The sequence below is a fragment of the Melopsittacus undulatus genome, chromosome 5 (assembly GCF_012275295.1).
Source record: "Melopsittacus undulatus isolate bMelUnd1 chromosome 5, bMelUnd1.mat.Z, whole genome shotgun sequence".
Lineage (NCBI taxonomy): Eukaryota > Metazoa > Chordata > Aves > Psittaciformes > Psittaculidae > Melopsittacus > Melopsittacus undulatus.
This window is the reverse complement of record NC_047531.1, coordinates 16,080,386-16,224,564: the sequence shown is the minus strand read 5'-3', so window position 1 is coordinate 16,224,564 and position 144,179 is coordinate 16,080,386. Positions and strand designations below refer to the sequence as shown.

At 37.3% G+C, this 144,179-nt stretch overlaps 1 protein-coding gene across 2 annotated transcripts; it reads left to right on the top strand.

Moving 5' to 3' along the window:
• The first annotated feature begins 22,820 nt into the window (after positions 1-22,820).
• TFEC (transcription factor EC) lies at positions 22,821-112,178 on the top strand. Of its 2 annotated transcripts, XM_034063046.1 has the most exons (9): positions 76,835-76,867; positions 77,359-77,610; positions 79,931-80,026; positions 93,956-93,961; positions 100,216-100,327; positions 101,184-101,240; positions 102,339-102,414; positions 110,711-110,858; positions 111,798-112,178. In XM_034063046.1, the coding sequence occupies exons 1-9, from the start codon at positions 76,835-76,837 to the stop codon at positions 112,176-112,178; spliced, it is 1,161 nt and encodes a 386-aa protein (XP_033918937.1). The 2 variants fall into 2 exon arrangements, with proteins under 2 accessions (XP_012983745.2, XP_033918937.1); XM_013128291.3 differs by lacking the exons at positions 76,835-76,867; positions 93,956-93,961 and adding an exon at positions 22,821-23,021.
• Positions 112,179-144,179: the final 32,001 nt, after the last annotated feature.

The following is a 144,179-nucleotide window of genomic DNA, read 5'->3' as shown; positions in this document are numbered from 1 at the left end:
TTACCTCTTCTGGCAGTTGAGCAAGGATCTACATTTTTGATGTACAGTGTGGCATCTTCTTTTTCCCCAGAGCCAGTCTTTCATAAACAAAGTGTACTCCTTTATCCCAGCAGTTAGAGGAAATAGCATGGAGGCATGACTGTTGCACAGCAGTCAGAGACAGCTGTTTAGTCCAACAGGAACTAGTTTTGCCTCACATTCAATAGCTACGTTAGTTACAAGAAATCAGAAGACTTCAGAAACTTACTCAGTTTTGTCATATCCCTGTCTGTGATTTTTCATCTGAATAAAAGGTTTCAACAAGTTTGAGGCTTATTAAATTGGAAAACCAGTTTATTGAGAAAATACCTTTAACAATTTACACCATGCGCAGCTGTGGTGAGAATTCCTACCTTAAATTTAGACTTAACTCTATATTAACTGTCAGAAGATCGTATAAAAATGGGGATATTGATATAAACACCAGATCTTAGAGGAGTGAGATAGGGAAATTTTTCACCAGAGCAGAGTTGAGTTTTTTTTCCCCTTTCAAAATTCCAGCCTATTCCTACTGCAGTAGGCTTTCTTCAGCTGTGAGTAAATTTATTTGCAGAGCTACAGAAATCTTCACAAAATTGATACATCTCTGTCCTCTAATGTAACGTTATTTGGACTAACTGGACTACGAACAAGCCATACCTATCCACTGACATCCCCCTTCCCAACACTGAAAGAGTTTTTTATGTTTTCATGATGGAAGATGCAGCCTCTTCCTGTCTCGTAAACAGTTTTAGTCCAAACAGAAAGCAGTGCCAGCTACATTCCCCTGGGATTATTCTGTGATTATGGAAAGTGATTCGGAACATTTCTCATTGTCCCAGAAGTTGTCTTTTATGTCTTTGATTCAGCTGTGACAAGAAAAAACCCCACAATATCACTGAATAAACTTGAAGGAGCTCTGGGGATCACCCAGTCCACCTTCACTGTTCAGAAAAAGGTCAGCTACAGCACATTGCCCATGACCATGTCTAGCTGACTTTTGAACACCCCCAAGGATGATGTCTCCACAGCCACCTCAGGCAACCCACTCCAGTGTTTGAACAGTAAAATATTTTTTCTTATGTTTAATTGGAATTTCCTGTATATGATTTTGTGCCCACTGTATCCTGGATCTGTCTCTGGGCACTGCTGAGAAGAGGCTGGCTCTATCTTCTTTACTTCTCATCCTCAGGCATCTAGTCTTCTCCAGGATGACCAGTCCCAGCCCTTTTCACCTCTTCACATAGCTCATATGCTCCAGTCCCATCATCTTCATGGCCTCCTGTGCACTGGAGGAGAAGTACACTGGACCCAGCACTCCAGCTGTGGCCTTCCCATTGATCAAATCACATCCTCAACTTGCAAGCAACTGTAATACTGTTCCTGTGATGCAGTCTAGGAAAGTCATCCCTGGCAGTGTTCAAGGCCAGCTTGGATGAAGGCTTGGGTGATATGGTTTAGTGTGAGGTGTCCCTGCCCATGGCAGGGGGGTTGGAACTAGATGATCTTAAGGTCCTTTCCAACCCTAACTATTCTATGATTCTATGATTCCTTGCTGGAAAGTCTTACTGCTAACTTATTGTCTATTAGGACTGCCAGGGCCTTCCCTGTCATCCCTCAGCCTATGCTAGTTTATAACTGTTTTCTCCCCAGCCCTATTTACCTCAATCTTGCTAAGGGTGCAACCTTAGCAAGATGTCCCACCATCTAGGTCAGTACTGAATCATATTTGGACTCCTGTGGGACACCGCTAACAGCCGGCCTCCAGCTGGCGTCTATGCCACTTTGAGTCCAACATTTCAGACAGCTCAGACACCTCACTGTGCACTTCTCTAGTCTGAACTTCATCCTTTTGTCTATGAGTATGCAATGGCAGACACATTTGAAAGCCTCACTGAAGTCAAGATTGGCATCCACTGGTCTCCCCTTGTTCACCAAGGTAATTATGTCACTATTTAGGCCTATCAGGTTGGTCAGGCTTAATTTCCTCTTTAAATCCATGATGACTACTCCCAGTCACATTCTTGTGCTTACCTTCCTTGTAAATGGCTCCCTCAGCCTCACAGGGATCAAGGGGAGGTTGACTGGTTTGTTTTTCCCCAGATCCTCCTTCTAACCCCATCTTAAAGGTAGTAGCAACATTTGCTTTCTTTCGGGAAAGATAATCAAGAGTGGTCTCACAATTACATGGTATGAAGTGTCATGCACTTATTTATGTACAGCTTTTTTAAATGTTCCCTAATCTGGTCATTGCCCAACAAGGGCAAGTCCTGTAGCTCCAGGAAAATGCTGTAACAAGAGTTGCTAGAGTGCTATGTGGTGACCAGTCTAATTGTAAACAGCCCATTTTCAGTTGGAGGTGTGTTCACAAAACAGCCTCTTTCTCTCTTTTTTTTGGCCAGAGTTCATTTTAGTGGAGGCTATATTATTCATCTCAGCCTTAATTTAAAAAATCAAACATATGTACCGCACCACAAAATCCAGTCCTACAATCTGTCTCTTTCTTATGAAAATCATAAGCCTAGTCAAAATTAATGCATAAATTATATTTTCTAACAAAGCTTGTTTTCTCATACAAAGAAAGGAGGAGTCAAGTTATATTATGAAATCGTCTCCTGAGCAATATGATAGAAAAACATTAACTTCATTCTGGAAAAGACTGAATAAACTTCTTACTTTCTGTAGAAATACAGAAGAAGACATATTAACAAGACAGTACTTGATGACCATTCACTGATCTGTACATGTACACAGGATATTTTAAAAACAGTAGTGATGCTGTGGATATGAATCTGCCTACTTATTTAGAATAACAAATATAATTTGTATTTACATGTCTGTTCTTATAATTCTAGGTAGAAAGTTTTCTTCTGTATTTATGATTATCTGGATTTGAAAATTTACGCCAAGGGTAATGCAATAGTTGGGTGACAACCTTTTTTTTGTTTGTTTTATTTTACTTTGTTTTTTTATAAACTCTGTGCAGCGCAATAAATTCAAATGAAACTTCAAAAGAATCTTCTAGATTTGGACATCATGTACTAGGTGCAGGAATTTCCTTCCTCCATAGAATATACAGCAGCAACCAGGAATGCTTAAATGGTTGTAGCTTCATTTTCTCCAGATAATGGAGTGGTTCATACTTCTGGAGAACATCAGGTACAATGTTAAACAAATGAGTGAGATACTTCCTCATTCTCAATTCTCCCACCTTCTTCTGCAGGTTAATAGATGTTGCAGGGATCTGTGGATACGGGGATTGTTGTTTCTGTGTCACTGCAGATCTTTCTGTCATTCCCAGTCCCCACCATGAATACCCTGAATAGTTTGGACATAGAATTCTGGAAACAGAGATAACCAGGATGGGAGAGCAAAAATGGAAATTTATAGCAGCCTTCCCCAAGACTGGTGGATATCTTTTCAAGATGCCCATATGTTGTGTTCTGACAGCAGCATGCTGCCAGCCACCATGGGCAAGGTGTCTGCTCAAGTATGGGGTGGCCCCTGCCAGATGTGTGCCCACAGAAAGCACAGGAGCACAGGGCAGCCTTCCACTGGACAAGGAATTTCCCATCTTACAGTTATCCCTGGGCTCATGAGTCAGAACACTGAGTTTTTCACACCTTAAAAGGCAAGACCTGGTATATTCCTTCCAAGAGATACCTGTCTGCCCTCTCTCCTTATTAGAAAAGCCTGAGAGGGTAAAAGAAGTGCTGACTTCATTACTTGGACCAAAGTCAATGAGAGCAGAGCCAGGCTGTCCGTGGGTTTAGACAGGTGTGGAACTTACAACATGTATACTTTGTATACAAAGCATACAATGCTGATTAAAATGCATTGCTTGAAAATGCAATACAAGTAATAACATTACATTTTTTATTCAGTAGCTGTCTGAAAAATCCACACTCGGTTGTAATGCAAATATGTCAACCCGTACTGACTTTCTTTAAAGGTATATACCTTAAGTATTAAAAGCTAATGCCCTTACAGTACCTTCTATCAATTTGCATATACTGAACCCACCAAGTAGAGCAAAAACTGAGTTGCATAATGAATTGCATATACACAAAAAAGAAGGTATGCAAAATAAACACATCAACTTGCTGAATACTAATCACCTATAAGCAAAATCTGGAGACACTCAGTATGCAGAACCAATCAGTTATTGCAGTGAGCACCTATAACTAATTTCCTCCAGGAAGAAATTTTTCCATTAGCTTTAGTGAATTTATACCCTTTACAGAAAGCTTGTAGCTAAATAAATATTATTTTAGTTTAATTGGATTAAAAATTAGAAATGCAAATTCTGGTGCACCATGTCTCTCAGTCCTTGTCTCCCTTTTTATGGTAATACCCTTCTAATGGTTTAAGCCTATGAAGAAAAAACACTAAAGATTTTAACTAGCAGCTTTGCAGGGGGGCAGAAAGGAGCAAAGAAGATTTAGTGGTGAAAAGAGCAAATAAATAGGTGCTCCAAGATTAAAAAGAGGGTAGAAGTGCATGCTGAGCTGTTGAAAGACCTCTCTGTGTTTAAAGAAAAATATTGTTTGGTTCTTTCACCAGTGCATGATCAAAATAAGAGGTACAAATTAGTTCATGGCGGCTGAAGCTACAAAACATCATGCAGAGAGCTGTCTTTGGGAACGTTTTAATGAGGAGAAGAGGTCATCAGACTGTGACATTGCTTTTCAGAATTCTTCAAGAACAACACAGACTTCCTGTTCCAAATGTGGTAAAGAATAAAACAACCTTAGTAGTAATCGTACAACTTTTGAACCGTGTTCCTTGGAAATACTGTACCGTGCTCATTTTGTAGCTTTAGTTAGCTATCTCAAAGGAACTCTTCCATATTTTCCATGTGCCCTTATTTCAAAAGTACAGTGAAATGGTAGAGCTTCAACAAGGATTATATTTATAAAATAAAGTTTTATTCAGTCTTCTAAAGAGATTTTAATGTTTTCATTGCTCTAGGTGAAATGGTACACTGTGGCTCTGTTCATTAACATTTAGCATCAGTGCAGAAATCAAGGATTACCACATACAGTTTGAAAGGATATCCAAAATGACTTTGAAATTAAATTCACTACAATCTTAGCTTTGCAGCATTTCAAATGTGATTTAAAAATGTTTAAGTTAAGTTAATGGCATTCCAGGTCAAATATCCCCAGCCCAATAACAAGTCCCACACAGAATGTCATTATTTAAATTTGTGGCATACTGTATATGCTGACAAGGACTGAAGAAGTCCACTATAAATTCAATAAATAAAATGTGTACTACAGTGTAGTAATTGGAAAAAGGCTTCCTTAATATATAGAAAGACTATTAACAGAGAGAAGATAGTAGTAAATTAAATAATTATTCTAAGTTACATGTGTCATTAACAGAAATGTCACAACAGGAATGGCTTCAGGATTGCCAATAATTATCAAAATGCAAATAACTTGTAGTTGACAGTCATTTTTGCTTCTGATAAACAATTGCTTCTGTGAAAGAAACAGGTATCAAAATCATTTTTCTAAACCTCATTTTCAAAGGTTTATAGCAGTCAGAAAGAATGTAAATAGATCACAAGTACTGTTCATTAATTAGGTTACTAATTTGGGTTAAAATTGTCTTACTTACTAGTTATTAAAAATGAAAGAGCTGTATTACAAACCAACATCTTTCTTTTTAGAATAGACATAATAAAATTTCTTTTGGAATAGCCTCAGCAACAAAAATGGTTGTGTAAATGGACTACTGCTTATGCCATAGAAATTCTATCGCAATTCTTTAATTGCATATTCCTTTAAATTATAATCACTATGTTAAGAGAAGAAAGGGTAACATAAACAGTACCATATGACACTTTTCCTTTTCTACCAAATAAAAGGAGGAAATTAATTTGGTAACTGTCTTCTATAATCAGAACGGAAATCTTTGTCATGCTGGTTTCACTCAGCTTTATTCAGGTGTAAAGAGCACTGGCAACAGACTGCCATCTGATGTATGTAATTCTAATTTCAATATTCAAAGTCTACAAAAAAATGTATTTGTCTCATTAACAAACATATTTTAGTAAGAAGTATTTATTTTATGTCATTAGTCTTACAACTTTAAATATTAATGATAACCAGGTCATTGCACCCTGCAACATTCTCCCATGAGTCAGTTTACTTAAGCATTTACACTGGTGTTATTTTCTGTGGCATAGTTTTCTTCTCTTTCATATGAGGTACTAACTAGGCATTTGGAAGTATTTCAGTTGTCTGCTTCATCTCTGAAAAAAGTCCCAATGCAAATTTTTCCCACAAAGGCTAACAAGTTTGTGGGTTTTTAGTTTAAACCTTTAATCCTGTTTGAATGGTTTGATGTCTTTTTCCTTGATTTACCAGATTCTTCTGTCAGTGATTAGGCCTGGGAGTTTGAGCTAATCTGAGATTTCTCCTCTTCTTGTATTGTCATTCCAGTGCCCATTATTCTTCTCTATTTTCTTTTTCCTTCCCAAGAATACCACTGTATTCTATTCAATATCCATTGCTTGCTGGAAAGAAGGTATCTTAGATAGCCAATTAGCTGTTATGCATAGAGTTTTTAGCCAGCATGGTAGCAGTATTTGTTACACGACTGTAAGCAAAGCATTGAAAAGTAAATGTCAAAAAAGAGAGAGGAAGGGGAAGGAGATTCTGAAATTCTGAATTTTGCTTTCAATTATCCCAAACTACATCTACAGGCAGTAACGACAAGTGTAATTTTTGAGAATCAACATGATAGGAGAAAAGAATCTTTGATTTGGTGGATAAGCTGTGGTGTAGAAATCCTGGAGCAGTTTTACTAGTAAGTATGCTTTTATAATTAGAGTATCAATGGTTCTCTGTTTAAACATTGATGGCAAATGTGAGTAACCCTTGGAAAAATTTATATAGCTATCACAAAACAAGACACTACAGAATGTTGCTGAATTAAATGCCATGAAATCCAATGAGTAACTTACCTGACTGCAACAGATTTCTACTGATGTAAACAAAATCAAAAGCTGTTCCTTGATACATAAAGATATAAGATCTGAAAAAAAACCCAGAATTATAGACAGTAATAAAAGAAATGGGTATAATACAGGAAAATATATGTGTTTGCTGTAATCATAGTTTAAAATACCAGACTGCTGTCAAAATTGCTGTTGGGTAAAGGAAACAAACAAAATGCATAATATCCAAACCCATTATTTTAAAATTTTCATCAATGTGAAATTATGTTCTTCATTAAATGGCAAACATATCCTCAAAGTAGAATGATACACAGTAGTACACAAACTATCTGTAAGATTATATAAACATCATGGCATATACATATAATTAGCATATATCTTTATTGGTTGAACATTTGTATTTCAATTACTGATTCACCATCTATTAATAATTTTATGGTTTTCACGCATATGTGCTATCTTTTTAATCAAAACATGAACTGTAGTTTGATTTCAGAGTGTCTTCAAAACTATTGGATATTCTTTTATTTGACAAGTGATTTAAGATGTTCTTATGTAAGCAGTTTATTTAAAAGTTTTATAAATATTTTGTAAAATTCATATCTTCATATAGTTCTTCAATTTTTATCAAATATCAATTGTACAGGAAAAACCTTGGTATTCATATCAAAATTATTTCTGCAGCTTCATTTCATGCTGTTTTGGTTTTCATTGAATGTCTTTTTTATTTTCAGTAAGCAAAATCTGAAACAGATTTATGTGCCAGTTTGGGCAAAACATTATAGCAGACCTTGAAAAAAGAAAGTCAATTCCTACAAAACAGAACAAGCTTATTGAGAACTTCCTATTCTAGAACGATGTTTTAAACACATCATTTTCTATGAAGATGCCACTTTAAATTTCTGCTGGTACTAAAGGAAATGCCCGTTGATGTACAGTAACTTATAAAGTATGTTGATATAAAGTAACCCATGTTTTAATATTGCTGGATTATATCCCATACACCCCACATCTTGTTGGATTGTACCTTAAAATTTTAACTTGGTGAAAACAGTCCATTCCAGTGAACTACACCTGAGTGGTGCTTAGCAAGCAGATATATAAATATATCTGTATATATTGTCATGCAATGCATTGAACCGCATGCTGTGTTATGCTGTGCACGACTTATGATCTTGTCAGGACTTAAGAAAGGTATTTTTATGAACATGAGACACACAGTCTAGGTGATGTATTTGGCAATGTTTAGTTCATTATGTTAAGAAAGTACCAGTGTTACCATACTGAGCTATGAGACATTATGCATTGCTGAGTTACTATTTGTATGAAACATAAACTTAAGGTTGGGTTTCATTGCAATCACTACAGATTACATGGCAATTTAGCAGGAATAAGAATGCTGAGCTCTGCATATTAACCAAATTCCAGAAGAATTGTTTAGATTTTACTATTGCAAGAAATTACATCCATGGAGTTTCTCATTTCATAACCTACTGCACAGTGCTGCTATTCTCTGTGAGAAGTTCTTATGTGTCAAAAGTTGCAACCCTATTAGAAGGCATAACTTTGTACATATATGGGAAATACTGTTTCTAAAATGTGTCTATAAAGAACACATTAGTGATGGGTATGTTGAGACAGGTGAACCAGAAGGATCCTAAATCATAACATTCTGGAAAGGTAGCAGCTGTAATTAATACAAATTACTCTCAGAACTTCAGTAACTGGTGTTTCTTCTAGTGATGTTAATTTTTGTATATGCGTATGTATGCATTTAAACCTTGATGTTTACTTGTAGTACACTAGTGTATGTGTAATCTATCACTTAATTAAGTCCAAGGTCTCTAGAATGCCAAGACAAGAGCACTGCTCTGAGCTTCCGTCAGCAGTGAGCATTTGGGTGGCATTTAGTCTTCTCAAGTATAATTCTTGTCCTCAGGACCCTCTGCATTTCTTCCATGCAGCCCTGCAGGTTCATTCTCAAAGACTGAAAGGTGAAAGAGAAGAGGAGAAAATCTTTCAGAAATGTAACAGAAGCAACCTAATAGACAGTCAAAGTGCACTGAAGCAAGGGCAGTAGAGTGCTTGAAGGGACTAGGGCCCTCTAGTCTGTTGTAAGATACAGTAATTTAGGAGGCCAAACTTCCATTTTGTGGCAGTCATGGAAAAAAATAAACTTTATCCCACAAGAAGAGCAAGAAAGAAACTATGTGAGTAAAAAGTATCAGCCTGTTATTTCTGTCAGTCCAGCGCAGAAGAATATTACTAAAGGAGAATAATAAGAAAGAAGAGATAGACCCAGAGGGAAGGCATATAGTGAGACATATAAAGAATGTACAAGATTCTTATAACTGATGTTATTAGTCTGATGCTTCCAATTTCATACTCAAACTGGTATCTTAAATGTAGTAACTATGCATCAGTAGTGGAATTTATTAAAGCTTCATCACTAAGATTTAAAATCCTGGTCTTAGAACTCATTTAAATGGTTGTAACTATAGGTAGGAAGAGGCTTTGATCCTCTTCTCCAGTAATTTTAAGTCTCACTCTGTATGTGATTGCTGGTTAGTTGAGAGAGAAGTTCTGATGCCATGCACACATCATATCAATAGAACCCAGTATGAGAAGTTAGATGGCATTTGCTTATACTTCTTTCCAATCAACTTCAGAGCACTTGTCCTACCTATATTAAAGAAAAGTTTCAGACATTTTTCTGTTTCTCTTTTTCTCAGACTTACAGACACATCCTAGTTATAAAATTGGGGTGTGTGCCTTGCATGTAAGCCCTTCTTCACTCTCTAAGCTTTGAAAATGGGTAATAAGAAACTGTGTATAAAATCTACAATTCTTAAGTCTTTTCAGATACATGGGGAGGTGCTTTTCAATTCATATGCCACGACTGTTTGGCCTTGAGAAAGCAAAAATAGAGCATGTGTAACAAGAGGAGGGTGAAAACATCTTTCTTTCTTTCTTTATTTTCCCTTTAAAGCAGTTTGCTGCATTCGCAAAATGATATTTATAATCTTGTCCAGACTAAAGTTTGACAGTTTTTGCAGATGTTCTAAGTTTCTAACAAGGAAGCTGCAAAATTGCATATATCATTTTTATGGCATCATTGATCAGAGTAGAATTATGAGAGATCAAGTGTCCTGGGAAGTGAGCTCTGAATGCTGAAGTATATATCAGCCTTTACTCCATAACATATTTCAGCATTTTCTACCCATCTACCCCCTTTGTCTTAGCAGCACCTACTGTAAGGGAGAAGAGCTCTTGAGCAAGTAAGCAAGATATCACAAATAAGTGTATTTGTCAGGATAAGGCACCCTTAGAGACTGATACTCTTCTCAGTGCCTGAAGTTGTTATGTCAGAATACAAATTATCCTGAGATTTACAGGAGGAAATACTTGGGCTGCACTAAAGGTTTGGGTTCTTTTCAAATATCCGTGTGTTCTGGTGAACCTGACAGCAGCATCTATTTTTAGATTGTCTAAAACTGTTAACCATCTGATTGTTTCTGAACTATTAACTCTTTGAGTTGAGGGGTTCTCATTCCTGGACATTGCCCCAGGCAAACGTCTGTGTGCGTGTGTCTGTAGTAAAAGTTCTATCATTTCTGAGAGGAGGGTTATGGAAAAAAAAATCCATCAGGTTAAAACCTCTTAAAGCTCCCTATCTGATAAACAATTTTGCTACCATGAGGTGGAGATGGTACTTTACATTTGCCTGGCAGGCTATTGAGGATCAGAAAGCTTTCATACAAGTAAAATACCCATAATAATAAAAAAATAAAAATCACAGAGTATTAGATCAATAGTTGTAGATTGCATGTGATCTTTTGGATTTTGTTAAACTGTAGCAATAAAATTCTAGTATCCCTTTGAACATTGCTCCAGCATGTAGTTGCATAGAGTAAGGAACAATTTTTGCACAGCTGATCTTTTGCTTGCTGTAGGTCACAAGAAGAAGATCAAAAAGATGCTCCAGCTTCATTTTCAGGACTCCCCTTGGTACAGAGAGAGGCAGATGGAGAACATAGAAGCAGGAGAGTCAGCTATTGAAAAGTTGAGAAATGTCAGGAACCTAAAACTGGCCAGCAGGTATTCACAATGTAGTTTAGCTGTTTGCTGGAGGAATTTTTGTGCTATTCATCTCTAATATGTAGCAATTGTGCTTCTGGTAGCAGGTCTGCTGCACACCTTGTTACAAATTTCTCAGTGGAACTGTAAGAATAACTGGATTCTGCATTGCTCTTGATTTCTGTGGTTCATTGCTGCCAGGCTAGCCCATGGTCTAGAGCATGATGACCTGTTATTTTTTTTTCCTGTATAAAGGCCACTCTTACTATGTTAGAGTCATCTTTTGACAACGTGGCATGAACCCAGGACAACTATTCATGTCATTGGCAGTTGTCATCAACTGTATATGCTGGTTTACTGAATGTGTTACTTCCTCTTCCCTCCCCCTCCCCCCCAATACTTGGCCTTAAGAGTTTGATACTAGGTGTAAAAACACAACCAGATGTATTCTTCAGAGATGCAGCCCCTAACAAGTAGTGTAACTGTACATATACCTAAAGTATTTTTTTTTACTATTATACTCTATGCTGTTTTTCTTGATGCCTTGCTCACTCAAGTTGTGTGAATACAAATATTATCTTCCAAATAAGAGCTTCTGCCTGTTCTGAGACTGAAGAACACCTGAAGCATTAAGAAGCTTAAACCTCAACTATGATTTAAAAAAAAAAATGAAATAGCATAGGTTTTTTTGTACAGTTGCTGAATTCAATGGATTCATAATTCTGTTTTAGATGTACTCTGTATAAGGAGAGACTGTCAAACTTACCTGATAGGAAAGCATACTCTGTACTGGATACAGTATATTTTCACTAGATCCTCTGCGAAACTTGAATTTTTTTATTCAACCAAAAGACCTTTATTCTAAAACAGATCATGGAGAACATTACATTTTATTGTCTAGTAGGTCCTGAGGCCCCTACTGAAGGGACACTCAAGGGACTGCAGTTTGGGCAGGGAAGCAGCCTATCCCTGTCACTGTGGTGTTGAGACATCCACACCAGCATAAGAGTGACTGCTTCTAGGTGGAAATGGGAACTCCAGAAGGTACCACGTCATGCATTTTTATTTTAATGAGATGCTTCTGAGCTAGTGCATCACTCTGCTTGCAGTGCAGTGGTGTCCATTGTGGGAGGGCTGGGAAAGTCATACATAGCTGGCTTGGGCAGTGAAACAACTGCCAGAGGAATCCAGAAATAGGTTTTCTGGCAACACACCTAACTTTGAGCAGGGTTCAGTTTGACTGGCAGCAAAGGTGGACAATACCATGAGGTAAACTCTGAGAATGGAGAGGGCCATGTGGATCTTTCCTCACCATCTCTAGTCCATATAAAGCCACAGGCATTTAACATAAACTAATCCTGCTGCTATGCCAAATCAGGGACTTTATAAAGTGGTGCCACAAATCAGAAAAGAGAGGTTACTTCTTCCATATGTTTGGGTTGGACAGAACACTTTTCTCTTGACAGTATTGTGTTTCAATCAAAGAATTGTGTGTTTAGTTCATATCTTTATTGTTGCTGGTGGAAAGCATTAGTTTCTTTTATGGAGTCATGCAGTTCTTTAAACATGTATCCTTATAGGCTGTGTTATTAATGCTCATGTTTTTATATTTTCAAACATAAATGTATTGATTAGTGAGTTATATAAATAGACGAAAATAATAAACTAAATTGAAAAGCTACATTATTCATCTCTGGACTTTAATTTGCTGGTGAAATTTGTTTCCTATAAATATCTCTGAGGAGCCCCTTCCCAATGAATGAACTGCCCAGCACAGTGGGATCTCACAGCCCCCATGCAGAAGAGTTGCAGTTCTACTGATAGTTACCAGTTCTTTTGGTTTTGTGTCTGTGGGCTGGAAACCTAAATCTAAGAATACAAATAGATCCCTCACAAGCTGATTAGAAATTTTTCAAGTCAAATGTCAATAGTCAGACTTACCATTTACAACAGTTATAATATTTTTAAAGAGCTATCTATACATAATATTCAGGGTTCCTAAGGTTTTCGTTTGAAAAATTGACAATACTAATCAACATTTTAATAAACTAATTGGCCATGTGCTGTCTTAATTTCTACTTTGAGTGCTGTAGGGCAGTGTTTCTCAGTTATGAACTGTGGATTGCTGTTAGTCTTTAAAATATCAAGGAGCAATTAATGAAATTGTTGCAAAACTACCATATAAGCAGATGCACAATTAAGGAAAATAGAGAAAATACATTAAAAGAAAAATAAAATGTTGACAATTTTGGGGCTAAGAGAGTAGGTAATCTTTGATTTAAAAAAAATCCAGAAAATAAATGATCCTTTTTTCTTTTTCCTTTTTTTTTTTTTTTTGGATATTCCAGGGAATGGGTTAATATCAATGAGAGAGGGAGGGAAAAATAGGAAACTGAAACTCCTGTGAGGTTCTGAACACTCTCCAAACTGGCAAGTGCTGTGTCAGCTGGAGGCATCCAGAGCTGGCAATTTGAGGTTCCCTTTTAATCATTTTATAGTCTCTGATGTTTGTTATTGTGTTAAAATATTTTTTGAACAAGTTATTGGGATTTTATGTCCTGTAATCCTGAATCTGTCATTGGTGATGAAGGCAGGAAAAGGCACTGATGTGGCACTGGTTGGAAAACATGCATGTATTTACACGGGTGTGTGTGTACACACCCAAAAAATGCAATCAAAATCAAAGACAACAATACCATAGAATACAAGTGGGTATGGGTTATTCCTTATTTAGATAATGCTAATAGAGCAACAATATCTAGTTGCTATACATCAGAAAATAGAATAAGTAGCTGTTACCTTGCAAAAGATTTTGTGGTTTTATCCTATGTAGTAATTTCCATGTTCAGTCCAAGCTCCCACATCTTTGTGAGGTTGGGGTTAGTAAAATGCCCTGAAGCCTACACTGCATGTTCGCAAAATATAAAAACTTTACAAGTTCTTATATTTTTTATTATTTATATTATATATATAAATATCATATATATGTAATTCTTATATTCTTTAAAAGTTATTAAAAATATATTACAAACAAACCAACTGAACAAATAAAAAAACAACCACCAAAACGTGCTATGTATTGCACCATGTTATAACGTCATCAGGTGCCTTCATTGTTTCTTGTTACCTCTCCCTTGCATGCTGTTTCCTTTGGATTATAGTGACATGCAGTAGCTACAACAGAAGGTCAAAGAAAGTTTTCTGTGAGGTTATTAAATTCTGGTGGGGGTAGATTCCATTATCCTCAATAAAAAGCCACCCTTACTGAATTCCCCAAAATAAACAATTTTGGAAGCATTTAAAGATGTTTTCTTGAGCTGAAATGCCTATTAGTCTTCTGATGTGGTTGTTGTTTGCTGCTAACCATTAATGACACAAGTCAAAAACCATATATTTTTAGCCTCTCTGTGCTTCAGTGACTCCTGTGCAACAATTTTTCTGGTCTTTGAAAGCTCTGTGAAAACCTATTCTCTTTTCTTTTTATGGCACGGAGAACGTGAGAGCTGCATAGCTTGCTAAGGATCTTCAGGTGTGACAAAAACATTCTGGAATAGAAATCAAATGATTTTCTTGTCCTACCTTTAACGTGATCATTAAAGCTGAATGAAATTTATGGCAACTGGGTACCTGAAGGATTTTCAGGAGCTGTTAGGTTATATGAATACCTTTAGTAAGGCTGATGCTGTTGTGAATCAGTGAGGCCTTATACAGTTGGCTGATCATTAAAGGTATTGATGAAGTACACTGCACAGGAAGCAATTCCATCTCCCCAGAGAAGTTCTTCTCTCCTAAGAATGTAATGATTGACCATAGTGATCACACTGGGCATCTTTCTGGCTCAGTACTCTATCTCCAGCAGTTAGTAGTAGTAGAAACATAGATAAGAGTCAAAAGGCGTCTCTAGAAAGCAAATATACTCCCCCAGGAAAAAATCCTAGCTTCAAGCAATCTGTAGCTCAGGTAGTTCCTGAGCCAGAAATATGGTGTCTTTGTACTTTACAGCCCTTGATGTTTTTCCATAGACCCTGTGACTTTTCAAAGCAATGTAACTTTTTCCTCTCTATGTATCTCTCTCACAAAAAGTACCACAGTTTAGACAAAAGTGAAAACGTTTTCCTTCTGTTTGTTTTGAGCTTGTCCTGTGGTCATTTCATCATGGACATGGCAGTCTTACTTCTTAACTAACAAAAAGTTTGAAGTACTTTCACCTTCTTCACTCCATGCATGTTTTACACATACCTGCATCAAATCTTGTCTGATGTATCTTTTCTCCAGGATGGAGAATTTTGTCTGTTTACTTGATCCTCCTGAAGTCATGGTATATCTTCAACCACAGTTTCTGTTCTTTTTAGCACCTGTCCATTTATGCAGTATTGTTTTTACACAGACAAGAAGGACACAGTATCTGAGGTATGAATCCACTGAATTTAATCCATGTTACCTTGTTTTCTGTGTAGTTTGTTTCAGGTATTGCTTCTGCTAGTTTGACTGACAGTGATCTTTGCATCTGCCATCTTAAAGAACTTTTTAGCTTGAAAGCCCTTCCCTAAGTGGTACAACTAGTTCCATTAGAGCCTCTGCCATGTATAAAGTTAAAAATGTGTTCTCCCAAGTATATGACATAATTTTTACTGACAGTGAATTTCATCTGCTGTTTTTTAACTGTTCAGTCAATGTCATGCAACCCTTCAGTTATACTGCCTTCAGTAACCAGCAAATTTTGCTACTTTATACAGTTTTTAGAGACTATTTCTGAACTTTGGAAAATCCAGTGATACCCATGTGATTTTTCTAATGGCAAAAAGGGGTCTAGGAAGATTGGAACAATGAGCAACCATCAGTGGGGTGAAATTTAACAAGTTGAAGTGGCAGATTCTGCAGCTAGCAGGGCGTAATGCTGGGCACAAGTATAGACTGTGAGAGGAGTGGCTGGAGAGCAGCTCTGCAGAAAGGAATCTGGGGGTACTGGTCAGCAGCAGGCTCAACAGCAGTCAGCAGCAGCGTGCCCCGGCAGCTAAGAGGGCAAACCACATCCTGGGGCGCATCAAACATTGGTCTGTCAAAAGATGTGATTATCCTGCTGTATTCTGCATTGGTGCATTGGTGCAGCCTCACCTTGAGAACTTCCGTACGTGTGCAGTTCCAGAGCTGGCACATGATTTAAGATGTGAAGGTCCTTGAATGCGCCCAGAAGAGGGCAACAAAGCAGGTGCAAGGGCTGGAAGGAATGTCCTACACCATTCCTTCCTGCCTTCTTAACAGGAAACCCTAATTGTCATCAGGGAATTGAATTTTTGGAGAACCTTGAAATCAAATCGTTTTCTTTGGTTTGAGATTTTGGTATTTCTTGAACATTACTTCCTAGTGCTGTCAAAGAAAGCCTGGAAACAGCATAGATAGACAGCAATGAAGTTTTTTGTAGGAGCTTTCCTTCAAAAACTTCTTTCTGTGTGAATGGTAATCAAGAAAAAAAAAAGTTTATACATGAAATCCTACTACCACCTTACCTTTGAGACCTGCATTTTCAAAAGGTTGATGGCAGGGGACTGTAGTTTTTCTTTTGCTGCTGCTCTAGCCTGATCCCTCTGCAGTAATGACCTCTACACTTACTTTGCCTTTCAATGTCTTAAAATTTAGTTTTCTCTGCAGTCATTCACACTGAACCCTGAAAATAAGATATATATATTTATAACAACAAAGGAGAAAGAATTTCTTGGCTGATATGGGCTTCTGATATTTTATTAGCCAAGTCTACATTCACCCTCACCCTTACAGGTCTCCCTCTGGTAGCTCTGGGCTCTGCTGATCTTGAAGACAAATGATAGAAACATCTGAGTTAGAGACTTTCAGAATCAAAGACGATTGAGAGGGAATAGGCCTGCTAGGTCATTTTGTCCATCCCCTGCCAATACAGGATCATAACCTACTGTACAATAACTCCACTAATGTTTTGCCAAGTCTCAATTTAAATGAATCATATGATGGGGATTATACGACTTTCTTCGGGACAATATATCCCTGCTGCTTCATATTCTCTATGAAGAATTGTTATGTTATTCTACTTAATATTCCTAATAGCACCATAATTACAAGGATAACTTATTTGCTTCTTGTAATAATTGTTTTTTTTCTTGGTGTTCATATTTTTCATATACATCATGTTAAAAGTGCTGTATTTTTCATGCAACCCTTTCCAGCATTCTCCATAACTCAGCTCCTAAGTCCCTTATAAATATTTACAGTTTATCTTCATTTCATCTCTTTCCACTTTTTTCATCTTTCTGGTATGGGGTGCTCAAAAAGATACGTATTTCTCATTAGACTATTCTAAGTCTGAACTTCAGGTGTTAAAGTTCTACAGCAAGGCTTTTGCCTGCATCATAATGTGATGTGCCTGGATATGAAATTCCAAATCTCCTGGGCGTCGGCCTTTATAGCTTAATGAAGCTCTCTGACCAGTTCTCATTTTTGTTTTTTATTGTACCAATATACCTTTTACACACTACTGAAATTGTATTTTAGTGAATCATCCTTCCAATTCTCCAGTAAGCCCACATGTTCATTATCTTCATCATTTAGTATTCTAACTCATCCTACTTACTTCCATATGCCCTTTTGTAAAATGTAAAACTGTAAAATTTCTTTTCTTTTTTAAAAGTAATAATAATAAAAGAAAAGCTGGACTTTGAGTTACATAAACTGTACTGAATTTAAAAAAAAATAATTTAATCTTTTCTGAAGCTGCAAAGTCTAAACTGCTATCAAAATAAATATATATTTATTGCTTGGCATTGACACAGATCAGAGTTAAGGTTTTTGGATATTTCCAAACCAGTATATATTTACCTTTTATTTAAACATAACCTTTTGATGGCCAACTTGGTGGAAAAGGAATTGGCTGGATGGTCACACTCAAAGAGTTGTGGCCAACAGCTCAATGTCCAGTTGGAGACCAGTGGCAAGTGCCATATCGCAAGGCTCAGTATCAGGACCAGCACTGTTTGTCAGTGACATGAACAGTGGGATTGATGAGCCTTCAGCAAGTTTGCCAATGACACCAAGCTGTGTGATTCAGTTGACACACTGTAGGGAAGGGATGCCATCCAGAGGGACCCTGTCATGTTAATAGGTGAGCCAATGCAAACCTCATGAAGTTCAACAAAGCCAAGTGCCAGGTCCTACAGCTGGGTCAGGGTAATCCTCTTGAGGAGAAAGACTTTGGGATGTTGGTTGGTGAAACTCAACATGACCCAGCAGTGTGTTCTTGCAGCCCATAAACCAACAATATCTTGGGCTGCATCAAAAGGAGTGCGACCAGCAGATCAAGGGAGGTGACTCTCCTCCTCTGCTCTGCTCTGGTGAAACCCCACCTGAGTACTGCATTTAGCTCAGGGCCCCCAACATAAGAAGGATGTGGACCTGTTGGAATGAGTCCAGAGGAAGGCTATGAAGATGCTCAGAAAGCTGCAGCACCTCTTTTATGAAGTGGGGCTTCTTCAACCTGGGGAAAAGAAGGTTCCAGGGAAAATTTCTAGCAGCCTTCCAGTCCTTGAAGGGGGTCTACAGGAAATCTGGACAGGGCCCTTTTTACTAGAGCCTGCAGGGACAGGAAAGGAGAGAATGGATTTAAACTGAAAGCGAGTGTGTTTAGATTAGATATAAAGAAGAAATTCTTTACTGTGAGGGTAATGAAACACTGGAAAAGTTGGCCAGAGAAGTTGCCCAGAGATGATGCAGATCCCCACCCCTGGATGTGTTCAAGGCCAGGTTGGGTGGGGCTTGGAGCAACTTGGTCTAGTGCAGTGTTCCTGCCTCTGGCATGGGGGTTAGAACTAGATGATCTTCAAGGTCACTTCTAACCCAAACCATTCAATGATTCTATGATTCTATAATTCTATAAATTAGATTGGATTTCAGTTTAAAAATATTGATTTAACTCTACTTTTTAAAGTGCAAAATTTCTGACATAAATGAAACTTTTCTAAATGGAAATATACTTGACCTTTCTGTCTTTATACATAACATTTGTGTACTTGACTGTCCTCCTCGTCCCTCAGTGTTACAACTAGGGGATCATAAGTACGCATTCCTTTAGAAACACAGATTCCTTCACTGTCACAAGTTGCTCTCGGCAAAAAAAAATGCAAGGAAAGAGTTAACAAAAAGGTCAATGAAATGTGAAGGAATCTGGTCTTCAATGTGTACAAAAATAATATTTGTGATTTTAGATGTCTTTTATGTTTCTATTGCTCAAAAATAGATTTTTCTTTTAGATTGAACATTTTCAGCCTTCCATTGACTGCAATGGATGACTGCCTTAGGGCATTTCTGAAGGGGAAAACTAAAAGAAAAATTACTAAATTCCTTTTTCAGAACTGCTGCTCTGCATATCCAGTAAATTTTTTAGTACAAAGACATACCAGTCAATGGGGAGTTTGCAAAAGGACTACAAGATTAGGTGCTTAGTATGCAAGTGTAGCCACCAAATGAGGATAAGACTGAAGTGACCAGGAAGGGGCAGTTACAGCCCTCTTCTCAGTTTTCATATTTCAGGATTTTTCAGGTATTCACACTGGAGTAGTTTGGCCAAAACAGGAGAAAAGGCCAGGGAGGGAAGGAAGAGTTCATTCTGCAGAACAGCTCGGAAGCAACATTATGGTTGAGGGAGCCCTGTAGTCAGACACAAGTACAAGGTGACCTTTCAGGAGCATGGAAAGACTTTGTTTTTTGCTGAGCTTTACTATGGAGCTGACTATGCAAGTACTGTAAATAAGGGAATCAATCCAGGCATAATGGATCAAAGGCTGTACAAAAAGACTAACCATTTACTCTTTGTGGCTAAGCAGCAGCACTTGCAGTTAGATGTAGCACATTTCTGGTCTTTATTTTTGAATCAGCACAGACGAGTTAGCTAAACTGTTCCTCAGCTTTCCCTCTTGTTTGTGTCTGTCAGAAAAGGCTGCTGTGAGAAACTGCTGTAGCTTTTGTGATGTATTTACATCAGAGCTTCAGATGAAGATGCTCTTCAGATCCTTGCCCTAATATTAGTTCTGGACACTCAAGCAGTGCTCTGTGCAGAATTTCAGGGATCAGCATTACTGGAATAAATTTTCAGAGTGATGCTTATTTTGTAAGCAAAAAGAAGAGATGATACCAGACAGTTTAAATTTATATTTTTATTTACTTACAGTTATTCCCTCTTTAGTGCATATTAGCCAGTAAGAAAAACATTGAAAAAGCCTGGATCAAAAGGAAAAATCTACAAGGCTTTCTTCTTCTCCACTGCTGCTGCTGGCACTACCAAAACACTGTAAAATTTTTGTTATGTTCTTGGATTATGTACGGACATCTTAGCTCATAACAGCTACTTAATGGCTATTATACTTTATTAGGTTTGTAAAATGCATTTTACAAAGACCCTAAGCAGGCATTTGCATAATAGGGGAAGAAACTCTAAGCATCAAAAATGTAACACACATTTAAAAGTTCCTGTTGATATACATTGAAACACTGGCTAAATTAATAAATTTCATTGTATTAGAACAGAGCAGAATGGAATGAGATGGAATGGAATAATATGGAATGGAACAGAATTCTTTCTTCAGTTGCAAGACACCTAGGACAATCTGTCTGTCCAACTGTCTACTTCAGGACTGAAGGCTGTTTGGTTTTTTTATGGCACTGAATCTGGAAAGAGACATGAATGGCATCCTGCAGGATTTCTAGAGATAGATCAACATCAAAATGTAGACTTAGGAAAAAGCAAAATCATGCCTCACCAATCTGACAGGCTTCTATAATGACATTATGGTAGACCATGAGCCAGCAACACACCCTTTCAACAAGAAAGCCCAATATTCTCTCCTTGGGTGCAGGTATCACCTGCAAGTTAAGGGTGTGAACCTTCCCCTCTTCTCAGCAGTTAGGGGGGGACACAGCTGGAGTGCTGGGCCAAATCCTGGGCCCTCCCTGGTATCAGGGGAGACATGGAGAGGTACCGGAATGAGTCCAGCAAAGAGCTACAAAGATGCTGAAGGGGTTGGATCATGTGAGTTATATAGAGAGGATGAGACAGCTAGTATTGTTCAGCCTGGAGAAGTGAAGGCTCAGGAGGAAATTCTTCATGTGTACAAGGGTCAGTAAAAAAGGTAGAGCCAAATGTCAGACCAAGAGGCAATAGACACAAACTGAAATGGGGAAAATTTCAGTTCCCCTCTAAGAAAAGCTTTTTTTTTTTTTACTGTGAGGCTGGTCAAGCACTGGCATAGGTTGCTTGAAAAGATTGTGGAATCTCCGTCCTTGAAGGTATTAAAAACTCAACATAGCTCTGAGCGACACTCTGTGGCTGATCCTGCTTTGAGCATGATCCCCAGAGGTCTTTTCCAACTTTACCCACGGTGGCATTCTGCGATTCAGACAGTTCACTGCAATATACTCTGCTGTGGTCATTAGAGACTCTTGAAAACTTCTTTACTCCTCTGTTGTTTTTTCTTCTCTTCTTTTTATTTTCCCATAGGAAATCATGACATTCATAAACAAGGAGTGGCTCACACACAGTGTACTACTTCCTTCCATTTCCTTTCTGTTTATCTGATACCGCTTTCTGCCAGGGCCTGTGCTAAGCAAAATAAGATCTAATATCTCATGCTGTTTATATGGCAAAAAATGCTCACACTGCAGTGAATTAGTGATGGTGTTCAAGCCTCATTGTGTTTCCTGGGGGCAAAGGCAGTATATACCAGTATAAATGTGCTTTTATTTTAAAGGGTTGGAGGTTAATTTTACAAACCTTTTCTAGGAGGAGTAGTTCTGATATAAAGTTTTCTTCCTCAGAGCTATTCTCTTTTGAAAGGGTAACTTTTTGAAGGAACCAATCCTTGCATTGCATGTGGCAGTTTAGAAACTGGACTGTGAAAATATTTCTTCTAAACGTAGTATGATAATGTGGATGGTTGTTAGCAACACAAATCCTCCAGCAAATGGGCATGGTTACTGCATACAGAATCAGTTTTACCTTCATTACTTTTCAAGAGGTTACTTAAATATATATTGTATTTGCTATAGAGCAAATAGGAAACAGAATGTGGAAAAATGAAGGCTTCTGATATCAGCTGTGGTTCCTTTTCTTTTTTTTTTAACTGGCAGTTGTTCCTATTTTCAAGTGTTTGTTTCTACTTTAATGAGGATACCAACTTTCATCCGGTGAGATGTGTGGGTCACTTTGTTAGTGCACTTGCACACACCAAGGCAATACACCAGCTGGAAATTTTGACTTTCAGCTGAATTATTTTTCCCCAGAAAATGGTTTTCCTTTTGACATATTTTAATGTACTTGCACACTGAGAGGACGAGTGGGTGAACAGAAAACAGACTGTTTTATTAACCCAGCAGTAACCTTTGAGATTCATACATGTCCACTTTTTTCTCGCCTTTGTACCTAATCCCAAGAGACTGGTACCTGGCTTCCCTTGGAATAACAAAGTCAGTCGCAAACCTCCAAACATGATTGTTAACTGAATGCCAACTGTTTCTTTTCATCCTTTTTTTTTTTTTCCAGCAGTATGTTAGGGATTGTGTCCTTATGGGTGCCCTGGAACCATAACATTAATTTGGGTTTATATATAAGGATTTTTATTTTTTTTTCAGTAGTAAAGGTACATTGTGCAAGAAATTAAATTGCTGCTTCTATTTTGTGTGTGTGTTTTATAGTGACTTTTTCAGCTCTGCTAATAGTGGAAAGGGAAGAAATAAAGCAATGCTGCAGGCACTGACTGGACTACAGTTTCAGCTCAGAGGAAAGCTACAGGATCAAAAGTGGACAGAGAAGCACCCTCAAGAAGAAGCCCATGCACATTATTCACAGTGTCATATGCCAGTTTCACAGTATCCTGGGTTCAATGGATTTTTTCCGATGGGAACACACTTTTCATCAGACAAAGCTCCAGCAATCTCAGAGGTACCTGTATTACCAACAGATATTTACAAAGCAGATTTCTGAATGCTGTGCTATCTGCAGAATGGTATTCTTAATTGTAACATAATTAGCTCATTTCAAAGTGCATGTAAATGAAATCCAGGAGGGAGGTGAGGGGTGAAGCTGATGGAATCAACATCTAAAATATCTAAAAAATATGTAGGGCTCAAGCAAGCAAATGCTGGGGTATTAACTAACCAGGTCTTGTCCTCATGCTGCCTCAAAAAATGCTCCTTGAGTCTTTAATCTTAAGATCAAGTCTAATGATCTAGGGCAGACAACTTACATTCCATCTACCCTTTGGATAATGGAATGTCTCTGGAGTTTTCTTTCCACCTCATGCTGTATTTCCAGGCAGCAGACAGGCTGAGGTCCAGTGAATTGGGAGGGAGCAGAAACAGGACCCAGGAGCAACATGTTTGCTCCCTCATTCTATGGTAGCGTAGGCCGCTTCTCAGGACATGGGGAGAGAGGATGCTGCTTCCTGGTAAATCTGCATCCAGCAGATGTGGTTCTAGCATTAGCCATTTGGGAACACACTTTTTGCCTGCAGGGCTCTTGACAGCCTGGGGCAGTCCTGGACTTTGGCCTAGTGTCACAGCTCCAAGGATAAATGATAGGGAAGTGGTTTGGTAGAGTGACCACAGTGTCAGGGTCAATATCTCAGAGGCTGCTCATTCCTTGGCCTCAGTGGGGTGTGTGGAGGGGTGCAGAGCTGCAGCACATCAGAAGAATGGATGCTTAAAACTCATCGCTGGGTGGATCAGATGACTCCACCATATTTCTCTCTATTCAAATGGGAAGTAACTGTGGTATTTCAGACACCACATGGTGGCAGCTGTTGATAAAGGGTGATAAGAGTTTGGTTTTCACTTTCAAAACTCAGGAATGATTAATTTCAGTGAGTGGAGTAGCCAGGTAGCCATTTCAGAGATGTTGCATCAGGAATGTTTTGCTAGCTTGGTATCTGATGCACTGACCCTTTCTTTCTCATTTAGCACTGAGAAGGAAAATAAAAAGAGAAGTAGAGGTTCAGCTACTGTCCAAACTCTGAATCCAGCAATGAATATTTTAAAGCTTTTTCCTTGACTGCTAACAAACTTTCCCTCCAGTTCTTGCCACTCCCTTTCTCTTCTCATCTCCTTTCCTTCTTCTGCCCCACCAGTATTCCTCACTGTAGCCTGGGGAAAAGAAGTTTAAGAAAAATAGTAAAGTTTTTATTTATTCCTTACAGTTTTTCTACCCCTGTGGGCATTTGTCTTTCAGTCTGGCTAATGTGCTGTAATGAATTTGCACTCTGCTGTACACACACTTATTATCCTATCAATCAGTGAGAAGCAATGCTGAGTACAGTGAGCACTAACAAGCATTCAGAGTGGTCAGTACACCAGTGCTCTACAATGGCACACTACTTTCCCTACAGGCTGCTTTAATTGGGGGAACATAAATGAGGCAGTGTGTGACTGGCACCATGTCTTCTTGCCTATCTCCCTACTTTGGCAAACTGACCCTCTCTGCTTCAGCTTTCAAGGCAGAGCTAATCCTATTTTCACTCCTGCCGGAAGGCAAGTCCCTCTCAGCCCCTGTGGAGTCTCTGGGTTAACTGGGGCAGTTGGAGCTGCTGGAGGAGCTGGCTTACAGAGGTTAGCAGGTGATCAAATGGTGCTGAAGAGCCTGTGGGGATAGCACTTCTTAGCAGGCTGGAAATCACAAGGAAAAGAGAAGTAGGAAATGGTGGAGAAAAATTAAGGAGGGGCCTGAAGAAAAGTAGAGCAAGGCAAGGACAGGAGGCAGAAATGTTGAAAGAAATAAGAGATGGCGGAACTGGAAAGACTGAGGAAAAATGGTGAGAAACTAAATAAGAGGAGTGAAAAAAACCCAGAAAGTAATGACAGAAAAGATGTGAAAGTCATATATTACAGAGAGAAATACTAGGAGGAGAAAAAAGAATAGAGAAAATGAAAAATAATCCTATGCAGAAGTCAGGGCAGACAGGAAGCCACATCTCCAAAAGGTCTCAAAGAAGATCAGGTCACCAGAGGTATTTTTCAAAGGCAGGTTTCAGGTTTTAGACAAGAAATCACGCCAAATCCATAATTACACAGCACTGTTTTAAGTTGTATTCCTATAGACAGGTTGGCTTCTAGACATGATTTCTTTTCACCCATAATGGTGGGCTGCTAGCGCACCATTAAGCACTGACTGTCCTTGCTCTGTAGCAAGGCTTATGATTGAGTAAATTTTCTACTGGAGGCTTCACAATGAATCCAATCTGTCCTTTATGATTGTCTGGAAGGAGAAAAGGGATTTGTTTGGAAGAATAGAAGAATTATGAAACTCTGAAGGGTTATAAAGTATAAGGTGGGAACTTGGCGTTGACAGCATGTAAGGACAGACCTTTCTGAAAGTCCCACATTTTCTTTGCATGCACAAAAGTTCTGTTGTTGATAGGTGCAGCACGTTTGCATGGCAGTGAAATAGTAAACATCTGAAAGCAGTTTTTTATTGACCAGAGTGAGCACTAATGAGGAATCCATCTTGAGTGAAGACTTACCGTAAAATACTGTTGAGAAAACCAACCTTGAGATCAAGGATTTGGAAATGTAGCAAGAAAGGGTTAGTGTGGTATTTTAGAAAAACAGAAGCAAAAGCCTAAGAGAGTTCAAAGTCTAAGGCCTCATGCTGTGTCTTCTTTTTGTGACACAAAACCTGAATTCAGGTTAATTTCTATGTTGATCAAGGACAGTCACCTATACTCTCCAGGAAGGCAGATTAAACTACAGAAATGCCAGATGCAGTAAAAGAGCTACCAGATTTTCTCCTACCGTATTTGTAAACCCCATAAGCTGAGAATCTTTGGCTTTAGTAAACATCTAGATTGAAGATTTTGAGAGAAAATACAGAGTAAAATAGGGTGCCATTGGTAACTTAAAAAGTGTGACTTCTGCTCTTGAATAAATGCTTGATGAGGTGTAGGGCAATGTGTAGTGAGAAATGCCATTCTTCAGTGGGCAAAGGCCAGGTTCCTGCTCTCCATGTTTGCATTCTGCTTGCTGTCCTTTTCTCAGGAGTGTTCCAGAATCTTAGTTAAAGTTCAGCTTAGATAATGCCTAAGGACACCCTTTGAAGGAAAATTTATTTTGTGTAGGAGTGAGTTTTATCAAATTTTAGTTTTGGTGGAAATTTAAGTGTCTTTTATTCTTCAAGTAATTAAAAGAAACTGATTATTTGGCATTTCAATTTTCCACTTATCTTGTTTCCTCTCTCATCCTTTAATAGGTGCATTTGAGTGGAGGTTAAGTGACATAATTAATATATATTTCTTCTCCAGTCTCTCCCTTCAACATGGCATGCCTTTCTATTGTCTGTGATAGACTGTGCATTTGAAAGTTCAGAATTGCGCATGACCTTTATTACAGACCATTGGCAACTTTTAGGTGAAAAAGGGCAATGTAGTATTATAGTAATTATCATTTCTAAAACCAGAAATAATAATACAAGTATTCAAAACAAGATATATACCCTGGTGAAAAGGTGTTATGACTGGAAGAACTCTGTTGTTATGGCAGCATTTAAAAAAGTTAACAGATTATTCATTGCGAGTAGCAAAAGAATGGCTGATAAGGGACTTACTTAACAAAGAATGAAAGGAAGATAATGTAGCTTATGGAAAATGTGTTTTGTCAAAATAACTTTGTATCTGTTCTGGTCTGATTCAAGTTTGTTTGATAGAAGTAAGGTTGTTAATATAATATAGTTAGAATTCTTCAAGGTATTTGATTAGTACTCATGGTAAATTAACTTTCCATGCAAAAATTGGATTAAAAAACTAAATAACTGACAAATGTGAAAATGGGTTTGGAAATGCCAATTGCAGCACAGTCTTTTGGAGTAGCACAAGAATTAGTTCTTGGCCTAGTGCTACGTAAATATATTATCAACAATATTGAATATATTCTGATATATATTGTCCAGTACTGAAAACAGCTTGCTTGTCCTTTCTTTGCTGAAGAAGTGGAAAAGAGTGCAGAAGAATGCCATTAGAACAGAATAACATGTGCTTTCCAAACTGACAACACTTTCAGTGTAGAAAATTTTCCACATATCCAATCTGAACTTCCCATGGTACAACTTGAGGCCATTTCCTCTTGTCATTTTGGACTTCTCTTTGTCCTGGGAACCCGCAATTTTGTCAAGGGCTTTGTAGTCAGAGATGTTGATGAACTGGAAAATGAGCTGCCAGAGCAGAACAGTCTCAAAATAATTAATCAAATTTGTATATCTAAACATTTATATAAATAAATAAATAAATAGTCCTTGACTAGAACAAGGGATACTGGCTTTACCTGTGTATTTGGGGCTGTTCTGACCATAACTGGATGCTATGTCCATTCAGATCTCTATTGATCCAGTATAAAACTAGTAAGAAGGTAAGGACTAGACAGAGAATCCAGCAAATTACACAAGTATAAAAAGATCTAAATCAGAATGAAAAATTTGGGGAACACTATCTGTTTAACTAAGGTAAAATAGTTTAAAGGCAGCCTGCAGAAAATCTACCAACAGCTGTAGAGCTACCAAAACTCTGAGAACAGGCTCTGCAGTATACACAAGGGAGGTATGCAGGGGACGGTGGCAGAAAGCTAAAGCTGGAGTCCCTGGATAAGAATCTTTTCACCTAATTTCAGGTACCTACAAGGTAAGTATTTGATAAATATTTTCCCATAGCTTGCAGTGAGGGCAGTGTGATGCTTGTCTGCATATAATGGGAAAAGCTCTGCATAATGGTCTGCCTGTTAACCAGTTTAAAATCTCCATCCTAATACAATCTTCTGTATGAGTAGCTAGGAAGAATAATACCATTGCAGTGACCTGGGACACTGAGGAAGCTTGGAGGTAAGCTTCTAACAAAAATGTCTATACATTTATTTGGGAAATAGGTGTTTTAAAGCTGCTTGGGCTTAATTTTAATACTTAATTATTTAGAACCTTTTTGCAGGCAAATTCTATATTTAAAAACAGAACAGGTCCAGTGCAGACGTTGCTAGAGTGAAGTCATGTATTTCAGAATACTTTAAAGTATCCTGAAAGACAAAAATATTTGTTCCACTACGTCTTGCCTTGCCTCCCATGTAGGGAGTTTCATTTTCCCAGTGTCTGAATACTGACTCCAGTTCCTTTTCCAATGTCTTCTGTTGGTTGCAGTGACTCCCACACTTTTTACAGCAACGCAAACAGTTCCGAAAGCATTTCTTTTTTTGGTGGATCGGCACATAATTTGATAGATATTTGACAGATTAGAAGACAGTAACAAAAGGAGAACATAACAGCAGTGTGTTACTACTCCCAGAACAATATATTATTTGAAAGCATGAATATGCATGATATATCCAAGAAGACCCTTTTTGGATCCAGGAATATTTCTCCTCTGCCTCTGTAGGCTCTGTAACACTATATTAGGGCTTTGTTTTAGACCACAACTTCTGTGTAAATGACATTAGCAGCACACAGGAATATAAGAATACCTAAGACAGAATAGATCAGCTGTACATATAGCTCAACAATCTGGTTCAGAATGCCTTCCTTGGGATATACCTCCTCTCTGAAACAAGTGTCTAAATCTGAACTAGATGTCATAGCGGACTTTTGTAGGCAGTGGGGCAAGCAGGCCCTTTTATGATCCAATTTATCTGGTTTATCATAGGTGTTTACTTTCAAGGAAGATGGATTGCACTCTTGAAGTATCTTATTTTTCCCTGTTGATTGAAAAAAATTCTAGATGATTAGCTTGGATGTAGGCATCTTTATTTTCTCAGACACAAAAGAATTCCTCATACAGTCAAATGAATTCCATCTCTATGTATTTTGCTTTAGAATTAGCTCGTGAGCTGATGCTTGAGGGTTAAAATTTAATTTTCTGTCAAATTATCACAAGTAATTGTTGTTATTGTGCTTTTTACGTCTTCCTGAACTGTTTGCTTAAGCAGCTTCTGGAAACATAGCTGTCTGTGTGTTTGCTGCATGCACATAGATTTTTTTTCATGGCAGTCATTTGAAATACGTTGATTTTAATTTCTATGGACTACAATGTTAGGTTTTTAATGTAATGTATTTAGTGATATCAATAAAATTCTTATATTGGGTATCAGTATTTAAATCATGAAAAAGAACATATAGAGTAGAGAAAAGGTGGAAATGAGGTGAAGGAGTTCAGAAATAAGAGGGAAAAGGGAAATGGGAAGGAAAGCAAAATACATTTTGGAAGATCTGGAAAGAGGAGGAGCAGAATAGAGACCAAAATATATGGGTAAGTGAGAAATAAATAGAGAGATCTGTGTAGGATCCTCAGGCTCACTCATTATTTTGTAGACTTTTATAATATCTCTTCTTTTCTTCTCCTTTTCAAACTTCACAGACTTTATCTTTTTAACCTTACAGTGTGCAAAGTCCACAGTCTCCATTCTTCCTCCCATATACCTCGTCATTTTTGTCGTTTTTTAGACCTTTTTATTTTTGCTGTGTCTATTCTTGCACACACCTCTTCACATCTGAGCACAGCTGTTGACCTACTTCTGTGCAATAACTCCCGTAGCGTGGAAATCACTGATGTCGCTGCTACTGAGTAAGTTCAGCAGGTCTATCACCTTCATCAGATGAAGAAAGCATTAATGCTGGGTCAAAATTTGATTTTTGACTCAAAATTAGAATCACAGTTAACAATTCTTTAAGGACTAGAAGCTGTCTACTGTTAGGATGGTTCAGCCTAAAGTGCATTGTGATTCTTTGTATGAAGGAGACCAGGAAGTGTGGAAGACATGTCTAAGAAGAAAAATAGTCATGCTCTAATCACAGGGTGCCCTGATTTCTTCACATGTACTCTCAGATCAGAACCCTGCGCAACAGTGATCTGTCTATCCACACTTGTACACTTAAGTATGTCCAGGATATGTCCAGGCAGCCGTCCTCCCATCCCCTGTTAGAACAGTTCTTGTCACTGTTTTGGCCTATGCTAACTAGTGCTCATCCTCACTGAGGTCTGGAAGTTACAAGGTCTTGGACAGTTCATAATTGGCATTTTCCAAATAGTTGTGTTCTTGTAGTTGGTAAACAATTTACTGACAACAATATTGTCACTTCTATGACTTTGGAGTTCAGTGCCCCCTACATTCCCAAACATATAAATTTTATGAATAAAATTATAGCTTGAGAGCATCTTATAAAATTGCTCTTTCGACAGTCATATTGCAGTCAGTGTAAATTTCAACATGGGTGGTGCAAATAAGGGCAGAATCAACTTACAGGAGATAAGCAAATGTATTTTTTTTTCTTTTATCCTTGGGGAGTATTAATAGTTCCCTACCTGAATTAACAAAGGTTTTGAAATTGTAGAGAACAGTGCAAACACTGCTGTCCCTACCTACAGGGTGGGCATGCTTTTCTAGTGTTAATGGAAGGAGTCTCAGCTTATTGTTAACTTCAACAGAGAAAATGAATCAGCTCCACAGACTTGCAAAGCAGATCAGCATTTTTTTAAATGCTGGCCCAGAATTGAAAGCATAACAGGATGCCCTGCTTCCTCTTGACTTCAGTGAAAAGGTAGAAAACATGATGGGAGTTAGGAGTCCAATAGAAGTGTAGGCCTGACTTGACAGTTGTACTATTCTTGAACTGACAAATGGCAGCCAAGCAAGAAATAGTTGAGCTGAAGGGTCACTAGGGAAAAAAGAGCTTTGAAACAGCAGTGCTAGTCTCTATAACAAGGGCTATAGTAATTGAATTTTGAAGAGACCTGACTGTTGGAGATATTAAGTGTTATTCACTGCATTAGCAATTACATAACAGATGATATTAATGATTCTTATGCAAGTGTTTGTTAAACCTATAATTCAGATTTAATGAATAACCAATGGCCTTTCTTATAGGAAGGAAACCCACAATTCATTTGCAAAATTAATCTTACTTAAAGCAAAAATTTTCTCCTTGAATAGCTGGTGGTGTTCAGCTTAAATTAGCATCTGCTGAAGTGAGCAGTTGAGTTTCATCTTACACTTATTAGGACAAATGCATAAAGGCTGTGCTGTGGCAATACCATTTAATTATCAGTGCATTTACTTGCCACCTTGGATATCAGAATTGTCACTGAATTTTAAAAAAATAAAAATAAAAAGGATGCGGGGGAAGAAACTGTTAGTTTTCATGAAGCCCCACAAAAATGGTCTTCTTTTTAACTGGAAATTGTGTCTGAATTTTATATTGCTAATAAAAGTGAGAATCTGATGGTATAGACATGACCCAGACATAACAGGGAAAAAGTAATCATTTTAACAGTGGTTGGTCTACTTTTTCTGAGTTTAAACCAACTTTGACTTTTATAAAAAGTATGTAAATCACTGGATGCTAGGGGCAAAGTCCCCATAGTGTTTATGGCTCCCTTACCTCCCTAGAAAGTTCAGGATTATTTGTTTCCTTTTCAACTGCATTAATATATTAAAAGTAAAAAACACCGCTTGTGTCCTCATGCATTATTCTGTGAGCCTTAGTTCATTTACTCTACAGATTGCATAGATATCCTCAAGCAAATCAGATGTACAAGTTGTCCGACAGCTTGACTCTTATCTCTTATTATAAGAGCTTTCTTATTTTGAAAAATATTAATATAGTTACATTCTTCTAATACCCAAGTAAACTGGCCATTGCAGTTTGCTCCTCTTCAAAAGCCCTCATTAATTGCTCTTTTTCTTCTCAAAGGTTTTCTAAATATTTTTTCAATCAATGTTATTATCTACAATGTAAAGTTGACATAGCAGAGCCAGAAAAAATCCAGCATAGAAATGGGAGTCCATTTAGCTCACAGCTCTGATCACAAGTGCAGTTTCAAAGCTTATATTTTGGCAGCTTATACAATGGCTGGTGTTTGGATTAATATAGGAATGCAGATCTACAAGTCCCTTAATCTTCATGAAGAATGACAACCATCTCTAATGGCTGTAGCCTCTGTGTTGTGTGTTCATCCCATCCTTTTCTCCTCCTCACCAAGGTAGGATTCATTGGTTCCAAATCTGTCCAGATCAACCTCTGCAGCCTTTTTTATGTTAGTCATTTCTATAGCTGGACAGATTGGAGAAGGTGATTAGATGATTCTCTGCTTATAATGGGGAGTTTTAAGTTAAACTCCAAAAAGAAGATAGTGAGTTTTTGTTTTGGATATACCAGAGACCTCTGGGCTATATTGTGAAGAAGGAGAATTTTGCTAACTCAGCTGCCATTTACTAGCCCTGCAATGAGGTAATGAATCTTATACATTCATTCAAAACAATTTTCAACCATTCCTCAAAAGTATGTTTAAGTATGTTTCATGTTTCACATGAAAACATATGAAAAAACTTGAAACATTTCATATGATTCAAGTTCAGTATGTTTATGTATGTCATAAGGCAGATGATCCAGTTTAATTAAGTGGCCTATCTACTTTCTGAGCAGGGTTAGACAGGGTTAGATTCATTTAAAGCTATACTGCAATTTAATTAGCTTCTGTACATTATTTTCTGAGCAAAGATCTAGGACCTGTGGCGGCCAACACTTCAAAACTTGGGAAAGTAATACTTTTTCAGAGACAGGACATTAAAAATATCTGCTACAAAACCCAGACCAAATCCTTGCAATTTATAGATCAATTGATTTCAGGTTAACTTCTTTTGTTGGAGTGAGAGGCAAAGAGGTTGAAATGAATGGAAAATCCAGATTGCCTCTACAGGTAGCTAAAATCAAACTGAAATACAATTGAAATAGTGTCAAGATGTCACGATTTATCTGTGATTACCTGCAGTCCAGCAAAACAACAGAGGCTGAAGCCAATCTGCTTCAAGAGATCACACAGTTTTCTCTTATTTTGGAGGTTTGGAGCTGAACAGACCATTTTTTTGGTACTCTGGGGTGCTACAATACTCCGGGGTGCTGCAATTGATAACCCATATGAGCTGAGGCATCTCTCTGTATCTTCATCATGGTGTTTCAGCTCCTTTTATTGCCAATCCTGTTTCTCCTAAATCCTTTTTGGTTTCTGGCATGTTGTGATCTTGATTACACTGTCTTTGCTCATACAGATTGCTGCTATACCAACTCCCATGAAATTCTTTTATAAGTGAACTTAAATACAAAAGGAATCTTTAACAACTCTTCTGAGTAATCAGCGTTACCCACGAAAGTACTACTCTTTCTTTTCTTTTGTGGAGTTTTTATCTTTCATAATATTAGGGAGAGATTTTGGAATAGGCAACCATCGATGCTCATTTCCAAATCTATGTAGCATCTTCTGGTACTATTCTGAAAAAGGGCATTTAGTAATTCTCTGGTATTTTTTCCAGAAGTGAAACACATGGTTATTGTCAACAGAAACATGTGCAAATCTTGGGCTAGATTTCTCCACTAGTTTGAAGGAAATAAAAAAATGCTAAGTGTGTTACTTCCATATGTCCTGACTCACAAATGGTTCTGTATCTCGAGCTATATTTCAGAGGTCCTGCTATATGAGTGTTTGATGAGTAAACCAGAATGTAAATATTTAATATTTGCCTCTGAGAAAAGAATACAGACAGCTTTTTGTAAATGAGATCAAACAATTTTTGATTTGGAAAGGAACTTTAGGACATTCCAATTTTATCCCAGAAGTCAAATGTACTGCCTAAAATGAAAAGCATCTTCAGTTTGGGGTGTTGCATCATACAATGTAGAGGCAGATACTAGAAATGCAGTGAAAATGAAGTGATTTATTGCCCATCAAATGCAAACAGAAAGCAAACCACTTACAACTCATCATGAGTAAAGTAAAGTAACACAAGAACTCTCTTCCACAAATTCAGTTGCCTGCTGTACAAAGCTGTAGTGTAGAACCATAGCTGTGGTCTCCATGACACTTCACCTGTAAATGGGCATCTTTATCTTTTCTCATTAGACAGCTATTTGAATGCAAGAATTTGCATCTGTAGGACTGCTTAAATTTCACAAAGCTAAGAACTATACAAAGTTGGTAATGGAGAAAAGTGTAACAGAAAGAAATGGTTGGTGCACTTTAAAGAAGAACACCTGTTGTGAATGCCAGCAACTTTTTGTAGTGATCATAAACCTAAATGAAGAAAAACACTGTTATTCTACAGATGGTTTTCAAAGCAATGACACATGCAGAGGTTGTCAAGAAAGCAAAACACCCACAATAATCCCCACACCTCCAGCATTCCACATTCCACTTATTTCACCCAGGGCTGCATATTTATTTTGAGATTAATTTGGTACATGTAGTGTACATTTGCCAAGGTTTTTTTCCTATTTAAATCTTCAGTTCCAAAGCTATGTTTTAATCCTATTACTGCTAATTGAGTGAAGTCTGCAGTCTTTTTGAGTTAGGTGAAGTTCAAGTTGTAATTGGTATCAAAAAAAGACACAATGCAGGAACTGAATATTAATATTTTAACTCTTGCCATTTTATTATTTCCACTTGAAAATCACAGCAGTGGTTAAAGACCTTTTTATGAGTTCATGAGGGTAGTGAATTGGAGACTGTAGGATGAGATTTTTCATTCATGCAGCAAGATTAACAAAAATTGCTTTGTAAGAGGTGTAAATGAAATATTATACTGGTGCCCAGTAGCACTGGTTTTAGCTACAGGTCTCTCAGTTTGCCTGTAGGTTAAGTATCTGCACTGTAAAATTTTGCTCAAGGCTAATATAGCATACAAGATATTAACCCAGGAGCTATGCTGTTTCAAATCTTCCATTTAGCCTTCTGCAGATAACTGGAAAGCATGCCAGTTTTGGATGAAGTTTTGGATTTGAGTACTTTTTAAATTACTGTGATTTTAAAGCAGAAAGTCTCATAAGATATGCACACAGTGGTGGATTAATTGCTTATGACTGCAAATAAGGACAAAGACCACCCAGGACAAAGACCACCCGTTTGATTTCAGATCCCTAAATAAGTACATTTGTTTGTACAGTTGTTCAGAGAAAAAAATGCTCAATTTGTTCAAAGGTCAGAGAAATTATAAGAAAAAGAGCCATTGACTTTGTGGCTCTGGAAATAATTTTCACCCCCTGGATAAAGAATATTTGGAAAATCGGTTAGCAAAGAATTTATATACGAATTATTTTCTCTATTATCCTGATTTTTTTTTTTTCATTGGGAATTAGAGGCTTTTGCTATAATCATACCCATAGTGCATATTCACCATTGTTCCCTTGGGACTACTGTTGTCAATGATTAGGGATCAAATTTGATAGAGACTAAAACACTGGAATCATTCCAGCAACATAGTAGTAACAACTACATTTGTAAGAACTGCATCTTGCTGAAATATCACAAATACAAAATAAAATAATACTGCCTGAGAGGAAGAAAAATGATAAGAAGTAATGCTGGAAGTCAGAGTAAACAAGCAAAGAGATCAAAACATAGAAAGGAAGCAAAGAGATGAAAAATTAGGCAGAGATCAAAACACTGAAAGTAACAGAGCAAAAAAGGATACTGGTGGAAATACTGTATCTCCAAAATTCTGTTTACCTTAGATATGATAAAATGTGATAATAGTTGCTATTTTTTTTTTCTATTGAAATTGTTGTCCAGCACACGAATTTTGCAGATAGTCCAAACAACTCATTTGGCCAAAATGTATAAACAGCAGTGGTAGCAAAGATTCAGAGATCAGCGAGAACTCAGGTTTCAAAGTGAGATATTTAATTCTAAACACTTGTTCTGTGCACTATGATTTCAGACCAACGTACAGATAATCAAAGCTTTGTCTATTTATACATATTTTTCAGGTTTTATTTTACTTTAGTTTTAATTAACTGCACAGTTTGTTGCATTGAAATACTTTGTGAGGTTGGACTAAACATGGGGTCTTAGTAACTTTGTGAGGTGCAATAATACAACTACAGTAACAACTAACTTCTTATGAAAAACAAAGAACAGATCTCAATTGCTTTCTAAAGTAAAAAAGAAGATATGTTGTTTTTTAGTTTTTGGTGGTTTGTTTGGGTTTTTTTTTTTAAAGAATTTTCTTTTGAGAAAAGATTATGAAACTAAAACTGGATTGGAACCACATGATAAATATAAGCTCGTATCTTTCATTAGTTCTGTTACAAATCATGGATGCATTTCTAAAGAATGGACTCCACATTTTCTTCATATCTAAACCAGAAATAATTGCATTGTGTTCTGCCTTTTTAATATCAAAAGAGGCAGATCACAGTTACAGGCCAAAGGACATGAATAGTTAAAAAATGATTACATTGGATGTCAAGATAAGCTGTGGCATCTAGCACATAGAGAATGAAAAACATTTGAATGTTACTACAACAAACTCCAATTGACTTAGACACAATTTTGCCTTGTAAAATTCAGTGGGACTGAATACAAATAAGCAATGTCATCCATTACTGAAAATATGGATTTTGTGGATTAGGTGGTAATATTAATAGTTAAAGATATTTCATGCAGAGTGCTTAATTTGTCATCCAGTTTATTCAAACTAAACTTAGTCTTGTCCCTAGATCTTTCCTTTTGTTAGTGAAAATACCAACAATATTAGAATACAAGGATTCAGTTCATACCTTTTGGGGGTTGGGGTTCATTGCTCCAGCATCTTTTTCTATCTATGTATAATAAGCAATTTTTTGGCCCCCACTGATATTTGGACATCATATGGATTTTTAAGTTTCAGCTCCCACAGTCTCACAATGAGGAAGCTGGCACATTTTACAGGTAAAAATTTAAGATGTGGAGACACAAATTCAACTCCTCACAGCGTAAGGCTTAGCTTCCACAAATACCTAAATAGATCCAGCTTTATAGTCATCTAAGTAATCTGTGCTTAATTAAAGTTAGTTGTCCAAGTCTCCTTCTTTGATGAATGATTAGATAGGCACCTCCACAGGGCTAGAAAAAAAAAATAAAATCCTGCCTTTATATAATGATTCACTTCCTGGAGGCCCTTTCTCGCTATTGTCCAAAAGACAAACTTTTTCTTAACCTGAACTATAATATTATAGCTTAGAGATGAATGTCACTTGTGATGAATGCTCAAAATTATCCAGGGATCCATGTTCAGGGAGGAAATTGCACCAGGCTCTTGGAAGTCTTTGTGTAGCAGGTAACCACTGAGCCATTCTTCTTGCTTCTTTGCGTGCTGTCCATTGATAGGACAAGATGAACTGGTAAATTTGATGTCTTCCAATATCTAATACAAAGTATTTCATGTTAGATGCTGTGTTGTAATTATCTGCAGTATTCAGAATATAAAAAACTTTGCAATAAAACAATTGTGGCTTCCCTACAGACTGGCTAAGGATTGTCATCTGTGAACTGAAAGATCTGGGACTAATTCCAAAGCCCACTGAAAACAATTTTACTTTATTGAGTTTTACTTTTGGTATACGAAAGCAGCATTTTTAGGCTTACAAGAAGAATCATTCTGTTAAAAAAAAAAACCAACAAAACTCTGAAAACATTTTGAAACCATTCCAGACAGTGATACTTCCAAGAGACTTGTGCTGATCATTCTGCTGATTTGTATTTAAATCATTATTAAAAAAGCATGCCATCGAAGTTATTATTTTGGTTCATAGGTAATAAAATTTAAGGAGAATCTAGCTCTTTAAAGCCCCATGTCTATGTTAAGAAAATTGAACACATAGAAAAAAAAAACCCAAACAAATCTACAAAAATGCCTTATACTCTTATTTGAAATCTTTATACCAAGAGCAGACTCCATGTGTACAGGCCTATTTTAAGCACACTATCTACTGAAATAAATGCTGATGGCATATCAGAAGTGATTCCCTCACTGCTGCACTACAGTTAATCAGCCACTCTTGTAATAACAGCAGTATTACTTCTAAAAATGTGCTGACCCTCTCCAGATAGAAACCTCTTTCTCTGCATTATGCCCATTGATTCAAAAAACAATACTAAAACACTTCTCTGTGGAACATGGATTTGAAAGAAATGAGTCTTAACTGGAATTTATTCTCAAAAATGGCAAAAGAATAAAAAGAGATTCTACTTGAAGAGGTAGGTTCTTGCCCAACATTTTTCCTCCATATTATTTTGAATAACTTATTAAATATATGTATATCATCCCCCTCCTTGTATACATATATCTGCCTAATTTGTCTTGTATGTGTGAATGTATGAAAATGTATAGAAAATTCAAAAGCTGTGAGGGGTAGCCCATCATCACTCTATTGTGTAAGGCACAGTAAATATGCATATGAGGAGTCAATGTGTGTTACCTAAGAGTCTAATCTGGCTATTCTTAATGGATCAGCAAGTTTCATTACAGAAAAAAAATGATTCCTTCACACATAGCATCTGGTAGTCAAACAAAGAGCATATGATGGCTGTTAATGTATTGCAATACAGAATTCACCACATTCACACTTTCATTTAAAACAAGAAAGCTAGTTGCTAGAATTGACACACTGGTTATTGTTGCAGAAGGTAGATATTAAAAATTAAGCTGTATCAGATATGTCTAGATCAGATGCTTAGATGAGGCACATTAAAATAAGATTCTCAAAAAGGCCTAAATGACTTAGAAATGTAGTCCCCATGACATCAATTAATTGATGAATGCCACAGTATGCAGCAAACAGGCAAATATATAATTTTTTTCATTCAACAATACCTAGATCTCTCTCATGTGTCAACAATATTCATGTAGCAAACCTGAACTACACTACCAATTTTTTTTCTACATTTTTCTCACAGTTGGAAGATGAAAGTGGATTTTCTCCTTAATTCTATGACTTTCCTTTAAATATAGTATTAGTCTCTTATGCAATTTCCTTTCTACCATTGTTGGCTGTATGCAGCTGTTCAGTTCACTGGCTTTCTTTGCAGCTTTTCTGCAAGTTCATCGTGCATGTTAGTTCTTTCAGAAAGTATTTCTGAAATACTCACTGAAAAGAGAATTCTCCCCAGTGAAGAAATATATGGTTCCCTTCAAGACTTCAACAGGTATAATATACATCTTCAATTCAATGTGTTTCAGTAAGCAAGTTAGTATAATTCCTAATATTAGATATCAGTCAGCAGCTAGATCATAAAAGACACTGACAGTATATTTTAACACATCCTAATACTTCTGAAACTTCATAGAAGGATTTGATCTTCTCTTCATCAACTTGAATTTCATTTTAGTGTAGAGTGATTCATACCTGATTTTCAAGGTTTTTTCCTTTTCTCCATTATTTTTAATGTCAGTCTTTTACTGCAACAGTTTTTTATTCCTATACATGACCTTGCCTAAAATCTTTTCTAAATTTTCTGACTGCTATTTACCACATATTAAAACCACTGAAATAATTTCTCAATCATATCAATTCTTACCTTTCAGTTAACATTAACATTTGGGAGTTGTTTCACAATAATTTTTCACATTATGAAAAAATGCAGTGTTTTTTCAAAATAATAATATTTGCTTAAAAATTATTATTACTTCTGTATTATCTCATCTTCATATCATTGCAAAAATGTGGTCTTGTAGCTTTTCTGGGATTCAAAGAATACCATGGTGACTTTGTAACTTCTCTGAAGACAGTTGTGAGTTTTGTATTTTGAGTAAAATACATCTGATATTTCTATCAAATTAGATTCAATAACTATGTTTGATTTTCATTTTTTGTAAGGAAGTATATTATATTATAGTGTATTTCTTCTGTTCTCTCCCATGGAGATAAAGTCTGTGGTGGTTCTTCAGGTTGTGTTTTATTAAATAAATAAGAAACTTTTGAATATGCCTTATAGTAAAGTAGTTTATGGGGAGGCTGAGTTTCAAAGTGTCATCCATCACTTTCCCAAGTCATCAATATCTGATCATTTTCAGCATAGATTCCTGAAGAAATGTGCTAATTTTTGATGACAGTTTCCATCTGTTTGCTCATCATCCACCTTTCCTTCCTTCCACCTCAGTAGCTTTTGAACTTGCAGGCCAACTTCAACAGACATGCCTTGAGATGACATGGAAATTCACAGGTAGGGAAAAAAGGCATAAATCGTAGCAGAGAGCAGGAAAGTTCTTAACGGCTCTGCAGTCATGAGCAAAGGCAGCTGGTGTATGTGGGCTCTTGAGCTTACATGGGGCTCTGGCTCAGGAATTAGTGTGCTGCAAGCTCCCTTCCCAGGCAGCAGATGTGACCAGCCCTTGGAAGATGCAGTGCAGTGACCATGAGAATCCAAAACAGGGTAACTGAGAATTCTGTGAAAGAAAGTTTGAAGGGAAACACAATAGGAATCCATAGGAAACAGCACTGTATCAATTTCACTATTCATGGACTAGTTTGTTAACATAAAACATTCAAATTATATTGTGTATATGTAGCATTGTCATGAGATAATTAGTCTATGATTCTATGATTCTAAGTGCCAGGTTGGATGAAGCCTTGGGTGATATGGTTTAATGTGACGTGTCCCTGCCCATGGCAGGGGGATTGGAACTAGATGATCTTAAGGTCCTTTCCAACCCTAACTATTCTATGATTCTAAGTTCTACATTTTATTTACCATATTTCTTCAGCTCACATCCATTTTGAGGCTGATAGTCTATGTCTATTTTTGTACTGCAGGTTGTTAACGTAGTGTAACAAATCAGTGCTTTTGTCTGGTGTGTTGTTTCAAACCAGGTTTTGTATTTAGTTGCGATGCTTACAGTGTTCCACATATGAAAATAGACATCCTTTTCCTCTGAATACTTGAATTGCCTCATCTACTTCATCGGAGTCCTGTGCAATGCAGAAAGTTCATGGAAAATACATAGCAATAACAATAATAATGGTAATAATCGTTCCTGTAAATATTATTCAGGCAAAGTTCCTAATCAGTGGCAATAAATTAAAAGCAGAATAGTAGGCTTTTGCCACTGTTAAATAAAATAAACTACCAATTAGCTAAGGGAGAGGATCTAAAAATAAGACACACTTGCCTGGGGAAAAGCTCAATTTCTGAATTGCGTTACTGAAAGGAAAGAGATGCATTAATGTGACTAGATTCAGAATCATGTAATATCCTCACTGTATTTAGCAGACAGCTAACTTTGGACAGCAGTAGTTTAAATGAATTTAAGAAGAAGGTTGATATAATCCTTAATATATCTTATTTATTTTATTACTGAGAAGATATTTAATTTGTTTCCAGTTTGGAAAACCAGGTGATTTTAGACTAATGATGATCAATTCATACAAGGTTCAGTTACTCAGGCTGAAGTCCACCAGGGCAATATAATTTACATACAGTTAAGAAATTTATCAAGCAATTTTGTTGCTGTTTGCACTTTTCTTCGAGTTCAAATCGATTGTTCTTGTAGGGAATTAATGCCTATTTCTCTTCTCTGCTGTACTCCACATCTAGTGCAAGTTTAATTTACATCATGGCTCTTGGAGGTCCTTTAATAAAGTGTTCTGGTTTATAAGTTAAATGTTAATCTGTAAGCTGTAATAAGCCTATTCACATATGAATTTCTGTTCTTCCTTATGACTCAGAGGGGAAATAATTTACATTTCATACCACTTTATTTATGCAGAAAGGAGTCTAGAAAATATCCATACTTAGCTACCAAACAGGAGAGGGGACTTCTGAAAGCCTGTGCAGTGGCTGCTCCTGTGGAAGTTGTAAGGAATAACTATTGACCTCAGCGATAGAGCACTTTTAGAAGCCTCAGCCGTGACTGAAAGAGCTTGTAGTCAGAAGTTATTGGACAAGTCTGGTTTCTTCAACCAGATCAGTGCCCCAGTGCGCAAAGCATTATACAGACATAGTGAACGACTTCCTTAAGGGCTTTACAGCTAAAAAGGACTTTATTGACAGAAAGCACATCTTAGACTTTTGAAGTCTCAATGTCAAATCCAGCAATACAGACAAATGTGGAGATGACAGTGGTAATCATTCAATGCAGATACTTAAATTGTATGTTTTTTTAAGTGCTGTTGGCAATGCCTTACTTTTCTACTCTAAAAAAGTAGTTGGTGCTATATCCAAAATAAAGAACTGTTCCCTGAAATAAAGAACTGTTCTCAGCTCTGGGGCTCTCCTAAAGAAACGGGGAGGGAGGTTCTAGAAATTCCTGAAATATTTCTGTAACAATTAAATTCTTCTTAAAAAATAGGACTCCGGCCAAAATATTTTTTCCTTCAGTATAGAAAAACAGTATTTATAAATCTGGATAACTGATGTATAGAAATTATCTGGTGCACAGTCTTCCAGTTCTCCTTTCTTGCCCCTGAGTGGGTTATTTCATCCTTGCTTGAAATGATGTGATGTGATTCAGGAGGGTGAGGCATCAACCTGTATGGTCACATGCCCCTGCAACTGGAGATTGTATGATAGTGCCTTAAATCAACAGCAGTATAAGTAGTCATGCCACCTGTTTCTCAAGTGAGAGAGGAGAAAGCAGTGGGATAAAGCAGCCACCTGCTGAGCTGTGCAGTCTTCTGTGAGCAGCTCTCTGAGGTTGGATCTTTGAGGACCAGAGGTCCTCCTAGCCTCCTGTGCCTGGTGAAGGCCCTCAGCACAGTGACTGATCATACTATGTGGTGGCTTCCCCTCTTATATGGGCATTATCAAGGGATTTAGAAATTAAAGGCTGGTTTATGGATTTGATGTAAATCTCTGTCTCTCTAAGGAATAACTCTTTAGTACTATTTGATCCTTTTGAATTTTTAACTTTATAGTAATAACAGGACCAACTCTGCACCATTCACTCAAGGCACTTTTCTGCTTAAGAGTTAGATAACATTGTCCTATTTCTATAAAGTGTTCTTTGAAGGGAAATGACTTGATATCTGGTTTATCTTAATTACATATTAGTGAGACAGAAACCTTATGTTTGGTCTATTTAATGAGAAAAAAGTCAAGTCATGGAGTGCGAAAGATCCATATTTTATGCATGGACACAACTATGCAAAAATGTATTACTTATAGAACTCTTTGGGGTTTAGTTTTGATACTTTGGTTATGAAACCAAATTTGAAAAGGAACGCTTAATAAGTATGAATTCATGGGTGATGAGCTTTGCATTAGTCCAGTCAACAGGTCAGTTTAAGTGAGGCCAGAGATCGTAATTTGTTTAGACTAACAGAAATATTTTGCACACCATTCACTTGAAGATGGACCATGGGTGATTCTGAATACATATGTAAAGTAAAACTCATTTCACAGAACAGTGATTACTAACTTTCTGTTTGGACTTTGTACAGGGAAAGAAGCACCATCTTAAGCTTATTTAGATTCTTGTCGCAGAAAAATTAAATCTATAAACAAACTTTCTTTCTTTGATCTTCCTCAACTGTGCTATGCTCCTGGGTGTTTTACAAATTCTTATATAAGACTCCTGTAATTATTGAGCTGTTCTTTTGACCTGGTTGCTTGAAGGATATTGGATTTCTGTTATCTGCAAATGGAGATTAGCAGTCAGATCACCTGAAGTGTTAAAACACTGCTAATTTTTTTAAAAAAGATTTATTGCAAAATCTCCTTCCTCTGCAGACAATGTTATGAACTAACTGGTATCTCTAAAAAAATTATTGCTTATGTACCTAATATAATAATTTAAATTAATTAGAGCATGTTCTCTGTGGCTGCTGTTTTCTGGTTATTTCAGTGACTACTTTCTTAAAGGGCATCATGTCTGTGCATACTGAAACTCAGAGTATTCTCCAAGGACCCAGTTTTACATCTTTTCTTTAGATTCCAGCTTTTCAGGCAGAGTCATTGATTTCACAGTTCCCAGCCACATGGCAGTGACTATGAGGACCTAAAATCGCTGACATTGCCTACAGTGGAACGACTTACAAAGTAGGGTATACCTAATTGTGAATAGGCATGGTCCTAACTGTGCTTCTTCTGATTTGTGGCCCCAAGCTATTGTTCCAAATTCCTAATTTTTAAGGATTGTAGGAGCAGGAATGTGGGTATCTGTGGTAGCAGATTAACAAACATAGAATTAGTGCCCAAAAGCAGGAAGCAGACATCTTTCTAATTCTGGGTGAAAATGAAGAGGGTCCTCAGTGTGCATTTTCTGGAACTGGAAGTCGTTGAACAGTTACTGAGTTTGCAAACAGGAGCTTGGGCTTTGACCTTACAGAACAGAAAGTATTTCTTTTTTTTTTCTTTGATTACAGTTTATTCCTTTTTTGTTATGAAATTTTGGACATGGAAGTATTCCTTGCACTAATATTGGTAAAGAAATGTGATATTTTATTTTTGTTAACTACAAAACTAGTCCTAGAAATTGTCCCTTAAAATATAAAGTGATATCTACTTCACATTTCAAGAAAGACCCTTTCTGACAAAAAATTAAGGGTGGGGAGGGACAGGGAGAGGAAAAATGACATATTACAAAATATTTCTTATTTACACATACTGACTAAAAGTACTAAACACTATGCTTGTAAATAAAGACACAAGCATGTGGGGTCGCCAAGACCAGTGACCTCCACAAAGAATGAAGAAGACAATTGTAAAACATTATCTTTCCAGTTCACAAATATTCTTCAGCCTCTGTTGTACAAGCTTGAGTGAAAACATTTTAGGCAAAGCTTTAAAAAGACCTGGAGGACTGTACAAAAATGCCAAGAATTGGATTAATTGGCATAATACAAGGTGGCTGGGCACAGTTGGGGAAAGTGTCAGTGTAGGGAGAATCCCCACCAAGTAAGACTGTCTGTGCAATTAGCTATCTGAACTCTAACCCTTCCAGAATAATTAATGAATAACAGAGGGGATCAAGACAAAGACACAAAGTGATTTGGTGGGTGCTAGCAAGTAATACATCAAAGAATGCTGGTAATTGGCCCTGTGGCTTTCATTCTTTGCCCTATTTCTTTCAATTCATTGACTCAAAATAATGGGTTCAGGTTCATTATCAACAGGTTTTAGCTGCAAGAGCACAACACTTCAACAAAGCTATGATTGTAGCAGTGCTGGTGGCTAAGTAAAAAGTTGTAGACTGTAGCACACTCCCTTGAAAAGGAAAGTAGCAGCATAGTCATAGGCTTTGTCTTAGATGAAACACTTCGTATTCAAGAATTTGTTCTGAGCTTTCTAAGACTTGGTGTTCACTGAGGTTACAATGCTGGAATACAGTTGGTATGGGCAGGTATGTATGACTGCTTCAAACCCTATTGTAGCAGTAGTATCTATATTCTGTTCATTTAGCTGTAAGAACTGAAGTAGAATTCTTGACATCATATGTCACATGTATGTGACATTATCTGCATACTAATGGAGACAGTTTAGAGGCTTTCCTCCTTCCCCCCAATTTTGGTGGCACTCCAGTAAAAAGAAAACTTATTATTTTTAATCTGTAAAAATATCTTCCTGATTTGTAGGATTTTACAATTTTACTTGTGAGGGGTGATTTTTTTTTTTTTCAAAATCAGTAATGAAATCTCCACTCTTCTGTTTTCCTGTTGTAAAATGTTGATTTAGCTAATGAGGAGGCATTTAGTTAATTAGAATAGCTTTTCAGAAAGAATAGAAGAAGAGCTGAATAATAGAGCAGTAAATGAGTGAATGATGTGTATGTTTGCTCTGCTAATTTTTCTGTGATTGTTTCTCCCTATTTACAGGTTATAGCATATGTTGTTTGTTATTTTATTACCATCACATTAAATACAATTGCATTTACAGTTAGAAACTGCTCTTTTTGTTTAGTATTTGAGAAACTTGAGAATTAATTCAAATTTTAAAAGAATGTTTATGAGCACAAATGTGTATAAATTTTTTTTCTTTGGAGTTAAGAGATGTTATTTGGAATTTGGGCTCACAGCAAATACACAAAATGGTGTAATTATTTTAAACACCAAAAGCGTGCTCCATATTCTTGTGGAAACGAACCTGAAAACTTCCCATTATCTCTGACAAGTCTGTTAGGAGGTAGCTGCTGGTGCAGTTATTGGCTGTCTAAGTCTTACAGGTTAGATTCTGATCTCCATTATATGAGTTCCTTTTTGAAATAGCTTGAAAAAAAAATGTAGAATTTCATTCCAAGAGGACTGTATTGTTTAATTATGAAATAATAAAATAAAATCTTAATAAAGTTAGATAAAAGGTTTCTGACACAACTTGTGCCATTTCATTTTGATCTGAGTAACGTTTCTAAGGATAACAATTATGTATGAAATAGTCAAATAAAGGTATGATTTACCAGTATGTAAATACAGCTATAAATATGATACATACCTAGCAGTCTTCCCCCTGCCTTTAAAAGCACTCATACTGTTTGAAATACTGTTGTCACAGATCTATGTGCTTTGTTATTATCTTCTGTCATGTAGATACCTCTGTTAAAATGCATGCTTTATCTATAATTTTGTCTGTGCCATGGACAAAAGTATTCAGGTTCTGGAAAAGTTTTATTAGCATATATTCTAAGTTGCATAGTTGTTTTTTATAAATTCTAGTAACACTTGTTAGAATTTGCTAAAACGTTTAAATATTTGTAGGACACTGCTTGGCATTGGGAACAGTGCTACAAGCCTAGTGTGACAAAGCTGTTAATCAGAATGTTTTCTTTCCTCTTTCCCTGATTCCAGCTGGTTTTAGTAGAGTGTTTTAGTGTATATCTCAGCATGACTTAGAAAATATATGAAATGCTTTGAGACAATTTCAGGATTGTTGCTCTTTTAAGTTTGAATTCAAGTACTTATGGAGGCTTTTTATAGCATTGAGGAATTCTTTCCAGCTGTTCACATTGGGGCGTGGATGTCATAAATACATCATCTTCACAGTAATTAATGTTACAGATGGGAAGCAAACAGTAAATTGTGATTTATTTTAGTCTTCCCACCGTTTTATGTTAAAATAAATATTTAAAAACTATTTGTTTTCGAAGAGCCATACTCACAGTGCCTTCTGACACACAGATTATTCAAGATCCTGAGTTAACAGAATATTGGTCCCTGAGGTTCTCACACTTTTTCAGAAAGTTGCTCCTCTCTTTGTATAATTTTACCTTCAAGTGCATAAGAAGACTTTGGGGGAGAAGGAAAATCATTATTAAAAATACACTCAGACTTGATCAAAATAACTTTGATGGATAGAATGGTGAGAACAGTCATTCTCTTCCTTTGACAGGTATTTTTTGGTCTGAGATTTGAGGGCACTAATATTGATTTAGAAAGCTCTGTGGTTCAATTTTAAATGAAATGTAAAACTTTTCCATTTTCTCACCTTTCAACCTCCACAAAAGAGCAGCTGCTTTTGCAGGGAAAAGCTGTGTTCTCACTTTGGGTATCACAATGCATTTATGCTGTAGGGCTTATCTAAACAGGTCCCCTTTATGTGTCTGGGAAAGAAAGCCTATATTCATTTAGGGCTGGAGTTCTGACTGTAGCAGCTGGATACAAATCTGGATCCCAGGCTGCAATTTGGGATCTGGACCTCCTTGAGGCCATCTTTTCCAGCAGGTACCCCTTGCTTTTCTCCTCTCTTCTGGAAGTGACAATGGTAGAAAGGCAGAAATGGTGTTCCCTGCTCTCTCTCTTCTGCAAGCAGCTGTGCCCTGGCACCCACTGCTCTCCAGAGAAACAGCCGCAAGCTGAACATGCCTGGGCAGTTGCTTGGACCTTATTGCTCCAGAAACACATGGGGAGCACATACGTTCTACCCATTGTGATCAAAATTACCCTTATATGCTAAAAAAAGGTTTAGGTTTGATAACAGAACTACCATATATGGGAAAGGCAGAGGAAGAGAAGCTGAGGGCCAGACTTGTCTCTCAAATGCACTCAGTTCCTGTCTTTTAGTGAGAACAGGAACAACTCCAGGCTTTTAAGGACGTTTAACAGATGAGAATTAGAATATACCCAATTGCATTGCTTTCTGATAAAAAGTGCATGAAGGCTGAAAAGGAGAGGGGAGCCTTGGCTGCTGAAGGTCAGTTCCTGTTTCAAAGGCTGACCTCCTTTGAAAGGAGGTCTCGCTGCCTAGTGTTCCCATAGGAAGGGAGCAAGGGGTTGGATCCATGCTGGCCTTCAGTCAGGGAAGTGCTGAGATTCCATTCAAATCAGCGTTACCTGAAAAAAAAGGCATTTCAGCATACCCTTAGGTGTCTTTGACTAAACATCATGTGCTTTGTAAAGCACAGGATCTTAATATGGCTGATTTTACGTGCTTGAATATCTCAAAGGCTGTAAACTTGGCAAAACCCAGACTCCTTTTAGACATAAATTTTTATCTTCATTTGCTCTGGTTTCACTTGCCCTGTTACCCACTGCACACTGCCTTAACAGGACTATCAGTAAAAAGTATCCTAATTGGGTTTGGGAAAGAAAATCATATATTTCTAAAATTTTTAGTTGCCAGAAAGGGACAAGCATACAACAGCAAGAATCAGGCTGAAGGAGTGCAATCTGTGGTTCTGAGTTTTATTCCTAAAGTATACTAACTTTATTATCAAGCCTCTCAAAATGATATTTACAAGGGCAAAGCCTTTTGAGACTCTTAGGTGAAAGGTTTATGTAGCATGAAAATATTACAATAATGACATTTTAATGTAATGATTTCTCTAACAGTGAAAAAAGCAAATGTCTGTAGCTTGGGGAGGGGAGGCAGCTAACCTCTGCTATCAATGTTTGTACTTTGGAGAAAGTACATTTCTTAGAAAGAATAAGGAATTACCTCCAGAACTCAGGGAAATGGGTGGTAGGATGCTGGAGGGCACAGGGATGCTGAACAAATAGTTCTGATCAGCTATTTCTGATGGAATTCAGTGAGATGGAGGCCAGAAACAACAGGGAACACTCCAGAAGAATGTATTAGATATTGTATCTGCCAACATGTCATTGGCCAGCCAAGAAGAGCGTGACTAGTCCACCTAGTCCACCCTAAGGCCAAGCTTTCAATTTCCATCCCCTTGGCCATGACGTCCATGATGTTTTTATATCACTTTCTAGAATTTTCTCTCTCTGGAGGTCCAAATAGATTTTCTGATGAAATACCCCCAACCCCCAATTTCTGTGAACATTATCTTGTTTATGGAGCCCTGAATCCATCTCAGCTTTCCAAGTGTCCTGGGGGGAGCTGGGCTGTCCCTGTCTAGCACAAAGCTCAGGTGAAATCAAATGCAGGTCTGTGATTTATTTTTTTTTTGTTTTGGAATGCTGTGAGAATAGCAATGACTTCTTCAGCAGTTTTAAGAGAAAGCAGCTTTCTTTCAGCATCTGGAGTGGACAAAGTCCAAGTATTTTATCTCTCTCTGATGTTTTTTGTCCCTGTATTTGACATACTGGACCTCTTTCCTGCTTAGTGAGATCAGAGACCCTATTAACTCTTTTTTTTCAGTATTATTACTAAAAGTTGTGAGCTGCTTTTTGCACTTCAGCCCCCTTAGGTTTTGGTTTTGAGCAATGCACAAATATTTTAGCTTCTTTCAAGTGAAGAATAATTAAAACAAGAAAATACCATGCTAGCTCTAGGTCATCTGTCATTGCTCATGGATCTTAATTCTTGCCTCTCACAAAGGGTTAGATGAACCTTTTACTCTGACCTTACAAAGAGAATGATACAGTGTGAGAGAAAAAGTGTGTTTCCCAAACAGGACTCAGGGATGTAACTCCCACCTTTGAAAATATTTGATGTGAAGATTCAAATATGCCCATACCACTTGCAACAGTTATAAAACCTGGGCTTAAAAGAGACAAAATTGCCTCCCTGAAGGCTTTAACATATAGGCACCACTTTAAGAAATTAAAAAAAGCTTAGGGGACTTAGTGTGATTTCAAGTTATTCATAATTTGGATGAAACTATTGCATTACAAAAGCCTATCCTGATTACAGAACTTTTTAATCTCAGTCTAAGATAAACATGTCCTCAACATCGCATACACCTGAGTTGCCCTTTTAAATACCCTAAACCTTGATCCATATTCAGAGCTTCTTTTTCTCGAGTCTCCCTGCTGTGATGAAAGTGTCATCTCATCTTGTATTAATTTTGTCTCAGTACATAGAATCTCATTATGCTACAGCTTTTGGGGAAGGTTTTCTCATATATTTCAGAGAATTTTAAAGCTGTTAAAGTAATAGCTCAAATTTCCACCTCACTACCAAAAAACAGGTTTCATTTGTGAGAGGAAAGTGGTGTTACACAAACTTTGCCCTGAGCAATTAACAGCCATTGAAAGTCAAATATAGAACCACATTTCTAGTAGTTCCTTAAGAGAAGAGAAGAGAACCTTGTCCCCACCCTTAATGGGAAGGAAAGTAGGATCTGTGAAAACCCTGGGTGCTTGCTTCCCTCAGCATTACTGACCTCCAGCCAGCCAGTAATGTCTGCCACCCTCAATATGAGTAAGGAGCAAAGGTAAGTACAGGGATAGACAAGGACCTGGCTCCAGGGATTATTCTGCTCCTTAGTAGTGGGGACAGCTTGGTGTCAGGGTCTAACCTGGGTTCAGGGACAACAGGGGAGGGTTCAGGGCCTTGCAGTGGTGGTGGCAGCCCTGGGGAGAGCCTGAGCTCCCATCCCTGCTTGGAAGGCAGGACTCCACTTCCCAGCATGGCCTTGTGAGAGCAGCAACTGCACAATAGGGATTAATTGTGTAGTCACCAATAATTGATTTTAATGCTCGTGGTTTAACTACCATCGAATTTGCAGTATATTTTTGTGTCAGGAACTGGTTGGTTAAAAAGATATTTTCAATGCCATCTGCATTTGGACTGTGTTACAATTGAACTATTGTACTTATATAGCCATAGCTTTGCAACATAGCTGACGGGGTTTAAGTTAGACCATTAACTTAATAAACTGCTTTCTGAGGAGGTAAGAAGATTTTATTTCCCTGCTATATAAATTTGTTGTACTACATAAAACATTATACATTCTTTACTGCTTATTTACATAAAGCTTCTGTTGAGTTCAGTGAAAGTTGACAAATTCAGAGCAAGACTGTATTCAAATAATATTTACATCACACCCCATTTGTCAGTTATGCAACTTACACCTTCCCTTCATCCATTTTATATTTAATTATGAAATTATGGAAAGAACTACAGGGACTTTAGCAAATATGTATGTAGAGATGTTATGTCCATGTATAGGCATCTATATTCACTCACAATTAAACTCTCCACCAGAAAAAAAACTTGATTGATGTAGACAATTTGTCCCCAGGGGAAAGGAAAATAAAACCAACTGATCTAAGGAAAAAACCAATAATGTTCCTCTGTCCCCCAGACCTATAATTGCTATTTGGTATCTAAAGAATTTAATCATACTTGGTCTTTTTGCTTCCACAGTCATAGAAAAATCTCTCAAATCTGGATGTCAAAAATGTAGATGAAATTTCAAAGCCAGAAAGTGATTTAAAAGCATGGTCTACAATAACATCAGTGGAGACTGGCATTCTTGAGTCACTTTCATGGTTCTCACAAGAATATCCTGAATGTATAATTTCACATCAAAGTCAATATGCTTTCTGCAATGCTGAGGGGAGCAACTGACTTTTGGAGAGCAATACACAAAGGTATTCTAGTACTACTGTGCCAACTGACAGGACTGAGTACTAATTTAGATGCCTAATTTTAAATCAGGATTAGTGAAAAAAAAGCCATACGTATTTATCCCAGATTGTACTATACGTGTATTATAATGCTGAACCCAGGACAAGGTGCTTGTAGTTAGTTTATCTTTTCTAGGTCTTTCTGAAAGTTTGACAACTGGGCTAATCCTGTTGTCATTGCACAGAAGCAAGATGTAACATAGCACCACCGACCCACCTGTTTTAGATATAATCAGGACACAACTCCCCAGTTTCATCCAAAACTTGTATTCTGGAACCACCATGCATTTGTACAGAAGAAGCAGAAAAAAAAAGAGAAAATGGTAACAAGGTTAGATTTGAAAACCTACTAAATGCTCCCCAATCTCAATAGAACCCAACATTTTTGCTGAGTGGGAGAAGACAAATGTGGCCATCAGTCTTGGTAAACAACACTTGCTCACTAAAGATGCACTTATATACTCCACTCCAGGGTAACTGATTGTGTTGGATGAATGCAGATGTGAGGGTGTAAATAATTGTAAATACAAATGCATTTAAGAAAATGCAAACTGGAAGTTTCTAAACCAGGTCAGTAAAAAGCAAAGTTATCTTTGGGCTGTGGTTTGCCCAGGTGTGTTGTGTTTTAATCCATCACTCTTAAGTTGCTTCACCTTTATAGAATTGTACTGACACTGCACAAGACTAAATTTTCTCTAGCAGTTGTTTTGCCTGCACCAAATGAGAAAGGGAACATCTCTGTGAGGATCCTTTTGCACACAGATATTAAAGTGTTGTCTTGAGTGCTGCAAGCCACCCTGAAGCAGTAAGTGGTGAGGAAGTGGTCAGAGGACCAGGATTTGTTTTATAGTCATTCTGTTATTTTTGGAGGCTTCTTGAGACTGTACCAGTATGTTGTACCAGTATGTTGCCCAGCTAGAAGATAGGTAATCTGGACTGGGTAATGTTGTCACATCTGCATGTAACTGGCCTTGTTTTAAGAGGACAGATTCTGCTGAGTCATGCAAGCAGGGGAAGCAGCATAAGGCTGAGAACTGAACAAACTCTTTCCTACAAGCAATAATTATACCATGGTTCAGTAAAAGAGCACTTGCAAAACCAGGCACAGCCAAGCACAAAATAACCTTGCTGATCTAAACGGCCATACCCATTGAGATCTATTAACTTTTCATCTCAGCAGAGACCATCTAGGTGTGTTTGGTGTTTCTTTCAGGAAAAAATTAAATGTAGGGTAAGGAGAAGTTGCTTCTGAAGTCTCAGGCTATACTTGTTATAGGTGATACTCTTTTTCCTAAGTTCCACATGATGTTTCACGGCCTCCCTACTTCAGAGGGTGTTCAGCTGCCCACCTGAATATAAATGCATAAATGGAATCCTCCTCTTCATCTCCCTGCATGGCTGGATGTGCTGCAAAGGCTTTAGGGGGTGAAATGAGATATTGCAGCTGAAAATAATTTTTCCCTGTTTGTGTGTTTAATGAATTGTGACTTTGAAATGAAAAGTAAATCTGCTCAACTAAAACAAATCCAACCAAATTCAGATAAAAATTTACTTAGGCTTGCATTAAGTATCTAAATGGCCACAAAGGCTGCATTAGAGAGATTTCATCTGCTCTCATGTCTGTGTCCAGAAGCTGGATGTCTTAGCCTGAGTTACTAATGCCAGCTTGCCTTTGTAACAAATGGAGCAGAGGAAAGAACTCTAGAGACCTATGTGAAGTTCTCAGCTAGTCTATGGCTAGTCAAACAAATCACATCCTGGAGATTTCTCAGGTAGAGGTGTCAAATTTTGAAGTGTATAAACTTGGGCAAGATGAATTCTGACAGGAAAAAATACATGGCAAGAAATAGGGCTTGCCTTGAAGAATTTGTCATTTATCTGGGAAAGGCAGGCAAAAGGGCAGCAGAGAGGTGGCAGGAATTGGCCAAAGTGACCCAGTCCCTCAGTCATTACATGGGAATACACCCTTGCTGTCCCGGGACAAAGTTCTTCACCATATATCTTGGATCTATTTTAATGTAGTGTATATTAGTAATTTTGTCATGCTCCTCTGAACTTCCTGGTTAAGTCAGAGTCTTAAGCAACAGCTGAAAGCCTGAGGGTGGGGTGGGGAAGCAGGGAAGGAAGGGTGAGAGGAGACTTCTCACACTCTACAGCCTAATCTGAAAAAGGAAGTGCTGAAAGTTTTGCAAGATAATCAGACCCTCAAAAAAAGTTCAGTCTGTTTCACAGCCAGTTTCAGAGCCCGTTTAATGGATGCAGTGAGCCAAACACAGTTCCATTGCAAAACAGTTCAGCAATGGACATTACTGCAGCTGCTCTCACTTGTACCGATTTGAAAATGGCCAAATAAACAAGAGAAATGTTATTTTTACTGTTTAACATATTAATTGATGATGACAATGCTGTAAGTGGAAATTCACGATTTGTAGCATATGTGTTATGGGTTGGAAACATGGAAATACCTTTCGGATTACTTTTCAGTTTTTCTTTTCTAAATTTCTATTGGCTAAATGTAATAAATATGCCTGATAAGCATGAAATACTTGTCTAGTTTTGGTTGTTTTGTCTTTTTTTTTCCAGAAGTGCAACTGCTTTAGCGGCGTCATAGATGTTATGTGAATGTAAACACAAAGTGTCAATGAACTATATTGACAGCCTTCAACATTAGATGTGTCCCACACTGAGAAAAAAGGAAGGAAAGAGAAAAAAATCAAAATACTTTCAACATCAGGCAATTCACTAACCAACTGAAACATGGCTGAGATGTGGCAGACTCAAAAGAGGAAAATTAGGAATTATTTATAGAATGAAATGAAAGAAAGATGCTGATAAAATTTAGAAACATAAGTATTCCAGATATTTACTTAAGCAAAATTTAACCTGTGAAGCAAGTAGATTTTCCCTCTCTGTTCCAATGTGAGTTTTCTAATGAAAACCATGAATGTTCTTTTTCATCTTAACTTTCTCTACTCTTCAGTTTCTTCTCTGGGCTTGACATCTATTTAAAAAAAAGTCTAAAAATAGGGCTGTGAAATATAATGACTTTGAGCAATAATGGCATGACTCAGACTACTTTTTCTTAGAATCCACTGTCAACTCAGACTAAGGGTGGCCTCTGTTCAGTTTTAATTGCTAATGTTAGGCTATTTTTCTTGCAGAACTTTGGTAAAGACAGCTCAAATTTTTGTTGTATAAATTATGGTACAATATAAACTTTAATTAAAGAGATCCAGATACTTAGCTACTATATATCAGGATTTAATGAAATGAGTTATAGCAAGTCATGATCACAGGCACTGTGACCAGCATTCAAAGATAAGGATCCTTGTTTACCTTACTCATGTGAGAGAGCTCCAAAACCACATAATTGGCTGCATCTGTAGCTTATTAGCATTAATATATTTAATGATGATAAAGCCTTATTATTGCAGCATAGGAAATTTTCAAGTTCTGATTTCATAAATGTTGCAGGATCTTTAGGGTAACATAATTCCTGCTGCTTGTATTTGGGTGCTTGAGACCCCATTCAAAGAGGGTTGCCTTGAAGTGGGTGGTGATAGCTGTGAGGCTGACCCCATCCAGAGATGCTGTTTTAGTCCATTTACTTAGGGAGCCGCAGGCAACTGGGAATGGTTTTGCCACATGTGTGCCAAATGCTCCTGTGATGTTTTCTGCTCTCTCTCAGAGTGGATGGTGGTGGGCTGGTGCTCAGAGCACTCATGAGCTGTTCAGCAGCTGGAAAGTAAGTTACTCTTTCTTAAAAGAATCCCTGAGAAAAAACAGAACCTAAATACTGGCTCTTCCAGTATTTTTATCCAGCATCTTTACTCCTCTTCCTTGAGGAGTGAGTAATTTTGGAAACACCTGTGGCTTCCACAGGTAAAGGGAATGCATGTGTTACCTTAATGCTTCAGATGTTTGATTAGGTCTGCAGCTTCTGTGCTTTCTAATGAAGTCCTTGAAAAAAGATGTCCAACAGATTATAAACAGCAACAGGAATTTCCATTTATCTTCATAGTTACTAATAAGATAGCAAGTTAAAATACACCTACTTTTTAATAAAAAAATTAATAATATTTATCTTTGATGCTTCTGGCTCCTGTTAATTCTGCAAAATGCTGAAAGGGTTAAAGATGGACTTTAACTCAGTAACAGGAAGGAGGATCAGCCCCTCCTTCAAATCATATTTAAATGACAAAAGGTTAAAAAGAATCTAACAGAGTCAGATCCAAACTGTAGGTTTCCTGTTACGTTTAATACTGTAACCTCATACATAATAATAAAATTTAATTCTTGTAAATTCAATTTTTGGAATTATCATAATTATCTATACCAGAAAATGATCAAAACTATTGTTGTTAAAAGCTGACTATTTTTATGCACAAATGTTTTTCTCTGTTTTTTTATGGGACTTTAATTTTTAAAATCTTCTTTCATATTAGTCGTATTAGCTTCATATTTTTTTCTACATTGCTATTTCTGAATTTATACAATTTCTATTGGATTTTATTTTAAATTTTAACTGAGGAGAAATTATATTACGTAGGTATATTAGGGAGCTGAGCCAAAAGTGTGTGATAATGAGGACAATCAAGTTTTCATATTTGGAAAATATCCACAACTTTATTAGATGAAATTAAATAAGATAGCTTCAAAGACATACATATTCAGCAGCTACTGAAAGGCTGGGAATACCATTGCTTTTTTGCTCCTTTTCATCAAACAGGTGCAAGGAAATTTGTCAAGGAAATTAAAATATTGTATAACCATTGTTGTTATTTAAGTTTTTTGAGCATAACTTTATATACCTGTAGGATTCATCACTACAGATGTGCACACTTTGTACAAGTGAGGATTATTCATAATTGGATGTTATGGGGCACTGAAGTAAATGTCTTCAGAGAGCTCCTGTTCAGAACTTTCTATTTCACCATCATTAACTGTCCTGGGTTCAGCAGTAGCAGTCATTTTTCTCCTTCTGAGTAGTCTGTGAAGTGCTGTGGTTTTGACTTTCAGCCTGGGAACAGCGCTGATAACACCGACGTATTTAGCTACTGCTCAGTAATGTTTACTCTGACCAAGGACTTTGTGAGTCTCATGCTCTGCCAGGGAGGAGGGGAAGCTGGGAGGAAGCAGAGACAGGACACCTGACCCAGACTAACCAAAGAAGTATTCCATACCACAGCACGTCATGCCCAGGATGTAACAGAGTTACCTGGAAGGGCTGCGTGGCTGACTGAGTTTAAACCACGACACTAACTTTCAGCTTGAAATTGCTAGTCGCCGACTTTCAGCTCAGTGAATCCCATCGTTATTTGGATTGTCTGTATGGTTGTTCTCACGATCATGTAATTTCTCTTCCCTTTCCTGAATACCTGAAAATTGACATAGTTTTAGACAAGTATATAAGTTGGACTACTTTTTCTCATTGTTATGTTAGCTTAAGCTGCCTAAACTAAGATTGATTTGTCCAAAAACTTAGGAACTCAAGGTTAAATGATCAAACCAAATTCTGATTAGAGATGTTTCTATATATATTTAATTAATAAGACAGGATTAAAACAGATATTCACAATGTGGAAAATGGGATATTCACAATGGTGAGAGTGAGCAGGCAACCAAGCTCATAATTTAAAACACACAAAGAAGGCAGAATTTTGTCTCAGTTTGAGGAGAAAGCTGATGTAGGAAAATCAGTGTCCTGGTTTGAGCAGTAGCAGTAATTTTTCTCCTTCTTGGTAGCTGGTGCAGTGCTGTGTTTTGACTTCCTGGCTGAGAACTGTTGCTGATAGCAAGTATGTTTTGAGTTACTGCTCAAATGTTTGGTTTGTCCAAGGCCTTTTCTGAGCTCATGGTCCAGGGAAGGAGAGAGGCCGGGAATAAGGAGAGACAGGACACCTGACCCAGGCTAGGCAAAGAGGTATTCCATACCATAGCATGTCATACCCAGGAGGTAACCGGGGGAGACCCAGAAGGGGTGGGAAGCTCTGGGGCGGGATGGAGGAGGTATCGGTCGGCGCTCGATTGGGCAGGGTGGGGTGAGTTATGGGTCAGTGGCTGGTGAGGTGGGGGTTGGACTAGATGATCTTTCGAGGTCCCTTCCAACCCTTGGGATTCTGTGATTCTCTGATTCTCTTCACTTGTTATTGGCTTTATCATTATTATTTGTAGTAGTAGTAGCAGTAGTGATTTGTGTTATGCCTTAGTTATTAAACCGTTCTTATCTCAACCCGTGGCAGCTACATTTCTTTGGATTCTCCTTCCTAACTCTTCGGCAGTTGGGGGAGCAAGGGGGGGAGTGAGTGAACGAGCTGCGTGCGGGTTTGGTTTTAAACCACGACAATCAGTAATCATCATGCTGATCTTCATCACTTTTTCATTTCAGGATATAAAAAATACATGTTGAAGCTAATAAGTAGAGTAATATAACAACACAGCAACTCAAGTGCATGGATAGTTTTGAGATAGGAGACAGACTGAATTAGGAGTCACTGTGCCTTTGTGTATTTACCATGCCTCCTTGATACTTTTAGAAACCCTATCGCTGTTGATATACTTGTGGGAATGTAAAACTTTACATAACATTCGGGATCTAAACTAGCCCATAAATGAACAACATTATTATTTTTTTGTTGTTCTTTATCTTACTGACTACTGCTGTTTCAGAATTCCTACAATGAGAGATTCAGGTCTACAAATGTGCTGTATTTTTAAAAAATTGGCTGCATATATTAACTTGTCCTTCAGCCATTTAGTCCTATTGTGCAAATGCTGCATAAGGTTGTAGAGGTAAACCCTGGTAATTGAATAACTGGTGTTCCAGGTGGTAAGCGTTTGCTGTATCTGCCTGCGTTCTTCCCACAGCTGTTTCACTTTCATGAGCAAAACAATTCACACACGCAATTACTTTTATCTTTTGAAAAGTTGAACAGTTGGTGCCAGCCTACATAATGCTGGCTATTATAATGCCTTCTTTTTTATTATCAAAAGATTCTAAATATTCATAAAAAGTTGACATTATTTCATTAGCTGTTGCAGGTGTAGGAGTAAGCCTACAGAACGGAGCATCATGCTCTCTGCTGGGTATCTACATGAATGTTTCTAAAACATGGCTTCCCACAAGCACAGGGGACCATACAGCAAGGCAATTAACAGGCACTGAATGTGTATTACCAGTCTCTCATTACTCCTTTTCTTGTTAGTTCAGAGCTGTATGTATTATTACTTCTTTCATAAATCTGTGAGATCTCCTAATCAAGCATTCCAATAGATAGACAGAAACGGGTGTTTGTCAAATTTCTCAGTCCTTGTGACTCAGTTTTAACAAAGAGGTGTTTATATATGTTGGATTTTTACCAGTGTTACAGAAACTAGACTTTCAGAGTTATTCCAAAATCAGAGCTGCACTTCAGCTCAAAAATTTCCAGTCATGTTCAAAAAGCACGAAATCTGCCACATTGGGATGATGGTGGTTATAACTATTGGCTAATTGTGACTCCTGAGCAACTTGCAAAGTGGGCAGAGCCTGAAAGTTTGTTCTAAGCTTGTGAAATGTAGAGTGTGCAGGGTTTCTGGTATACCACAGGCTCTTACAAATGGCATGGCTATTGAGTGTCCATGCAGTGCAGGTGCATGGATCAAGCAGGTTGCAGGTTCTGGGCTGCCAAGATGAAGGGATGTAGACATAAGCGGTGATTATGGGCTGGAACCCCATTTCATTCCTTGCTTCTGCTCTACTACTACTTCTTTGTGCTGCCATAATGCAATAAAAAATAACAATAAGGTTTAATAGACAGCTTTGGCCTGGTAGCATTTTTTACTGTAAATGGATGGAGAGCTTACGATGAGAGAGTTAAGATGTGCAAAAATCATCATATATTTGGCTCATGGAAGAGCTATTAGAAAGAAAAATCCATAAATGTCACTGCAGTGAGCATTAATCAGTCTGGGGACCTGAGGCATATAGGCAGATGTCTTGGTTTTCACATGAGCTTCAGAGTTATGCTTTCAAGAATAATAACTACTTTCTGAATTTTGGCCTCCTGACCTGAAAGTCTTCTGCTCTCTGGCCATATTGGCACTCTTGTCAGCCTCAAATACACCCTACATTCTGTCACATCCTATAATGAAAAGGAGAGTGCCTGTATTCAAAAGCAAATAAAAATGACACAATAAAGATGAATCATCACATTTTCCCCTAAATTCTGTGCTTTGCAATAAAACTGTTGAGGCTTGTGATCCTGTCCATTATTATCCAAGTTCCAATGCTAATTTTTATCCATTGCTTTTCACTTTCACATGAATTAGTAGCTGACTTTAAAAGTACAGACTTCAGATCACCATAATATGTTGTAAGAGTTGCATATAGAAAGCTTAGCACTCCTATATCACAGCAACACATAGTGCATCACTTAGGGGTGAAGCAGACATGCAGAGGGAACATAGTGATGGTGAACATTTGTTCTATCTTCCTTGTCCTTGACCAGGGTTTAGCGGTTCCAGAAAATGTAACTGCTGCCAGCAGGAAAGATTTGCATGATCTAGGCCCGGAACAATTTTTACATGTACTGTTTGCAGACACTGAATGACCAGATCTCTTATTATGGACATTAATTGTTCCTATCCCTCTCTGTACATTGTCTTAATGCTATAAGGGGCAGGTTTACTTCTGAGTTCTATGTGACACTGTGGTTGAGACTAGGTTTTTTAAATATATATACACATACATTTTAAAATATACACAGGCCTAAATTTTAATCCCAGCTGTAGCTGAACTGGCTTTATATGAACTCCCAATTATTTTAGTTGTAAAACTGGTGAATAGTTCTTATCCTGCAGCATATGAAGCCTTTTGCATATTAATACTAGTGAGCACTAGTGAAATATTGGGAGCAGTTGGTGGACTTGCTGGGATCACAAGTCTCATTTTCTGGGTCTGGGGTTAGCTGGGACTGGGAGAGGAGCCATGTCTTCTGGTAGATTCATAGTCTATAGTTTTTCCTATGGCAGGCTGCAAAAGCCATAAATTTGAACAGAACAGGCAGCTGTGCTCCACACAGGGGTTGGGGTCAGGGTTGAGGTAAGGCTGTGTATAATTCATTCAGCAGTGGACTTTTTCACATGGTAATTGTTCAGCTACTTGTATAAACAAAGCTTTTTAATTGTATGTATTAGGGTTAAATAGGAAATTACAAATAACATTTTCCTAATAAGTGAAGTCAACTTAGAGGTCCTTGAAACACTTTTTCAGAAAGATATTTTGTGGACGTTGTTCATCACTTCATAACAGACTTTTTTCTGAGCTACTTGAACTATCTACACTGCTTATTCATTAGGCCAGTACTCTGCTCTCCAACTTTCATATAGGTACAAAAGTGGAGAGGAATAAAAAGCCAAAAATATGTATATAGTTTTTGGTGTTGAAGACACTGACTTTAAAAAATATAAAAATGTAACTTGTCCATCAGCTGTAAGTGGGCTTGGCTGCTTTGACTCCAGTGCAGCTGCATTGATTGACACAACCTAAAGACCCGGGTCTGAATTTTGATTTCATTTTTAATATTTCTCTCACAGTTTTGAAAGCAAGCCTGCTGTTTCAGTCTTTCTTTTAAAACAAAGAATGCATGTAAAAGCGTGTCCTCTATGGTCATCAGACATACTGTTAAATTTGATAGTCCCATCATTTGTAAGCTACATATATTGTTGCTTTAATGCATTCCCTCACTACTTTGATAAAAGCCTTAAGATGTTGCCACTAGTCTTTGATGTTTCCTTCTGATGTTACAGTACCTCTTCTTTTTCTTCTCTTCCAAAAAATCTGTTTTGCATAAACATGAGCAGGCAAGACATTTCTAGTTAAAGGTAGAAACATCAAGTTCTATCAATAAAAGGACAAAATGAGAAGGTATAGCCAGACTTTATATTCTTCTTAAGCTCTTATAGATAGAAAAATAGCCTGTGTGTTCTCATTGTAAATGTATTAGAGCAAACATACTTCACTAGTTTAAAAAAACAAAAACAACCTAGGCTGCTGTGAATATTCTTATGATGCAACAATTCATTTTCTAATAAGCTGTTATAGGAACTCTGGGACAATAAACCTTAGACTGGTAAGAAAATACTTGTATGTTTATTCTACCAGTCTACTAAAAGGGATTAATTGGTTATCATACAAGAGAAAAAACTAAGTTTTTATATTAATCTTCAATCTGTGTTGCTTACCTTGAAAGGTAAAATTGTGTAGTCTATTTTTTACTGAGAATAAGTAAGGGATGATAAAGATGATGATTACTAGTAGTAGTAGTAGAAGAAGTGTAGTACAGGAGAAGAGTTGTTTCAACAAAAGGTCTCAATGAAAAGGTAGTGTCATTGTCCTAATGAGACTGAAATAATCCTTGCCTCAGATTTTCCAGAATGAAAAAGATAGAATATTGATAAATAAATATTATTCACATTTATCAAGAAAAATAGATTAAATACTTTGCTCAAGGCCATAGAGGAAAAATGTAGCAAGGGCAGGGATTGAACACACACAAGTTCTGAGTGCCAATCCACTGTAATTTAAATTACTGGCAAACGGTGTGGAAAGAGTGATTTTCCTATGAATGTCATGACTGTTTTGCTGCATTCAGGAAGAACCCAGTGTAGTGGAGCCACAACATGGTCTGGTGATTAAAGAATGTTAAGCCAAGAAATGCCAGCTTGTCATCTTCTTTCTTCCAAGACATACATATCCTTAGGATAGTGGAAATTTTATTATCAATTCTCAGTAATGTAAATAAGTATAAAATATTACTTCTTTGTCACACAACCAAACTATGGTTCACTTCTTAAGGGCTTTTTTCATTGCAGGATGCCCTTGACAAATACTGCTTAAAGCTTCAGTCCCAAAAGCAATTGCCCGTGTAAATATTTACCTGAAATCAGAAAGCCCTTCATAAGATAAAATGAGAAAACTGTAGGTAGTTGCAGGATCAGGGCCTAGAAAGGCATCAGCAAAGATAAAGACATTCTTGTACCAATAAGCACAGATTAAACAAAACCCAACAGTCCTCCCACTTTCACCCTGCCCCCCCCTTCATTAGATGGAAGTAAATAGACACACAGTAAGCTCCTACTTAACAAAAGGAAAATTTGGGATTTGGAAATTAGTAGGTTAAATAAAAATAGTTTAACTGTGGAATCAAAACCTATGCAACCGTAAAAAGTTCTAGAGGAACAGAAAATTGCAAGGAATAAACTGATTCTTAAGAAGTGTCTTATATCAGACCTCCCAGATGGTGAGTTTTAAAGCTAGGTTTAGGAAACTAATATTCACATTCATCTCTTATTCTAAAATATCTTCTAAATCCTAGAAGTATTGCACATTCTATACACTGAAATTGAGATCTGTATACTGGGATTGAGAAAATAAATGCTTACTATGGAGATTTCTGTAGCTTTTACTGAATCCTCTGAATACTGAAACCAAAAAAATCCCAGGTCCTTCACTTCTCAGTGTTTGAAGTATGGTTAGCAATCAAAATCAGCTGTTGCCCATGGCTGCTCTTCCATGACACACCTTTCACCTTCTATCCATGGCAGATTTTGCACAGTGGATACACCCTTTGCACATTTTGACAAAAAATCTATTTCAAATAGTTTTCTGTATACATCCTTGAAATGTTGAAACTCTACTGCTGGTGTTGCCTTCTTGTCTATGAGGGAGGATAGACTGGGTTTTGCTTCAGTGAAACAGTCAAAAGTTTTAAGTTATTTGCCTGCCTATTCACTGTGTGGTTCAGAATTTACTGTCTCAAACAAAACACTAGCAACAAAACAACTAGATCCACTTTGGATCCATTAAATGATCAAAACCCTTGCTGGGAGTATCCCTGTTTCTTGTTTTGCTGGTAGTCTTTTGCATGATTCCCAGCCCACATGAGCAAAGGATATCCTGGCTGATGTACTCCTCTTTAGCTTCAGGTGTAACAACCAGGACACTTTGTTCTGTGTAAATACAGAAAGTGAGATAACTAGGATTTTCTGCATCCAAGCTTGTTTTTGTGTTGAACATGTTCTATTCCTATTTTGTTTAATAAATATTTCTTCTATACAACCACCCAGGACATTTACATTTTTATGTTTATCATGGCAGCACTACTTTGTGCTGCTTACTCCCAGGCCCAGTTTAGATTTGCTGCATAAGTAAACTATCCTCTAGAAAACTGTAATATTCTCTAAATTTTTTGCTTATCATTATGTTCCATCATTGTCTGGTTGTTATTGTTTTGTCTACTCAGCTAATCTAATTACCTTATCTTGGGTTTCGTTTTTAAAGGTTGTTTAGTTTTCCTTATAATGACAGACTTACCTTTCTTTTCCTTCACAGCTTTATTCTACCTATTGGTGAAGTTCTTTGGCTTTGCTTTCACATATTGTAGCTAGGAAAGAGGGATACTCAAAATACCTTCTAAGTAGAAACTGAACTTAATGTTCTTTGCAATGCTTAGTCTTCTGACAGCTTTTTATCGAGCGCTATTTTTTCTACTTGCATTATCAGCCTAATTTAGCCATTTGATCTAATTTTTCTAATTTTTCTTGATCATAGTGTTTTCTTCTTTCATGATCATATTAAAGCTAGTTCCCATTTTCTACCTATTCATCTTAAGTAGGTTTTTCCTGCTCTCCTAACTACTCTGAACATTACCTCAAAACTTTGTAGCAAACAGGAGGATAATGTCATCTGCAGACCTCAGGTGACTTGGATATTCTCCATTGATACTGATATGCTTAGTTTCTTATTCAAGCTTTAAAGAAACCTTTGTGAAGGTGTAAAGGGAGTTGATAATATAATTGAAAAGGACATTTTTACTTACCTTGTCAAATGTAAATTTCAACTCAACTGCATTATAAATGTTTTTGAAGAGAGTAAATCTATAATAATGTAAAGTGTACCTTTGGAAGTGAAAATGAAATTTCAGTAGCTGACATGTAAATCTTGCTTCAGGAACTGAAACTGCAGGTTCAATTTAGTTAGGCTGGAGACTCATGGATTAATGTATAACCTAAATTCTTCTGTTGGAGATCCACCTGTGGAGAGGGACAGCAGGAATTCTGCACTTCCAGTAGTGAGATTTTGTAATCTTTAATGAAGAATATTATTGCCCATTTTAGAGACCATCCTGACTGTAACAGTGAGCTGTGCACTCATGCAGCTGTAGTCAAAGAAGGAAGGACAAGGCAAATGAACAGCTCAGAGACCAGCACAGCTACATTCTGATGCCACTTTTACCTATACTGCTCTTTCTGTCAGTTTTCTGTAAGAAAGCCTTCCTCACTTTGGCAAGCATTTATGCATCCATTAATTCAGTGGGATGGTACTGAAAGCCACCAACATAAGGATAAAGTCTGGACTTGACTGAGCAAAAAAAAAAGGATGATATGAAAGTATAACTGTTTTATATATATGCTCTGCATACAGCTAAGTAAAAGGTGATGAGCACAAGAAATTCTCAGTAAATTCTGTTGTTAAACAACTTTGAAACAGCTCTGAATAAACTGGGACTGTGAACTGGGTTGAGAATAACCCTAGTGTTTGATGTTGAAGGTAGCTCACTGTAGATTATAATAATAAAAGACTGTAACAGGAAGAATTCTGCCTCTGTGCTTTGTGGTCATTTGAATGGCAAGAGTGATGACAGAAAAAAATTTTGTAGGAAATTGCTAATATGGCCATACTGTTATGTTATTGATTTCTTTCAGCATCTATTCTTCAGTTAATATTGCATTTAAGACACAAATAGGAAGTTTCCTTCCTTAAAAGTGCTGTATAATTTCTTCTTCTTTAACTGAAATTCCAGCCAGAGTTAAGGAAATACCCTTATAAGCCACTTCTCCTTTCTCTCCCTCAAGCCAATCGGGTGTACACAAACATCTACATATATAATTCATGACCAGATTTGTATTAGTCTTTTCTTGTTTGCCCTGTTGTGTTCAGGTACGTGGGCTCTGGGGTGATGCTGTTATGTAGAGGTGATCAAACTTATAGCTATCCAACCACTGCTGGTAGGTAACTATACTGCAAATGAATAATACTGAATTTAACTGTGTGATCAAAACCAGGCTAATCAGTTTTTGTTTTATTTTGCATGTGTGACAGAATTACAGTTTTATCTCTCATCTTCTTAAGACAGATCAAAAAGACTACCATTTGCCTTCTTTCTGTAACATGGCCTACTGATTATGCTCATAAATACTAATTACCTCACTAGATGATGAAACAAATTTGTTAATGCTAATAAACTCACTTACAAAATCTTAGTGTTAATATTCACAGCCCACCACTTTGTTGAGGTACAAACACTGTGACATGTTTTCCTGCTGAAAGTTATGTGGCAACATACTGAAGATTTTAAAACACTGTTATCGTTACTGAATATTCTTACTTTCAACTAAAATATTAATTTTGAAGGCAGGCAAATTTCACATAGACAATTTTTCTAGGCAATTCTAACCTTGCTTATTTTTAACTTGTACATTCCTTTCCACATTAGGACCAGTGTTTTCGAAAGACTTGCTCTGTACAATACAGCTTATAATTAATGCTCTTAATAATGACTTACTAGTAGTAATCTTTAATTCCATATTCACCCAGAACTTGCATTTAAAATAAATGGAAGTTTCTCTTCATTATTGCCACTAGAATCAGTCATCGTTTATTAATTAATATGTTTTTATTTAGTATATATTTGCTGAAAACTGTTGAGCAGTTTGGGCTTGCCCTAGTATCACTCTTCCAGCTCCTTTTCTGCAGTGTTTACTGAGTGCACAATGTTTGTTGTACCTGAATTGAAATGGAAATACTGGAAAGCACAACTCTATCACTGAAGGACATGCACATGCTTCTGCTAGTCTGCCTTTTGGTTCTATTTATGGTGGTTTTGCAGCAGTTCCTGTGCTAAAGGTTTTTAAAGGCTGATTTCAGAATTTAAGTAATTATAAAAGGAACTGAATTTTGACCTGTTGTACATTAGAAATGATATTAATTTTATTTTTTTTAACTTATTTTGTTACTGCTGAATGTGACATATTGTGAAATAAGATTAGTTTGGATACACATCAAAAGGCAAGACTGCTTGCCCATTTCAGTACTGAAAGTGCCAAACATGCTATTTCTGTGAGATTTCCAGTTAACTGTAGAATATGGCAAAACATAAGTGTTTGGAGCATTGCACTCTATAAGTGTTCTCTGAAAGAATTCTCAGCTTCCCTTCTCCTCTTTAGCAGATATTTGTCAATGTTAGGCTGAAAAAATATCTTTTCAGACTCAAACATGCAAAACTATAATTCAGAAAAGACTCCTCAAAATAAATGACACAATTTTAAGTAAAAAATTATACTCATTATAATTTTTGGTAATATAAGGTGTTTTGTTTTGTTGTTGTTTTTTTTTTTCACTAACAGCTATGCTCTCTGTTTAACTCTTATTTGTAAGAATAGTGAGAAATATGAATCTTATGAAATTATTGAAATATTTCAAAGGCCACATAATTACTGCACTGGAAATCCTCTCTTCCTACTCTCAAAGCAAAAGTGGAAATGTATTGCCAAAAGAATATATTGATTTGTTGTGTGTGTTTTACTGAAGGTAACATTTGCTAACCCCATGAATAGCACACCAACAGCATCCCAAAGCAAGAACATGGTCAGACTTACTGCTGCTTACAGCCATTGAAACGTATTTGAGCACAAAATGGATATGGTGACTTTAAAAAACTGCTCTTAACAACTGATGTGAAGTATTTTTTGTTACTTTTTCTCATATAGCTATCCTTGATGTGCCATTCTTGTTTCTGATGGAAACGTCACCTACTGCTGTCAGCTAACCCAATCTGCTCCCCGTGTATAAAAGCATACTTTGTGGCCAGATCCTAAGCTGGCTCAAAATGATGTTGCTGCCTTGATTTCACAAAAATCGCGTTGTGAAGCTGAACCTGAGATGCCTACTTTGAAATCGTCCCCCCTTGCCCTCTTTATGATTCTGAGACTGAGGAAAGCAATAGAAAGCACATTTCTTAGGCTGAATCTGGTTTTGTATGTGTCTTTACAGAAGCTATAACCCTTCACAGACTTAAAATAACTTGTCCAACAGATTAGCCTCCCTGATGTGACTACCTCACCAAACCACCTTATGCCACCGTCTTTATTTCCTCTGTTCTTGCAGTGTATGGGCTGGGGGGTGCATACCTCGATACAGTTTGTTTTCAAAATGAGGGAGGATAGAAACTCACAAAAAGAGGTTAGGAATAAGCAGTGCTGTCATCTGGTGGTGAAATTGTTACCACTTTAAACAAACTGATTGTGCTTCTCAACCAATGGGTTTCACTCTTTTGAGGAAGTTGATGTAGTCCCCTTGGCATAGTGTCACAAATCTTTCATATAGAAATAAGCAAAACCATTGGTTTTATCCAAAATTGCTAAACCTTTTGAATTCTATTTTTGAAGAAAAATAGCACACCAGAGATAGGCTCATATATATATTCAGGTCTTTTTCTTCTTTAGCTTGTGATGCCAAAACATGAAAAAGTTATTGGAAAGCATGTTATAAATATTATTTGTGTGCAAATGCTACTTGTCCAATAGAATGAAGTGAGGACAAAAAGACATACCCTTCCCTCAGAAATATCAGTATACTCAAACACCAAAGTACTATTTTCCCCTTTTATAATTTTATCATCAGTACTTTTTTCCACATGATATTTCATGTCCATATCCTTACATACAAGGAAAATGTACTTTTTAGATCTAGCTTCCAGGGTTGTTTTGCTGTCTGTAACTGAACAGAAGGATTACTGTCATCATTGCATCTCAAATTATACAGTGCCTGCTCACCTGGGAAACCAGAAAAAATGTGTAGGAAGCAATGAGAAACTTTTTACTTATTCTTCCTCTTCATACTTTTTAAGGATGACCTCTCCGAGTTCTCTTAACCCTCAAAGTGAGATTCAAGTGAGAAAATTGTATTGTCACACAAAACAATTAGAAAACAGAGCAAACCAGAATTTTTTTGAAACTGTTCAGGGCTTTACTAAAGTAGCCAGCACATGAGTGTTCTTTCTTCTTTTGGTTCATTCATTCTGGCTTTCACCCACTTGAGTTTACTTATCCATGCATAAAGGTAGTACACTACCTATTGTTTCTCTCCAATGTTAGATCTATATTCCAAACTTTACCTATGGATAAGAAAATAGACTATTCATATTGCAGTCATCTTTTGTCTCTTCTAAGCACTTTCATCTGACTTAAATAGTTAAAAATGCTGAGATTAAAATAAAAACTTTCATGGTTCCAAGCATTTTCATTGTTCCCAATACCTGTATCATGTCTGCAAAGCATTCCAATCTCTATATCAGCCTGTATTATATGAATTTTATATTTTGGAGTAGATTTCTTTCTGGTGCATGATATTTGTTAGAAAGTCTTGAGTCTTTGAATAAAATACATAATTCTAGTTATGGATTTTCCATGCTGCTATAACTGTAACTTGTACGAGTTTGGGCTAGTTTTTTGAGTCAACAAGTACAGAAGAACTATTAATGCTGCAGGTTTCTTTTCTTTTACACAGACTGAACAGACTGTACTGATGGAAGTTCATTAGTAGATTTTTAACTAAACCCCAGATTATTGTGCTTGCCATACTCAAAACTGATTTTCCTTGAATACGTTTGTGATACCCTCTTCTGCATTTAATAGCATATTAACTGACCTAATTTGAATAACTTCTGGAGATAGGGATAAGTAGCTAAGTAAATCAACCAGGACCTAGCTCTTTAAGCATAGCTAGTCATGCAGAAAAGTTTCTTTCCATTCTTCAGATGCAAAAGTCACATTCACAGTCCTGTAATAGCACTAACAATAAAGAGGAACTAGAACATTAAAGATTTATTGTGTTCAGAGATGTCATGAATCATTGAGAGAGTGGACAGGGTCACTGTGTGGAGTCAAAGTGAGGATATTAGCTAGGATTTCATAATTTGATTGTGGTCCATTCTTATGCTTGTGTGGCCTATTAACTGTAGTGGTTGGTTTTATTCAGTTTAGGTTTTCAGCTTAAACTTGAACTTAAATCAAAGGGATAGTTTTTGTGAAAATACTTCCCGTAGTTTGCTTTGCTTAACTTTATAGGCTGTTTTTATAATGCAATGTTTAAAACTTGAGTCTTTCCTACCAGTGAGGACCACAAAGTCATTGAGACTCATTGTTATTTTAAAACATGACAAGCTGGCCTTAAGACCTTAGGGATCCTTTCTTCAGAAGTCAAGCTGGTGATGGATAAGGAGCCATCAGAGCGGTGTGTATCTTAACTGCAGGAGTTCAATTAAGAAGCCAAGAGTGTCTCGGGTATAGCAGCACAAATAGAAGTGCCTGCTTTTGATAACGTCTCTATAGCTGCTCAGTGCAGGTAGTTGGCTTCCCCCAACTCATTTCTGATTGCACAAGGAGGTTAGCACAGAGGAATACCTGAAAGGACTGAGCTCCATCAGTGTTCAGTGACTGCCAGAGAATGCCACAATGGGAAAACGCTATCAAAATTCCTGTGTCTGCATGGGGAATTGACAGGAAATGGCTAGCTGTAAGATCTAGCCTCTGACAGCCACAGCCCTGAGAGCTCTGCTGCCTTTTTCTGCCTGAGAGAAACTCTGTTCTGCTGCCTGTTCTGTGCAGAAAAAGTTTTCTCACCCAGCACCAGTTTCTGCAAAGTCTGTTCTGCATTTTTTTGCTCCCACATTCCTCTTGCTTTTCATAATGTTTGGCAGTGTGATGGAGAATTTCCAATTGCTCCCATCCTACCCCACATTTAACAATTATCAGCTATTTTTAGACACTGAGATATCAAAATACAGAAGCAGCAGTCATTGTTGAAGACATGGCCTTTGTCAAAGGACTTTAAAATGTTTCTTCTTCAGTCTCTTCACCCTTGAAAGAACATTCACAAGTTCCTGATGAATATGATGTCAAAGGTTAAATAAGATGAAAAATAGTGCATTAGAGTCACATGAGAATTTTTTCTTAACTTGAAAGCTACTGTAAGGCATCTACTAAACACAGCTGTGAGTTGCCAGACTGCATGTCTTTTGCTTTGTATTCTTTCTTCATGCATATTAATGGAGAAGGACTCATCTAGTCAGATCAAAGTTCCAATAAGAAAAATATTCGCATTTAAAAATTAATTACTGTGTTTAGTTTAAGTAATTAATTGACATAATCACACTCTCTTTCATAACCTAAACATTAAAGTGAATAGCTACATTATTTTGTGATAGTTTTAAGATAGAACAGAAGTATGTAATTGCTAAATTAAATTGAAATTTTGTTTTATTATTAAACAATTTCACAAACATGCTTTTCTCAGAGTTTCATAAAAAGCAGGACAAACAAACAACTGATGTTCATTTGTAATAGAAGTTGAAAAGGATTAATTCATCAGTAAAAATGCTTTTTTTCCTAACCCTTAAAATCTATTTGAAAGTCCTCAGAAATAGAGCTAAAATAATCTGTGTTGCGACTGTGTTTCTTATCTTAAAATGGAAATAGAATTTTTTGGAACTTACAGAACATTTTAATAATTAAAATGTTCATAATTAGATGCTTATTTTCTGGTACACTGGCTGAAAAGAACATGAAGCCCCATAACTCAAAGTTTCAAAGATGTGTTTTGTTCAGGACTAATGATGAATTATGCGATCTCATCAGAGTGAGAAATTTTACTTCAGAAGCTACTGAAAACACTGGAACAAATTGGCATCCCATATAAATGGCAAACCGTAATGAAGTCTATTGAGTTTGTCCAGTATACTATGACCGTATTGAAGCACATTATTTTATAGCAGAGATTTAAATATTTATTAAATACGGAGTAAATTTTCGTCAAAGTTGCAATTATAATAATCAGTTCCAAGAATCCATAAAATTGAAACACAGAAAGTGTTATTAGACTGCTAATTCAAATTCTTCTGAAATCACAGACTTTGTATTCCATTTATTTTTTATTCTAGTACTCAGCTTTGAGTCCAAGAATGTGTGTGATAAAAGTGTATCTTGGATTTGGCTCTCTTACATCTCTTTGAGGAAGTCATCAACCCTTAGTTTGAAGAAAACTGCAGTTAGACCATTTCCTTTTCAGTATTTCACTGTTTATTCACATCATTTCCTGTGTGAGCTTGTCTAACATTATCCTGTGCCCAGTGGCTCTCACCATGCTTTCTGTGCTAGCTGAAAGACCCTGACACATTCAGCATCTCATAGAAATTTCGCAGTTTTCAATTTGACAACAAGAATATAGCTGAGTTTCTTTAAACTTCCACTGAAACACCCTTTTCTTGGTCTTCAATTACTTCCATAGTTCTTTCGTGCATCCTTTCAAATTTTTCAAGAGTGTTTTAAAAATATTTAGAGTAGAAATATTTTTAGGATTTCTCATGAGCCATAAATAAAAGCAGAGTAAAGCCAGGCTCCCATTCATTACTTTCTTTATGCTGTTTTCTCTTTCTTGCTATAGCATTCACCTGAACACTCCTGCTGAGTTGATAATTTGTTACAAATTCTTTACAGAATCATTGCTTCTAGTGCTTTCTCCAGTCTTCTCCAGTGCTGCATCCTGTATTTCTTTCTACAGCATATGCAGATGTGTATTTGGCTGAATAAGAGCACATCTTATTTCAGTGGGATCACTACTCTAAAAAATATTTATCCTTTTTAGTTGGTTTAATTTTTCATTAGTCCTAAATCACTGATGGAAATATTGAGTCGTACAAGACTGAAAAGCCCCTCTTTTTGATGCTGAGCCTTTGCTGACTACTTTCTTATGCATGTTCGTTAGCCAATTCTTAATCCAGTTAAAACACGCTTTGTTGATATTGTGTAGTGCTATATTTTTAATTAGAATATTGAATGATACTAAGTCAAAAGGCATGCAAAAGTTGGAGTCTATTATACCTACATCGTTACCTTTGGCAGCCTAACTTGAAATCTCATCAAAGAGCAGAAGTAGATTTGTTTGACAAGGCTTATTTTGCACAGAACTATGTTGACTAGCATTAATTATATTCCTACCTGTTAATAATTAATTAATTGAATATCTTGTTAGTTTTCTGATTATTTCTGCCAAGGCTGATGCTTGGCTAAGCAGCTTGGGAGTACAGGTATCACCTACTTGCCTTTAATGTAATACCAACAGAAGATGTAGCACTGCTACTTACTGGAATATCATTGACATTGTTCATGCCTCCCATAAGTATGCCTTCTTTCATACTTCTGGAATACTAGGTATTCTTTTACTGATGGAAAAAATACAGAAATCTCATCAGCAAATGTGGAAGTAAAAGAGTTCATGTACATAAGCTACTGAAGGTCTAGTTATGCCATTGTGCAACATATTAGAGATGAAAGTAAAATGAGTGTGAATGTGGGAAAAGATGTTACACAACTCTACCACAGTTTTGCAACATGATGATGTGTGCTCAAATTAGAAAAAGCAATTGAAGAAGTTTGAGTATGCACCTGTAAATCTGAAAAGCTGTTCTTGTTTGCACAACTGGCTTGTTAGTGAGTTAGGAAAAGGTACAGTCAGTTACATGTGCATTGGGATACTTTTGGATTACAAAATCCATCTCAAAGGACAGATTAGTTTTTATTCGAGTTTTGTTCTGGTGGAATTATAATGTTTGAGTTTGGGATGGATACTTTTGACTCCTTGCATACTTGATGCTTCTGGTTCTGAATAGGCTTTAATTTCACCATTATTAAGAAAGCCAGATAATAGACAAAAGCAGTGCTAGGAGGGAACGGATAATGTATTTTCCATTGAACTTTATACACTCATCCACCCTCAAATAATCTGAAATAATTAACATTTAAAGTACAGGAGCACAGCCACTGCAAGAGAATGGGAGGAGAACCAGCCCTTAATTGTGAAAACTTGTCACCTTTTACACCCTAAACAGACAACTGTAAAAAGAGCCTATACAACTTCAGGAGCACATGGCAGGAGGGGTCAGGTCAATGTCTATACTGAGACCTAGAGCAGATGAGCCAGTAGGACAACACTAAGTCCTGGGCTGAGTCAGCATCTGGATTGTTGTGTGGTCACTATTTCCCAGAAATCGGGCATGTCAACAAGCAAGGTCATCCATCTCACAACCCTCTCCTCCCCCCAGAAAAAAACACCAAAACCAAACCAACAAACAAAAAGAAAGCCATGGAGATATTTAGTAGAAAGAAGTCTGCTGAGAATAGGAGATATGCTTTGTCAAATCACATAGCTCAATCTGTCAGAGATGAGAACCCAGGTTCCACAGAGGCTTCTGCTTCTTGGATGCTCTGCCCTGAAAACTATGTCAGGGTCTTCCTTTACAGCTGTTGTGCTTTAAACAGATGATTAAATGTGTTTTAAGTCATTGGCCCTGAGAAAGGAAAAAATAGAAGGTAACTCTATACTCAGATTGTTGTGGCAGTAGGTGTGTCAGCATCAACATTGCAGGTTCTTGGTCCAAAGAAGCTGTAATTATTTTATATATAGGAGGTCTCAGATTGGAGAGTTACAGAGGCCTTCATTTTAAAATTTCACATTGTCTCTAATGAAATTTTCTTACAGATTATGAGAACTCCTCAAAAGATGAGGAATTAGAAAATTAGTCTCCAAACCTTGCTGGGGGATACCACACTGGGATTACTGCACAAAATAAGGATGCTTTTAATTTCTCCTCCTGGCTATTTCTAGATTTCTTTTCCTTCCCTGGATGTTCAGGGCCTTGTTCAGTCAAGTTTTGAAATGTAGATTCCACAATCTCTGGGCAACCTGTGCCAGTGTCTATCCACTCTTTTTATACCATTAAAAAGAAGCTGAAAATCAAGTCAACGTTTAATGTTTGTAACTATGGCAATAGTTATTTATAAGAGTTTATTTAATCTAAAATTTTCTGAAAACCTAAACTGAAACTTAGTTTAATACTACTGGGATAAGATAATAGACGTAATCCAACATTCAAGTGGAAGCTAAACCAGTTCTTCTTGGTATTTAACACTGCACTATCTGGTTTCATAGAATTACTAAGTTTTTAATTAATTAATTAATTTCTGCTACTATTTCACATGTTACATGAGCAGTGTTAACAGTAATTTCTAATTTTGGAGAGTTTGGCTTGCAATCATAGTATGCCTTTAGCATAACAAGACTTTCCCTGCCCCACATTTATTATAGCCCCACATTTATTATACACTATCAGAAGGATTATAAGAAGAGTATTCCAGCTCTGCTTTGTCTTTACAAAGTGGTTTGACTTTCAAAAGTGCTTTACTTATTATTAGCATTGACTTCTAAGACTTATTTAAATATATAAAAAAGATAAGGGATTGCAATTTAGGTACTTTTTGAAAATCAGGCCATAGATAACATCAGTGGTTCTGCTTTGTAATGACTGCAACTGGCACAGTAAAGGGGTGGAAAGGTTTGCAAAATCATAACAACAGATCCCATCAAGATTCTTCTCCTGTTTGTGGAGGTTCAGGATGGTACTGACAGGATATAAGCACTTAAAGAACGTCATTGAGAAATAGCACTCCTGATCAAATTGATTTTTGACTTAGACAGCAGTTAGCTGATTATCTTTCGCAGATCCTCCCTTTGCCTGGTGGGATGACCTTTCAGTGGTTTACCAGAAAATCAGGTTGCACAGAGGTTTCCATCTGCCACTAGGAATCTGAAGCGCAGAGAAAGCAGGAAGCAAACCACTGAGTTTTCAGCAACCTTCTGTGGCAGAACCCACTTCCTTACTAAAATTCATTAAAACAAAATTTTAAACCAAGGTTGTATAGACTTTGGGCACAGCAGATTTCTCATGTTTCCCATTTAATCTGAAGATGTGGTATTCTGGATTTCATGCTTCAGGTAGGCATGTAGAGTTTCTAAGACAACAGTTCAATTTGTGTGGATTCATTCAGTAACCGTGGAGGACAGCACAAGCACAGAGTGTCTGTGGTTCAGAAGCACAGAGTGCTTCTGAAACAGCAACAGAAACAAGGATGCATGGCAAATCCCTCCTCTGGCCATAAAATGGGACATATTTTCTTTCCCTCAGCACAGTGCATTTTGCCCAATATCGATAGTCTGGTTAAACTGGCATGCAATAGATTTTATATTTGAATTCTAATTAAACTGCTTGAGTTTCTAACTTGCAATACGAGCTTAAGTCTGAAGGAGTAAATAGATGCATAAGTATATGAATGATATGGGACAGTTTTACTATATCTTTACACATGATAAATCAAGGCTTAAATTAACAGCACATTAATCACTTTCTAAGACTAACACAAAGATCTCAGTTAAGACAAGCAATATCATGACTTAAGTAAAACCTAAATGCACATGTAGCTTTTAAAACCTTACATAGGATGCATATCTTTCTAACATAAGATTGAAAAATCTAAACAGTGTATTTAAGATTTTTATATCAATATTTTAATGGAATATTATTTAATAACTTTAAGGCTTACATCAAAATAATTAATATTATATTCATTACTGCATGACTTAATCTTTTTTGTATGGCTAGAAAATTAGTTTAAAGAAACATAATTAAAATAATCCTAGACATGCCACCATAACATGATTAAAAATAAAGTAGGTACTGCAATATTGTAAAAAAATATAGCTAATTTAAATACAGGCCCCTTTTATGGGCTATTTATCTCTGCTCATGTATGTTAGGGGAATTAAAAAGAAGTTTGTATAAATGACTGAATTTTTTTTTGAAGAAAAAAGGTCTGCAAAACGAGTCTTGCTATTATTTAACTAATATTAATAATGCTTACACAGAGGCCACTTGAGAAAAATTTATTATGAGAAATTTGTGACCAGTCATGCCATAGGAAGAGGAGAAAGCCACAGGGCTGAAATGACAGTAAGGTTTGTGTATGCAGTGCTCCTCTGGTAGTTAAATTGAAGGAATGTGACATTGATCTGAAACGAGAGCTGTTTGAAGTAGCAACTGGCAATCTCTGTGTTCAAAAGATAGCCGAAAGTCGTACTCAATTAGCCATTTTGGCATGACCACTCAGTTTATAAAGTCCTACCAACTCAAAAAGTGATCTGTCCTCAAAAGGCACTTCAAGAAGACTTTGCAGTTTGCTAATAGTGAACAGTCATCCAAGATTACAGCTTGGACTCTTTATTTTATTGTCTGAGGGTTTATTCCAAAAGTACAGCAATGCCTAATTTGTCTGACTGCACTTATTACAAGGTGAGCCAAATGTGGATTTAGGTATGAGTGAATGTCTGCTGCTGATGATATAACTTAAATTGGTTGGATTATGCTTTTCTTTATGCCTTTGTTGAAGTAAAAAAGAGTTACTACATGGTGATGTAAATTTTTGAGTACATATATGCCTGTAGATTGATTATAATGATCAGTAATTTTAACAGAGATCATTCTTTAACAAGAAGAGAAAAAATTGTACCATACTTCTGGTCTTTCCTCAGGATTGTTTATCTTTTCTAATTCTATTTTTCTTTGATAATTATTCAGAAGGTTTATTCAGCTGTGTTACGGGTGAACAACACACATATAAGAAATGTGTAAGGTGCAAACCTGAAAAATAAAGAAAGATTAAGTTAATAATAATTCAAGTGTTATTAAAGCTGAATCTATTGTTTTGATATTTAAGTGATCATATAGGCAAATACTGGCACCAGTAACTTGAAACTTCAGCAATTATTTCCATTCCTTCCCAGGTACAAACACACTTGGAAAATCAGTCTAGGTACCACATACAGCAAAGCCAGAGGCACCAGGTGAAGCAGTACCTGACCCTCGATACCAAGCTGTCCAGCCAGACGCTCTCCCTGTCACACTCCCACACAATCCAGCCTGTGGGAGTCACCTCCATTTTAAGAAACGGACACATGCCTCCCATCAGTGACATTGGCACACCAGAAAGCCCTGTTACCAAGCTGCTGGCCCTTGGAGGAGAACATGAAAATGCGGTAGGGCAGGGCTGGTGAAAGGAATGGGGAAATGGGTTTTGGGCTCTTCTACAAAAACATTGCCTGATCACCCTGCATTGGCAGTGGGCAAGAGATCGTGGAACCATGAAATGGTTTGGGTTGGGAGCAACCTTAAAGGTCTTCCACCCCTCCTATCAAGGGCAGGGACACATTTCACTAGACCAGGTTGCTCAAAGCCCCATTCAACCTGGTCTTGAACACTGCCAGGGGTGGGGCTGACTTTCTTTACTTTCATAAGGCCTTTGGTTGCAGTACGTGTTCCCTTAATCCTTTTGGATTACATGAATGATTTCCTTGAATCCCTGTTAATAGCTTTTTACATGATCAGGCTTCTGAATTTCTGCCAGTTAAAATGTACTATTGCATCTTTTTATCTATTGCTGCACATTTTTTGAATATGTACTTTGCAATGCAAAACTTTTCCTTTTTTTTTTTTCCAAATGAGAGTTATTCCTGTCTGAAAGTATTATCTTAGCTGCATAACAAAGTTAAATGCTAATTACCTTGAAGATGTAACTGAAAGAATCACTCATTCATTTTTCAGTTAGCTGATACATTTATATATGGGTTATCTTGGGTAACTTGACATAGATATGCTAACTTTAGTACCACCATTGATTTTAATAGAGATAGAGCTATTATACGATGTCAGATTCTCAGCCAGTGTGAGATGTAGATCATTATAGCCTTTAATACTTCAATAGATTTCAAAAGAGACTGCTTATTAGGTAAAAGGGGAATTCCTGTAGAAATGAGAAATGGTTATGCTGTATCACACCTTGGGCTTTAACAGAACAGAAAAATCTTGCAAATACACTGTGACCCATTTGAACACTTGGATGTTATGCAGCTAAGCATGAGGGAACTGGAAAAAATAAACCTGATACTTCCTGGAGAGCTCATCTGGGGCCCCTCCATTCCTTCTGCATTGACAACTGACATTTTATGTCAGGTTTATGGATTACTGAAGCCACTAGTCTGCACAGATTATTATAATAGATGGCCTTTGTGGAGGCCTCTGTGATCAGCTCTGTGCGGTGTGCTGGAACCATACTCAGGCTGATTTTGGGAATCATGCCAGGAATAACTGGTGCCTGCCCTTCTACCATTCTATCACCTGGAGGGCAAGATGGCTGCTCGTAAACCATCCTCCTGAACTGTGCCTGGTGATGACTGGGAGAGTTATAGTTTGTACTGGCCAAAATCCTCACAGGCATTTCACCAATGATTTGAATAATCCCATCCCAGAGCCTCAGGAAGTAACTGACACAGTGTAATTTCCTAGGGCAGGTGTGCTCTCTGGCTCAGTGTAGGCTATAGTTATATTAGTAAATAATGCAGAGCCAACACACAGGCTAGTGCAGTGAACTGTACACATTCACATTTGCTGGGAATTTCTTGACATCTTTTTGGTCCTGATAACACTCTGCTGGGTAAGCCTGGACACAATTGCTAGGACAACACATGTCTTGTTTTTAGAGAGGGAGAGGAGTGCATGTGTAAGCTGTGCTGGGCCATGTGGCATAAGAGCCTGTGTTCAAAAGTCTTTCATTGCATAGGACCCTCTTGAAAAGCCTCAGAGCACAAGCCAACTGCTCCTGCCCCTGGTAGAGTTAACAGTGACACATTCATCGAGGGCTGTTTCCCAAAGTTATTTTGTGAATGGAACCAGACTAAAATTATCACTGAAAACTCATGCTGTGCTTTGTCCAAATCTATATGTGTCTGCAAATTATTCAGTTTCATCCCACCTGTTCCATCTGCTTTAGTAGTTTTTGATTCAGCTTAGAACAAAAGTGGGACCAGAAGGCTCTCTGGAAAAGTATCCAGTGCATTGCCAAAGCAACACAAACCTCTGCCTGCTGAAAGAGGTGTGTAACGCCACCTCTTGAGTGACTCATGCTGTTGCAGAATCACAGGTTCCTTTCAGCCTTCCTGCATCAGCGCAACAAACCCTGTGGGTTTGGCACATTTGATGAAGGTGACTGATCACAGCTACAACTTAGAAATGCCCTCCTTGTCATCTGACCTTGGTTTTGTAATAAAGGATTAAAAGAAGGGAATGGGCTGGTGTTTGGAAGGAAAGAAGTGATTTGCTAAACCACAACAACTGTTTCCACAAGAAGTAGAAAATGTGAATATTGTGTAAAAGTACCTGAAATTTTTAAATTTTAAGGTAAAAGCTACTGAAATTTAGTTTTACTGATGTAATAAATAATCAAGATTAATTCTTTATTTTCAAAGTAAAATTTTTCCATTATTATTTGTAATGATTGGTCATAAAATTTTATTTTGTCAGATGGAAGAGGTGATCGAAGACATCATCAATATGGAATCAAGTTTTAATGATGAAGGGATAGGTTGTTCTGAAACGCCTCTACTAATGCAAAGAACTGTAAGTATTCAGTGGAATTTCGTCTTGCTATTTATGATAGAGAATTGCATCGAGTGATTTAAGCACATGCCACACTTCAGAAGCTAAAGCAATACTGTCAGTGGACTTTTTTCCTTCCTCTTCGGTTGCTTGTCTTCAAGAAATATTACAGGAAAGGGTTCAAGTGTGGAGGGACACAATTGTTTTAAGTGGTCTGATTAGCATTTGTGTTTCTAGCACAACACCAGGTGTGGTGCATAACCCATTGGAAGTACTAATTCCCACGCAGGACTATGGGTAAGAGAAGTCTCTGAACCCTAGAGACTTGTTTAAAGTTTTGCTTAAACATGTTTCTACCTTATCTAAAAAAATCAAAGCTTCCCCATATAATAGTTCTTACAGTATAGTAGTTTTTCCAGTGCCCTACGCTGAAGCAAGGGTGGGATCTATTTCTGGATTTCATAAAGGCAAATTACACTTAGGTGAACAATGTCAGGGGCAAAGAAGAGAAATGTAACTTTTCAGAATAAATGCTTTATAACAATAAATATAACAAATTGTTAATCCTCTATCATTACAAAAGGACATTACAGAATTATGAAGATTACTTACATTTCCATATATGTTGCACATTTGCAGAGGAAGAATGGACCTTTTCTGGACTCAACAAATAGAGATTATTGTTTGTGAAAATAACACTGTAATGAACTTTATTAAAGGGATGGTTTTGTCCTCTCAACCCTTTATCATCAGAACCATTTTTCCACAGATTTTGTACTGAGGACCTTAAAATGGCTACTGATAAAGGGAAACTTCACTCTAGTGAAGGCAGAAGGATTTTAAAGGCTTTGACAGTCTACAGAATTAATTTCAGAATAGAGTCAGATGCTTGCTCTTAATCACCCTCTGGAGGAACATCTTTTTCTGACTACAGAACATCACTGGCTACAAAAATACCTTAGGAGATAAGATCTCTGCGTCTCTACGTTGCCCACTACACAGTCCAGCATTAATGGTAATTAATAATTCCATGAATCCCTGGCATTTGCATGCCAGTTACAGAACTGATACAGTCAGACTGATTTATACTTATCTCAGTACAGAACATAGCAAAGAAATGGTCCCTGGGGAGTGAATTAATATTTTGGCTCAAATTAACATGAGGCAGGGGAGGATCCTTTCAGGTGCTCTACTGTGGGATGGTGATGAGAGGCATGAATTCTGGGTTTTGGATTGGACTCATACTCCCTCAACACCCTTTAAAACTGGATGATGTTAATCTATGCTAATTCCAGCCTCATTAGCCTTTATCTTCAGCCGTGAAGGACATGTCTCTCTGAAGCGTATTGAATACCCTACTCTTGACAAGCAAGGAAATATGCAATGACTTTTGGGCCTAGCTGGTATCTTATTTGCAATGATTTGATCCTCCTGCAATGCCCGTGGGCCAGATATTTATATTTTCGTTTGTGCTGAGGAAATCACCAGGCTGTTAGGTAAGCCAGGTTGCGTATTTCCAAATCTCTCTGTGTGACACTATGCAAACTAAAGTCAGCCTTCAAAAAGTCGTGCAAACTGCACCAGTGTGGAAGCAATCAAGAAGTGTCTTTGCCTCTTCTGTCATCTCTTTTGGCAATACGTATTCAAAACTTTATGAAAGAAATGGGCATAAGGAGGTGACGTTTGGCATTTAGGTCATGACTCACAGTTTTATGGCATCTTTCAGGCAACATCCTCAATCTGCCTGTAAAATTTTGATCATAATCTGTGGTATAGAGAAAGATAGAGAGGCAGGTAGAAAATAGGCTTTTTAGATCCAGTTTTTCATTATCACACTAAGTGTAATGTCGTTTTCTTTACCTGAGTTAAAAATGTGTATGTTACAGCAGTGTTGGATGAGGAAACATTATTAGGAATGAGAGAGAAGAGGAACTGGGTTTGTGCTGTACTCAAATAAAGACTCATAATACCTCTTAGGTATTTCTGCACAAGGTGCCTGGCTATGGTGGTTACCATCAACATAGCAAGACTGAAAATACAAGTGAGAATAAGCTGCTTGTGTACCTGGCTGATTCAGTGTTTGCACTCTCTTTACACTTCTCTGGTGATCATAGAATCATAAAATCATAGAATAGTTAGGGTTGGAAAGGAAGATCATCTAGTTCCAACCCCACTGCCATGGGCAGGGACACCTCCCGCTAAACCATGTCACCCAAGGCTTTGCACAAATCCAAGTAGATGACATCAGCTGCTATACCCCTCTCCCTCAGTTCCATAGCCCCATCATAGAAGGCCATCTAATTGGTCAGGCAGGATTTCCCCTTAGTGAAGCCATGCTGGCTGTCACCAAGCACCTTGTTGTTTTTCATGTGCCTTAGCAGGCCTTCCAGGAGAATCTGCTCCAAGATTTCACCAAGCACAGAGGTGAGACTGACTGGTCTGTAGTTCTTTGTGTCATCCATTTTCCCTTTCTTGAAAATGGGGGTTATATTTCCCTTTTTCCAGTCATCAGGAACTTCACCTGACTGTCATGAATTTTCAAATATGATGGACAGTGGCTTAGCAACTTCATTCGCCAGCTCCTTCAGGACCCGCCAATGGATTTCATCAGGTCCCATGGACTTGTGTACATTCAGGTTCTCAACATTGTCTCGAACCAGATCCTCTCTTATAGTGGGCCTAAGGTCTTCAGTCTCACAGTCCCTGCATCTGCATTCGAAGACTTGGGTGGTGTGGTCAGAACATTTGCCAGTGAAGACTGAGGCAAAGATGTCATGGAGAACCTCAGTCTTATCCAAATCCAGTGTAGCCAGTTCTCCTGATGGCTTCTGGAGAGGGCCCACGTTGTCCCTAGTCTGTCTTTTATTTGAAATGCACCGATAGAATCTCTTCCTGTTATCCTTAACATCACTAGCCAAGTTTAATTCTAACTGGGCCTTAGCTTTCCTAACCTGGTCCCTAGCTTCCCGGACAACATCCCTGTATTCTTCCAAGGCCACCTGTCCTTGCTTCCACCTTTTATAAGCCTCTTTTATTCCTCCGATACTTCCGTCCTCATCATTGTCTTGGATTTGCCCAAGTGCAAAAAAACTGTAAAAAAAAAAATCTGAAAAAAAAATCTGATTCTCTTTCAGAATGTGGTACAAGGTTTGGGTGCTTTTTTCAGCAAAATCTTTTCTTCAACAAGCCAAACTCATTAAGGCATTTTCTTTTCTCAGTAGATAGTGGCTGAGGTAAGGGACTTTGCACTGCTACCTGTTGTGTCTTGCAGTGAATTAATGTTTGCTTTAGCTAGATGCACCCGTATACCATTTTAATGGCACATTAAATGAAGACACTGAATTCTGTGAGACCACTCATGTGAATAATTGCTCAGAGGCTCATTGTCTGACCCTGAATTAATGAATTACAGTCGTGTATTAGTAGAATCAGAGAAGTGAAAGCCAGAACATTCCTCTATCTCTCATTAAAATAATTACAGCTTCTGAAGAGTAGATTATCTGACTTTTATTGTGTTTGGACCCAAATTCATAATTTCGTGAAACTTTCTGGCTACGGGTCGGCAACTTAAAAATTGCTCAAAGTAGGGAGTCATCTGGCTGTGTTTCTATTGCCTTTAGCAGCACTCTAGTGGTAAAAACCTACTTTTTATAATAATTTTTTAGAAGATCTTTTAAAATATGAGTTGGTCCTCCCTATATATAAGATGTCTTAATTCTTCTGAAAATGTTTATAAACCCAGTTATATCCTTGTCCAGAAAAATGTAGCTGAAATAAAATTGTAAATATTCTTAGGAGCTATTAGATGACAACTGTTTGTTCACCATGGAAAAGGCAAGATTAACAAAAAAACCTTCTTGAAGATGACACCAATTTAAAGTCACTTTTCCTTGTTATAATGATTTAGTTTTATGAACTGTTTACTAACAGCAACGTTTTTTTCTATATTATCATATATGAGGTCAGGTTTCTTCCTGACCTCATAGAAATAATGTAATAAATGAAACAAAGAAGACATGAGTGAGTTTTAGAAGTGAGTTAATGTCATGTATGTGACAGACATTTGAAAAGTAACTACTTTTAATTTTTGTCAGATTTTCATTCTTATTCAAAATCCTCAGAGTCTATTCAACATTTTGTACTGAATTTAAAGTTTATTAACTTCCCGATGTTCAGACATAAGAAATATGGATATACAGGTCTGTTAATGTAAAGCATATATGACACCATCATTAAAATTTAAAAGCAAGTTCTAAAAAGCTATGGTCTACATTCTTTTTAGTATCTGAAATAGGAAAGTTTAAGAAATATTGTATTAATGCAGATACGGAGAGCATTAGCCACAGTGAAGAGAGCCAGAAAAGAGCAGAATTAAAAAATAGGTTCTCTGTGTTTTTCAGGGTGTGATTTGAGAGTGTGTGACCTATTGAACCTCTACTTGTTATTAAACGTTGGTGTGTTTTGCTAATAGATGTATACAGCCTTAGGAGTCATCAGAAAACCTAGTAATTTTGCAAACACAACAGTGATCTCTATGAAAACTTTTGGCATTTTACCAGTACATTCATTCAGAAATAACTGTGGTAACCCAGATAATCACTGTACAGCTGCTGAGATAATGTCCTCTACTTGACATGCAGTCCACTAAAACATCAAAAGAATTAGGAGATTGACTGGTTTGGAATGAGAATAACATGAGAAGATATTAATGCTCTGCTAGGGCAGAGGCTTCTCTGGAACCATGCTGGACAGGACCAGGAAGAAAATAATTGAGGTTTTTGAACATTTTCAAGGATTTTAAGTTTCTGGAGGTTTTCTTTTCTGGTGCACCAGAAAACAAGAGCTTTCTGAAGTATTCTTGAAGAAGCCTGGGGAGATTGCTCTGTAGCAATTAGATGGCTGGTGGTGAGACCTAACGAGTAGGGAGTACAGAGTAGTGCTTGTGGCAGAGCACTACCATAAAACTGGACTTCAGGTCACCAGCAGTGGTCCGACTGGTGAGTCAGTTGGGCTCACTGTTGCTGTAGTACTAGATACCAAATGACTAAACAAAATGGAGCAGATCCTTTCAGATTGCTTGGAAGAAAATGGAAAGCTTCTCCAAGGAGAACCCTTTTATTGATTTTTTAATGAGTGAAACACTAAACAGAGCTGAGGAAAGAATGTTTCTATGTTGATTTATTTGTTATATTTAAGAAATATTTGATTTGATTATTCCATTGAATGAGCTTGACAATGGGAATGATTCCTGAAAAGAGTGGCTTCTGCCCAATAGAAAACACAGATTTTATTTTTATATATGAATAATTATTCTTACTCAGGGAGTATAACAGCCTTGGTAGTCCTAGACAAAGCTGGAGGAAATATCTGTTAAAGCAAGTTAATTTTAGAAAAAAATCTCCAGAATAGTTTCCGAAGTGGTTCTTTCCTTTAAGAGCAAAAAATACCTAAAAAGTTGAAACAGCATTAATTCCCCTGACAGTTCCAGCTCAAACTGCATACCGAAATCATTATGGTATCATTGGTGTTTTGAAGTTCACGTCACCTCAGAGATTTACAACTGCCACAAGCAATGAATCTGCTGTTGAGAACTTCTATTTGTGAAGCTAACCAAATTTCTTTAGTCCTCCTTTGAATCTGACTTGATGTATGTAGTATTTATATTCTGGGAAAAGAATCACATCACTAACAAGGAGGAGAAACAAAAGCACCTGGGCATGCTGAAAGGCAGAGGGTTTTCTAGCTTTTTGGCAGCAGGGCTGAGCTGGGGTTGCAGCCAGGCATGAGGAATGGTAGCTGAGTGGGTAGAGCAGTGCTGTGTGAAGGCATTGCCTTGCAGTAAGTCACCTGTTAAAGGGTCCTGTGAGACTTCGCTGCTGCATTTTCATTACTTCATTTTATACATTCATAGCTCCCTATTTCATTAAATTGGGAGCTATGGGCTGCTTCCAGTCTGCTTTGGAGCCCAGTCAGTTGGGATTGCTCCACTTCTGTCACTCTTTCAAGAAAACAGCTTATGGAGAAAATCCTCACTTGCCCTGTGGCTCTCTTGTATTTTCTGAGCTCCTTTGGCATTTGAAGAAATCTTGTGTTGTACAGGAATGAATGTGAGGTTAGATCAGGACAGGACAGGGTAGCTGCTTTCCTTCTCTAAATTTAAAGATTTCGTTAACTACAGCTGGTATAAAGTCCTGATTAAACCTGCTAACTCCACATTTGATTTTATGGAGAAGCTGTTTATTGATAAAAATACAGTGCATTCTGCCTGCGAAGTCTCACTGCTATTACAAGGTCTTTGAGGTCACAGTTTCTCATCATGGCATTAATAATTTGCATTTGTATTAATTATTTGTCAAATACTGATGGTTAGTATCTGGTGCATGAAAAAAAAACTGCTGTCTGACCCATTCCCAGAAATCATACAGAAAAAAAGAAATTTAAGTAGGTAGCCTCCAATGTATTTTGTTCAATAATTGCTGTGATTATTCAATCATGAAGTAAAACCAGGTTTCTATTAGAGGTGGATATAGCATTGCTGATCTAGGCAGCCCACTGCTGCATAAACATGAGTATTATTTAGTGAAGATGTCATTTGGCAAGCTTTACAAGTTTATAAAATCTGCTAAAGTTCAAAACCATTTTAGAGAAATAGCTAGAGTAAACATTAACAACCTCATTTGCTTAGGTTGGGTAACTTGAAAAGACTACACAACATCAATGAAAATGCTTTGTCAATCACATTCTACACTAGATTAGTCTTAAAGTCCAAGGAAGAATCAAAGTTCACCTAAGTATATAACTTCTGCCTAGCATTCCCTTGTATCCTTTCTAAGTTTAATGAAAAAGAAAAATGAAGGAGAAGGAGCAGTCGGTAGCTATTGAGGAAATAATAGACTCCTCAAAAATAAAACTGGTGAGCAAAAATTTTCTTTGTCTTTCTTCAATAGTATAAAGGTGCTAGACAGGAGATTGTGTCTTCCAGTTAAAGAGAACTAAAAATGAAATGCACAGACTGAGAACTTCTCAGGCCTGTTTTCTGCAGCTGGAGGTGTCTTTCGCTATCATTGCCACTGTTGTTTTGAATGTCATGCAGATGCCAGATGAGGGTTTGTTTTCAGTATTTCACACAATACAATAGTTTGAGGATGAAAGGGGCAGAGTACAGCTATCTTGTGTGCTCTGAGTACTCCAAATAGATTGGGTATGAGTGTTTGCAATTTACCTCCTTCTGCAGAAAAGGTCTTCACAGCATAGAGAATACAATACTTTGGGTCAAAATAACTGTGGTCCACTTTTACATTGCTGCAGCACTCAAAAGCTGTGCAAAATGCTCAACTAGCTCAGCTCTGTCTCTAACACTGCAAAAGCACTATGTCTAATAACTTTTCTCTTACATCTTTGGGGGTAAAGCTCTGTGGCTGAAGGGAGCCTAAGACTCAAGCTTCAAGCAACTGGAGTAAACTTTTTCATAACTATGAAATGAAGGAAAAGTTCCTTATTCCTCTTCAGTTTTCTCTTTTGGAAAGGTAAATAGACATAAATGGAAGTATTATTTTACAGTTGTTTGTATGTAAGCACCTCTTACAAACAAGGACTTTATCTTAGAGCTTCACACACTGAATGAAGGTAAGAGAAGAAGATACATAAATGAAGTTTCTAATTCTTCTAATATGTACTTCTCATTAATTCTAAGTCCCTGTGCAGCAGGATCTGCAAACACACTCCTGCTGTTTGGGGCCATCAGGTAGTCTTAACATAAAGCCCTGCTGCACAGCCTTTGCTTCGTTTCCTGTTGTCTGCATACAATAATACAATAAGACCTGAAGTCCTCAGTAGATGACAGATAATAAACAAGGCTACATTAAACTCCTTGGAGTCTGTTGAGTACAGGTTATGATTGCTTCTGGAGATAAACTTGATGAATTTCTGTCAATGGCATTTACATAGGGTAAATAGAAGACTTTGCTCATGGCAATAACAGTGGCACTTACATCATTCTCCAGGCACAGTCAAGCTTCTTATTCCAACATAAAGCTAATGTGCAGAAAATACAAAGATTTCTTAATGACCATTTTGAGAAAAAAAGACCTCCTGAAAAATAAAAATACTTTTTTTTTTTAATCCCTCCTTCTCCATTAACCAAGGCCTTTTATGACCTTCATTATATGTATGCAGTAATTTATGGAGTACTTTGTGTTTATATTTACACTAGAAATAAACACTTGGGAATATATCTAAAATTAACCACTAGAGAGTGGAATTCCAACCAAAATGAAACTACATGTTGCAAGTTAATCTGCCTGCACACACTACATCACAGAAATCAGTAAAAACCTTACTACAGTGTATTCAGATGCTTAGGTGGTATGTGAAATGTATGAAGATATGATATAAATACTGGTAATAGAGATGTTATCATCTATATTTCAGAGTAAATGACCCATATTCTAATCTTGCAAACCACCCTGGTTTTCATTTGCCCCTCAGCCTCTATTTTTGATTTTTCTTGTGTTTTTGTGCTGATGTTTGTTCATTGTTTTTATAGGAAGAATTTGAATGATTTGATATATGCCTTTACATATGGTAGCCAGAGAAATAGAAGTAAGTTGGATGCAACCACATATTAGTTCATTAGCTGGTGCTACTAGTGAAATAATCTTAGTAAAACATCTATCAGAGCTGTGGTTTAATTGTCATCTTTGGGTTTCAGACCCTGAAGTTTAGTAGGGCGGTACTCTTGTGATGTTTGATTTCCATCTGAAGCTGGATGACAGTATCACAGCATCACTTCTGGTTCGTGCCTGTTGTTAGTTTTGTAGCCAGCAAAGCCAAGAACAGTGAAAACATATAATTAAGGGAAGATAACTGAAGGAACAGAACTGTCCTGCAAAAGGCTGATTCTCCAGAAAATGCCTTTGCTTGGTCATATTCGATCAGACATTTATCTGGACAATGGAATTCTGTGTATATGATCAGGGCAGGAATGTACTTTTATTGGGAATATGAACAGAGTTCATTTTTCTCTGATGAATAATGAACCAGCTTGATGATCATTATTAGAAGATAAAAAATGAACCATTTTCATGCATAATATATAATATGTAATATATTTGAACATTAAGTCTTTGGTTGAGGAATGTGTAGCTATGAACTGTGTTAAAGATAAATATAGAAAAAGATACAATTTGTTCAAAGGAAAACAAGTCTGAAAAGGGAAGTATTTGCTTTTCTGCTGTTTTCTTTAGATAATAAAAAGAGGAACTGGAACATTTGGGTATTGGTTATTACTAAAGAACACTTATTTTCAAATAGAAGCATTTTGTATTGCAACTAGAAAAGGACCTAAAACATTTCGTTGTGAATGGGATCTTCTTGTTCTTCTCTAAAACAAGTATACTACAACTTTTTTGGCAGTTGACAGTGTAAACACACACTTGCAAAGAAAAAGGATATCATAGCTTATGTTTAACTTTCTTCAAGCAACATAGCAGTTGCAAAGGAAAGCCAGAGACTGAACTCAGTCTTCTGAGTATGACTAGTATTGAGCCACAAGATTATGCATTCTGTCTGCAATACCTTTGATTAGGTGAAAAGTCACCAGTTTATTGAAGCACACATTGAAGATACAAGAATTATGCCTGTTTTCCCATTGTCAATAAAAGGAAACACCCAGCATATCAGATATTGCTATTTAGAAAATGGATTTACAGTGACTGGGATATCATACACTTATTGATGAACTCACTATTTGGCCAAATTTGGTTCCCATTTTGAAGTTATTTTGCAAACTTCAGAGACTAAAAGAAGTTTCGTTTTTTTTTTTTTTTTCTTTCAGCCTGTCATGAACAAGCAGGAAAGGAATGACAAGAAATTAAGTATGTGGTTTCTAGGTTTTGTATCCCAGTGATAAAAATGCCGAGCAAGGTTTTACTTGATTTTTAAAAGGAACTGTGAACACAGTTACAAACTTAGATTTCTACATTTGGAAATCTGTGCAATGATAGTGTAAAAACTTTGTAAAATCCCTGCTTTGAATTTTTAACTAAAACAAATAAGCAAGAACTATATTGAAATGAGTGGGTGCTAACATTTTTTGTGGCTAAGAAGGAGAAGCACCTTAATTTTACAAAACTGCTGTTGGAAGTGATACTATCAGTTAGGTTCATGAGAACATGATTTAAGTGGGATATATTTATGGGTGGGAAAGGATAAAGTATTGTTTAAAAATTCACATGAGAACAATTCATGCCAGATGCAGTCTGAGCAAGCACTAATTTTTACCAAGCGCTGAAACAAATTTTCTCTTGCAGATATAGTGCTAAACCTTTCAGGTTGGGTAACTACTTAGTTTCTTCTTGTGATAAATACAGCAGCATGTATTATACTTCCCTGCTGTTTCAGTTTGCATCTGTAGGTGCAGTCCAGGCAATCTGATCATGTGTACCAGTGCAAGTTGATTCTCAGAACTGTCTGTTCTGCAGAACTGCTCTGGATGTATGCTATACTTCTACTACTGCAGGAAATACAAGAGTGTAGACACCTTGGTGAGTTGCATGTCTGCAGTTACTAACTCTAGAAAAGATGTTAACAAAGGAGGTTTCTGTAAGCTGGACTATTCCTGCAGTTTTCTTTCCACTTGCCTTCTTCTTCATGGGCTCTTCTGACCTGGGTATTTGATAGCAGCAACCTGGTCCTGACCTGTGTATTTGGGGGGAGGGCGTGTCTTGATCCTTCTGATCGCTAAGGTGTGTGAATGCAAACACTAAGGTTTCTGAATGTGACTGTGAGGAAACATGACTCTGGGACAAATGATAGCTGGAAATAAGCCTCCACTAATAAGACAGCTAGCAGACAGGAAAAGTGGTAATGGGCTTAAAATTAAACAGGGTAAGTTCAGGTTAGATATAAGGAAGAAGTTCTTTACTGTGAGGGTGGTGAGGCATTGGAACAGGTTACCCCATGAAGTTGTGGCTGCCCCATCCCTGACAATGTTCAAGGCCAGCTTGGACATAGCCTTAGGTGACATGGTCTAGTATGAGGTGTCCCTGCCTATGGAACTAGATGATCTTAATGTTCTTTCCAACCCTAACTATTCTATGATTCTATGACAGTCCATCCTGCTGCCTGTTCCCAGGAAAGCAGACTAGCTGATTGTTTTGATCTGTCAGGTCAGTCCTGATGCCTTTGGTAAAAACCTCTTGCTGTTCTAGGGTTTAGCCATTTCAGGCAACTAGAACTTGTCAGGTGTCTGATCTTTAAAAAAGTGAATCCCTTCCATCAATTCCATAGTGAATGACATCCTTTTGGATGTATGGAGAGCTGTTTGCTACTGGAATTAGTCTTTTGAGCTACTCCTGCATATCCAGGGTTTGTGGGTTGTAGCCTTCTTTTCTGAATGTGTATTAGTAAAATGCAATGCAGATTACATAAAAAGATCTGAACAAGGTTCTTTTCAGGTTAAGGGGCAAGCTAAAGAGATGATAAAGATTTTGTTAAAAGAGAAGTTATTAATGAAATGTTCCAAGAATCAATCAGCCTCAGTTTATTTAATATTTTCATTAGTGACCTTGAAACAAAAAAAAAAAAACAAACGTTTATGCTCATGAAATTTACAGAGGTAGCAAAAGTAGAAACTATTGCCAATACAAAGGAGGATATCATAGAGGAAGAATGACTGTGATGACAGAATAGTATAAATGGAAGGAATGTAATAGTACTGAGTGCAAGGTCATTCATTTAAATACTAATAACAGGAATGTCTGCAGTAAGCTGAGAGCTCATTAACTGGAAATGACAGAGAAAGATCTGGTTACATTAGTTGCTCAGAGGATGACTATAAGACGTCAAAATGATGGGACTACAAAAAGGAGATAAATATCATCTTAGGCTTCATCAAGAGAGAGATTTCCAAGAGAGAACAAAATATACACTGCGGATTTTACTGGATACAAAACTTTTAGAATGCTGTAGACAAATAAAGGTGTCCACTCTTCAGTAAAACTACCTCAAAGCAGGAAAGATAGAGGCCTATTAGCATACATCATAGCATAGGAAGTCTGGCTAAAGAGGCATTACCAGTTCAACTTGCAAAAAAAGGCCTTAAGAGAGCTATGGTCACTCAAAATAATCACATGGGGATGTTAAACAATGAGCTATATAAAATAAAACTTGTGTGGGAATGGCAATAAAAAGAAAGTTTTTTAACAATGTGTTGCAGTCATTCTACTTTTGGAACATACTCCAAATAAAAATATTAAAGATGTGAAATCTAACTGATTTTAGAGCATTATTGGTTTATGAAGTGGATTATGCGATGATATGTTAAATGAACACAATATCCAGGAACTATTTTCCAGACTGGGCATATTTCCCCATTCAGCAAAATTTTTAAATTAAATAAAATCTAGCTGACTTAGGAAGAGGGGTAGGGTGTTATTTTCTAGCTGTGCAACATTGACAGTGTTAAAGCCATGATCCTTACAGACTTCAATGTTACAATAAGACAAACATGTCATGAGAAGATTAGCCAAAATGGAAAAATATAGCATGTGATCATGTAAGTGACACTACTGTAACATAGAGATGTCTAGGAACTATAGGTGAACAGGCACAGACAACCTGTATCCAAATATTTTATTACCATATTAAGAATCTTTGTCTTTCATTCCTGGAAGATATAGAAATGCTGTTTGGTTTAAGTCTTCCTTGAAATTACATATTTACCAATAGCTGCCATGCTCTGTGATCACAGCTGTCCATTGCTAAACATCCATGCAGGTAACAAACCTTTAATATTTTCCAGACAATGCTGCCTGCATAGCAGTTCAGACCCAAGTATTGAATATAATAAGCTTCTCTGTATGAGACCTTTATAGTACTTGTCTTGGAAACTGCCAGCAAGCACATGGGCACAGGCTCTTGTGAGATGCTGCTGATCTCAAGCCAGGTACTTGCTCAGGTACTTCAGCTGAAGTTGTCATTTATAATTGGTCTAAGTTGAGCATCTTTCCACTCTGAGCTCCATGAATGAAAATTCTCATGTTCCAGTCTCTGCACACAGGCATTGAAGATCCCATGACAGTTTATACAAAAGGAGGGACGTTAACCCCAGTGTCCTTGCCAAACGCTAACTTTGTTAATTACAGTCTGCTTTCTTTAATTCTCCTTGCAGTTTTAATTAGATATGGTATTATTCTCTTCCTGTACCACATTGTCACTGGTTATTCCCATTTAACCATTCACTGTGTTAAAGGTTGTTAATCTTTTGTCCAAAGATTTAGAACTAGAAAAAAAAGGCTAATTATATACTGCTATTTTTAATATGTGTGTCCTCACCCCTTCTGAGCCACTTGCATCTACATTCTCAGACACACATACATAAATATGAGTATCATGAACAGAAAGGCTGGAAATTATGTGACTTACCAGGACTTCTCAGAGCAACACAGGTGTGAACTAATACAGCTCATGACACCTGCAGGATAAATAGATTATTTCCTGTAACTTTTCATACCTAAATGTTTCCATATCTTTAAATTGAAAGCCAGAACATGCTTTTGACATAGTGCAATCATCTGGAGTTTTAATATGCTTTGGGGATCATCATTTGTGACAGTTCTGTGTACTTGTAATATCATCATTGTACACATATGATATAATCACAAATTTCAAATAAACTGTACTTTTAGTAAGGTTGCATCAGATTTTTGTAAGATTGTGTCAATGTACTTATTTATCTTGTAATGTACAACTGGAAGCTATTTGAAGCCTGAATGCTTCAAAAAACTCCCTGCTTACATGACATTGTAAGAAATACGTTGCATTGTGGTCTATATGCCATGTCCAAACAGCTAGATGAACTTTGATACACAATTTATATATTATGCTATATATTTAAATTTTATACTTTCAGAATCAGTTATTTCCCAGATGTCTGTACTTCTAAAAAAGCTTCCTGCTATAACAGAGAGAGAAAGTATATGTCCTAATCTTGTATCAAAACTAGACAATTTTTATTTTAAGATTGTTCTCAGTGTTCAGTAACATTAGCAAGGAAATTCCTTGGGATCTTCCATGCTCGACATCAATGCAGGGCAAATTCAGTTTCAACAAAGTTCTTTGATATATTCTTTATTTTTAAAACTCTTCCATAATCAGAAATGTGACTATTTTTCAAGAACTATACAGTCTGGTTTGCTTTGTTCTTATGTTATTTTTAAAATGAGAGTATATTTGCAGATTTTCACATTCAGAGCACAATGAAGTGTCATGAGGAGTTACATGCAGGAGAAACCCTGCAACAGTCACACCAGGCTTTCTTTAGAGTTAAGAAGATGCAGATTATTCACTTCACTCTAAGTGTCCAGGACAGGTCAGATTAATCACCTCCTATTTCTTCTTCTGATCCTGAATCCTGACATTGACAGTTACTCCTTGTGCACTAATTCATAGCAGACATTTCAATGTGTCACCATAGCTGTAGGAAAGAAGTGACTGTCAAGGTAGTCTAATTTACTGGTGCTTTATACCCACTTTGCTCTACTGCAAGTGTGAAAATGCTATGCTGGCTAACTGAGAATGAGGACAGTGTGTCAAATGGAGATCACCAGTGGCCCTGCTCTGTCCATAAAGAAGCCACTTATCCATCATAGTGGCCACTACAATATACTTGAGATTTCTGCTAAATACACAGAAAGTATTGATAGTGTGATTAGCACAACTTCTTCGAGCAGAATCATCTAGACAAATGCTGAAGGGAGACAGCAAACCCAGACCTGGAAGAGATAAATGTATCAATAATAGAAACTTTTTGTATGTGTGTCCTTTTTGTGGCCAGCTGAGTAAACTTTATTCTGTTTTTCAATCCTTCAGCACACTGACTGAGATGATGACAGGCTTAAGGAGTCAAACCACTATCCCTCCAAAGTATCTTAGCTATGGTTTATTAAAACCAGTTCTACTAGTCATACTTGTGATTCTGACACTTAGAAATTAATGCTTTCAAGATAGGGAAATGAGAGAGAATTTTGCAGGCAGTCTGTGGCAGAGCTGTTGCATAAGGTTATTCTCTGATGTCCAAGTTCTGGAGAATAATTTACGACAGCTAACATTAGATCAAATTTCTTCTTAACGGCATAACAGAATGATGCTGGTTTTGATAGTCTTAGTGATTAAAATCCTGGACTCCTTTGCCTTTCAACATTGCCTCCCAAGGGACTCTGTCAACCAGTCTCCTAAATAGGCCAAAATCTGCCCTCCAGAAGTTCAAGATAATAGTTCTGCTGACCCCCTTCCTTACTTCTCCAAGACCTGAAAAAAGCTATCGTCTCATGATCACTGTGCCCAAGACAACCTCCAAACACCACATCTCTCACAATTCCTTCTCTATTCGTAAATAACAGGTCTTAGTTGGCTCCATCAATAGTTCTGTCAGGAAGTTATCTTCCACACACTCCAGGAAACTTCTTTCAGCTGCTTGTAGAATATTTTGTCTGCTTTTTCATCCTGGTTGTGTGGTCTGTAACCAACTCCCATCATAATATCTGCCTTGTTGTCCTTCTCCCTGATTCTCATTCATAAACTCTCAACACTATCAAGCTCTAGACAATCAAAACGCTCCCTCACATACAGGACTACCCCACTGCCTCTCCTTTCTTGCCTATCCCTTCTGGATTAACACTCACATGAACATTTTAATTAGTGAGGTTTTAGGATCGTAGGCATCAGTAGATTAATGACTTGGGTTTGGGTTACATTCTCACTGTCTCCACATGCAGTTATGACTCTGCTTTCTTAATGACAGAAAAAAAATTGCCAAAGGATCAGCGGAAAAAATGCTGGAGAAAACTGTGTGAAAGAAAGATAATATAGGACTTTTAGGAAAATATTTAATGACTTTTGATGTTCAATGGAAGTATTAGCACAGTCAGAAATAGACCACGGACAGATGCTTTCTTGCAGCTCTGGATAACACTGCCACAGCAGTTTCTATGGAAGGAGGCTTACGAACTCTTATCACTCCAGACAATCACATACGAGTTAGACAGAACTAAATTCATCAGCTGTGAAACAAATTCATAGAATCATAGAATAGTTAGGGTTGGAAAGGACCTTAAGATCATTTAGTTCCAACGCCCCTGCCATGGGCAGGGACACCTCACACTAAACCATAACACCCAAGGCTTCATCCAACCTGGCCTTGAACACTGCCAGGGATGGAGCATTCACAACCTCCCTGGGCAACCCATTCCAGTTCCTCACCACCCTCACAGTAAAGAATTTCTTCCTTATATCCAATCTGAACCTCTGCTGTTTAAGTTTCAACCCGATACCCCTTGTCCTATCACTACAGTCCCTGATGAATAGTCCCTCACCAGCATCCCTGTAGGACCCCTTCAGATACTGGAAGGCTGCTATGAGGTCTCCACGCAGCCTTCTCTTCTCCAGGCTGAGCAGCCCCAACTTTCTCAGCCTGCCTTCATATAGGAGGTGCTCCAATCCCCTGATCATCCTCTGGACTTGTTCTAACAGTTCCATGTCCTTTTTATGTTGAAGACACCCGAACTGCACACAATACTCCATGTGAGGTCACACAAGAGCAAAGTAGAGGGGCAGGATCACCTCCTTTGACCTGCTGGTTACACTCCTTTTGATGCAGCCCAGGATACGGTTGGCTTTCTGGGCTGTAAGCGCACACTGCTGGCTCATGTTCATTTTCTCATTGAGCAACACCCCCAAGTCCTTCTCCACAGGGCTGCTATGAATTTCCTTATTGCCCAGCCTGTAGTTGTACCTGGGATTGCTCCCACCCAGGTGTAGGACCTTGCACTTGTCATGGTTAAACTTCATGAGGTTGGCATCAGCCCACCTCACAAGTGTGTCAAGGTCCCTCTGAATGGCATTCCTTCCCTCCAGTGTATCAACACAGCTTGGTGTCATCAGCAAACTTGCTGAGGGCACACTCAATCCCATTGTCCATGTCACCAACAAAGATCTTGAAGAAGATCGGTCCCAACACTGATCCCTGAGGGACACCACTTGTTACTGGTCTCCAGCCGGACACTGAACCGTTGACCACAACTCTGAGTGTGGCCATCTAGACAGTGCTTTATTCACCGAGTGGTCCACCTATCAAATTGATGACACTCCAATTTAGAGACAAGGATGTCATGTGGGACGGTGTCAAATGCTTTGCAAAAGTTTAGGAAGATGATGTCAACTGCTCCACCCCTGTCCATCATTTTTGTAACCTCGTCACAGAAGGCCACCAAATTTGTCAGGCAGGATTTCTCCTACTGAAGCCATGCTGGCTGTCACCAAGTACCTTGGTGTTTTTCATGTGCCCTAGCAGGCCTTCCAGGAGAATCTGCTCCAAGATTTCACCAAGCACAGAGGTGAGACTGACTGGTCTGTAGTTCTTTGCGTCATCCATTTTCCCCTTCTTGAAAATGGGGGTTATATTTCCCTTTTTCCAGTCATTGGGAACCTCACCTGACTGCCATGAATTTTCAAATATGATGGCCAGTGGCTTTGCAACTTCATTCGCCAGCTCCTTCAGGACCCATGGATGGATTTCATCAGGTCCCATGGATCTGTGTACGTTTCAGTTTACTCACCCTCCTTTGAGCCCTTATACACTTCTGAACTTTCACATGTGTTGGTATTATTTTTTCATTGCCAGCTGTATTGACCATTCATGACCTTTTCTCCTGGATTTGGGCCCTATCTTTTGAATTCACACCTTTATTAATAGACAAAAGAAATTTAGCAATATTTCAAGGAGAAAGATCAATTTCAATTTAGATATAAGGAAAAAGCTCTTTACTGTGAGGGTGGTGAGGCACTGGAATATGTTGCCCAAATAAATGTTAAATTCTCCATCTCTGACAATGTTCAAGGCCAGGCTGGACAGTCTTGGGTGGCAGGGTCCAGTGTGAGGTGTCCCTGCCCATTGTATTTGGGTTGGAACTAGATGATCTTAAGGTCATTTTTAACTCTAACTATTCTATGGATGTTCTGTGAATGAATTACTGCTTGAAAATTAGAGGTAATCGTTGATGTATCTTGTATTTGTCAAAAGGTGGTTTAAAATTCTGAGGTGTTTTTCATTATTGGCATTGAAATTCTTATACATTAAAGAGATTGCCACAAGTTTCATGCAAGTTATTAAGCTCATGTACACAGCTAAGTAAAATATGTAAAATATGGCAGATATGCATTTTACATTCTTTAGATTATTTAGTAGGTTATATTATTCTCAGTAGCTGATGTTTCCTGGCATTTCACAAAGCCAGTAGCCTAAGCTATATAACAACCTTACCCAAAGTCCACTGGAATAAGTGTAGGATCACATTGACTCTCCATTTTTTATATTATCCTGTTTTCATGTCATTTCAATAAGCCACATTCATTTACATGAATGTAGGAAATAATTAAATATGTGTCTAGAGCTAATATGAGTTCAGTCTTGTAATGTAGTTGTACTATGTTTGGAAGAAAGAAAATGCAAAGGTAAAGCTGCAGTGAGTTCAGTATTACTTGTCAATTTTCCACTCTGGAATGAAACTAAGGTGCTTAATGTGAGAATGCGCTTAGAATTCAAATCCTACATATTAAACATAGCTTGTTCTTGAGTAATACTCAACTGAATTCCAAACATTCTTTTAAAAGGTATTTTCATTGAGAAATCAAATATGTAAGCAGGTTTTCAAAATTGACTTGGTGTTGTGATTTCTAAAGGTATTAAGAATTGACAGCTCTCTTAAGTAATAAACCTCTACCTTAAAAATTAATGTTCCTTATATGTATTAAAAAAAGAATCCTGATTGCTTCAGTTCATTGTAGCTTATACAACTGAGATAATTTTAAACAATCTGGGTTCTCAAGTAATTTTGTAAAATTATACTCAGAGTCTAAAAAAAGTTGGTTCCCAGCAGAACTATGGGTGGTGTCTCAGCTACCTCTCTGAAAAATTCCCGGGTGTTTAAGGATCCATGGGTGCAGAGCATATCTGTAAAAACATATTTTCTTGTCTATGAAAAACAATTTTCTTAAAGAAAATGCTGTTTCACATCAGTATTCTTACCTGCAATTTTTATCACTTCTTCTTCCTTTTTATTTTCCCTTTTTCCTTGGCCAGGTGGCATCAAATTCACTTTTTCTGCCCTTGTGTGGTGGCTGCAAAAGAAAAATTGTCAACACAAACATAGGCATGATAAAATGAAAAACATGTGTTGCTCTTATTGCCTTAGAAGGCAATAAGAATGTGACATTTTTTTTGTGTGAATCTTTATTTGGACTCTTTATACAGTTGTTTGCATATGAAATTACAGAAATATAGAAGACAATGGTAAATGCTGAAAGTTTGGTTATATGGTCATAGAAACTGTGCAAAGCTTGAACTGTTGTTCTTTACTGAACTTTTATGAATTTTATGAACTTTTATGAATTTTACAGTTATTTCAGATATGTAAAATTATTCAAGTAAAAGTAATATTTGGGTAATTATCTGGAATCAATAGAAACATACTTCATCCCTACTTCCCTTTAAGCACATTCTATAGTTTATTTAAATAACGTTATATTACATTTGGGAAGGTAATGGTATACATGATCTTACATGTTATGGATCATAAAACTATTAGGTTATCTGGTCTATCCTAACAACAGCCTGATTTCTTTCCTTAAAGCAGTTTCTTTGATATTCTGTCCAGTCTAATTTTAACTACTACATCTAACTGGGTCACTGAATCTTCATACTGCTAAACTAGGTGCAATGTGAAGTAGCAATTCAGAGTTTAGTGTTGTGGTTAAAAATTCACTGTGAGTAGGTCAAAACCAGCAAGGTTATTTTCACTTTCATCTTAATTAATTTTTGAAGTGCATTTGTGCTAATCCTGTTATTGGAAAATAAGGTATAGAAGTAATCGAAAACCAGACACTAGGGGCCATATCCTGCCATCAGTCTGCATCTGAAACCCACAGAAATGGCACTTAGAAAGCTGCTTATGTAACAGTGGCAGACTGTGACACTTCATTTTCAATTTTACTTAATACTACATAAACTTTCCCTTTTGACACATATACATAGCTCCTTCTAAATAACACGACTCATATTCAAAGAAGTTTGCTCTGTGTATTTATGTTTTTTAAATCTTTCAAATTCTTAACTTATTTTAATATTTTTTTCTTTCCTCCCCTTACTCCTCAAGCTATCTAGCAGCATCTTGGATATATATAACAGTGACCAGGGAATGGCACCAGCTAATATGGGTATCACTAATGCTTGCCCAGCTAATCTACCAGTAAAAAGGGAACTCACAGGTAAAAGAACTCTGAGATTTTAGTATGTTATAATTGCAGAAGAGATGGTGTGTCTCTTAAAAGTTGAACAAATCTTACCTACAAGATAGATGTCTGTAACTGAATTCCTGAGAATTTTGCAGTTTGTAGTTTCATTTAAGGAAAAGTACAAAGACCGAAGAGAAATAATTTATTCTGTTCTCTTTAGCAATTCAGAAAACATGTTTGTTCCTGATTTTTATGAACTTCATGCTTCTAATAAACCTAATTATTTTGGGAAACATAGTGGATTCTTCCACATTTGGCTCCTGATCAATGGTATAAATAAATTATCATCCATTAAATTTGTTCCAGGGTAGAACAAATGGTTCTTTTAAAACCCTACAATAAGGCTATTCAAGGTAAATCTATATTAATGGATTAACAACTTTAAAAGTTACATTCGATTAATCCAAAGAATGCTAACAACCATGTACAGTTTATTAGTGTCGCTTAGTGGAAACAGTGAGTTTTTTCAATATCTTACAAATCTGATTAACTCTTGCATTATGGGATATACAAATTCATATTCATGCTAGTGTTTTGTAAGTTTTATCCTGATGTAAAATACAATAAATTGGAGAAAAATACCCCACCATGTCATTTCTATATTCTTAAATGAAAAATGTGCAGTAGAAAATCCTTAACCTGACAGACTTACTCAAAATTTAGGACTGGTAGAATGTAGATTAGCTTATGATCTTGTATAATAATAAAAAGAGTAATGAAGTAAAAAAGATTAGAAAGCTGCTCTTTGTGACAAGAGCCCATTTTGAAAATGTGAAAGTACTGGAAGTGCAACTTTAGAACTGTTTTAATAAATGTTACTTTCTGTCAGAAGCAGATACACGAGCAATGGCAAAGGAGAGACAAAAAAAGGATAACCATAATCTCAGTAAGTATATATTCATCTTCCACCTAATTAAATGGAATGTATGAGGAATACAAAAATAAAATACATTAGCTACTATGTCTCTGCTCTCCTTCTAGATCAGCAACTTACCAGGGTAATCAACTTGAACTCTGCAAACACAGCCAACCAGAGATTTCTTCCTTGAAATTAATTTTTGCAACTTTTGACTTTCAAAATACTGGCTTATTGTAATTAATTTCTTTACGTATTTTCTCCTGCTACTAGATTTTATTCTAAAGTTGTACATGTAACCTGCACACTCTATGTTGTCTCTAAAAATTACAGTGCAAAACAGACAAGAAAGGAGGCAGATGATGAAAAAACCAACAGTGCAAATCCAGTCTTCACACCTTATTTGCTGAAGCACCTAAATGAGAGGCTGTATCTCTCTATGGGTGATGGGAAGCAAAAAGATTTGCAGAGGATATCAGACAATCTCTAGACACTTAGTTAAGCACTTACACTTGGGGAAATTGTATATCACCAAAGGAGATCAGGGCAGGACTCAACAGTGCTCTGACTTTGCCCTGATACATAAGCCCCCCAGCTGCTGTAGGCTGGGGTACACTTCTCTTTCCTTTATGAAGAACAGTGCAGCCATGCACACATATTAGACATTGCAGTTCTAGAGGAATAGTTTCCTGTACTTTAGGCTTAGAACATAGTGAAATTCATAGTTCAGTGTCTCAATATTGAAAATGAGCACTGTTGAAGTCATCTGCAAATTCCACTAAGGTGAAACTCCCTTGTGTGGAAACAGAGCAGAAAAAGGATATCTAAACATCAAGAAAAAAAAAGAAGTGTTAGTTCACAGTTAGACAATATGTGACTATTTCATTCCCTAGGAGTCTAGCTGTAAATGGGGGAGAAATGTTTAGGTAGGGCAAAATAAAAAGCACTAATCACGGAGTTTGTCCTGTGAGTAAGTCAGAGGCAGGTAAGAGATCATCTTGGAACTTTTATTTGAGGAATAATTTTTCTCTACAGCGACTGACTTGTTTTTATCTAATTAAGATGTTTTATGTTCAATTTCTCCAAGAATATTTCACCGTAAAAATAGTAACTGTTTCTTTTTAACAGTTGAGAGGAGAAGAAGGTATAATATTAATTACCGAATCAAGGAGCTTGGCACACTCATCCCCAAGTCTAATGATCCGTGAGTTCAACAGCTTTTCCTATAATAATGTTTATAGTTTAAATATAGGGGTGGTGAAGGGGGAAGGAGGGAAGGAGAGGAAATAGGAAGAATGGGGAAAAGACAGTTGCATACACTAACTATAGGACTGAGTAATGGGAATCAAAATCTTCCATGCTGGATCACTGGCTCAGATCAGGCTGTTAAAGCAACAAGCCTCTGGCAGATTTCTGGGGCCTGTTGGGAAAACTTATGTGAAAGGATAATAAAATGAAAGTAGTGCCAGGGTGTTTCTCACACCAGGAAAAAAAACACCACCAACAAACCCGAAAAACCAAAATCTAAACAAAACGAAAAATAGGAAAAAGATAAGATAAGCCAAACAACAGAGAGTCCACCTCTCTTGTTCCTGGGAACAATTGTGTGGTGTCTGCCGAAGGGAGTGATGCTTTCAGCCCTCGACATGGGCCCTCTAGTGGGATAAAACAAAATGCATGTTGTCACTGTATGCCCTTTGCCTAAGCAAAAAGAAAGAATCAGCTTGAGTCTGTAGATTGAGCATTTTTCAGAAGTCCTCCACTCAGCGCAGGGAAAACACCATTCCTAAAATGCAAGGATAAAAATAATAATTTCTATAATTGCTATATATTATCATTTTATAGTAATGCTTATACTTACAGCAATACAAAACGTGTATTGCTTAAGTGATACCTTCATTCCCTTAAAGCTCATATTTGTCATCATTATGAAAAAAGCCTATTGCGGGATTAGCAATAACAATTCAGGGTGATATTTAATGCTGATCTTAGCCTTATATTTCTCATGTTACTCAGGGAAATCTTAAAACCATGCACTAGCACGACTCTAACTCAAATAAAATTGGTTATACAGATTTTGTCTTTATCATTTGCATGTCAATACAGACTTGCATGATACTTCAAGTGAAAACATCTATTGATATTTCAATCTTTGTGGGTTTTTTCTTTTTCTTGGGAAAAACTTGGGAAAAGAAACTTCTGATTGTATTAAGGATTTCTACAACAATATAAAGCTGTGTGAGACTTACGTAAGTGCAAGGTTGGAATAACAAGCCACAGGAATGAAATCATCAGAGAGAAAGTTAACATAACAAATCCATTTTAGAGAACTCTCGAATTTGGCTCCTTCTACAACATCCACCCAAGCTTAGATAAACGGGCATGTTCTTGTTATCAGTATAAAATTAGGTATTGCTGCTGAGTTAAAATAAAAAGGCCTTTAAGTACCTAAAAATTTTTTTGGCCCCATGTGATCCATTGCAAACACAGAGTGGTAGAAGATTTGTAATTTTGCTGGTGCATCTTTCAGTATTCAAAACCATTTGGGCAAATGATTGAAAGATTTCTCAGAAAAACAGTGGATGGCACTGTTGGTTTGCAGCTATAAAGCAATACTGAAAGCAAGTTATACTGCAATTAGAAATGGACATGAGGTATAAATTCCAGTTGTGATTTATGATTGCCTACAGAGGTGTGTTAGTTACAGGCTTTGGTCTGGATTCAGGTTTAGGTTGTGAACTTACTCAAAACATTAATACCTACAGCAATCACTTTAGTTCTTTAAATGAATGATCCGGACCTATGATTTTGCTCCAGTAAGTGTATGATGGATTTTACCCCCAGATTTTGGTGGTGGCGCTGATGGAAAAGCTTCAGGTATAGAACCTGAAAACACTGCCTTTTCTTGTTTTAGTCTGAAACCCCATGACTGAAATAATCAGTGTGACAGCCCCAGTGTGGCTCATGTTTACAAAAACAGGAGGTGAACTTAAGTGTCTCATGTTCTGAGGACTGCTGTCTTCAAAAGGCTGGTAATCAGTACTCCTTTTGAATATAGGTTTATTTAGAAGCTTTCAAGTTGGTCTATAAGGAAAAAGAGGCATCAAAAGGTGCAGGACGCTTTTGAAGAAGTAGTTCATAACAAAACTTTTCTATATCTTGGTGTCAGGTTAAATTAATCCAAAGAAGTGTAAACACTTTTTAAAAAATATGTATTAGTAGGTTGAAGTACATTTGCTATGTTGTTTTGTTGGCTGAGCAGATCAATTTTATTATTTCTTTCTGGTATGGTCCTGTGTTGCCGAATCATAACTCAGTGTCCTTACCCTCTCTTTCAGCTCTTGCTTTTTCCTTCATAACACCTTACTGTGCCCCCAATCTGCCCCCTTCTTCTTTGAAAGAAAGAGATGTATCATCTCTTACAATACTTTATCTGTAACATTTTACCACACATAGCATTTTCACCTTATATATTGATTTTAGAAGATTCTTCTTTTAGTGGGAACTTAGCTGTAAAAGGAGAAACCTTACTGATGCTTGGACTAATGACAGTGAAGCAAATCAGCTTTTGTATTGAAGAGCAAATACTACTATAACTAAGCCATTGTGGTTAGCATGCCTGTCCCAGATGGCTTGCTTCAAGAAGATTACATTCAGACTCAGGAACAGAAAAGGACATTTTTGATGCTATTTGGAAACCTTTTATGATTTATATTTCTTAGAAGTGGTGTGTGGGGTTTTTATTTCACTTCTGTTTTGTTAGTTATATAGTGAACTTGTTTGGCTCCTGCAGAGCTTCCACAGGGACTTTCTTTTGACTGGCTTAAACCCCTATTCTTCTCACTTTTTTTTCTTCTTTTTTTTTTTTTTTTTTAATTTAATGATGAAAAGTGTGGATTACATTGCTTAAATGAATGGGTGTTTCAAGTTCACTTCATCAGCATTAGAAAATGGAGATAAGTATAAGTTGCAAAGAACTTTGACTCTTTTGTTTAATTTTCAATGCTTAGATATCCAAGTGGTAGATGATTCAGAAATGCAAAACAGTTATACAGAATAATTCAAAAATAGAATAAAAAAAGGACTTAAAATACGCAGTCATATTTTGCTGAAAAGCGTATAACCTGCTCCTTTAAATATATCTACCTTTCCATTCATTGATCCTTTGTGTTCAGCCTTTCAGAATCCACCTTTTAAGTGGTTAACTGGACTTCACGTTGTGATGGAGTCTGGAAATGCCTACACAAAAACTGTCTTATGACTAGAATTGTCAGAAATACTAAGAAGAAAAAATATTTCCTTTAAGATTTCCAATCATTGTACAGAACTGGGATGTTAACAGATCCACTGAGGATTTGGGCAGAGGTAGTGGGTTGCTCTCACTCTCTCTTCTCTGCTCTCTGCATCTGTTAGTGCCTGACCTTCTCTCTGTTGTTTGTGGACAGATCTGTTTGTGGCCAGCCCAAGCCATATTTCTTGCAGAGAAAAAGCTTGTGTATATATATATCTATATCTATATCTATATGTATGTATACATATTGCTATTATAAAGAGGAAACTTGATGCCTCTTTCCAGAGAATCACTTTGTAATTGTGCAGGTCATCAAAACAAGTGCAAAGTCCTTCAAGCTTGTCTTATAGCTAATTTCTCAAGAATAGGGAAAGAAATGGTCTACAAACGTAGCCTCAACTTCACAAATGTATTTGTTATCAGTAACTGCTCTGTGGCTGGAAACCTCAGTGACTATCACCCTTTCCCAAACTGTTTTTTGTTTAGTTTTAGTCTCAGATGATCGGGTGCTCATATCTACTGGAGTTCAACTTGTGTAAACCAGTGAAGTTCCTTTGTCTTCAGCAAAGTTAATCAAAGGAAATGAGTTGAAAATCAGTCTCATGGTTATGCTTCTTTTCTCCTAAAGGAGAAACTCTCCTAGGTGAGAGTTACATATTTTTGTCTGGCCATTTGAGATTTGTAGAGAGATCTAGCTAGTGAAATACGGAGAAGCTAGGGTTCAGAGACTAATAAACCACAATGTTTTGGGTTTTACATATTTGCTCCTTTTCCATGCAAAATCATGTTATGTGTGGTAGACCTCTCAATTAACCCAGATTTCACATGCACAGCTTGCTAAACATTTCAAAATGTTGTATCACATGCACACACAGAGATACAGTCCTCATTTGCAGAGATCACTGTCGATGACTAGACCTGCAAAACTTCTTGCTGCTCTCATATTATTGTTTCTCATGTAGTGTTTTCGATGTATTTCAGTATTTACAGTATGGAGCCTCACATAAAAAACCCTAAGCAAACAAAGAAATAAACCCCTTCCCCCCCTTCCTCCCCCCACTCCCAAAACAAGAAAGGAATTAATAGGCAGTGAAAGAGTAAAATGAAAAAAAGGATTCCTTCTGTCTCCAAAGAGAGAGATCTATATCTAACGTTGTAGGTTCAAAACAGTTACAAATGCAACTGTTTGTCTCGTTTTATAATGTAGTTTCCAATCAAAAGACTAGCAACTGCCAGTGGCTGCTCAGGTTTTAAATGTTCTCAAATGGGCTTGTACGCCTTTTCATTTCAAATTTTGTCTCTATTATATACTGAGCAAGCACAAAATACGATCTTTAAAAAAAAAAAACCCATGATTTCATTGTGCCACTTTTATAACTTTTTGGATAATTTTATTTACATCCAATTTAGAATTCAGTATTTTCAGAGAAATAACCAACAACTGATCAGGGAATTCTTGAATTCTTCCTATGCACTTGCTGTGCTTGTATTTAATCCATCTTCAGATGCTGAGTTAGTTATTTCATCCCACGTTAGATGAACCTGCTTGTCTGCCTCCTTCCTAAGCAGATCTGTATACATTGCAGACTATAGCTATACAGACAACTCCCCTGTTCTATTCCCTCTATTTGCCTTCATCCTCACTAGTTATACTGCTACTCTTCCAACCCTGCACATCTCTACAGAGCCTCTGTTTCTCCACAGCACTGTTCAGTGACTGCTGTAGGTGCTCTGGGATAGAATGGATAAAGAGTGTCTGCAGTGCAGAACCAGCACAGACATCTTCAGTATTTTCTTTTGATCCTTGTATAAATGAGAGACAGAGTGAAAAAGATGTTGACTTCTAAGGTCACCATCTGATCTTTTGCTGTGTTGCCTTCAGATACTGAAAGACTTAACTTCAATATTCCTCATTTAATAAGACAACAACCAGTATATGTATATATAAGTAGAGATGTAGAAAATATGCAGGATACATAGAATCATAAAACAGTTAGGGCTGGAAAGGACCTCAAGATCATCTAGTTCCAACCCCCCTGCCATGGGCAGGGACACCTCACACTAAACCATATCACCCAAGGCTTCATCCAACATGGCCTTGAACACTGCCAGGGATGGAGCATTCACTACCTCCCTGGGCAACCCATTCCAGTGCCTCACCACCCTCACGGTAAAGAACTTCTTCCTTATATCCAGTCTAAACCTCTGCTGTTTAAGTTTCAACCCATTACCCCTTGTCCTGTCACTACAGTCCCTAATGAAGAGTCCCTCACCAGCATCCCTGTAGGCCCCCTTCAAATACTGGAAGGCTGCTATGATGTCTCTACACAGCCTTCTCTTCTCCATGCTGAACAGCCCCAACTTTCACAGCCTATCTTCATACGGGAGGTGCTCCAGTCCCCTGATCATCCTCGTGGCCTCCTCTGGACTTGTTCTAACAGTTCCATGTCCTTTTTATGTTGAGGACACCAGAACTTCACACAATACTCCAAGTGAGGTCTCACAAGAGCAGAGTAGAGGGGTAGGATCACCTCCTTTGACCTACTGGTCACACTTCATATATGCATATACATACATGCATATGCACATGTACACACACATGAAATGTCTCTTAAATTGCAATAGTAGCCACAGCATCCTCCATGAGAGTATTGCCTCTCAAATTTGTAAATATACTACAAGAGATGTCTATCCATATATATCTCATGCAGAAGCTGCCGAGATCCATCTCTATGCCAATTTGAATCCGGGAATTAGCCTTCCAGTGGAGACTAATTTGAACCTATGGGAAAAACAAACCATTACCATATATGTAAAGAACAAAAATATCAAGGTAACAGGATTTAAAAGTAAGCAATATCAGAAAGTTTGTCAAATATGTATAACACAAATGAATTCCATCATAAAAAGATTCCAAATAGAGAATGAATATTCATGAATACAAATTCATGAATATATGGCTTATTCATATCTAAATGAGAAAAAATAACAAGAAATATCTTTGTCTGAATTTGATTTTGAATTCATAACATTTTGTAACTGACATGAAATTTTTTTATGAAACAACTATTAAATATTTGCCAAATAGGTGATATACACATTTTTTTCTCCTGCTGTTATATGTCTTAATTATTTCAATTTTGCCAGCTATGGCTTAATTTTTAATTTCATAGTGATATATTTTTATGTTCAGAAAATCAGTCCAAAACTTGCTAGTTTTGTCTTAATTACATGCTAGGAGGAGCTGACCCCCTTGCCCAGGCAGACTGTGTTTCTCCAAAGTTTATGCTAAAGGTATTCTTCTTACTGTAGCACTTTTCAAAGTTGCCATGTAAATGTCCTAAATCAGTCGTTTTCACTTGATATCAAACAAAACCCTACTGTAATTCCAAGCTATATATAGCACATATAGATCATATCTGAGATGGCAGTGGAGATTCCCAGTTTGAAATGTTGTTCTCTGAAATTAAGCTGCTCCTATTTGTTTGGGACTCTGTTGTAGACAGGAACCTCACTGCCTTCAAACTCCACTGCAATGAAAGCATAAATATGATCTTTCATTATTATACCTACCTTTCCAAAGGTGTCTGAAGAAATCAAGTTTATAATGTGATGGCAGTCAAAGATTTGCCCAAAAAATAAACATCATGTGTACTAAAATCTTCCTTAACCTTTACAGTTTGAATACAGGTATCCCACATGTGAGGAGAAAGTCCTCTCCTGGAAGGGAATTCATGGGATGCTGTCAGTAAAATGTTCTGTCCTCTCACCTGGGCAAGAAATACAGGGAGAGGGAGAAGGCAGAGAGACTGCCTTGAGAGATGATGCAGCTGTCATGGGGGAGACAGGTTCTGCTCTTGGTTCCCAGACCCACCTCATCTTTAATGGTTTGAGACCAGCAAATGTCTACATGAGGCCACTTTGGCAAGCAGCCTCTGATGTTTTGGCTTTGCAGACAGCAGGGTCTGAGACAATATTTTCTCTCTGACCTCCTCACCTTCTAATCACAAAAGCTGTGCATTCCTGGCTTGTATCACTGAGACAAGGGGAGGTCCCAGTGTGCTGCCCAAAGAGGACAGAGGTGCAAATTTGAGCCTCCTCTGATCAAAAAGCTGGTTCTCCCAAATCTCTAGCAAATGTTTTAAATCCTAGGATGTGGTTTAACACTGTAATGTTTTATCACAAAAAATTTTGCATATTCTTCTGAGCATCTTTAAAGCTAACAGATCCATAAAGTTTTATCACTAGTATCACTCGATCTAAGCTATCTTGCAGTGAAGTGGATAGCTTGGATAAACTCTTTTGTCTGACGAACATTTAACACAGCAGGCTCATCCTGTAACATAAAATACTATACTTCATTAGAAATTAAACTTTTTCAATAAATTTCATCATTGTTCCAAGGCCTCCAAGACTTTACATAAAGGGATACAATGGAAAGCTACTAAATGTGTACATGAAAGGCCTTGAAACAGATCCATTTGAACAATTGTATTGTTGTTAGTAAGACTGCTTGTAAGGTGGAATTAAACCATGATTTCCTGAATGATGGACAGGTGTAATCTTTTTTCTTACTTGCAAGGCTTTTCTATGGAGTCAGGGTCTGCATATAGCTGTGGGTTTTAACTTGGTTTATATTGTTTCAAGATTTTCAAAAGGGATTTCTGTCATTCCATGGACATTATAGTTATGTGAGTGTGACTTGTCATCAATGAGGAGTCACATTCAGCACAGACCATTTTTTTTCTCCACAAGCATAAAAGCAACCTCATTAGCAAGTCAGGTAAAAGGAGTAGTATATTCAAAATGATCTTTAAAAATTTAGGCTTAAGTCCTCAGTGATGTATATTTCCTAGTTCATTAATGCAGAAATACTGCACATAGATTTTAATCTTAGAGTTAATAATAAAAGCAATTTTCACTAAAAATATAAAAACTGTAATGGTAGAATCATGATATTGCATTTAGCTCTCCCACAAAAAGTCACTTTATTACTTTCTTTTGACACTTATTTTCATTCTGGGATTAATTTTACTATATAAGGGCTTCTTAACTATTCTATTAAAATTTCCATTCAGAAGCAATAATATCTAAGAGTGAATAATAGTCATGTAAATCATTATTTCATATTAATGTAAAAGATTTTGTAAGTTCTTATGAATTCTGCTGACATGCACAATTGTGAAAAGGTTATCTCTACATTCTGCAGTGATATGCGCTGGAACAAAGGAACTATTTTAAAAGCATCAGTGGAGTACATCAAGTGGCTACAAAAAGAACAACAGAGAGCCAGAGAATTAGAACACAGGCAAAAGAAATTAGAGCATGCTAACAGAAGACTTCTGCTCCGAATTCAGGTTTGTCTAAGAGCGTTGCCATGAACTACAAAGCTTTCTTAGTACTTATCCCTCATCAGATTTTATTAACCTATATCCTTTTCCACCAAATGGCATTTATTAAAAATAAATTGACTTTCCCTATTTATTGCTGTGTATATTGGGGTGGGGATACTTCTTAGATTTCTAGGAAATTCATTTGATAATTAGACCTTATATAAAGGAATACCTGAAAAGTTAATGAAGTTAATAAAGTGTTTGTAGAAACAATTTCCTTATTGTCCTGGTTTCTTACGCATTTGAGCCAAAGAAAGACAAAAAAGGAAGCAAAAAAGTACATCCGTGCAGCACAAAAAAAATCAATACTGGACACAAAATTCCCTTCGGTATTTTCATTTTCCCTCTGTAATCATTTCAAATGTTATACTTTCTTGGGTATAATGTGCTATGTTATATCTGCCTGTGACATAGAACAGCAGACTATAGCCCTGCATGGCTGGAAATGCAAGATTTGATTGTAGACACATTTGAACATGAGATGGATAGACAGACATAAAATCAGTCATCTTATATGTGATGTGTTACATATATATGTGTATATAATAAGCACCATCAAGCAAACTATCTTCTGTTTCTCTGGACCACTGTGAATAACTAATTAGAAAGTTGCAACATTTTGCTGTCATCTTTATTGAGCTCAGTATGCAATGGTTTTAGAGAGGCTGTCTTATCTTTAATATTCCCATAGAATAGTTGCTTAACAACTGGAGGAGAAATAAAAACACTTTTTAGTGGTAAATTTTCATAGATTAGCAATTTCATATTTTAAAAATAGCCTCACAACTGGAGCAAAAGTATCATTAAATTGCCTGTATGATATTTATACTTATTGCAGTAATTATGAAGACACTGTTTTGTCTTTTAAATTAATTTCCTAATTGTTTTTGTTTGAAATACTAGGAACTAGAGATCCAGGCACGTGCACATGGCCTTCCAGTCATATCTTCACTCAGTGCTGTTGATTTAGCTGCACAGGTCATAAAGCAACAGTCTTATCCAGAGGAGAACTCTGTAGACTACTCTCAACAAATGCCTCTACCACATGAGCAAAGTTCTGATGTTTGTGATGGATCTACAGCTTTTTCTGATCCACTTTCACACTTCACAGATTTATCCTTCAGTGCAGCTTTAAAAGAGGAGCAACGACTAGAAGAAATTTTACTGGATGATACGGTGTCTCCATTTGGAACAGACCCACTCTTGTCCTCCACATCCCCAGCTGCATCAAAAGAGAGCAGCAGGAGAAGCAGTTTTAGCACAGATGATGGAGATGATTTATAAAATCAGAAAGGTCCTCATACTTCTCTACAAGACTGAGTTGTACTTAAGCATGGTGTTTGTGCTTATTTTAAATACTGATGAGAGCCACTGTGAAGATAAGTTACTACATGACAAGGGTTTTAAATCAGCCCTTACTTCACAGGAAAATGAGATGGACATGAACTCATATCACTTTGCTCCAAATTTACACCCTCTGTTCACAGATGACATTTGCACAAATCTTTCTTCACTGGGAACATTTTTATTGTCATTCCATGACGTTTTACAGCACTATGAAAATGGTTGCCACAAAAGGAATATCCATGTTACAAAAGTGTATTCAAACTCTCTCTTCAATCTGTGTTCGCTTTTCTCTGCTATAAACATGAGTTTTAGTAATTTGCTTAATTCTTTTTTCTATATAACTAAAAATTCTACAAAATATGAAGCAACAGGGAACTATTTAGGCTGGGAACTGCAGAGATTTTACAGGTTTTAAAATCTGAAAGAAACAGATGGTAATGCTTTCACACAAGTGAAGTGAGCATGAAATTTAAACTGTGTAGGCTTCTCTTTAAAAGCAGAAAATCTATTAAGCTTTCCATGGAATTCCATTTTTTAAAAAATTAATTTGTAGAAAAAAACCCAGACTTGTAATATATATTTTAATAATACAGAAGAAAAATGGAAACTAATGTAATGACAGAGACTAAAACGAACTAAGACAGCAAAGGAGATGACATTCAGCAGAAAGACTGCATGGATGCACAAGACTCCACAAAAATACTCCAGGTTACAATTAACACAATTTAAAACAAGCACTAGTGGTCACAGTGCTATGTCAGCTGCTTATTCCAAGAATATTAAAACTATGTCCCTTTTTGTGTGGAAGAGATCAGAATTCAGAGGCACAGCAATGTGCTTCTAGGCAATGCTTTTGGTGTCCTTTGGCAGCACAGTAAGGTTTATCCAAAGGGACACTATCCATACATATGCCTTTTATTCATTTGAAAATGGAGGGAAATTACAAGATTCCCATTGCATACACTTGTAAGAAAGAGAATTTAATTTCAGATTTGAGTTTGGATTCGCTACAGAAAAGCTGAAAAGGAAGACTTTTCAAACTGAAGGAAATGCTCAGAAGTGTTGATATGATGCACTTTCTCTTAACTAGCTTGCTGGGAGGGGGCGTTCAGAAAATGTGTTTTGATGAGTCAGTAAAGGCTTGGCAGTTAGAAGGCAGATAGAAGGCATGTCATTTCTATGCATAAGGAAATTCTGGAGAGTGATACATGTTCCTGGAGGACATTAAATGCATTCATTCTAGTTGTAATATTAAGACATGGGAAAATAAACTGGCACAGGTTCTTCATAGCTCTTCCTCAACCAAAGCCGAAAGATCACATTAGGGAGTTCTTTAACAATTCAAAATATGTTTCCAAAGTGTGCATTAATTTTGTTGTCACTGAACCTGCCTCACACCCCTGAAGTGTCAAGGGATTGGAAATAGTAAGAAGAGATTAAAGTGGAGTGTTGTTTTCATGAACATTTTAAATGTATTTAAACATATTATCCAAGAACAGGACAGTTGTTTCTTCTTTTTGCCTCTTCTGTTATTGGTTCCTCCTCCTCACAGTCCTTGTGAGGTTTGTGTTACGCCAGGGCCATAGCCCATTCTTGACCAACCATACTAGTGTCATGATAGTTTCTTAACTGGCAATTTAGCAGTGGGATAATAAATTACATCTGGATGGCTACGAAAGATGATGGAGTATGCAATTTCACAAGAATATATGTTTTTTAGGAAAATCAAGGATTTCTATGAGCCTGTGCAAATTACTCAGATGTAAACCAAACAGAGCAGTACTGATTTTGTTTATGATTATGTTGCTTCCCAGACCGGCCAGCACCTGACCTTCAGAACAGCCTACCATACGCTTCCATTGCATGGTGAAAAATAATAACAACAAACACAGTTCTTGCAATTTTCTCTTCTTTAGTGGTATGGAGGAAATGGATGGAAAAACAAATGGGTATTAACCAAACGTAATTGAATATAAGATTGATCAGCATTTTAATTGGCTGCTTCTGTAAATTAGGGTCATTAAAAGAGGAACCACTTAGTTTTACCAAAGACTATTTAATATTGACATTTGAATATAAGATATGATGAGTTAAAAGTAACATTTAGGCTCACATTATGTCTAGTGTAGGATGTGTGTTGTCCATTTCAGCTGATGAAAAGAAGCGATACTTGGTTGATATCAAATGCCATTTGTCCTTGTACTGCAGTTTCTACTACATTAGTTTTAAATACACCAGTGTGGATAGCTCATAATGGAGAAAAAGAAATTAAATATGAATGTATTACATGATTTTCCCATTGAACTTTTACATGAGAGTTAGACCATACTTCTGAACTATATTGACTTTAAATAACATCCTGAATTTCATCACTTTTATAAGCACTGTTCTAAAAAAACATTATAGCACATCCATTAAATTTTTTAAAGTTGATTTTCATTCTTCTGACAATTGCTTCAGTCTGAAGCACCAGACTTTTTTTTCCTGCATGAGAAACTTTACAGAAGATAGTGAATGCTCCTTTTGCAATATGTTGTATTAACATGTATTGCATCTAAACATATACAAGCCGTCTTCATTCATACAAAACTCCCCACTCTCCTTGCCCAAAACACTAAATGTATTCATACCTGTGGGTGTGTATTATGGCAGGGTTTCACTATCATTATGATTTTTCTAGTAGGAAGTCATCATAAATTAGTATTTTAACTATAACCTGTATTACAGCATCACCCTTGAAATTAAATGGTGGTACAGGGTGTAAGGAACAGTAATCTAGAACATTCTAGGTATGAATAGGTGGTATTGAAGGTATTTAGATCTGTTTGCTGGTAACTGTATCCCAGACTTCTTGGAGTAAGCACTGTCTCCCATCCCAGGTATGGTGGGGCTGCTGTTAAGGTGAGAGGACTGTTAGAGCAGAGCAAAGCACAGTCCTGTCAGCTTGCATGGAGGAAAGTGATTTCATGGCTACAGGGCCAAATCCTGACACCCTTCCTCATGCAGAAATTCTTTGCTATCCATAAGGGCTTTATTGAAATGCGGTACAAGCAAAACATACTTTTTATCTGTTTCTTACAGAGGTTCGTTTAATGAAATCTCATGAAAGAGATGCATAATATGTCTGTAGCTCTGGGCCTGGACAAGAATTTAAAGACTTAACAGAGTCTGACCTCAAAAAGGGCAGGGGGTGAGGGGAACAGGCTATTTTTGTCAAGATGTATTAAATGAGGAGTTCTTGCTTGTTTTCAGTAGCAGCTGTTTCAAAGCTGGTGGACATACTCTTACAGAATACACAAAACAGTGGACTGATGCTTATACAAAAGGAAAGGGAGCTGAAGTATTAACATTCTGTTTAATTCATTAAATGGATATAGATGCTATACTAGGAAGAGAAAACTAAATTATTTCATTGGGCATGGCGTGAATAGTGTGAAAAGCTACAGTAAGTGCAAACAGTTTTAACAAACAGGAACACAGTTGCTTTAGATAGTAAAATAACTATAATTCAGTCATTTAATCTTAATAAGAACATTGTTATTATAATACCTTTTGACTTTAATAAGGCTGTATATATGAATGGAGGATGTAAAATTATTGTAATTTAAAATTATGTTAAGTCTCTTAGATAAGTAAAAGCATTTACATTGCTATTATGAGACTGTAGAATATTTTTATAATAATTGCTATTTTTCATTGTTAACCATATAGTATCTTGTTTTCTAAGTCATTGTATGCAGACAGAATGTACTTTATTATGTACTGTACATGCAATCTTTTTAAAATTACATTTTCTACATACTAGTATTTTATGTCTATTATATGAATACAATTAAAAGACTGAAATTAAAACATCTCTTTATATGTCCCTTGTGATACTTCACTATCCAATCCCTCAAAGAATGCCATCACAAGACAATATAATAACATCCACTAAGAACATCTGAGATACCTAACAGGCAAAACACTTCACAACTGCTAAACATTTAGTCCATTATGATACATCATGATCCAGTAGTCTCCCATTAATAAAAATAATTGATACATTCTTTAATATGGTCTCCTGCCATCTGCTTATTCCTGCTGCTAAGGCTTTGATTTATAGAAAGTGTTTTCAGAATGTTGCAAAATTGCTAGCAGGCATGATGATATCAGTTAAATCACTAAGATGCTGTACAAAAACCTTTTAATGTACTAGATGTTCCCCAGACAATCTAGGATAAACAGAATATTGTATTTTAAGATGTAAAACATTTTCTAAAGCTGATAATTAGGGAGCATTTGGCACTAAAAGATACTCTTACTTAATGAAATAAGTAAGGATTCAGATTAAATTTTGAATTCCTAATATAAAAAGTGCTGCTTTCTTTAGAAGACATTTGATGCTTTCTGTGCATGAAATAATTCAAAAGTAGTTGAGTAGTATATATATTTTTTAAGTTCGTAATAGTTCATTGTTTCATGTAAAATATTTCTCATTGTTTGTGTACTTCAGATAAACATTCTGTTTGTAACAAAGATGTTCTCCAGGCTCTTTATTTCATGAAATCATTAAGACACCCCTACCAGTATTAAAACAGAATTTTATTATAAATATTATTTAAAGATCACTGATTAACCATGGAAAGAAGCTTTGCTTTTTTACATATTTATTATGCACTTAGGATTTGATCATAAAAGGTACTCAGCTTCTTTGTGAGGGACTAAGGGCTCTCAGTTCACTTTGAAGAAAGGCAATGCTAAGCCTGTTGCAGACTCAGACACTTAATGATTAAATAAACAGAATCAGAAAATAAAATCAAAAGTTATTTCAGGGATTTAAATATGCACTATGTGATACACTGCTTGATTAAAAGTAGTGATATTTGGAATTGGCAGACAAACAGATTTAATGTCAGCATCATTTGTACTGTCAACCAATGGGAGATTAGAGGAAAATGTATGAAATTGTGATAATAATCAGGCCAAAAGTCTAATTATAAAGGAGGCTGCAGCAGTGAAGTATGCTAAGGCTTATTGGTTAAATCACTGGTACCCATCAAGATAAATATATATCAGTTTCATTAATTGGCAACCACAAGACAAGTGTTCTATATTCAGGGTGGTGATGATTTTGATATAATCCACCACATTGTGGTTAAGTATATGATTCATGTAATAAGAAAAAGGTGCCTCCAGGCTATTGTTCCTAGCATGGATTAAAATTTACATATTGCTTCTCCTTATGTCAAAACATCTGGTGCCTGCAAATGCTAACATTTCGTTAAAAAGTTTCACAAGATAGGAAAAGTGGATTGGAAACACTCTATGTGAATCATTCAAGCATTGTAATGGAATAAGAAGCTGAATTATGAACAGGCAGATTGAACAATAGTATAGTCAAAGAAATTCATATGCTTATGAGCTTGATAGGCAACACTTTGTAATAAGGAGGGGAAATGCCCCAAATCAGAAGAAATAACATTTTTTTCAAATGTGTTTGAGATATGTCATATTGGTTATTTTCCAAACTGCATTTTTCCCCCAGATAAGATCCCTGTACCTATGTATATGTATTCAAGTGCTAACATCATGGCTAACACATTCAAAATACAAACATTCCTAGACAGGTGTATTTTCAAAAGACGAAACATTCAAAAAGTAATGTCTCCCCCAAAGTGCTTTTGCATTTCAAAAAAATTGCTCCCTGAATTAGAAATCTACCTTCTCTTTTAGGCCTCTGGAATTCAAGCATGTTACATTTATGTGCCCTCTGTCACCCCTGATGGTACCCAAGAGATGTCCCAAGACCACGTGCCAGTGCAACACAGATGGCAGGAATGGCAATCACTCTTTTCTACAGCCAGTCCTACCACCAGCAGAGTCAAATAACAAAGCCTCTTCACTTATCCCGTCACACTTTCCACATGGATTTCTTCCTCAGGGGTGGATGAGGTCTCCTACTCTTCCTGCCTCAAATCCAGAGCATGCTCACTATGTAACTCCTAACAGGTTCAAAATCTTCAAGTACAAAACTGACATTACACAACCCAGTTGCCTGCGATAGCAAGCAAGGATTTGGCAATGTGCTTGGGCTCCTCTGCAGACCTCCCAGGCTTCCTCCCACTGATCCTGAGGGGATTTAGAGTGCAGCCAAAGCTCAGTTTAGGCCAAGCAATTTCATTACTTCAAACCCTGTTAGTACATTATTTTAGTGAATGGGGATTAACAAAAGGTTTGGGGTTTTTTTTAAAGCATTTTACATAAGCATGCATTTGTACACTGTATTTACTTGTAATGGACTTGCCTTCAGTTACCAAATGATCCCAATTTATTTGTTTAATACACAGATTTTGGAAAAAAAACTGTTAGCTGAGTGCTTTACATACTCTCCCAGGAGTAGGCTGAGTTAAAGGAAATATGTTGGTCTTTTGTTTGTTTGGTTGGTTAATATAAGGCATCATTAAAAATTCTTAATATAATGTCTTTCATCAATTAGTTGATCTGTGGCATGGATACCTTTCCTCATCATTAGGGGAAGAACCTCATCAAGAAAAAGTTCTGCATGGCTACAGGGCCATTTAGAAAGTAAAGTGAATACCAAAAGTCACTGCAGAAATAACATTCCATCATTTCCACTAGAAAACAGTTCCTACTGCAGCACAGCTAACATAAAAGCCAGCTTGCTATAAAAACAAACAGACACTAAGTAATTTAGTCTTCCTGCAATGTAAGCATGGTCAGCCATAAGTGTGGACAACTGAAGTGACTTCAGCAATAAACACTCAAGGGGCATCGTCTTCACTTGGGATTTTACACTCTAAATTACAATAAATTTGACTTGCTATTCCTCACTGGGTAGAGCATCCTTTGGGCAAGGGAAAGCAAAGTCTGAGAGAACTGAGTTTAAGGAGCACAGACAACAAAAAACATACACTTTTGTCTCAAAATGTCACAAATAGGGTCTGGAACATCCAAGGAAAATCTCTGCTTGAGGGCAAAAATAGTGGGTACAAAACTGGGCTCTGGCAGACCCTGTCCTTTCCTGCAGGAAAAGGAACTAATTTCAAGACATTTTCAGCTTCCAGTGGGGTAAGTCATGAGTACCTCTCCTCACCCACCTCCCTCATATAATTGTTTTTCTTCCTAAAGTATGCCAAATTCTGGAGCATAAACCACAGATATTCTTTCCTTCCTTCCTTCCTTCCTTCCTTCCTTCCTTCTCTTCCTCTTCCTCTTCCTCTTCCTCTTCCTCTTCCAGAGGCCAGTGCATCAGCTCCACCTGCTTATCAGAAAAAAGCTGCAGCCTCAGCTAAGCCTAGCAGACCTAGCAGGTGGCTCAACAGGCTGGTTACGCCACTGGCAATGCCAGTGCATTACTGATGACAAGTATGTGATTATTTAAAAAGCCAGAAATAGTTTTCTACATATCTTGACTCTAACTATTAGTTAATGTGGGAATAAAATAAACTTATTTGGCCTTTAAGCCTTGCAATTTCAGAAGAACTAACTTAGTTTTGATGTTCAGGGTATTGAAATCCACTAAGAAATAGATGTTTGGTTGCCTTAGGTCCTTAGGCATCCCAACAGCTAGATGGTTGTTGTCTCCGACCACTTTCAGTGTTGCCGGGACATTGCATGTGGCTTGCTCCTGATAAACTTATTTGTGGGACCAAGTTTGCTTTCCTGAGGACTTTCTTCTATACAAGGGAGCTTATGCTTGAGCTTCCAAAATTGTCGTTTTCATAGGCCAATGAAGATATGGTTATTACTGCACCTATTGGCCTTATGTCCTATTTTGGAAGTGTAGAAAGGAAAAGTGAGTAGATTTCACACAAAAATATTTGAAAAAATGTGCCTAATTGGCCTTTACAAAGCCCATTTCCATGTCTAGAGTCTGAATACAGGGCATGCTTTACTTTGTTTTGGGGAACTAAATCCTTAAATGAACGGAGAGCAAGTGATTTGGGGCCATTCACAGACTGTTTCTGTGAGATTATTAACTTTCTTATTCTTTCTGTCTTTGCTTAACTGTATTGTTAAAGTGGTGGTACTAGCCAGAGAATTCAAAAGCAGAGAGAGAGTGATCTAACTGACAGCTATTGCCCAAATCACATTTATGTACATACTCTGAAATATGGACTCAGATTCTATGTACCAAAATAACTGAGATCCTCAGTTCCCTCCTTGAATTCAATCTGCTGGTATGTGGAGATAAGGTGTTACTCAGAGAGTGGCATGAGGAACTGATCTTGTAGAAAGCATTGCAGTTGTATTGTGCTTTCCAAAGCTTAGGGACCCGAGGCTTTTTTTTCCATTATGAAGTAACTTCATAAACATCAGTTTTCTATTCCATTATTGGAGCACATCTGCTAGCAGAAGGCTGTGGAAGTTCTGTTCTTATTTAGCACAAGGTCCTAGGATATCTTTCTTGTCTATAAAATACAGGGATACTTTGGTCTGTATTATAAATAATAATATATGTATGTGGTGCATGATTCCAGTGATGTAATTCAGTTTCAGGTTTTTACTGCCATTCATAAACTGCTTCAGCAGACTTCTTGTAATTTATGATATGAATAGAGCACCTTAAATTACATCCTAGATTCTGCCATGTATTGCCTTATGAAAGAAAATGGCTTTGTATCCAGTATCACTGTAAGAGGAGTGCTAAAGGGAGAATGGACCAAAAGTCAAGTGCCCTTTGTTGAGAGCGAATAGTGTCTTTACAGTGTGCAGCATGTGGAACTGAACACTTGAAAACAATTACTGTAATCCTCAACTTAATTGTTTGCTTTGAAACTACATGGAGTTTCCTAGCACTGGTTTGAAATAAGCTTGTCAGAGTCACAGGAAAGGTGAGGTCACCTTTCAGTGTGCTGTACTTTTTGGACCCACAGCTTCTAACTGTGAGAACATCAGGGCTCAAAATAACTGCGGCAAAATTTTGATGTTGTCTAATCTCACTCAGGAGCTCTTTCGTTTTGTCAGGCTCTGGCTGCCATGACAGAGCAGAGCTCCCTGGATGAAGACTGGTTCTGATGATCTCATTGCTTGGGGTAGTGATGGCATTTGTACAGGAGCCAAATACTCTTGGCTGTAGCGTGAGTTTGCACCAGCAGTTTTGAGTATTTCCAGTCCTGAGCCAGATAGGAGTTGTCTCTTCTTCCCTTTGTTAGGCAAGAGGATTAATCCCAATACACCCATTAGGAGGTGGATGACATCATGGTAGATTATTGCCACAGCTTTTTCTCCCTTTATTTGTCTTCCTTTTATAAAACCCTCTAAGGAGAACAAGAACTGCAGGTAGTGAGGGGGAGGAATGGAACTCTTCAAAACTAAGCATAGAGAACTGGTCAATTTAACATTGAGTTATTTTAATTCAGGTGCTTTCTTCCTCTGCAATGTGAAAGCCTTCCTTGAGCAGAGGACTCCTGGGGGCAGTGGCTGGAGGGGATCCATCACTGCCTTGGCTCCATCAAAGCCCTTCTGGGGACAGGGAGCTGGTGTGGAGGCAGTGAACCTTGCTGAGGGACAACTCGTGTAGTTTGCCATCACAGAAATATTTTTATTCCTGCCTATTACTGCTAAAAATAAACAGAAATGAAGTTGTACTGCAGAACCAGCCAAACTTCTGATTTCACAAGAGCAAGCACATTCAGTTGTTTGCCCTGTTTCAGCAACAAAAGCCATTTGTATTAGACATCAAAGCTGTATTCAGAAGAAACAATATAATTAGTACACTGGCCAAAACATTTCAAATGTTAACAGTATATTTAGTAGGTTATTTTTAATACTTGTGAGTACCTCAGATTTTTTTCAAAGTTATTTAAATAGAGTTTGACCTTGACTGTTACCTCTGAAGAAAGGTGGGGTTAGAGCTGTTCTCTTGCAGAAAATGCAAAAACCAAACTTTGCTGGGTTTATCCCTGTAGGAAACTGTTGCAGTTTTCAAAGCAGCTCAGAGAAGACCTGAAGAAAAGACTTGTTCTGAACATCCCACAAGTTTGTAAGTACTTGGTCTTGGACTTAATGCTGAGTATTAAATCTACTGATGTCTGAAGAGCAGGAAATACAGGAGACATAGCATGTGTAAATATCTCAGCTTTTTAGATAGTCCCCTAATCTTATTATAGTTGCACCTAACTATTTATATAGACCAGTATACCAACTCATAGGAATGTTATCTAGACTACTTCTGGTCATGTTTACTGTTTTATTTTATTTCTTTAATGTTTGGGCTTTTTTTGTGTACAATTTAATTCTAGTGTCACTGTGTAATTTCCATCAACAAAAGAAATGAAATATATAGAGTAGAATATTGATGCTGTTTTAAAACACTCAGACCTGTCAGGTATCCATTAATCTATATATACTCCACGTAGGAAGTAGAAAACAATATAAGTTTTCACATCCTTTGTACTTAATATTTACCTGTGGGCATGTATAAAAAAATTCTAATAAATCCACAGCTACTCACAATTTACAGAATGGGACTAATGCTGGTAGTTGATCCTAAACTGACACAAACCAGATATTCTCTTAATGTTACTCCAAGGAATTTTAAACTGACTCTGTTAAAGCCAAGGTTATTTGCCTTGGGGATGCCTAATGGAAGGGTTATTATAACACTGTCCACAAATAGGTGTCTTGAGAGAGCCGGGGCCATAATACTTCATTGACAGCTAATAGATTGTGCTATTGCTGTATCATAGTCATCTTTGAGGCCAAAGGTCACACCTCTTCCTTAATATTTAAATAAAGATACTTGACTAGAGCAGAAAACAGCTTATTGCCAGTGATGGCTGCTGCTCAATTTACAAGAACCTTTACAAAGTCATGCTAATTCCTGGCCTCCTTAGAATGCACGATAACCTTTCATAAATCCATCTTTTCCAGATGTCCTTGGAAATGACAGTTATAAAACTACAAATGATTTGTAATGCAAAATGGGACTGACAGACTTGGAGATTAGTTCTCAATGTTCTAAAATGACTAAAGACTATAGCTAACAAAAGACTTAAAATGCATCAATAAGTATCTGCCAAAACAGCTCATGAGTATCTTAAACATGTTCAGTAACAGATGGAAAATAAGAAATACTCGTGATTGTTAGATGACAAGCATACACTTTCCCTTTAAAGGTCTCAGAGCCTAACTTTGTTTCTGTGGGTCAGTCTGGAAGGCAGATTTTTAATTTTTCATGCTTTGAATACAGCATTTTATTTGTCTGTATCATCCTGTCCATGAGCAAGACAGTTTATGAACCAAACAATTGCTTATGAGATCACATTCTACTTAGACTTATGCTAGTCAGAGTTCAAAGGGATTATAAAGTGTATTTCAATTGAGAAAATGCTACCAAAAATGCATTTGGTTAAAAAAAAAATTCTTTTTAGACATTTATTGAAAATATCCTTTTCAAGATTTTGCAAGTATATATGATGCTTCTAAGTTTCACTGAAAATAGACACTATAACTTCTATTTACAAATAATTTTGGTCTCTGCTACTCTATAATTCAGGAAAAATGCAATTTTTTAAAATATATCTGTATAAGCTATCTACGAAATCTTCAATATTTCCAAAAGCCCACAGAAATCAAGAGAAATAACAGATGTTTTATAGGGTTACATAGGAATACATTCTTCTAACTAAGGCAAAAAGTATTTTCTAATACTAAAAATAAACAAGGACCACACCCCAAGGCATATCTGCACCCCTGCACTCAGAAACCCCTGCAGGGACTCCTGGTAGGGAAAGCATTAGGGTGATGGCAACAGCTCATAGAACTGGCAGGACCTGCTGTGGGAGAGCATCCTGCATGTGTTCACAGACCCTCTTTTCTTTAATTTTCTATACCTACTTTCAATGTGCTTGATTTTACTTTTGTTCTCAGACCTTTTTTCTAAAAGATTTTTACCCTGAGAAATGTTATTTTTGGAACTTGGAAGTATTCATTGAGTTAATAAAGTATTTGATGAAATAAAAAATAAATGCTATCCATCATGCCAAGAAAGCGTGTTATTATGAAACGGTCATTTTGTTCATCTTTTCATACTTTTAATGCTACCTGGGAAAATGATAATAGATATTAGAACCAACCACATAGCTTAATTGGTCACAAATGTGTTCCCAGCTTTCATTCATTTGGGAATTATTTCACAGTCCTGGTTTCTGCAAAGGCATTTATAATTCCCAAGCTTAATACTGATTATCAAAACATATTTCAACTAATTGTCTGTTCACATACATTTTACCTCACCTGTATAGAATTTCTTTCCTGGCAATGATTGTTTACCAACATATAATGATGTCGTTTCTGCTCCCATCCTGAAGTAGTGAAAGTTACTAATCAGTCACTCCCTAGTTTATGAACAAAAAGCTATTCATGTGGATATTAAGGAATGGCATTAATAAAGAAACCCATGTGAAAAAAGAGCTCTTCAGCTCTTGATCTAATGTTTGTGAGCCACGCTCTTTTCCTCTTAGCTCTATTTTCTTATTTATTTTCTTAAGAAAGTCTATTTTTATATTCTGGAGCTCAAACACCAGCTCTGTAATGTCATTTGCCATGATAAGTCAAGAAAGTCCAGGAATAAAGCCATGGTGCTCACTGCACCCCTGTGCAGTAATAAATTTGCCATATCTTTTCCTTTTATGGGATAGGTTGACCCAAATTGGGAAGTCTTTATCAGCTTCACTATTTGTTCATTCTCACTGAATGCCTTTCCTCCTTTTCCTCTGGGACCTTTCAGCTTGCTTCCACACATAATTTATTGCAAACCATAGCTAGCAATTGAAGCAAATTTTTCTCTCTACAACCCCACATTCCCTTATCAGGGGGTGCCCTGCAGCTGTCAGTCTCTTGCCCCAGCACCTGGAGCACCTCTGTGCTTGGCACCCAGCACAGGCCTTTGCAACAAGGCGCACAGGGCTCTAGCTCAAAATCACTGTAACAAGACATAGGGGAATTAAGTACCTCAGGGTAGGGAACCAAGAACCAACTGATCAACAGTAGAGAAACCCGTCAGAAAAAGGGCAGAACTTCTAAATTTCCGTGTGTGCATGAGTGCTGCACTTTATTTTGCTCTTCTTGCAGCAATTAGCTTTTTCTTGTCATGAGGCATTAGTGACATTTAGATGAAAATACCAAACAAGTTTTAACCACCAAACCTTCCTCAGCAAGAGTGGCTCAGTCACTCAAGGGAAAAGACCTAGCTTTGAGATACTTGATTTCCCTTGCTTAATGTCAGGCTTAGCTCTTTTTCAATCTGTGTCACTGATGGACACTTTAAATAACGCATCTTTCTTTCCCCAGTTGATGACTGTTTTGCTGTTTTGGGGTTTGTTTGGGTTTTTTTTTTTTTTTGTTAGTTGTGTGGTTTGTTTGGGGGTTTTGTGGTGTTTGTTTGGGGTTTTTTGTTTGTTGGGGGGGTTGGTTTTGTTTTTTGTTTTGTTTTTGTGGGTTTTTTAATTGGTTTTGTTTCTAATAGAACATGAAACTGTATCAGTCAGGAGATATTATTAAAAAAATTCAACACTGGATAATAGCCTAGTGGTAAGAGCAGCCTAGCTTCTTTGACAGCAAAGGACCCTGGATCAGGCTTCTCTTTCAGATCAACTGCCATGAGGGTTTCAGACATCCCAGAAGAACCCCCAGAGCACTGCTCTTTGAGTTACTGTGTACAGTCTTCTTGTCAAGCTCACCTGGCGTAACTTAGATGTGCACTAGAGATACATGCTAAATTGGCACTGGTGGGTTAAGTAGAGGGAGGCATGGTTTTGACAGGATCTGATGCTCTGATTGTCTAAGGACCACCATGACTTTGGTAGTTATATGTTCATGAAAATGTGTGTGTAGGTGTAACCTTTTTTACAAAGCAGCTATAGGAATGTGAGATGCATTTATGACTCAGTTGTTTGTTGTCACCCTTCGGGTTTCATAGCAGCTGCCTCCAATAGTGAACTCCAGTGTAAGGAAAAACAGGTTCATTTGAGTCAAGTGCTGAAGAGGCTGTAGTGAGAGTGAACAGTGAGAGCCTCAGAAACAGCTGCTACAGATACCTTGCAAGCAAATGTCTCGCTACTATGGTGCAAGCAGGTGGAGCATGTATGTGGGAGACAGATGAGCAGAGGTTTGTGAATGCCATGAAATGCTGCCAAGATATATGAAGAGAAATTTATGTGCCCAGTAACACCAACATAAATTCAATCATTGCTGAGATACTCTCACATTTACACTGGAATATTTGTATCTGGTGGTTTGTAATCCTGGCAAAAGGGATCAAAATGTTTCCTAGGTGTTTTCCCTGACAGTTCAAGTAATGATGATGGCTAACCTAATTGCCAACAAAAAGTATACTCCTAAACATATTCCTCTCCTGTGAAGGATATAGGAACAGAGTTTCTCTGCCTCTATAGATGTTTAAGAAAAGTATACTCAGAAAGTAGGGAAAAGGCTTCTCTGATAACTTGAGTTTACAAAGTCCTATCTGTTTGTATTATCAGAAAATGAAAAATAAAAAGTGAGAAAAAATATCACAGTGAGAGGATCCTGTAGTTTAGGATCCCTTGACTCCAGAAATCAATCTCTCAACTTGCCAGGTATATTTGGAGATAAAAAGAAAGGGAGGGAGTATTGGATGGCTACATATGAAATGGTTTTACTCCACCAACCTGTTCTAAACCAATAATTCAATTTCAATGAGAAAATTGAAACCATGTGTCTCTCTTCATAGGAATGATTGGTAAATTGCATTCGGTTAACCATTTTCTTCCTATCATTTTTAATATGGTGCTCTTCTTCAAATTTCTTACCTTTTTGCAGGACTATCAATGAATCTTTTCATGTTTAAAAGATCAGCACATATTTTTATGCACAAATATCGCAGTGCCAAACACATTTCTGCAGCAGACCACCTCCAGCAATAGTCTAAATAATATTTAGAGAGGAGTCCACCTACAGGGGAAAAGGAGCTCAGACACCTATCTGATCAGAGATGATGAGGCAAAGATGATGAAGTTATTCACTAAAGTAGCCCCCACAGTTCTTCTGCCATGAGCAATATATTCAAGGAACTGATTGATAAGGCTTGTTTTCATGCAATAAACATCTAAAAGATGAGGAAAGAAAAAGGAAGATGCACCGTGTACAAGTAAATGTGATTGGAGCACAACACCAGGTGGAGGAGAGGAGATAATTCATCATTTAAACTGTACCATTAACTTGTCTTTTGTCTTCCAAAAAGAAGCAATTAAAGAAAAAAACAAAGAAGAAAGGTGAATTCAGAAAGAAGGAATTAAGTTTTTTCTCCCTTTCCAATAACATCATTGCTAATTTAAACTACTTTGCACTTACTCCTTTCACTAGTGATGTCCTATTGTAACCTAGAAAACTAAGCTACATGAACAAATTTTATGCTATTAGAGTCTATTGAGAAAGGTAAATGCTCTCCCAGCATTCATCCCAGCAAAATTCCAATTGTTCAGTTCATGGGCTCGCTGAAATACTAACACCCAAGTAACAAACAGGTTTCCTCAACAAATTGCTGAGAACTGTTGGTAAAATTCTTGACAGAACTGTGAATAACTTGCATGATGAATGGGTTGAGAAATCTCATCATCTTCATATATCTGAGAGGAGATTAATTAATTTGAATGAAGAAATTAAAGGTGTATGAAGGGGATTAAGGCAAAAGCTGAAAATAAAAATAGATCTGCAAAATGTTAGATCTCTCCTATCCTCAGAAGAGATCAATTAAATCTTTACAAGCAAAAAAGGCACTGAAAAGGTCTCCTGTGTGGCTAGCAAAAGTCTGCAGTGTAATATTTTGGAAATGCCATAATTTAAGGAGAATACAATGTGTTATTTTTATGTGCTGCAGAACCCCACAACTGCACCTCCCTCTCCTGTTAAAAAGGCTACCCAACTAGCTTAATGCTCACAACTCTTTGACACAGTGTCCTGGATTTTAACACTTTCTGCCTATTTTATTTTCCATGTCTGCAGCATTCTGAAAGTCAAACCTCTTAGTGCTATTATTCTCCATAAATCAGAAAGGAATGATTGATTCCTTTATAAAGTATGTGTACTATACAGGACACTGCTGGTAAACACTGTGATAGTAAACAGGCCTTCTCTTTCTACGTATATTTTTGAGAACCCTGCACAAAGAGTTTAAATTTCTGATGAACTGCTTGCTCTATCTGTAATTAGCATTAACACTAAAAACACTATTTGCTATTCATATTTGCTCATCTCCTTATCTTAGATTAACCACTGTTTAATATGTGGTTAAAATTATTCTGCACATGATCAACTGATCTATGTGAAACAGCACAGAGAACAAAAGAAGCATAATCTTCCATGAAGCTTCAGTCAAGTGAAACTGTACATAATCCAGAGACAGTTTCTTTTTGATAACCTGCACTTAATACACACTGCATGTCTCCCCTCTTTCTGCCCCTGCATATTTTGAATCTGCTTATTAAAACAAAAACATAACTCTGTTTTTTTTTTTTTTTTTTCCTAGATTTCATGCACTTTGGGCCTAATTGTGCAAACTCTTAGCACTGGTCACGATGGTTGAGCTGTCCCATAGCCAAGACTCTGTGCTAACAACCATGATACCAACGGGACCACTTGAGGTAACATTACATCCAGGAAGAAAGAAGACTTTGTGAGATGAGGCTTTGAATAGTGATTGTAGCTGCAAATGACTCGAGACAAATAGTTGCCGTTTGGGCTGCTAAGATGAAATAGAAATAGCAAAAATAAACAAGATACTTCCCATAAAGAAGTAAGGGGATGTTTGTATACTGAATTATTAAGGTGTGACAGCAAAGCGTAGACTCTTCTCAGTAAGAACATAAATAGTGTCACTGAATCCTGTGTTTTTTCCTAATTGCTCACCTAAGTAAAGTCTAAGACGGCTCAACCAAGAGGTGCAGTGAAACAAAACCAATTTTCTGTACCTTGAAATATTTTATATTGATTAAGGGAAAACAACAACAACAACGCAGTCTCCAGGGATTTAGCGCAACAATTTAATCTGTAACACCGTGTCCGCCAGCGCACTGCTGCACAACACAGTAAGTTACAGCCTGAAACCGAGCGGGAGGCGGCTCTGCCCGCTCGGCCGCACCGTCCCCTGGCAGGAGCAGCGCAGCGCCCCCCTCCCCGCTGCGGCCCCGGTCCCGCCGCTCCCGGAGCTGGGAGCGGGGAGCAGCGGCGGGAGGCGCTGGGCGAGGACAATACCGCCGTTCCCGGGCAGGGTCCGGTGTTCCTGCCACTAGAGGTCTCTCTCGTTACAGGTTTCCGCTCCTGGGCTCGTTAATTATTTTACTCAAAGGAACAATTCTGCCTTTTAGATTGGAATGCCTCACTTTAAGTGGTGTGCTAGAGAAAGATATAATGCCTCCTTAGCTTGTTCTCCTGCTGATGAGTAGATGTTGGGTTGACTGAATGAATCATCCTGGATATTTTAATACACAATGGATATACTTTAGCAAAGAAGTTTGAGCTTTCACCTTGGCTTCCCAAAGGTTGAAAATTTGACCAGATAAAACAATATGCTATCATAAAAAGTGCCTTACTGTTGAGAGACAGGCAGCACGATACTTCAAACTCTCCTGAGGACACCTAGGATCTCGTATATACTTAGATCGCGTAATTGCAAATGTGAACACTTTTACATTCAGTTCTATTTCTTTTTAGAATAAAAAAAAAAAAAGAAAAGAAAAAAGCATATTTTCCTACCTGAGTTGACAGTAAAGCTGTAGTGTATAACTACATCCACTTTGTAATGCAATTTTCTTTTAATTAAAAATGAGATATTAACTGTGGTAGTCATCTTTTTATATAATTTTATTATAGAAAAAAAAACAACAAAACCAAACACATCAAACTTCTTTCTTTACCATAATCTTACTGCTTTTAACTCCTTTAGGATGTTGCTTCTCTTATACTTGCTACACAGATGAAACACAACATCATCCAACTTATGTAAAGTTATGTTCTTCTGATTAATAAAAGCAAAGGACGCGAAGAAAATCGAACAAAATGTAAACAGAATCCCATGCCCATAAACAAGGCAAACCATGTCTGAATAAAGTACAGCAAAGAACACTAATATCAGTTAGATGTCAATCTGAATATCTGTGAGATAGAAAGAATTTTCCAGTTTCCAAGGATGGTTCAGGAAAACAGGTGGAGAGCATCTTCTTAGCACAGGGAGTTGCATGTAGGAGGTAAAAAAAAAACGTACTGCTGCAAATCAATGCCAATATCGTGCTGAAGGAAGTCAGAATAAGGGAGGAGATCCCCCTGGTAAACAGCGAAGTAGGCACTGCAGAACACTAAGGGAAAACAAAGGGATTTGAATTAGTATTAGGAGGGTGATACAACCTGGCCAAAATTAGAAGATGAAAAAAAAGGCAGGAAGTTATGGCAAAAGATAAATTAGCAAAAAACATTGTCAAGTGAATAAAAAAGCACTATAAGGAAATGTATGGGGCCATAATCACACCAGTCAGCTTGTGCTGAAAGAATTCAAGCTGAAGCCTATTTCCTACTAACAAACACTGGAATTACAGCATGAATACATACTCCCCACAATATCTGATTTGGATTGCTAAAACAATAGTGTAGGTCTAGGTTCTGATTTCACTTACACTGCTTTCACTGTAGTGCAGCTGGAAATCTCAGTGGAGTTACCACTTCTTTACAGTCCTGTGAGATCACACTCAGTATCTTAAAAAGCAAAGACGTTCTCGGTATTCCTTTTATGAGTCCAAATTACTTGTTCAGTAAGAAAAAAAATTTCTCCTAAAAGATTTTACAGGGCCTGATTTTCCATTTCCAGCTCCCTGACTGTTCCCACCATTCCAGAGTAAGTATAATTTTGCATCTTGTCACTCAGTTTGCCTAAACACATAAAGCTATGAAGGTGCTAGGTAGTAGAAAATCACACAGTCATAATTCTTCATATAATTATGTTATTTAAAAGTTTAATAGGCCAAACCTTGGACCATGATACTCCTACTACTTGGCTTACAGAGAGCCAGACACCCTGTGACTACGTCAGATAGGCTGATACATATTGTGAGACTACTGGCCTACTTCAAGGAAGCTGCTGGAACCTGCTGAGACATCGTTGTTTTACCTGTGCAGAGAGGAATGGCAATTGTACATTTGCCAACTTGTGTGTTTAAATTCTGCTGTTCAAGGAAAGAAAGATGTAGGTTTTTGAAGTCAGAGAGGACAATGCTGAGGGTAAAACCAGTAGCCCACAGGATAGTGAAATCCCCAATCAAAGAGCTTTCCTGCAAGCAATAAGCATCTTCTTGACTCAGAGTGAAGAGGTAAGTCCCTCCTTCCATGACTAGTGTAAATCTTGGGTGGCCAAGAAGTCCTCTAAGCCCAGTAGCTGCAAATGTCTTTCCATTATGTAGGAGGAACATGGGGTAAGAAGGTTTCTTCATACTCTCCTGCATGAGGAGGCCATTTATATTTCAAAATCCTGGTAGATGTTCAATGCAGTTAATTTTTCCATCCTTTACAGTAGTTCCACACAGATTGTTGTAGCCTGAGGGCTGTCATTACTGCTAGGGCTTACAGAAGGGGAAAGAAAGACCAGCTTCATTATTCATTTGTGCTGAAGGGAGAGGGAATGAATCCAGAGAGACAGTGGTCACACGCAGAACCCAGTTTTCCCAATTTGCGGTGTATACACTGGGCTATGCTGCCTTTGGCATGTGCCAGGGGTAAGAAATGCATTAAGTACAAGTGTCTGCCCAATAAGCTTTGTAGTTCCTACCTGTCTCCTGGGGCAGGGCAGCCCCAGTACTGCTTTGGAGTAGGGACCTCAAAGTGACAGATAAGGCTGAGAAGCCTTGCCTTTCCTGTCTGGGGAAGCATACCAGCCTAGTAAATGATGGGGAAGGGCTGCCGCATCCTTAGCCAGAGCTGGATACAGTTGTAATGGTGATACAGAGCAGCATTTTCTTCAGCTCATGACCCAGAGTACATGCCCCTTAGTTTCTCCTGTAAATCCATTGCTGCTAACTGCTGCATTAAATAGACCCATGACCCCAATATTTTTAGTTCATCTTTTCCTGGACTCTGGCTTGGCTATTGCTATAAATTAGGAAAATGAGAAAGGACTGCATTACATCTGCAAGTGTCCTTGTTCTGCAGACCCCTCACCTGGTGTCAGTAGTAGCTACAGCTTTCAGTTAGACTACTCCTGTGATTTGGGGGGGGAGGGAATTGGTTGGGATTTTTTTTTATTTTTACATCATGTAGGACAAAAAATACATGGTGAGTGTGGGAAGTTTACAGGTGATGTTCTTTAGCAGCAGTGCTAGACAAATTGTTATCCTATGTGACTTCTTTGGGGAGACGTTTCTCTGCTTGTAACACCTCACAATGGCTTTGCTGGAGCTTTCTGGGGAAAGCTTGGTGCTTTCAGATCCAGGCTGGTAGAGTTGCTGATCTTGCATTGGTTTGGCAGGATCAGATCAGGTATCCATCAATGATTTATGGATTATGGGTTAAGCTTACAATGACTTATGGGTTAAGCTTTACATTTGCCAACTTCGAAAAGAGAAAAGCCTATTTATATAGCGACTCCTTTGCCTGGGAAACAGTAGCTGAAATAGGTCACGTGTAACCACCAAAGGTCCAGGATTCAATACCCACGGAGAGCTTGAGAACTTGAGAGGGTGTCTATTGTCATCCCATTTGCTGAAAGTATCACAATTTTTTTCACAAAGGTAGATTTCATTGTCATTCATTGTTAATGGAAGCTACCCATTCTGCCTATGCAAACTGGAGTATTGCCTTCTGGTCACAGTTACAGATATTGCAGCAGATTATAAGGCTTCTGAACTTCATCTGTAACTCTACTTGGCCAGGACATACCAACTATCTGTCAGTTTACATATAGGTCCGCACAGGTAGTTCAGAATAGTATTACAACTGAGTTTCACTGTGAGTTTAAAGCAACAAAATTCTCATGAAAACAGTAATTCTGTCTTAAAGGAAATATTTGGAAATGGCTTCTTTCCCAGTATGAACTGTACTATGGAGACTCCTTAGCCATCACATTTGCATTGTTTTCATGTTTGGGATATTACCAATCTGTTGGGTTGACCTTAAATTTCAGTTTATGAGGAAAGAGAATCAGACAAAAACAACCTCTGAATTGCTATAGAAACATCTCTTTTTGGTCTGATTTCAACCTCAAAAAAATATAAAGAATACCAGCACACTTATTCAGTGTGGTTGTATGTCTGTTGGGATTGAGCTTTCTAAAACCTCTTTGTCAGTAGCTATCTGATACATAAATGGCTTTGTTTACAGCAAAATACTGGCATAAATAAATAGGAATATTGAACCAGAACAATTGCCTTTAGCAGCCAGTGCTGTAAATCATACACAAGCTGTCATCATGAGTTGAAACACGTCTGCATATTTAGTACCATGTTTAGCTTGCCTAATCAGAACAATATGTAAACCGTTAGTGCACATGACAGCTTGCCAAGCCAAAAATTATTTACAAGTTGCATTTTGTGTTTCTGGAAATTTTCAACAAAGATTTGAGGAGAGGAGAGAGGAAGGGAGAGGAGAGGAGAGAAGGGAAACAGAGGGAAGGGAAACAGAGGGAAGGGAAGAGGAAGGAAGGGAAGAGGAGGGAAGGGAAGAGGAGGGAAGGGAAGGAAATAAGGAAAAGAAAGGAAAGGAAAGGAAAGGAAAGGAAAGGAAAGGAAAGGAAAGGAAAGGAAAGGAAAGGAAAGGAAAGGAAAGGAAAGGAAAGGAAAGGAAAGGAAAGGAAAGGAAAGGAAAGGAAAGGAAAGGAAAGGAAAGGAAAGGAAAGGAAAGGAAAGATGTTTTTAAATAATGAGTTGTGTGTTGGGTATAGTAATCAAGTAAGCACGTTTTTCTTGATGGTGTGGCCAGATCACCAGTTGATATAAATCAGAACAGCCATTGAAACTGTTCAGATTTATTCCACCTATAATTTTCCCTGTTAAACTTTTACTTTCTGTTAAATTCAGAGGAATATAAACAAATAATTTAAAGCCACATGTATATTTTAGCTTGATTCCATTTATCATACTCTGGCACCTTAAGAATATTTATTCTGACCCTAACAGTCCTTGCAGCCTGCATATGGTTATAGACTTTACAGATTAAGTACGCTGGAGCATATTCTCAGCTGGGTGGACTGGATATTTGATTTGAATTACTGTTTTTTCAGTTTGTATTTCCAAGTCTCTGCTTACAAGAAACAGTAAAGTTCCTTTATTTAACTGAGAGTAATAGGAAGCACAGGCTGCCCAAGTTCTCCTGAAGGCTTGTTTCTCTCTGTACAGCCCTCACCTTAAACACTGTCCCTGACAAGGCATTAGTAGTACATGCATTTACTTGGATGCCCATTGCATTGCTGTTGATGGGAACACTTTATAGTGAAATTACTCCAGTAGGACAAGATTGTGTCTCTAGCATGACTGGGAGACAGTGATAACAAATAAGGGTGGTACTATCAGCAATACCTGAGGCAGTGTGTCTGCATTAGGTTTTGATGATCTTTCAGGGTCTATGTTAAATGCCTTATTTGCTGCCTGTGTCACCAGAAGAATAAGGTCTTTGGTTCAGGAAGGGGCTGTTCTCTTGAGAGGCACAGTGAGGCTGCAGCCCAGCCACTTGTAAAGCTATGCAGGGAAAATGGGCAAGAGATGTCCACAGTGCCTGCTCTGCCCAAGCAGCAAGTGCTGAACAGGGAGTGCCAAGACCACCAAATCCAGGAGTGACAGGATGAATGACATGCAGTAGTTCAGCCTTTGGAAGAGCAGCATGTGTTCCTCTGTACAGCCACCCAGGTCAACCAGAGGAAAGGAGAATTTGGCCTCCAAATTCATCTGCCTGGTGTTGCAGCCTGGAGAGAAGTGCAAGTGAGGAACATAAAAACTTTCCTGCTGTCATCAGCTGGCACAAAGACCAGGAATCCATCACTAAACAAAATAATATAATGAAGTACACAATTTCCACTCCTATGTGACCTGAAGAATATTGAAATAACCACTCTCATTTTCATATGATAAATCTTCATCTATTTTTACGGACTATTAAGAGCATGGAATTGTAGTACAGATTTCTGCTTTGAGTATTTGATGTTTACAAATCGGATTTTCTTTTGTTTCTGAGCATGCTGTTCCAGCAGAGAATCCTTTGTAAATGCCTAATTGCTTTGTAGGCCACACACTATTTGATCCTGGTGGTCTATGAAGAACAATAAAAGTAGACTTACAATAGCCTTCTTTAAATCATGCTTGGCACTTGACCATGAACATGCATGTATTCTGAGCTTTCCATTTATTAAAAGTCCAGCACTTTTTATTGAGCAAATTAATGGTTCAAAATCATAATGAAATACCACAATTACAGCTGATCTTACCTAGAAAAACATGGCACTAAATCTAACGAGAATGAACTGTTCTCTCTCCATTTTACATATGCTGCCGACATCCATATGTGGTGTTACAAAAACTTGTCTTTGGCCTTTTTAGAAAAATCTTAATGTGTATTTAAATGAAAACATAAGTGGGCTACAATCCTCTGAAGTACTTTATTCAATTAACTCTTTTTTTTTCTTTCCTCTGTAGAAAAATTTGAATTATTTTATATTGTTTTACTCCCTGAAAATAGTGTGATTACTACGATGATGCCATTTGTGCCACTACCGGTACATTTGTGTCGTATTTTTCATTTATAACTTTTTGATTCAAATTTTTATGATGAAACTATTGGGATTCTAGTCTTGTAAAACAACCCTATATCCATGTCCTGGAAAAACACATATACATATGCTTAACTTGACTGCTGAGAGCAGTACTGGTAGTGAAGTGTGGCTGCACATACAGTACTGTGACTTTCTCTGTTTCAGTAGCCCTGGTAGCTGCAATGGAACAACTCAGTGCATAGAATTAGTGTTGGGTATACTGTGTAGGTTCAAGGCTGAAGTTTTCTGTGGATGAAATGACAGAATTTTAGTTCAAATGAGCTGATCTTAAGAAAAAAAAAAAGAAAGCAAATTGTTTCAGCTGTTATTATGTCATATAAATTAAAGATATAGGACTGGTGTGATATTAGATGCCTTTTTAACTTATGAAACTAAAAAAATATTTTTAAATTGAATTTTGCAGGTCATTAGTCTTTAAAAAGCAGAGAAGTGTTGAGGGCTATTTTGAAAATGCCAGATAACTAATATTTTTTCTAACCGGTCATTCATACACACATACACCCACAACCTAATTTTAAAAATAATAAATTTCATAACTGCTCACAGATTGTTCTGTATGTGCAGCAGCCAAATAGACATGAAATGCTGAAACAGATTTAATGGAGCAGTTGTAGTCCGTTGGGGTTAAAAATATCCTGTCTACAGGAATTTAAATATGCATTTAAATAACAGCCCATAATAATTCAAAGAACTCCTATGCTGTATGGAAGAAATAGAATAGTTGATAGAAGCAAGTCAGCCAGGTTATCATAAAGATATTTGGAGGGCCCCGTAGCATGAGGGTTCATAGGGTAGGGAATGATGCCATGGACAGCAGTGCTCCTTACTTACCCAGGCTGTCCACTTGGCTTACAGAGAGGTGATTCAGCAGCCAGATTTTGAGCCTCTTGCTCACATTCCTCTGTGGTTATTCATTCACACAATGAGTCCTATTAAAACCAAAGGGACTCCTTGGGAGAATAGCATTTCTTGCCTGTGGGCAATGGGTCTTGATTTGACTCCAAGCAAATGAGTTGTAGCAACACTGTGCTGCCCAGCTGTGGTAAAGTGTTTTGGCAAACTGGCAATATAGTCTTGGCAAATAGGACATGCTGAAAAGCATCCGCTCTAGTGCACCACTTCCAAAGTAGCACATGTTTTATCATCTCTGTTTAACAAAACCACTGTCTTCAGTAGGACAAATGTATCAAAAAGGAGGTCATATTCCTTGCCAGCATTTTGGGATGTGTTTTTTGTATTTTAACCTTGGTATATTATGTTATTTAATGACATCTGTGAGCTTCTATGTGTATTCAAGTCCTAATCTTGCTAATGTAAACTCACACAAACATCAATTATAAAGGGACTAGTCATAACAGTAAAGTTATTAATGAGTTTAAACTCATGAAGAACTGTGCCTGTAGGATTAGTGTGTTAATTACATTTCCTTTTTTTGTTGTTGTTTAATATTTAAAATTGATTTAAGTATTTTTTGTCATTATGATTAAATGCAGGTGAAGAGAAGCATTTTTGGATACTTATCTTCCTTTCATCTTTATTAAAGCTTTTCTTTTATTGAATTGGAAAAATATTAAACTTTTCACCTTAGACAGCAGGTTGAAGTATGACGGTGTAATCCAGATGGGAAACACAGGAAGACTTGGGTAAAAGAAAATGAACTGCAAAGGGGCTCAAGCTGACGAAGTTGACAATGCTGTAATACTACCTTTGACTCAGAATCGAGCTGTTTGTTTTTGCAATGAACACAAGTTTCCATTATAACATTTGTCTGTATGAAAAACTATGGCAAGACTTTGGTTTCCATGGTGACACTTCTCTTTTTCATACATATTTATCATTAAAAGCAGGAAGCCCACCTTTTTTTCTCTGAGAATGTTACTTTTAGCACTTAATAATTGAAGCCAAAGCTGATTTATTTTTTATGTCAGCGTGTCTTACACACATTCCTCTTTCAGTGAAAACTCCTGCAGTATTGCATTCATTTATTGTAAGTAGTTTATTCCACACGTTACTTCAGGAAAACATTTCCAGGTCTTAAAATTGGAAAGCAGCCTGCCTTTTCTCCCCCTAAGTTTCAATTGGCACCACAGGGTATCAGGGCTAAGCTTACAAACTATTTCAAAGCATATACTGCTCTACACATAAAGAATTCGGCTTCATTAACATGAAGTGCAAGAGATGCGACATTTCTGGTTCTTGCCAGTGCTTGAAAGAGTAAAATATTTTGTGAAATCAACCCTTTAAGAGGAATGCTGTGGATTTACCTGGCTGGCAGTCTTTTGCATTTACACTGTTATATTTATCTCTTCCACAAAAGAGCTGAAGGCAGTAAATAAGCCAGAATGGCCACTGTGTTAGTTTTCCTGCTTTTAAAATCTATACTTCACCTGGCAATTTCCTAACATTTCTCATGTGAAAAAAGTTAGAAACTCAATCCAAAACAATTTTTCCATTCTCAGATTCCCAAGCTGATGCCTTTTATTAGCAGAGATTTGTATGGTAGAGGAAAGGTACCCTGGTGAAATATGTTGTCTAATTAGTTTTGAATCTAAAAACACCAAGGATATGTGACATAATTAAATATACAAATGTTACTTCAACCTAAATAATTCTTTCAGACATTGTTATAACATCAGGATGACACAGAAATGTATTAAGTGGCAATGAGCAAGGTCTGCACATTATAAATACTATCTGGAGTGGGTCAGTCACGTAAGATGCTTAGTGTGTCCTTAGTATTTACAGTATTTTACAGGTTTCCCAGTGTTTCCCAATATAACTGAAAAAAGGACCCTTTAAATCCATTTAAAACTGGTGCCACAAATCCAAGCTAAGATGTTTGGCCAAACTGGTGTAATGGGCTGTGATTTGGGATACCATCACCATGTAGTTACAATGATGAGCATGGTATAAAATACAGGCATTTTTTAATTTAATGGCTAGGAGTCATTACAGCATTACTCGAAAGTCAACGAGCACTGTAAGTGCAATGCCACTAGAAATGAGTATCAGCAAAATGAGGATTAAAAAGTCCATAGGAAAAGTTGTTACATGTGAAAAATCATGGGTATTTCCATCACTGTTTTCTATCTGGCCTAAGTCTAGGCTACTTACCTGACTTGCAGAGCTGAGCTGAGCTGAGTGATGACCTAGCCTCTACCAGCACAAGAGCTGCAGTGGTGTGCATACTGAGGGCTCCTCACCATGATCAAAGGGGGCACAGCCAGCATAGGAAGTTCTCCGGCCAAGGGTCTGTTTCACTATCTCATGTCACTATTTCAGATCTCTAAGGATGGGAGTTACATGTGGATGAATGGAAAGGAGCAATGCAGTGCTGACATGTCTGCACTGCACAGATGGAACTGTGATGCCAGCATGGATGTGAAGAGAGAGGGACACCTTTTTTTTTCTCTTTAAACGTCTCCTTCCAGGTGTAGGATGCTGGAGGGGAAGAGGTGTTCTCTGTGAATGGACTTTCTGAAGACCGTGTTCCCTGACAATGCATCTTCTCTGACAGACGGTGGTTTCTCCATGTTTGGGAGACCAGATATTCTCATTTCTCACTTAAGAATTTTTTTCATTTGGGATTTTTTTTCATTTTAATTTGTGGGGGAGATGAGCAGAACCTGTATGTGGTTATGCAAGAGTAAAGAAATAAAAACTATTAGAAACATAGAACAGTCATTAGATTATATTACAGTGAAAGGACAGCTAGATAGCTAATAGATGCACATACGCATACACATACTGCCCAACTATATTAGTGTCAGTGAAGCAGCAAAAAATATCAATAAACTTATTAATGTAGGACAGGCCAAACATAAATATATCTATATGTAGTTTCAAACATATATATGTATATATATATATGAATTTTCACATAATATGTGAAGTCAGCAGTTGAGTTTTTTGAAACCAGTATCTAGGTTAAATTTTATAACATATTTTTGAGCTATTCAAAGTTCTAAGTTTAACTCTCTCCTTCCTTTGTATTCATATAATCCAATAGAGACAATTAATTTTTTTCCTGGTAACTTGATTGCTCACACCACATGCAGCTGTTTCAGCCTAGACCTTGGTCTTTTCTTCTGTATTTATTTATCTTCCATTGTAGAGCAGAGGTGGTCTTTCATATATGCACTAATAATGTTTACATTTCTAAAATGGAATACAGACTTTCACTTGAAGTAAAAGATCACAAGGTCAAGGAAACTCAGAGATTAGATCTTCTGCCTAAGCAGACTGCAATGTAGTAAAACTTTGGAGATCTTGATCGGTAATGCCAATACCCTCCTTCAGAGCCAGAGGCCAAGGCCTTTTGTGCACCGGCATTTTTGCTAAAACTGCCTTCTAAAATTCCTTTTAATTACCCACTCACACCAGTGAAACCTCAAGCAAGCTAACTAGCAATTGGGAGCATCAGTGTGCTTCAGCTTATTGCTATATCCTCAGCATGGTCCAGCCCTGATAGAAAGGGATGCTGATCTGCCCCTCTCACACTTCTTGCCCGTTGCTAATGGAAGTGTATTGGTGGCAATGAAACAACAAGACATGTTAATAAACTCACTAGTAACATAGTCAGGTCAAACACGTGATGGTGACTTTTAGTAGAACAAATGTACCTATCAACAGCTTTGAAATAAAGAAAGTGAAATTCAACATCTTGTAGACGGGGCTGTTTGGGTAGCAATGTCCCTAAACAATTAAGTCTGACATGCTGCAGAAAATCTCTAGAGGTAGGTTGAGTCATGAATTTTGAATTAATTGGTGGTTACATATAATTCATTCAGATATGGTGAGACTAAATTAGTAAAAATACTTGGGATAATGTTCAAGCAGATTTATCTAGAAAAAACTTTTTGCCCTGCATGAACATCAAGCATCATCCCCATGATGTGCATGTTGTTTCCATAAGCAGTCTAAGCATTCCTTTTCTTTTTCTCTCAGCCCCTTAGCATGTTTCGGGATGGAAACCTGTAGGCCTTGTTCAGCCCAGTTTAGATTTTATGCCTGTGCCTACGTCAAGAAGTTTTGTTTAACTTTCTCTCAGTTGTATCTGTAATAGCTTAAGACTATGAGAGGCAGAGTAAATGGGAGAAGCAGCATCTGTTATCAAAGAATCTAAGACAGTTGAAAGATGGTATAGAATCATTTCTGCTGGTTTTACTTGCTTTCTGTTTTCTGAAAAAAAACTCATGAAATTATAAAAAAAAATAAGCAGAAAAAAAATTTGCCTAAATTAGCAGTTTTTTGACTGAAGTATTTTGACATTTTTGATCTGAAATACTGTTTCTAGTTTGTCAGCAGGAAACAAAAGTTTGTTTTGGGCAATATCAATCTGCTTTATATTTTAAGTGCCTCATGGGAACAGTAGTTCTGAGACTTGTACACCCTTCTTGTTCCCTTGGTCATGCTTCACAGTCAGACTCTTATGGTCAGAAGTGGGCACTCCCTAGTAAAGAGTTAGCACAGGGCTCAAGGGAGAGAATATATAAATTTCCCTATTTACAAAAAGCCCGTTGCTGGGTTTTGTGCAGGGATTTTTGTTGCAATGCTGAGAAGTCAAAACATTTCCTTTCCTGTGGTTAAGTCTGCAAAACTACTGGCCCATTCCCCTGCAACTCCCTTCTCTTTCTTTGCAGAAAGGTCCTTCTTCATCTTACAAGGTGCTGTGTGTTTTATGTGGTCCCTTTATATCCCTGAAATCCAAAAGCACCTTTCTTTTGTACTGAAATACAGGTAAGGAATACTGTGTATGGATGTTCCAGCTGTGTAACTCTATACAGCTGGAGGTGTCATCCAAACTTGTAGCCATTTATTGTCTAAACAAGAGAAAGTGCCTTCTGTAAATGGTGAATGAAATGGAGACTACTAACCTTCCTGGAACAAAGTCCGTAGGTGCAGAATGTGTGCAGCCCACTGGATATGAGAAAGATAGGACTGATGCTTGAGCAGAATAGGAGGCATTTATTTAGTTGCAACCATGATGAAAATGGAGCCAAAATCAGTCACTGCAAACCCAGACTACTTCAGGCTAGAGTTGTGATTCCAGCCAGCTTCTAAAAATAACATGAAAGCTGTGGTGAAAACTGATAAAAGCTTGGAAATACCAAGCAACAGCTGGTCACCGGGCTTGATTCACTGCTATATTAAAGCCCCTTTAAACATCTTTGGCAGGGCAAAGGGTCTTTAAAGTGAGTGTGAATTATATGGTTAAATACTTGCAGCTGATTTATCATAACTTGTGTTGCTGTATAAGGTTATGGAAATATATGTTGTCTAGTCCTATTTTCCTGAGCTGTGAGGGTCTAAGGAACTTATGTGTTTGCAGCATAGCTGCAGCTGGAATACACAGAATGTAGCATGATGTAGAAGGCTCAATCTTGAAACAAAAGCTCACATTTCTTGGTATATGAGGCTGCAATATACCAAATTATATCAACGTTTAAATTAAATTTTTTGTAGTAAGTAAAAATCAAAAATGTTCACAGCAAATTTAGACCTCATTCTATGTGGTTTTCTGTACCTGGCTACAATAGTAAGCACAATTACAGAAGTAAAATTTCAGACATATGTCATAGTCTTCAGAGAGCTCCTTTATAAAGATAGTGAAAACCTAAAGTTCACTCTGTTAATGCCATCTAATTATATTATCTCACCTCAGTTTTAACACCATTATGCAAAATGCCCAGACAGTCTTTCTCTGGGTTAGAGCTAATCCAGCTGAATCTGTTTTAAATAGCTGTAATTGGTGATTTTCTAGATCAAGGGTCTTACTCAGATCAATGGCAGTAGCTTGTGTATATTGATTACTAGCCATGCGTATGAAAATATCATTTGTTACCTCGGGAATGATAGTGGAATGAACAAGCTAACTCAAAATTAGAAGGGGATCAATGTGTTGCATGTAGATAAAAAGAAGCATGTTACCTGAGAGAGCATCAATTTTTCATGGACTGTGGACAAAACAAAAAAGAAAAAGGGATTCACTAGGTCAGACACCTAATTACTGAGGTCTTGTATTATTTTTTTCCAACAAAAGAGTGAACCAAGTTTATTTTTCAGTCACAAAGAAGAAGGAAATTCTCTAAACCATGCTGAAATATATGGGACATATACATTAAAAGTGAAAATACATTCATTGGCATTGCAATCATACTCAATCGTTCAGCAACAGAGACTAGTGTTATGGTCTAGTAATAAGTACTCCTGGGCAGACATACTAATCCACTCAGAAGTAAACTGAGTTATGTGCACATAAACATCCCAAACGTGTTCAGGCATCCAGGAGAAGCTCACTTCTCCCCCTTTCTTCAGATGTAACACATTAGGAATAAAGTATACAATAGAATCATAAAATAATTTGGGAAGGATCTGAATGACCATTAGTTCCAAAGCTCTGCCATGGACAGGGACACCTTTCAGTAGATCAGGTTGTTCAAAGCCCTGTCCAATCTGGCCTTGAGCACTTCCAGTGATGGGGCATCCACAGTTTCTCAGGGCAACCTGCCCCAGTCCCTAACCACCCTCACAGTAAAGAATTTGCTCATAATATCTAACCTAAATGGTCTTGAACCTTATCTTCTCCTACTGCAAGTGGTTATTTATTCTCCCAGTCCCTTCCTTTGCCTTTGCAACTTGAGCATTGTGGCTGGACCACTTGCTGGTGAAGAATGAGGCAAAATATTTGTTGAATAACTCAGACTTCTCCATATCCTGGCTAACTACATCTCCTGTTTCTTTCCAAAGAGGGCTCACATTTTCCCTACTCTTTCTTTTATCACTGAGGTACCTATAGAAGCTTTCCTTCTTGCCCTTGATGTCCCTGGCCAGATGAAACTCTATCAGGGCTTTAGCTTTTCTAACCTGATCCCTGTCTGCTTGGGCAATTTCTTTGCATTCCTTCCAGGTTACGTGCCCTTTGCTTCCACCTTCTGTGAGCTTCCTTTCTGTGCTTGAGTTTGTTCAGAAGCTTCTTGTGTGTTATACTGGAATTGTTTTCACAAACATGCGCCCTTATAAACACATATTTCAGAATATTTCTTCCCTTACACTGGGCTTGTCACAGAGGTCGGTTGGCAGATCATAGCAGATCAGACTTTCTGCTGTTAAGTGTGCAACAGAAGAAAGATTCAGTCCACAGCTCAGCAGGG

Bases quoted from the DNA above. Each gene is read 5' to 3' on its own strand.
- TFEC (XM_013128291.3), top strand. From the start codon at position 22,821: ATGCTGCAGGCACTGACTGGACTACAGTTTCAGCTCAGAGGAAAGCTA. The intron at 77,611-79,930 runs GTAGGGCAGGGC...TTATTTTGTCAG, and splicing joins GAGGAGAACATGAAAATGCG to ATGGAAGAGGTGATCGAAGA. The intron at 100,328-101,183 runs GTAAAAGAACTC...ACTTTCTGTCAG, and splicing joins AGTAAAAAGGGAACTCACAG to AAGCAGATACACGAGCAATG.